Genomic DNA, 143,180 nt, shown 5'->3' on the forward strand with positions numbered 1-143,180 from the left:
CTCAATTAATTCCCTCAATTCTGAGTAGATGCTGTTACATGCAATTTACAAATGAGGAAAATGAGACGCAGAGCCTAAAGTCACACACACAAATCTAATCACTGGTAGGGCAGGAATCCAAACCTAGGCAGTCTGCTGCTGCAGAGCCTGGGCTCTAACCACTCCACTGCACTGCACCTGTAAGGGTGCAGAGAGGGTTTACTGCAGAGTCAGGTATTGAATCTCGGACCTTGTAATCCTAGTATTAAGACACTCTCTTCAAGCTGTTTAAACAGGAAGTAAGACTTTACAGAGTAAGAAACTCGTTAATGGATAATAACAGGCTGAAAATAGTAATAGTTCCAAGAAAAGTAGGTAGATTAATAAGCCAAGCATGAGTTATAGAGAGAAGCTAGATACGATTAAGTCTGAAACTTCTCGAGTTTGAAATCGTGTAAAGTGACTGTCCCAGTTATGTATTCCTTAGATTTTATGAACACAATGACCATACTATTTTTCCTGATATAATTTCTAAAAATATGAAAATGATTTTTTGAGTCTTGCTCTGTCACCCTTGAGTGCAGTGTGTGGGTTTATTTCTGGACTCTCATTCTATTCCACTTCTCTGTTTCTATCCTGTGGCAGGACCACACTGTTTTGATTACTTTAGCTTTGTGCCAAGTGTTTTTTTTTTTTTTTTTTTTGATGGAGTCTCACTCTGTCACCTAGGCTGGAGTGCAGTGGTGCGACCTTGGCTCACTGCAACCTCCGCCTCCCGGGTTCAAGTGATTCTCCTGCCTTAGCCTCCCGAGTAGCTGGGATTACAAGCGTGCGCCACCATACCAGGCTAATTTTTGTATTCTTTAGTAGAGACAGGTTTTCGCCATGTTGGCCAGGCTGGTCTCAAACTCCTGGCCTCACGATCCACCTGCCGCGGCCTCCCAAAGTGCTGGAATTACAGGCATGAGCCTGCTGCGCCTGACATGAAAATGATTATTGCTAGCCTCCAGTTACATGTTCCACCTTACAAGTGGTTCATGCACACCCTTAACAGTGTTGTTGTTCCCTTGTGTTCATGAGTTCTCATTTTTAGCTCTGAGAACATGTGGTATTTGGTTTTCTGTTCCTGCGTGGATATTTCATATAAACGGAATCACACAACATATGACCTTTTGTGACTGTTTTCTTTCACTTAACATAATGTTTAAGAGGTCCATACACACTGTAGCAAGTATCAGCACTTCGTTCTTTTTTGTGGCTGAAAAATATTCCATTATATGTACACATCATAATTTTTGAGACAGAGTCTTGCTTTGGCACCCAGGCTGGAGTGCAGTGGTGTGATCTCAGCTCACTGCAACCTCTGCATCCCAGGTTCAAGTGATTCTTGTGCCTCAGCCTCCCCAGTAGCTGGGACTTCAGGCACCCACCACCACACCCAGCTAATTTTTGTATTTTTAGTAGTGACGGCATTTTGCCATGTTGCCCGGGCTGGTCTCAAACTCCTGACCTCAGGTGATCCACCTGCCTCAGCCTCCCAAAGTGCTGGAATTACAGGCATGAGCCACCGCGCCCGGCAACACACCATAATTTATCACTTTATCTGTGGGTGACATTTAGGCAATTTCTATCTTTTGGCTATTGTGAATAGTGCTGCTATGAACATGCATATGCAAGTATCTGAGTCTCTGCTTTGGATTCTTTGGAGTGAAATTGCTGGGTCATATGGTAATTCTACACTTAACCTTTTTGAGGAACTGCCAAACTTTTTCATAGTGGCTGGACCATTTTACACTGCCACCAGCAATACATGAGGGTTCCAATTTCTGCTTCAGGGCTTTTGCACTTGTTTCCCCTCTCTAGAAAGCTCTTCTGAGAGATACCCAGGTGGCTCACTTCCTCACCTCCTTCAGGTCTTTACTCAAATGCCATCTTCTCAAGGAGGCCCAACTTGACCATCAAATTTAAAACGGCAACCTCCCAACCACCAACCTGTATGTTGCTATCTCCCTTATTTTTCTCCATAGCCTTCATCACCATTAACATACGTTTTTATTTTCTATTGTCTGTCTCCCATCACAGAAATGTAAGTCCCATGAAGGCAGAGATTTCAGTTTGTATTTCCAACAACTGCAACAGTGCCAGGCACATAGTAGGTAATATTTACCGAATAAATGAGACTGAGTGGCTGGGCGCGGTGACTCAAGCCTGTAATCCCAGCACTTTGGGAGACCGACGCAAGTGGATCTCAAGGTCAGGAGATCGAGATCATCCTGGCTAACATGGTGAAACCCCGTCTCTACTAAAAATACAAAAAATCAGCTGGGCGTGGTGGCGGGCGCCTGTAGTCCCAGCTACTCGGGAGGCTGAGGCTGAATGGTGTGAACCCAGGAGGCAGAGCTTGCAGTGAGCTGAGATCGCCCCACTGCACTCCAGCCTAGGTGACAGAGCGAGACTCCATCTCAAAAAAAAAAAAAAACAGAAAAAAAAAAAGACTGAAAGAGGTGTTTTGCCAAAATGTGACAAAAAGAAGGGCAAGAATCTAAGTCGTTGTCATTTAGTGTTTTTTTTTTTTTTTAAATAATAATAGTGATGGACTGAAACTGAGCCAATCATACCTTTTATTCAGTTGAAAACAAAAAAGGACACATGCATGACATGGCTATTTCTGAATCAGGTGAAATAACTTAACAGTCTGAAGGTGAAGAGGGATCAGATTGTCAAGCTAAAACTCACTAACACCTATTAAAACTCAACTGCTTATAACAAGTAAGCTTAGTACTGACTGCATAAGTAGTTTTATTTAAACAAAGTTTAAAAAAAGTGATGCTATGGGACACATAACTTCCAGAGCATTAAACTTTAAAATAACTTGATACATAGTATAAGAAACAGAATCCTATGGAAGAACACAAAACTGTACCTCTACCTAAAATACTGTTATAGCAAGAATGTGGTTTTCTGTATTTTTGAACTGTGATAGAGACAGAGAAAATATCTGTAAATAAAAAGAAGACCAATGCTAAAAATGCAAATAAGTTGCTATTTCTGGGAAAAAGCTTAAAACTTAAAGCTGGGTGTCATTAATGCTGCTGAATGAAAATGATTTTAAATGGCAAATTTCATACTACATATATTTTACCACAATAAAAAAAGTAAAAAAAAATGGGTAGAAAAATGGTGTTTGATAAAACATCCTAGAGAAAGGTATGGAAAGAAAAAACAAAGATTACCAAGTCCACGACTATGACATAAGCCCCTTTTGGAGATTTGGGAAAATCATTTAGAGCAGAAATCTGTTTGGAAAATTAAAATTAATGGATTCAACTCCTGATTATGAATTGCAAGGAGTATACTACATAGCAGTGGCCAGTGACACTGGCTTTCAGTGTTTCAAAGTATATCAAAGCAGTTTTGATTTTCTTTTTTTTTTTAAAGACAGGGTCTTGCTTTGTGGCTTAGGCTGGAATGCAGTGGCATGATCATAGTTCACTGCAGCCTCGAACTTCTGGGCTCAAGTGGTCCTCCTGCCTCAGCCTCCTGAGTAGCTAGGACTACAGGCATATGCCACCACACCCGGCTTTTTTTTTTTTTTTGTGGTAGAGACAGAGTGTTGCTATGTTGCCCAGGCTGCTCTTAACCTCCTGGCTCCCACCTCGGCCTCTCAAAGTATTGGGGATTACTGGCATGAGCCACTGTACCTGGTCCAGTTCTAATTTTGGAGTTAAAAAACACCCATATGGAGTCAAACGACTTCAGAGCCTGCCCACCTTCATGATTATTAAGATCACAAAGGGGGCTTTTGCTAGCTGCTCAAGAAATTAGTAAAGTGTAAATAGTTTGCTTTTAACTGTGCTGGAGGAAAAAGTACAAGATGTGCTCAGCAGATAAAGCTTTCAGTCTGCAGGTCAAGCAATCAGGCTCCAAGGAACTAGGAGCAAAGCAATGCTCCTATAGTTATATGATAGCTTTTATATGAAGTTATTTATTAGAAATTTCCAAGGCACTTTAACAATACAAATTTTATTAAAAAAATAACATCAAAACTGTTCAGCAAATCTGTATTCAATGTAACCAAAATAAACAAACAACAAATTAAAAAAAATATACATCTATATATATATGAGCAAGAAACAAGTGCATTTTTTGGTCCCAATATTTTTTGAATATATTATCTTTATCCAGAGGAATTACATTAATGGCTAAGAAGGTATTATGTATTAGATGTATAGAAATGTAACTTTAAAACTTGTTTTAAGTTCTGTAAGAAGAGTTTTGCCAATTCTTTATGTCTTTGAAATCAGAATCCCTAAGCTAATGTTAATGATAGGCCCAAGATAGAGCATGTAATAATGTCTAATGGTCTGGACAAGTATGAAATTAAGAAGCTACCAATAAGTAGCTACACGAAATCTGTAGACAATTCTAAGAAATGTCTTGGAGTTTGTAATAAGAACAAAACAAACACAAAGAGAAGAGTTCAAAACTAGACATAAAATGGACATCAGCAAATTTCATGAATCTGGGACAAAGAAGTGACAGAAAAATAAAACAGAGTAAAATAAATTTAAGAACAATATAAAACCAAGCTACCAAAATAAAATTTAAAAAATGTTTAAAAATGTGAATATTGGCTGGGTGCAGTGGCTCACACCTGTAATCCCAGCACTTTGGGAGGCCGAGGTGGGCTGATCACGATGTCAGGAGATCGAGACCATCCTGGCTAACACGGTGAAACCCTGTCTCTACTAAAAATACAAAAAATTAAAAATTAGCCAGGCGTGGTGGCAGGGGCCTGTCATCCCCGGTACTCGGGAGACCGAGGCAGGAGAATGGTGTGAACCCAGGAGGCGGAGCTTGCAGTGAGCCAAGATCGCGCCACTGCACTCCAGCTTGGGTGACAGAGCAAGACTCTGTCTTAAAAAAAGAAAAAAAATAAAGTGAATATCAGTATTGCTGAAAATTCCTAGAATATTGGATAAAACTTTAAATGAAAACATGAATAACTGACTTTGGGAACTGTAATTGTAGAAATTTTGTTTTTCCAAAAACAAGAAAGTAACCTTGGTTCCCAATACAACCAGAATTTTGATATTCCTTGGACTGCATGCCTGCTAGAGGAAGATTAAAGAACAGCAGCCAAAATGGTTAAACGTCAACCTGGATGTTGAAGCACTGATCTAAAAACAATATAAAACCAAGCTACCAAAATAAAGCAAAATAAAATGTAAAAAATGAGAATATTAGTATTGCTGAAAATTCCTAGAATACTGGATAAAACTTTAAATAACATGACCAACTGTGTCTTTGGGAACTGTAATTGTAGAAATTTTCTTTATCCAAGAACAAGAAAGTAACCTTGGTTCCCATACAATCAGAATTTTGATATTCCTTGGACTGCATGCCTGCTAGAGGAAAATTAATGAGCAGCAGCCAAAATGGTTAAACATCAACCTGGATGTTGAAGCACTGATTTCATGGACTTTTCTTGGTTAGAATCGACCCATAAGCTTAAGATCAAAAGCCAAAGCCCCCAATGGGAAGTTGTGCTCTATTTGGTGGGCCTTGAGGTCATCTCTGGCCAAATCAGCATCAGCCTTATGGGAGGTCAGTCAGGTAGGAAGGGACTCTCCCCAAGATCTGATTTCTGAAGGCCACAAACTAGAGGAGGTCTCACAGTCAAATAATTCACATTTCTTGGAAAGAAAGAACAGGTATCAGTTGTGTCCATCAAAAGAGGACACTGTCCAGGAGTGCCCTGGATATTTTTTGAAACTTATGTGTTGCTTCTTCATTTGAAAAATATGAAAAATAGAACAGTAATGAACAAGGAATGAAGAAAAAATGGTTATCTGACCTAAACATGTAAGACTTATAAGAAATTAAGAAAGCAGACAAAACAGACAGAAAAAGATGAACAGTCATATTATCTGGAATGTAATATTCTGAAGGCAAGTCAAGTATAGCAGAGAAAAACAAAAGGTATTTTTGGAGAGAGCCAACTGGAGAAAAAAATATGTTAAGATATGTTAACCTGACACAAAGATAAGGTGGAATAACAATGTAGTGGCATCTGAAAGCTGAAAAGAGCTGAATAATGAGAGCTAGTGTCATAAACTTGGCTGTTTAACTGCCCTTTGTGTGAGAAAATACTTCAGAACTTTGAACTTAGGAACTTCCAACTTGTCTTGCACCAGGATGCACGAACTCCATGGAGCAGGAAGCTATTTCAATGAGCAGCTTAAAAAAAAAAAAAAACTTTAATATTTTTCATTTATATTAATATTAATGATACATTAAAAAATACAACAGTGCTAAAGTCCATCAAAGCAAAATGCACTGAAGGAAAATTAAACTTACCCAGAAGTGGGTTCAGAAGTTGAGGTACTTTCAGAAACAAATCAAAAGAGTTTTACATTTACAATAGCCTATATGAAGAGTGAGACTATCAATTTAATACATGGGTCCATATGGTGTCCGATCAAAAATACTGAAATAAGTATCAGAAAATCAAAGAAACACAATTATACATACGTACCATTCTCTATTATAACTTGGCAAGTATGAGTTTTACGTTGACTTAAGTGTTTAGCCATACGATCTAAGCCGGAAGAATCAGCTAGGAAATCACATTTAAGGCACACTAGAGTAATGCCCCTATGAAAAAATAGAAGATAGTAAGAAATATTCTTATCATTTATGAAAATCCATATGAGCTCAATAATTATTTTTCCATGTACTAACTTCATTTGCATTTTAGTCTCCACTACCGTCATTTTCCAATTTTGTTGTATAAACTTGATATATTTAAAATGGTTCTCTAGAAAATGGCATCGCTGGCCGGGCGTGGTGGCTCACGCCTGTAATCCCAGCACTTTGGGAGGCAGAGGTGGATGCATCACCTGAGGTCAGGAGTTCGAGACCAGCCTGACCAATATGGTGAAACCTCGTCTCTACTAAAAATACAAAAATTAGCCAGGCATCATGGCTTGAGTCTGTAGCCCCAGCTACTCTCAGCTACTCGGGAGGCTGAGACAGGAGAATTGCTTGAACCCAGGAGGCAGAGGTTGCAGTGAGCCAAGATTGTGCCACTGCACTCCAGCTGCGAGACTGTTAAAAAAAAAAAAAAAGGAAAAGAAAATGGCACCGCCATATTCAAATTATGCTAACATTTAGTGCTTTATAAATTGTCACCTCTCAACTTGTTGCTGAAAGCTAGGCATCAAGAGACTCAAAGCCAAGTCTCCCTTAACAACTTAAGTAATGTGTGCAAGTTATTACTTACAAAGCAAGGATGTAATATTCATTCACTGAAATATATAAATATACATTTGCTGAGAACCTTCTTCACCCACACTGTACTACTGGGTATTGTAGATATAACAGTAAACAAAAAAGGTACAGTCTGTGGATTCTGCAATCTAGTATCTTAGTCAAATGAGGATAAAATTAGAAAAGAAATGTGAAGGTTTTAAAATCCTGTAATTACCATTATCAGTTTATTAACAAAGCATACGTATACTTTTGAAGTTCATCAGATACTTTAAACTTAAATATTTCACCTCTATAGGAAACCAGTGCATACCTTGGATTGACTTCTCTAGTTTTTTTTTTTTTTTTTTTTCTTTTTTTGAGACAGAGTCTTGCTCTGTCGCCCAGGCTGGAGTGCAGTGGCACAATCTTGGCTCACTGCAAGCTCTGCCTCCCGGGTTCATGCCATTCTCCTGCCTCAGCCTCCCAAGTAGCTGGGACTACAGGCGCCTGCCACCACGCCTGGCTAATTTTTTTGTATTTTTTAGTAGAGACGGGGTTTCACCGTGTTAGCCAGGATGGTCTCGATCTCCTGACCTCGTGATCCACCCGCCTCGGCCTCCCAAAGTGCTGGGATTATAGGCGTGAGCCACTGTGCCCGGCTATTTCTCTAGTTTTAACAACCTGTTGTGGATTTACACCTAGCCAGAACTCCTGCACATCAAAAATTATCTTCATAAAACTGGAATCATGTGCTTTCCCCATGAAATTTAGGGGGAAAGTCTCTTTTATGATGCCATTTCCCTAATACTGAGGCTCAAATCTGTAGTTATCTCTGACTTTCTTCTTACGTAAAACATTCAATATTTCAAACGTTTTATGATGTTAACGATTTATTGAGTACTTACTCTATGCCAGTCTGAGGGTTTTAGACATTATTGTCTGATCTAAATCTTACGGCAACCCAAAGAGATAGGTGCTATAATTATTACCTTTTTACAGAGGACAGAATTAGTTTCAGTAATCTACTGAGGCCAGGATCAGGTTGGAAATGGAGCCCTTTGATTCTGAAGCCCATGCTCTTAAACATGATGTGATACCACCCCACCACCTTAGCCCAGGGCATTATTAAGTAAGTCTTAACCACTACAATAGCCTTAACCAGCCTATGTGTCTCATGCAGCTACAACTCATCCTGCATACTCCTCCAAAGTGATCTTCCTTCAGCACCCTTGATTCTACTCAAAACATCAATGGCTTCCCCAATGTCTTTCTTCCAAATGAAAATTAAGCCCAAACTCCCTAGCCTTGTTTTCAAGGATTCAACAATCTGCATCTAAGTTCAAAACTATCTCCCCAGACTGATCTTTTTTTTATTTTTGGAATGGAGTCCCACTCTGTCACCCAGGCTGGAGTGCAGTGGCGCGATCTCGGCTCACTGTAACCTCCACCTCCCGGGTTCAAGTGATTCTCTTGCCTCAGCCTCTGAGTAGCTGCGATTACAGGCGCACACCATCATGCCCAGCTAATGTTTTTTGCATTTTTAGTAGAGATGGGGTTTTGCCATGTTGGCCAGGTTGGTCTTAAACTCCTGACCTCAGGTGATCCACCCACCTCAGCCGCCCAAAGTGCTGGGATTACAAGCGTGAGTCACCGCACCCGGCCAACTTTGATCTTAATATAATACTATGCTATATGAACTTTGTGCTTCATCCAAATTTTACTCCTAGTTATTCATTGTGATTCCGGAGAATGTGTATAGTTTCTGCATTTTCCTTTCTGAACTTTTATTCATGTTATTTCTTCCAACTAGAATGCCCTTGTGCCTCTTCTTGTAAGTAGAAACCTCTCTCCCCTTTGAAATCTGTATCTCTCACTGCACTTACTAGAAACCTCTTTGAATTACTGTAGTTATTTATGTTCACACCTTATATCCATATCCCTTTAATAAACTGTACATTCCTTGAAGATTGGTACAAGCCTTCTTCATCACGGTCATCTGTATAGGACTTCCTACGTTGTGTTATACACAATAGGTGCACAATAAATAGCTAAAGAATATTTCATTTTAACAAAATAGTAATTATGAAAAAATTGTTTATAGAAATACAAAATGCTATGTCCATACACAGATTTTTTTTTTTTTTAATTGTTTGAGACTGAGTCTCACTGTGGCCCACGCTGGGGTATAGTGGCGCAATCTTGGCTCACTGCAACCTCCGCCTTCCAGGTTCAAGCAATTCTCGTGCCTCAGCCTCCCGAGTAGCTGGGATGACAGGCATGCACCACCACGCCCGGCGACTTTTGTATTTTTAGTAGAGACAGGGTTTCACCATGTTGGCCAGGCTGGTCCTGAACTCCTGGCCTCAAGTGATCCACCCACCTTGGCCTCCCAAAGTGCTGGGATTACAGGTGTGAGCCACTGCACCCGACCCATACACAGAATTTCACCAGTTTTCTATTTAGATGTGAGATCCACTCAAGTTGAAAAAAAAAGCACCTCAGATCTTTCAAATCATACAGTTAATTTAAAAATCAAGCATACAATTGAGCTTGATCATAATGTGGTAAAAATCAAATCGAAGTCTCATCTTTAGAATTAAATCTCTTTTCATTCTTATAAGCATTTTTCAGTAAAGGTAATACTTAATATATTTTACTCTTTTCTAATTCCTCGAATTCAATGCTTTAAAAATAGCATAATTTTTTTTTTTTTAGATGGAGTTTTGCTCTTTTGCACAGGCTGGAGTTAAGTGGTGCAATCTCGGCTCACTGCAACCTCTGCCCTCCGGGTTCAAGCGATTCTCCTGCCTCAGCCTCCCAAGTAGCTGGGATTACAGGTGCCTGCCACCATGCCTGGCTAATTTTGGTATTTTTAGTAGAGACAGGGTTTCGCCATGTTGGCCAGGCTGATCTTGAACTCCTAACCTCAGGTGATCTACCCGCCTCAGCCTCTCAAAATGCTAGGATTACGGGTGTGAGCCACTGCACCTGGCCTAACATGAGTATGTTTTAAAAATACAATAAAAATTTCCTCTATGAGCTGTTGGTCCAACATTATCCACATAATTCATTTTCAACATATACATTAACTTATTCAACAAATATTTACCAAGTGCCTACTATGTGCCAGGTACTATGTGCCTGGCAAACATCTGTCAACATTAGCAAAATAATTAACAAAGGAAGATGGAGTCAAAAGATATCAAAATAATGTAAAAAAACAGATGTTTAGTTGATTCTGAGCTAAATGTGTGTGGTGTAACCAATGGTAATTATCAATGCCTTTGGAAATATTTATCAATTTTTTTTCTGTACAGTAAACAAGTTATATACTTTAATTCTAAAAACATTAACAATTATGAAGGCTATATATTGATTTCAAGTATTATGGTATTTTCATAAACTTACTTCTATTCAGATATGGTTGGAGAACCTTATTTTTGTTATTTTACAAACGCAAATGCATGAAGGTTTCATCTTAATGCTTGGCACTACACAGTTTAGTCAGAAATGATAGGCTATCCCTCCAACTTTGGTCCAAAGACATAATAAACAGAACTCTATCATTTCCAAAGTAGGCACTCCAACATCAAGTTTAAAAAAGTTACTGCAATATTTCAATTGAAAGAAAAAAAGAAGATCAATGATTACCTACCTGAGAGTTCCTGAATGCTTCTTGAAAATACAAAACCGTTTACCTGGATGGTTGCTATGAGAGCTGGAGAAACACGAGACAAACAAGATTTTATTAATTTTATTATACAACACCATATTAATTTTAGGACCACATTTCAAGCCAACGCTTAATTTCTTAGTTTTGAATAAAAGATCATGATCTAAATAATAAAATTCTGTTGGTTATAGCTATAATCTGAATTTCTGTGTCACCCCAAAATTCATATGTTAAAATCTTAACCCCAAAGTGATGGTATTAAGAGGTGGGGCCTTTGGGAGGTGATTAGGTCATGAGGGCACAGCCCTTATGAGATTAGTGCACTTATAAAAGAGATCCTAGAGAGCCAGTGTGCCCCTTCCACCATGTGAGGACGCAGTGAGAAGGTGCTGTCTATGAGGAATGGGCCCTCACCCAGACACCGAATCTGCCGGCACCTTGATCGTGGACTTTCCAGCCTCCAGAACTGTGAGAAATAAATTTCTGTTGTTTATAAGCTACCCAGTCTATGGTATTTTGTTATAGCAGCCTGAATGGACGAAGACAGTCATCTCTGTTTAATTCAAGAATTTTAACTTACATTCCACTTTACCTGTATATTTTCTAATGACATATTTCCCTGAGAAGTTTCTTAGATGATCAGTACCTCACCATTACTAAAAACAATGCTTGAGTTAAAAATGCAGTGTCAAATTAAAGTTTTTTAACTATTAAGAGTAAGAACAATTTAAAAGATATTTGATAATGTATTTTGCTACGATAGAAACTGTTATAATAATAATTATTTTTTGTTTCAGAGTCTTGCTCTGTCACCCAGGTTGGAGAATAGTAATTATTTATTACATTTTAATGTTAATATGTTTGGGGAGGGGGATAATCTGAATGATCCTGGAAGTAAACACTACTTGAGATAAAAGCCATTGCTTAATTCAATAAACATGAAACATTTAAAGAGTCTTTGCAATTACCAGGAGAACTTTCAAAGAGAGCAAATTAAGGAAAGCAGAGCTCATGAATTAAAACAATGCTCCTCCTACACACAGATCAGAAAACCACTAATCAAGCTTCACAGCCAATGGTAATAGCTTTTATGCCTCCCTTTAAAATGATGAGGAAAGCTTTCCTGTGTTAGACAACCAGGCAAGATCAGTCAAGATTAGCCTAGCACAGTATTACTCAAAGTGTGGTCCATGGACCAGCATCATCGGCATCACCTAGAAACTTGTTAGAAATACAAAGTTTCAGGCCTTACTGCAAACATAGTGAACTAATCTCTGGCAGTGGGGCCCAGAAATCTGTTTTCCCAAGTTTTCCAGCTGATTCTTATGCAAGCTAGTTTGAGAAGCACTAGCCCTATCTTGCACTGACAGACCCAACACAGCAGGTCAACAGTTACCCTCAGACACAAGGTAACCATCACCAGCTTACTATATATGCATGGGAAAATAAAGATTCTGGCTAGCTGTAATTCCAAGAAAATATCCTCAGAATAGGCACCATGGTGAATACAAAGAGCTTCTCTCTCAAAGAGATAATAGAGACACATGTGAGGCAGAAGAGCACAATGTTACGGAACTCAAAGAAAGGAATGATTCCCAAGACTGGCTGTGCTGATCAGATACTTCACAGAGGGTGAAATGAGAGGAAGGAGAGGGGCATTCCAGAGAATAATCAAGAATAAGAAAAAACTACTTTAGATACTGAATATGAAGAGCCTATACATTGGAGAAGATAGATCAATTTTGAGGGTCTGTCTTCTCACAATAGAGTTGGCATAGCCTGGGAATAAAGGTGGTACTCAACCTCTGAGAAAATGAAGCCTCTGAACATACAGAACTCAAACCTATGACAAAAGTCCACACCGAGTAGGAGTGAGGGTGCACCATTCAAAGGGAGGTACCTGAAGCAATGAGGGAAACAGTGTACCCTTGAAGTAGGGGAAAAGCAAAGGGACCTATGAGGCCCTTAGAAGAGTAGAAGCGGAAGCTTTCAGTTCCAGATGAGGTTAATGATGAGTAAGAGCTCAATGTGTGTGACGACAGTGCAGGGGCTCACCAGAAATTAGGAAAATATTATGAAGGTAACTTTAGGTCAATTGGGAATGTTTGGGGATAGAATGGGGCTGAAGGTTCTACAAGACAGTTGGTGAGCCTATGGAAAATGGGAGAGGGGAGGACGGAATGACACATGGGTTTAAGTAATGCCAAAAATATTTTCCAATTTAATCCTCTATAAATTAGTGGCAGAATTAAAGCCTCACTAGGGCAGCCAAGTGTTTAGCACAGAATAAGAGAACAACATTACTCACAGCAGTGTACTGGGGGAAGGGGTGGCTAGGGTCTGCTTTAGAGAAACTGGGGTACAGGTGCAGAACCACTATAGTAGTGGAAGAGGCAGACTGGTAAATTGCAAAAGGTGGACTCTCCGGAAGCTAGGATGTATAGTGGCAGATCAAGAGAACTCCATGGGCTTCAGAAACTTGGGATAGTAAATTATTTCTAGCTGGTGCTTCATGTTTATGCAAATGATGCCCTGAAACAGACTGAGCTTAAAGGGTATTGAAGTAAAAGTGGTTTGAATCCTAGTTAGAAACAAACAGTTGGGTCTCAGGGAAACTCAGCTTTGAAATCAGAGGATTTACAGTTGAAAGGTAAAAGATAAAACTTTAAGAATGGTTAAAGGTACCAAGAAAGGGATTATAAGGGGACAAGAATAGTTGAAAGGAGAAAAGAGGAGTAGCCAAAAGGAAAGAAGAAAAATGGTGGTAACAGTTTAACAGAAGTTGAGAAGAGTTCCAAAAGTAAGTGATCAAAAATGTCAAATACTCTGAAGAAGTCATAGAGGAGTAAGAATGAAAAATAATGAGTACATCCAGTGGTTAGGATATGACTGATAACCTTTAAAGGAGAAGCTTTAGCTGTATGTAGGTGGGGGGTGGGGGGGGGGTGACACTCAAATCACAAAGAGTCAAAAAATGACAAACAGGCTAGTAAAGAATACTCTTTATAAATGTTGATGGCAAATGGAGGAACAAGAAAACATGCAAAGTAAAGGCAGATCTTCCTCATCCTAAAAATATGCCTGAAAATATCTACAGACACAATGAATGTGGTAGAGAGAAAGAGATGAACTGAAGGTCCAAAATAATGAAATAAGGGTGTGGAGGAAATGCAAGAGATGACGAAGACGGTTAACTTAAAAAAAGCGGGACATGTCTGTTTTTTGAGATTAATGTCTGAAGGAAAAAAAACCTTGAGACAGGAAAAAGTTAATCTTGAGAAAAACGAAAAGTATGACCTCTGAGTAATTATTAGGCAAGGTTAACAACTGAGGGACTAGAATAAAATCTGACAGATGTTGTAGATAAAAACAAAGCGGTATTTTTGGCCGGGCGTGGTGGCTCATGCCTGTAATCCCAGAACTTTGGGAGGCCGAGGCGGGCGGATCATGAGGTCAGGAGATCGAGACCATCCTGGCTAACACGGTGAAACCCCATCTCTACTACAGATACAAAAAAAAAAAAAAAAAAAAAAATTAGCCAGGCGTGGCAGCGTGTGCCTGTAGTCCCAGCTGCTGGGGAGGTTGAGGCAGCAGAATGGCATGAACCCGGGAGGTGGAGCTTGCACCGAGCCAAGATCATGCCACTGCACTCCAGCCTGGGTGACAGAGCAAGACTCCATCTCAAAACAAAACAAAACGAAACAAAACAAAACAAAACAAAAACAAAGCAGTATTTTTAAAAGGACAGGACCAAATTAAAGATCATGAATTCAGAGCTGATTGAATCAAGCATGGTGTGGTAGTCTAGAACTGAGCATAGGGATACATCAAAAAGGATAAAAGATGCAAAGACAGCAAGACTAAGCATGCCTGAAGATATAAAGGATTTTAGGACAGAAACAAAGCAGCATTCAAAACAGAAGACCTTGAGGGCATGGTTGGCTACAAAATTGAATTGATACTACTGGACTAGAAAAAGAGGTCAAGACTCTGAAAGTCATGGGGTAATGAGAATTCAAAATAAGTATTGTCTACAATGAGGTAAAATGGGATGGTGTTAAGAAAGGGGATACAACAAAGCAGAAAGGGATGTAAAGTGCTAGCACTAAAGAAGTAAAGGTATCATAAGGTCAGGCTGACCACCAAAGGGAAAAAAAACCCTGCAAGCCAGGTGCTGAAGCCATCAAAAAATGTGGGTGAATCCTTCAAAGTGGTAGCTGATTATGAGCAGAAAATAATATAGAGGTCTTGTTATAATCTGCAAGAAAACAACTTTTATTGGTTATACCTATTTCTTTTTTTAAAAATAGAAATGAGGTCTTGCTATGTTGCCCAGGCTGGTCTTGAACTCCTAGGCTCAAGCAATCCTCCCTCCTTGGTCTCTTAAAGTGTTGGGATTACAGGCATGAGCCATTGTGCCTGGTTAGTTATATCTTATTTCTAACTGAAAATAAATGGAACGATCTTAATTAGAATAATGAACTTATATTTCTATCTGGACACTTTTTGGTTATTTAAAATAAAATCCATTCTGAAGGAATAAAGCAAGCCCCTATGAATGAGGTTCAAATGAAAGTAAGGGGGGGCTCTGAAGTCTTTCCCTTGTGTAGAGTAGATCATAGGTGCTCAAATTAGGTTGAATCAATGCATGAAAAGGAATTCTAACGGTAGCATCATGACTGGAATATTCCTACAGTCTCTTATGTTTCATTGAATGAATGCAAAGATGGATGATCATAAAGACAAATGGACAGACAGATGCGGGAGAGAAAGACAGGATAATGTTCTTAGCATCATTAAAAAGCCTGGAGCCTCTCAAAGTGATCGCTTTGAAGAGGATAACACTTATGAAATTACATATACAGGGGTCCCTGTATCCATGGGGGATTGGTTCTAGGACCTCCTGCAGGTATCCAAATCTGCAGACTCAAGTCTCTGATATAAAATGGCATAGTACTTGCACATAAACTATACATATCCTGCTGTATACTTTAAATCATCTCTAGATTTTTGAACCTATGATACCTAATACAATGTAACTGCTATTACATAGTTTTATACTGTATTGTTTAGAGAATAATGATGGGAAGAAGGTTTGTACATGTTCAGTACAGACGTCATTTTTTAAAAACACTTTTATCTACAGTTGGTTGAATCCACAGATGTGGAATGCAAGAGCTAATCATATTTATTTGATAAATATATTGAAAACACTTAACATTTTATGTTAAAAAATAACCACTTTTTGAAAGACATAAAAGAAAAAGTCCCACAGAAAAATTTCCCTAACAAACTCATTTTAATTTCATTAGTCTAATTGTTCTCAGAGTTTTTGTCCCAGTAATTTTATGAGTTACTATGCTGGAAAATAGTACAAGGAACACCTTAGAAGTTCCCTATTGCTAGATCCTTTTAGTTCCTTGATGAGACAAACTTGCTTTCAATAGGATAACTCTGTTTTCAAAAAACAAATGACCCAAATGGAAATTCTGATTGGCAGTTTACATGTTTAACTTACCTCATCATATGATTTACAAAGGCTTTGTTACAGTTAGTATTGTACTTGCAAAAACTGCAGTGGATGTATATAGAAAAGTGGTTTGCAAAATCTTTTATTTTGGAATGACATTCAATGCACTTGTGAATTCCGCGACGACACCTTATGGAGATGGAAAAAAAGATAAAAACAGATTATAAAACAAAAATAATAGGGGAAAATCTTATTAACATTTTATTAACTGAAGCCAAAATGTTTAAATTGGTATATTTAAGTAGACTCATAATTTGAAAATTTGCTTTGAAACAAGCTAGAGTAAGTGTAAAAAATTTAACACCAGTTAACATTTCCCTGGAATAAAAGGGATCAAATAAAGCAATTAATCTATCATAAGATAAAAGCACAAAATATAAGATTAGTGTAAAAGATGAAAATTAGAGAATAAACACAATGACTCAAGTTCTGCTCAGCAGTTGTAAAAAGTACCTTTTTCTCATTTGCTTGGTCTTTATGCCAGATAAGTGATTATCATGTAAATGTATAAGAGAATTCTGTGATATGGTAAACTATATACGTTAAGATTAAATTTGTATTGTATATCAGGAATAAAAGATATTATTACCTTATGTTCTTCAAAGCAAGGCTCATTTTATTTTTTCTGTTGCGCTGTCGCTTTTGCTTGTAAGAGGGTTTTGCTTTGGACTTAGCTATACGTCCCCTTGGCTTACTTGTATTAGCTTTACTTGCAGTGGATGTAGTTGCATGAGGCTTACTTGTCTTAGATCTACTGGCATTAGATTTTCTAGGATTTTTAGCAGTCGTATTTTGAGATGTCGGAGGTGTGACCTGAAGAAAAGAAGTGCCTGGAGCACAACTGGAAGGTGCAGTTGGTAATTTTGACTGGAGAGGTCCAAGTGAAGCTCGAATAGTAACCTATAAAAACAAAGCCAATACATATTTTTAGAAAAGTATCCATCGCATTAGTACTAAAAATATCATTGTAAGCCGTAAATATCACATTTACGGTAAACTGGTTTTTGACAAGGGTCCCAAAACATTTCCAATGGGGCAAAAAATAGTCTTGATGAATGCTGCTAGAAAAACTGATATCCATGTGCAAAAGAATGAATTTGAACCCCTACCTCATATTATATACAAAAATTATCTCAAAATGTATTAAAGACCAAATTCTAAAAGGTTAAAACTATAAAACTCTTAGAAGAAAATACAGTAGTAAATTCTTGTGAGCATGAGTTAGGCAATGGTTTCTTATATATGACACCAAAAGCACAAGCAACCAAAGAGAAAATAGATGAATAGGCATTTCTTCAAAGAAGATATACAAACGGCCAATAAGCACACAAAGAGATGGTCCACATCATTAGTCACCAGGGAAATGCAAATGAAATCCCAAATAAGATGTCCCTTCACACCAACCAGAATGGCTATAATAAACAGACAATAACAAGTATTGGCTAGGACGTAGAGAAATGAGAACCCTCATACATTGCTGGTGGGAATGCACAACAGTGTAGTTACAATGAAAAACAGTTTGGCAGGCTGGGTGTGGTGGCTTAGGCCTGTACTCCCTGAACTTTGGGAGGCCGAGGTGGGCAGATCACTTGAGGTAAGGAGTTTGAGACCAGCCTGGCCAACATGGTGAAACCCCATTTCTTTTAAAAATACAAAAAATTAGCCAGGCATGGTGGCAGGTACCTGTAATCCCAGCTACTCGGGAGGCTGAGGCAGGAAAATTGCTTGAACCCAGGAGGTAGAGGTTGCAGTGTGCCAAGATTGCACCACTGCACTCCAGCCTGGGCAACACAGCAAGACTCCGTCTCAAAAACAAAACAAAACAAAACAAAACAACAAAAAAAGAAAAACAGTTCGGCAGTTTCTCAAAATATTAAAGGTAAGAGTTACCATTTGACTCAGCCATTCTACTCAGAGGTATATACCCACGAGAAATGAAAACATACGTTCACACAAAAACCTGTACGTGAATTTTTACAGCAGCATTATAGCCAAAAAGAGGAAACAACCCATATGCCCACCAATAGATGAAAGGATAAAATGTAGAATATCTATGCAGTGGAGTATTACTCAGCCACAAAAAAGAATGAAGTACTGAAACATGGTACAATATCAATGAACCTACAAAACATTATGCTAAGCGAAAGAAACCAGTCCCTAAAGATGACATATTGTATGATTCAATTTATACGAAATGTCCAGAACAGGAAAATCCATAGACACTAAAAGCAGACTAAAGTTTGCACAGGTCTAGTGGAGGGGAAATAGTGAATGCTAAAAGGTTATGAGGTTTCTTTTGAGGGTGATAAAAATGTTTTAAAATTTATTGTAGTGATGTTTGCCCAAATCTGAATATACTAAAAACCATTGAACTGTGTACACTGTAAATGGGTGAACTGTGTGATATATGAATTATATCTCAGTAACACTGTTACCAAAAAACCACTGCAATACAAAAAGTTAAAATCATTATTTTGAAAATGGCAAGTATAAACTACAATCAGATAAGCCTTCTACTTATTCTAAATGGTCATACCGATTAAATGAAATTTATCTTGATATTTACTTACTGTTGTAATATTAGTTTTATATTGATAACAGTTGTATGTTAACAGATATTAATGAATAATTAAGAGATAGTACAAATTAGATGAATATCAAAAGAGCACATTCCATAGCTATTTTATGCTTCGACAGAATTAAAAAGGGCTGGGTGTGGTGGCTCATGCCTGTAATCCCAGCACTTTGGGAGGCCAAGGTGGGTGCACTGCCTGAGCTCAGGGGCTTGAGACCAGCCTGGGCAACCCATCTCTACCAAAAATGCAACAAAATTAGCTGGGCATGGTGACATCCGCCTGTGGTCCCAGCTACTTGGGAGGCTGAGGTGGGAGGATTGCTTGCGCCTGGGAGGCAGAGGTTGCAGTGAGCTAAGATGGCACCACTACACTCCAACCTGGGTGACAGAGTGAGACCCCCGTCTCAAAAACAAACAAACAAAAAAACCCAACTAACTAAAAGGCTTTCACAAATAGAGAGCTCAAAATGTAATATAGAAGCCCGAAATAATAACTCTGGAAAGGCCTGCATTACCCTCTGGTAACTATAAAACAGATTTTCAGTAAATGTGACCTCTTCCTGGGGGATCAGGGGGCATGATTTCTGCCTCCAAGGTTATGGTGGAGCTTATATCAATTCATCACACAGCATGGTGGTTATAATAATGCTCAGAATTTCCTTAATGGTAACATATAAAATTTATCATTTACTATTTGGAAAAAGAAAATGTTTGTATCTATTGGTTAATAATAGAAAAGTCACCCACTAACATTCTCTTTAATCATTTGATTACACTCCCCCCATGTACTTGAAGAACAGCTTCTATGAAGTCCTATGAAATATATGTGGTATAGAAAAGCACTGAAGCAGAACTTGTTAGCTTGCAAAAAGAAAATACATGTTTTGAAAGCACTAGAGTAGAAGTCAAAAGACCTGAGTTTAACAATCTTAGTACTACCTCTTCCTAGCTACATGACCTTGAGTAAGGAATTTAGCCTCTCTGAGCCTCTTCATCTCTAATATGGGGATAATACCTGTCTTGTCTATCTCACTGGATCACCACATAGGTTAAATAATAAAATGTATGGAAAGGCACACTGAACACTTAATTCTAAAGTGCTATAAGACATACAGTATCATTATTATCAATATTATCATTACTATTGGCATCTTATTAATAAAGGAAGATGTGAGAGAGGATTGTACTGCCTACATTAATATTCTGCATGTCTAATACCAACATGGAACAAATGGATTGCACGGAAGGATGCCAGATGGTTTATCTTACGCTAGATACTCAGATAATTGTTTTATATTATTTTTGTTAATTTAAATAGCAGACATACTCACATTCAAAAGTATGTACTCAAAGTGAAATACAAATGTTTAGGGATTATCTCACCTTGGATTATCTATCTCTTCACTGGAGAAAATACTCAAGAGCTAACTTTATGTAAAGAAGTCAGAGGGCCAGGCGTGGTGGCTCATGCCTGTAACCCCACACTCTGGGAGGCCGAGGCATACAGATCACTTGAGGCCAGGAGTTTGAGACCAGCCTGGCCATGTTGGCGAAACCCGGTCTCTATTAAAAATACAAACAATTAGCTGGACATCATGCTGCATGCTTGTAATCCCAACTACTTGGGAGACTGAGGCACGAGAATCACTTGAACCCGGGAGGCGGAGGCTGCAGTGAGCTGAGATCACGCCACTGCACTCCAGCCTGAGGGATAGAGTGAGACTCTGTCTCAAAAAAAAAAAAAAAGTCAGAGAAAACGTATGTATATAAGGCAAACAAGGAGAAAGAAATTTGTAGTCTGATGTGTGCTTGCTCATGAAAAATAGCAATGCTATGCTATCCGGGAGCAAAACTTGCTTCTCTGAGAGCAGATTAGTAATACTAACTTCAACAAACCTATGGCATTCAAGGCACTATGACAGATGCTGGGGACACAAAGATAAATTAAATATAATTCCTGATCTTAAATATCTTATAGTCTAGCAACTGAAAAAGACATACACATTGACAAATGGAATAGCTCAAAAACAGCCTACAGAACACTGAAACGACCTGCCAACTTAGTCTACAATCTAGTTGCACTAGAAATACCCCTCCAACAAACCACGTCAATCAACTAAAAAAAACAATGGTTAGAAGTTTTTCTTTACAAGCATAAGAATGATAAAACCTAAAGTCTTAATAACAATCAGAGGTCAATTTTAATATTATACTCAACAGATAAAACCAGGCAGTAGTTTCTATTATCATACAAAATGTTAAAAATACAGCATATTTAAAACTCACTTTTGGGGTGCATGTGGTATTTTAATACAAGCATACAATACATAATGATCAAATCAGGGTAACTGGGGTATCCATCACCTCAAATATTTATCATTTATTTGTGTTAGGGACATTCCAATTCCACTCTTTTAGTTATTTTGAAATATACAATAAATTATTGTTAACTACAGTTGCCCTAGTGAGCTTTCTAACACTAGATCTTATTCCTTCTATCCATAATAAAAAAAAAAACATAAAAAAATTAATAGAATGTGCAAAAAAACCACCAAAAACCTCCTCACAAACTCACTTTTGTTCCAGGAGGCAATCCTTCTAGTTCTTTAGGCTTTATAAATGTACGATGCTGTGCCTTATGTTCAGCTTTCTCCTTGCTGGTCAAAAATTGTAGTCTGCATTTTGGGCAACGATGAACTCCTTTTTTCTGTTTACAGAAAATATTAGATATAACTTCCACCACCACAAATCCTAGGAGCTGAAATTGCTCTTAATTCTAAAATCTAAATAAATTTACAACCAGAATTTTACCATCTCCCACCACAGACAATTCAAAATGATCTATTATTTAAAAGTACTCGTGTTAGTATTTGAGTTTCAAAAGCATTAGTTACCATATAAGGATCAAACATAAAAAGTATATAATTAGATTTTAATTGGAAAAGTTCTATACTGATTGTAGAGGCATAAATAAGAATGGATCCCAATCTACTGTTTGAGAAACCCTTGACTAAATCCCTCCTCAAACCTAGTCCCATTACTATTTTACCAATGGGAAATGGGACCCAAGAGAAATTTGCACTTGCCCATAGCTGGTTAGTGTTCTTTCTACTATACAACTGCAATCTTTATGCGTATGTTCTCATTAATTAAAATGTATTTAATATTTATTATAAATTTAGAACAACATACAAATACAAAAGAAAGCTTTCTTTAAAGATGTATCTCCACCAGCTCATAATTTGCATATAAAACACAAACAATCTTTTAGGAAAACCAAACGAGGTAGCATGTATGAAAGTATCTAGTATTGGTGCATAAAAGGCATTTGCTAAATAAAAGCACTTTACAAAGTTCAAAGCAATATATAAACATAAGGTGTTTGCATTACTATTTTAGTTTGATCTTCAGACTATTTTAGAAGTGTGGTGTACTGGATCATACCATAGGTACAGTAAACACAAACAGATATACCTGTAGGTGCTCAAGAGAGAAGGGGAAAGAAGAAAATCTCAGCCAAGTAATAGACAGCAAATTAAGATGATGGATAGAATGTTTCTGCAGAGTACAGTTCCCACAAATTTTTTCTCTACCTATACCTATACCTCATCCAGTTTCATAGCTTTAAATAGCATTCACCCACCACCTACTTGACATCTCTTGATGTCTAATAGGTATTTCAAATCAACATGGACAAAAAGTTGAACTCTAGATTCCCTCTCATTCATCCTGAGTGGGGAAGGGCACAAAATCTGTTCCTTCCCTACTCTTCCCAATATCTCAGTATATGGGATCTAAATTCTTGCAGCTGCTCAGGACAAAAAATACTTGGTCACTCTCAACTCTTCTCTTTCTCTTACATCCCACATTCAACAAATTAATAAAATCTGTCAGTGATACCTTAAAAAAAACATTTATAATCTTTCAATTTCTCATCACCTCCAATCATTGCTACTATACTTGTCTGAGCCACTTACGAGGACTCTTGAAAAAGCCTCCTATCTTCTCCCTATTTCCATCCTTTCTCCTTCTACAGTCTGTTCTTCCCATAGCTGTCAGAGTGATCTTAAAATGTTACAGATCTTTCACATGGTTAAACCCTCCAAATGGCTTTCCATAACACTCCAGAATCCTGACTCTGGCTTACAAGTCCTCAAATGATCTGGCTTACATTCTATTGCTACAACTTCATCTCCTACTACTTTTCCTCTCACTTATTTACTGTGCCCCAGCCACACTGGCCTCCTTGCTCTTCCTTGAATATCCTAGGTATATGTTCACCTCACTGCCTACCTATTGTTCCCTCTACTTGGAACATTCTCTCCCAGATGAGTAAGCCACATGACTTACTCTCTTATTTCCTTTGGAGAAGCCCTCTTTGACCACACCATTTAAAAAACAGAAACCACTCCTTCACCTGAGCCTTGGCACTCCCTATCTACCTTTATTTTCTTCCCATGGTACTTACCATCAGCTGGCATACATATGCATTCAGACACCACACACACACACACCCTTCTCTACCATGATGCATTATTTCAGTGAGTACAAACCTTGCTTTGCTTACTTCTGTATCCTCAGTACCTAAAACAGTCCTTGGCATATATTAGGCACTCAAATATTTGTTAAATAAAGAAATAAAGTGAGGCAAGAGACTGACAAGAGTACAAATGAGCAGCAGGCACAATTTAACTAGTTCAAAGTGTCTGCCATTTCATTCAATGAGTATTTATTTGTCCAGAGCCCCAAGATGGGAGACATTAATCTACTATTCCCTTAGTTGGACTCAAGTCCTGCATATCCCTCTTATGTATGTATGCTTGCATTGTGCTAATGATCACGGATGATACTTTTTTTTGTTTGTTTTTTGAGATACAGTTTTGCTTTTGTTGCCCAGGCTGGAGTGCAATGGCGCGACCTCGGCTCACTGCAACCTCCGTCTCCTGGGTTCAAGCAGTTCTCCTGCCTCAGCCTCCCAACTAGCTGGGATTACAGGCACCTGCCACCACACCTGGCTAATTTTGTATTTTTAGAGATGGGGCCGGGCTGTTCTCGAACTCCTGACCTCAAGTGATCCACCCTCCTCGGCCTCCCAAAGAGCTGGGATTACAGGCGTGAGCCACTGTGTCCAACTAATACATTTTTAAAATAATGTTTAACCAAAGAAACAGTAACTTGTTCCAAGGGTAGAGAAAAAGTTAAGTGTTGAACTTCTTGACATGCATACTATATGGTTTTTGGGTGATATGAGGAATTTTTTTTTGAGATGGAGTCTCACTCTGTCTCCCAGGCTGGAGTGCAGTGGCATGATCTTGGCTCACTGCAACCTCTGCCTCCCGGGTTCATGCGATTCTCCCCCCTCAGCCTCCCGAGTAGCTGGGATTACAGGCATGCACCACCACACCCAGCTAATTTTTTATTTTTAGTAGACACAGGGTTTCACCGTGTTGGCCAGGCTAGTCTCAAACTCCTGGCCTCAGATGATCCGCCTGCCTTGGCCTCCCAAAGTGCTGGGATTACAGGTATGAGCCACTGCATCTGGCCAATTTGAGGGATTTTCAAGGGTAACTATCTGTAATTTCTGCCTTTAGACCTAATGTAAATGTGGAATATGAGTCTGCGGTGGAAGCTTGGGCTATAAATCAATTTTGGGCTCCACCATTTATTAGGGAATGTGACACTGGGCAAATTACTTTCTATAAAGCTTTGTTTCCTCATCTATAAAATGAAAACAATCATATACCTGCCTCATAGGGTGGCTGTGAAGATTAAACAAGATAATGCATGTAAAAGCACCAGTGGCTGTCAAATGGTAAGTGATTATTGTATGTTAACTGCTTATTGTTATTATTAAAGAGCTAATGAAGACATTTAACACATGTGCAGTCTTTCGTCCTTTGTTAAAAAATGTATAAACTGCATTGCTAACTCCAAAATCACTCAAGACATAGTAACATATTATTTTTAGGAAAAAGTTGCAATCAAAGTTTTCAAAAAGAATAAAATAAACCAGAGTCAATAATTCTTATTATATAAAATTGCACTAATGCCATCTCAGTTATAAGCTTATAATATTGGTCAGCTCAGGTTTTTGAGTCTTTTGTGAATAATTATGCAAACTGCAAATACCTTCAGAGAAGTCTGATGATCCTTCTCATCAATAGAATCTTACCTCTTCGCTGCTGACTGTTTACTCTTCAGGTACTCCAAACTTAACAAAAAAATTCAGCACCTGAAATGGACTGAATGCTTGTGTCCCCTCCGCCCCCCAATTCATATGGCGAAATCCTAATTTTCAATGTAATAATATTGGGAGGTGGAGCCTTCAGAAACTAATTAGATTATGATGGTGGCGCTGTCATAAATGGGATTAGTGTCCTTATAAAAGGGACCCTAGAGAGCCCTCTCCACCCCTTCCCCCATGTGAAGACACAGTGAGAATATGGCCACCTATGAACAAGGAAGCAGGTCCTCACCAGACACTGAACCGCTAGTGCCCTGATCTTGGACTTTACAGCCTCTATAACAGAGAGAAATAAGTGCTTGTTGTTTAAGTTTCCCAGTCAATGGTATAATAGCATGTTATAGTAGCTCAAACAGACTAAGACAGCACCTGTGGCACCTCGGTGGTCCCTCAGACTACTCCCAGATGTGATGATTCAGCAGAAGGATCGATAGGACTTAGTGTTATACTCACAGCTATGTTTTATTACAGTGTAAGGGTACAGAGCAGGCTTAATAAAGGAAAACGGTATACTGGATAGCTTCTAGAGGATTACCAGGCGCCAATTTCTAAGAGCTCTATTCCAATGGAGTCACATAGGACACACTTAATCCCTCAGCAATGAACTGCAGCAACACGTATAAAATGTTGCTTGATGGGAAAGCTCTCTTGAGTCTAAGAGCTTAGGTTTTTTATGGAGGTAAGCCACCAAATTTTCAGACGACTCCTCCCACTGCAAGAAAAGCAGGTGGTCACCATAACCGTATTTTTTTGTGCGAATTTTCTTGACTAACTGGTACAACATGGCTCAAGGTTCCAGGCATGTAAAACACTCTTATCAGTTAATAACATAGAGAACATTTTAGGAGCTCAATTTCCAAGATTTAGCCAAGGGCCAGTTATACAAGCAGGCACTTCTGAAATTGTGCAATATTTGAGCAACTCAGACCTGTTGGGTAACTCTTTCCAAAACATACAGCAAGTTAAGGCATACAACTTAGGGTATGAAGAATGACTACAGATCAGATAAACCACTTATAAGACACAGCTCACAAAGTAGGTTCACTATGTCTTTCTTACCTGTCTAAGTATGTTATCACTCCCTTCAAACCTACATCTATGTCACTCTGGAGCTTAGTAAAGCACAAGGGAAAGAATTATGTTAAAAAACCCATAATTAGTCAGAGATACTGCTTATGTTCCATTCTTCTTTTCAAAATTGAAGGCCAAAAAATGAAATACAGACCACCAAGAATAGTGTTTCCCAAACTCTATACCTCAAGAAATGTTAATAGGTATTGTGCAAATAAAGGGCTCAAAGGTTAAAATGTTTGAGGACTATTACATACTATGTCCCTTGCTTAGAGATTTACAGTATTAGCATATTAAAAGCTCTGAAAAGTCTTGTTGTTAAAAATAAACAAAAAACACCCCTATGAATTTCGTAAATCCAGCCATTCACTAAATTTCTTTCACCAGGAACAAGTTAAGAGGGGAACACTTATTAACATCTGAGTGAACACTGTTGGTGGAAACCCTAGAAAGATTTTGCCAAAGATTTTTAAGAGTGAGATGGCCTACCAGGATTAAAACAAACAAACAAACAAACAAACAAACAAAAAACAGACACTGATACCATCCAAGTCATAACACAGGTAATCTGAATGTGTTTGGAAATTCTATTTTTATGACTTTTTTTTCCAATTAACAACTACAAGTTGATTTCATGATCATCCAGTGACTACAATCAAGGGCCACGTTAGTGCCAGTACTGAATGAACTTGCCGAGACAATGTAATCAATACTACGAAAATGTAATGAGCTGATCAGTGAGGAGGCAAAACTTGATTACATGACCAGACTTAGTAAATCCGTTGACTTCTGATTTTGCCAAAGGCACTATTGATGTTTCAAACACTCAAGAATAGGTCCACTGTTTCATCAAAGTTTTCAGCCCACAGGATGCTCTAATTGAGGAAAAGAATCAGTAAGCATAAAATCAGAATTCAAGGGAAAGATGCAAGGCATCAATACTGGTATCCCAGAAATTATACAGCAGAACTGGCAAAAGTCACAAAGTAAGTTATAACCTAAATATAGTTCTCTAGTATAGTTCACATATCTGGTCATAAGTGTTCTTGCTGTTTCCTTTGTTACTGGCTGCTACAAAAGTCAATTCTGGGTCACTGATGACAACCACATGTCTCATAATAAAAAGTGGGCTAGAAAGTAGAAATAAGATTTCAAGAGAAAGAGGAAAATACAAGGTTATGAGTCCTTAATCTTATGTTCCTCCATTCAAACTTATTCTTTTTCCTGCTCTTGATAAGCACCTTCAAAATCATTCCCAGTCCCACCACCCTTAGGTCCTGAAATATCTAACCTAAATATTTCATGAATCTTCTGTTTTTTCCTCCACTTTGGGGTTCCTATTTCTAGCTATCTTTCAGAACTTTGACTATTTATGATTCTCAGTGTCACCAGAAAGCAAGCAAGGAAAGTAAGTGAAAGTTTCACAAGTTATTCAGCATAAATTATAAATTAATTGTGTCATTCAGAACTTTGCTTTCTGTCCAGAACAAATCTAACCAATGTTCTAAGTTATAGATAGATATAGATGTAGCTATAGATCTATACATATAGATCTATATCTTTTCACTAAGACAACATGAACAAATAAGAACTGCTTAATCTCACCTGATGCTTCATGTAATGATTCATGTAGGGGGTTGCCATTTTACTAACTTTGAGGCAAAATGGACATAGCAAGTTCTTAGTGTTTTCATGGGCTGCTCTAAAATGAGCTTCTACATCAGAAAATGTTGATGATCTAAACTGGCAAACCTAGAAATATAAAGAAGGCTTAGTTTAACTTGAAATTTTATAACTTCTTGCAATTACAATCAAAGTAGCAATAACGGGTCATCTGTTTGGAAGAACACGTACTACTAGTCCAGCTCTGCTGCCTATACAACCAAGAATCATATTACTGCAAGTAATAAAGATAACCTTTGAAAGATATCTTTCAAAGTTTAGGCATATATTCCAAAACACAGTAAGACTCTCTTCTTCTTTTCAAATCTACCACCCCCTATCTTGATGTGAATTTTCAAGCTCTGCCAAATCTTGTTCTAAAAAGTTTTTCCTGCTATATAAAACAGAGTATTCTCTTCTTTAGATTTTAAATAGCATCCATGCTATGCCAGTGTCAATTTATCTTCATCTCACTTCCTCGTTACTGGAAGTCACTTCAAATTCTGGAACACTGATCCCAAAGCATTTAATTTGGTTTTCTATAACTAAGAGATTTTCCTATTTCTCTAGCATATCTATAATTTTCCCTATATGATAACCCACATATTTGTCTTTCTCTAGTAGGGCATTTCCTCATCTAGCACAGAGGTCAGCAAACCACAACCCACAGGCAAAATCTACTCCACCCCTTTACTTATAATGCATGAGTTAAACCCAAGGGGGTTTCCACTAATGAAGAGGGTCTTCAATTTTAGCATAGTAACTAATTTTATTTATATGGCTTTAAAAAATCAAAAGAACAATACTATTTCATGGCACATGAAAATTAAACAAACACTTAACTACACAATAAAATGTGTGTGTACCTGGCAAACATATGGCATTTCACCAGGTTTATGGGTGTCCTTCATATGTTGTAAAAGAATATGCTCTGTTTCAAATGATAATTCACAGATTTTGCAAATAGCTGAAAGTGGAAAAAAACACATTATACCATTTAAGGATGTATATAAAAAAAGATTCATTTTGTACATCCACAACAAGTAATAATAATAGTAGAAGTAATAGTGATGTGGTTCTAACAATTCTATAGCTGTTGACTCTGTAATGCTGTTCCAAGGATATATTAGCTTTTTAATTCTCGTAACATCACTGAGGAAGGTTCTGTTATTTTTATTCCTATTTTTCAGATGAGGAACCAGAAGCACAGAAAAATTAAGTAACTTGCTTGAGATCTCACAGCTGTAGTAAGAGGCAAAGTTGGAATCTGAACCAAATTTGTCCACTTCTCAGACTCTAAATCTTAACATTGTAGTTAACTTTTGTCTAAAGTGTAAATCAAGACAATTGATTTCAAATTTGAAAACCATGGAATCTGGGTGTTCTAATTTAGTCCCCTACACACAATGCATGTGCCAAGGAAGCTTCCACTAATGAACTGTTTATAAGAAAGATTTCAATTATTTTATTTTATTTTATTTTTTTGAGATGGAGTCTCACTCTTGTTGCCCAGGCTGGAGTGCAATGGTGCCATCTCGGCTCACCGCAACCTCTGCCTCCTGGGTTCAAGTGATTCTCCTGCCTCAGTCTCCTGAGTAGCTGGGATTACAGGCATGCGCCACCTTGCCCGGCTAATTTTGTATTTTTAGTACAGATGGGGTTTCTCCATGTTAGTCAGGCTGGTCTCTAACTCCTGACCTCAGGTGATCAACCCACCTCGGCCTCCCAGAGTGCTGGGATTACAGGAATGAGCCACTGCCCCCAACCAAGGGACTTCAATTTTAACAATTTTTTTTCTTCTACTTTTTTTTTTTTTTTGTAGAGGCAGGGTCTTACTATGTTGCCCAGGCAGTGGGCTATTCACAAGTGCAATTGATCGTAGCATTCTATAGTACTGAACTCATGGGCTCAAGTGATCCTCCTGCCTCAGCCTCCTCAGTAGCTGGGCGTATAGGCATGCACCATCACACCTGGCTTTAGAACACATTTCATCTAAGTTTATAAAAGTTATGATTTTTTTTTCAATTTTGCCCTCATATTACAAAGTCTACTTCTTATTTTTTTCTGTCAGAATTTTTAAGGTTTCCTCACAGTTCGGATGATCAAAGTCAATAATATTCAGGATTCCAAAGAAACTTTCACTTACTAGAAAACTCATGGGGAGTGTGTGTACTCTCAATGTGGCACTGCAGTTGGAAGGGTGTGGGATATTGCCGGTAACAGTGCTGGCAGGTGGTGTGGTTTTCCCAGCTTTCATTGTTCTGCTTCTCAAGTTCCAAGTGATGTTTCATGTGGTTCATAAACCTACAAACAATTTGCCAATAAGAGCAAAAATTCAGACTTATAACCAAAGAAAAACCTCACAAATAAGTCTCTGAACCTAAATTTTTAAAATGTAATTCTATGACTCAAAATAACATCTCCAAGGCCTGAAAGCCCTCTAGAAAGTGTCTACTTTAAATAATTTACTTTCATTAAGTGGTTCAGTAAGGTTTTTTTATCTTTGTTCTTAAAATAATCCATTAATGTAGTAGTATGAAACATCACTAATTTGCTGTAACACTTTATCATTATTTTAGATTTAAAATTTTTTTTAGCAAAGAGAAATAGCAGGCTTCTTTTCCATACATGAAATACTATTCACATTTTAAAATAAAATACTGAAAGGACGGAAACCCTACCACCAAAAGCAGCTACAGTGAAGAGACAAATCTTTGAAAGCTTTGAAGATTTCAGCTGCTCAAAAGACAAACTGCTGGTATATTTTTATTTGTGTCTTGGTTTCTAAATGCATGCAACAGCAATTTTAATGACTATAATTACAAGAACCTTTTGTTTTATCTAATTATACTGGCTTACTGTTAGCACAAACTATTCATTTTTCTTAGCAGGCTGTGCCCTTTGTAGCACCATCTATTTTTCAGTTTTACCTTCTGCTATTTCAGCTTCTCTAAAAGGCTTCTGAAGAGAAGGAACTATGATGTTCAATGGAAGAGAGTACAATATAAATGGACATACCATTTTCAAAGGGCTTACTAAAACTTTTTGCTGAATTTCAAAGTAAAGTTATTCAATGTAAACAACAGTTTTAAGACTGGGTCAACTACTTACAATTATTATGAATCACTAAAGAAAATAATCTTGAAACAAAGTGATAATGTCATCAACCTACATAGCAATCATTGTGAAGGTTTGGGTTTTTGTCTTTTTTCACACCTCCAAAACACTTCTCTTTGGTTTTGGTAAACGCCTGAAATTTATTTTAAAATTGAAAAATTTGAGCTTTAAATAAGGTTAGTATGGAGGAGGTCATGCTGCATAGGGTTCTTCTTGTGACATGAAGAAAAGTAAGATTCAAAGTCAGCTAGAAAATACAAGTTTCTCATGAAACTGCCTAGTTCAGTAATAAATGTAGGGAAAAGAAGTAATTTTCCCCTAAATTAAAATACATTTTGTCTTTTCTTAAGCTATCTGAAAACAATACAACTAGGTGGATCCTGGAGTCAAACTCTTAAAATACAAGAAGGAACAAAAGCTTTTCAACATGATAATCTGCCTCTGTTCTTAGTAGAAAATATTAGAATTACTTACCGAGGATGGCAGAGCAAAGTAAAGATACTATATTCTTATCTGTCATATCCCAACTTTCAAACAGAAATAAAAATAAATATTTACATACCTAATATTATTTTTAAGAACTTTCGAGCAACTGAAGCATTTAAAAGTTGTGTAAGTCTTTGGCTCTTTCTCAGTGACTCCTTCATGCCTTCCATAATAAAACTCATTGACTAACATGATCAACTTTCCTGTCTCTGAATTAGTCTTGTCTTCATCACATGGACGTTCTGATTTAACAATTACTCCCAAAAATTTAGTTATCATGTCTGGACAACAATGCTGAAAGAGGAAAAAAATATGAGCCTCGTCTATAGCTCTTTTAAAGATTAGATACCAAAAAATGATTGTGTTTACATCTAAGGTCAGATGATATAAAACTACGCTTGGCAATGTATCTAGAAAGATACCAAAATTGTGGCTTCCATTTTCACATATTCTAAAAAAATTCAAACAATAAACACCCACTATCTTAATAAAGGAATAACTTCAATAACAAATTGAAAACCTTAAGATCAGGGATGTTTATATATCTAATATTTTTTCCTTGCAATTTTTCTTTTTAGATGTAAATATTTAATAACAATTTTTTTCTTGGCCCAAAATCACCCATTTCATATCTGTGTCAAGATACAGCTTACATGCTTATACACCACTGGTAGGAATGTAAATTAGTTGAGCCCCTGTAGAAACAGTTTGGAGATTCTCAAAGAACTAAAAATGGAACTACCATTTGACCCAGCAATCTCATCACTGGGTATATACTCACTGGAAAATTAATCGTTCTACCAAAAAGACACCTACAGTTGTATGTTCACTGCAGCACTATTCATAATAGTGAAGACATGGAATCAACCTAGGTGCCCATCAACAGTGGACTGGATAAAGAAAATGTGGTACACATACACTATGGAATGCTACACAGCCATAAAAAAGAATGAAATAACGTCCTTTGCAGCAACATGGATGCAGCTGGAGGCTATTATCCTAAATGAATTAACACAAAACCAAAAAACTAAATATCTTATGTTCTCACTTATAAGTGGAAGCTTGTAAGTGGAAGCTAAACATTGGGTATACACAGACATGAAGATGGAAACTACACTGAGGTCTCCAAAAGTCGGGAGGGAGGAAGGCAGGGGCTGAAAAACTTCCTATTGGGTACTATTGTTCACTATTTGGGTGACAGGATCAGTAGAAGTCCAAACCTCAGCATCATGCAATATACCCTTGTTAACAAACTTGCGCATATACCCCTGAATCTACAATAATTAAAAAAAAAATAGCTTAGGCTGGGTGTGGTGGCTCATGCCTATAATCCCAGCACTTTGGGAGGCTGAGGCAGGCGGATCACGAGGTCAGGAGTTCGAGACCAGCCTGGCCAATATGGTGAAACCCCGTCTCTATTAAAAATACAAAAAAATTAGCCGGGCGTGGTGGCACGTGTCTGTAGTCCCAGCTACTCAGGAGGCTGAGGCAGAAGAATTGCTTGAACCCGGAAGGCGGAGGTTGAAGTGAGCTGAGGTCGCGCCACTGCACTCCAGCCCATGTGACAGAGCAAGACTCCGTCTCAAAAAAAAAAAAAGCTTAAAAGGTAGTTTTACATGCCATTATGTATAAGCTTGATTATCAAATAACACAGTAATATTTAAGTGAAGCCTGGTTGGAACTAGACTTTGAGCACAGCTAACCTGCCATTCTCCAGACTTACCATGCTAGAAAATGTGTGGGACACAAAGAAAGAAGCATCAGTTACATTTTGAATATCTCAACATATTCTATCTAGAATGCCTAAATATCTGAAGGGGAAATCTACCTCATGAATAAAATCAAGACATCATATAAACTGATCCTAATGTGGAATACTTTCATACGTAAGCCTTTTTTATCCAATGAGATAAAACTAATTTATTTATTGTGTATATTTTACAGTTGTAGAATTTCTCTAGAAGAATTCTCTAAGAATAACTGGAGAAAAAAATAGGAGAAACTATCTGAGAAAGGGTTAAAATCCAAAATATATGAGAAATTCCTACAACTCAATAGCAAAAAACCAAATACACTAATTTAAAAATGGGCACAGGAATTGAATAGACAAAAGACTCATGAGTAGCCAACACGTATGTGCAAAGGTGCTCAACATCGCTAATCATCAGGAAAATGCAAACCAAAACTACAATGAGCTATCACCTCACACCTATTAGAACAGCTGTATCAAAAAGACAAAAGATAAGTGCTGATAAGAATGTGGAAAAACGGGAACCATTTTACACTGTTGATGGGAATGTTATTGGTGCAGTCACTATGGAAGACATGGGAGGGTTCTCAAAAAGTTAAAAATAGAACTACCATATGATCCAGTAATCCTACTTCTGTATATATGCCCAAAGGAATTGAAATTGGAATCCCAATGAGACATCTGTACTCCCATGTAGGTAGACTTCATTGCAGGGTTATTCATAATAGCCAAGACATGAAAGCAATCTAAATGTCTATTAATATACAAATGGATGAGGAGGATGGGGTATATATATATATATATACATATATATATATATATATATATATATATACACTCACACACACACACACAAATGGAATATTATTCAGCCATAAAAACAGAAAGAAATCTTTTCATTTGCACCAACATGTATGGATTTGGAAAACATGCTAAAGAAAATAAGACAGTCACAGACAGACAAATATTACACGATTTCTGTTATATGAGGAATCTAAAATAGTCAAACTCATAGATGCAGAGAGTAGAATTGTGATTGCCAGGGGCTAGAGGGAGGGGAAAATGGGAAGGTATTAGTCAAAAGGTACGTGGGTTCAGTTATTCAAGATGAGTAAGTCCTAGAGATCTACTATATAGAATAGTGCATATAGTTAACAATACTGTATTACATACTTAAAAAATTTGGCCAGGTGCAGTGGCTCATGCCTGTAATCCCAGCACTTTGGAAGGCCAAGGTGGGCGGATCACCTGAGGTTGGGAGTTCGAGACCAGCCTGACCAACATGGAGAAACCCCATCTCTACTAAAAATACGAAATTAGCTGGGTGTGGTGGTGCATGCCTGTAATCCCAGTTACTCAGGAAGCTGAGGCAGGAGAATTGCTTGAACCCTGGAGGTGGAGGTTGTGGTTGTAGTCAGCTGAGATTGCACCATTGCACTCTAGCCTGGGCAACAAGAGTGAAACTCCGTCTCAAAAAAAAAAAAAAAAAAAAAAAAGATTTGCTAAAAGCATAAATTTTCTATTGTGTTCATATCACAAAAAGGTAATAATAATAAAGAGGGTAGGAGGAAACTTTTGAAGGTGATGGTTATGTTTATGACACAAATTGTAATGTTTTCATGGATGTATACTTAGCTCCAAACTCACCGAGCTGTATACATTAAATACAGATTTTTATAGGTCAGTCATACCTCAATAAAGTGTTAAATAAAGACAAGACTACATACTAAATAAATACTAAATAAAGTGTTAAATAAAGACAAGACTACACACTAAAACAAGGGTGGAAAACAAAAGAAAAACTTTCCTAAAATCACAAAGTGAAAGACTTAAAAAAAAAAAAAAAAAGGACAAAGAAAGCATAACAAAGCATTGTGAAAAACTAAGACCAATTAAACCTATCAAGACCAGTTAAATTTCTCCTACCAATGAATATACATGGGTTTAACTCAACTTCTAAAAGAAAAGAAGTTTTCATATAGGATCACAAAAGAAAAAACTCTGGTGAAAGCAAGAAAGAACAAAAACAAAGTGATTTGGGAGGGTTGAAAGTAAAAGGATAAGCAAAGAATATAACAGGCAGGTGGAAACAATAAGCAAGCAAGGGTTGTGAGCCTGATATCAAACAAAAAGCACTAAACAGACAAAAAGGACACTACAAAAATGCTAAAGGGTGCACCCACAATGAATCATAAGAGATGGATACATCTATGTCCTAAAGAGCAACACCATGAAACAGAATTGGAAGATATCAAGGGAAATAGTGGTAATGTGAGACTTGGATTCCCCTTTCCCAAACACACTCGGAGGTGAAAACAGCAAAAGACTCAATACAGTTTTGCATCAGAGTAAAGACATTTGTATTTGCAATTTTAGAATTCCTTTTTTGTAAAATGCCGAATTTTAATAAAAATTTGCCAATCTTTGAAATAGTGAACAATTCCTTTTTCTAAGTTGCTTCTTTGCTTTGTACTCTTCTCATCACTTCTTTCCCACATATAATCAACACTGACTTTTTTCTTGCCTCCTTTGCCCCTTCCTGTCATTTACATTGGGCATGCAAAGAGAATATAGACTATCTTTATACACACATAACAGAATACTGTAATATCTACTAAAATATTTTAAGTGGTGTGTTACCTTAATCCCATACTCCATTAGTACTGTGAAAATTACCTAAAACCTAATTTCAAGAGCTTCCTATATTAATAGAAAGCTAGAATTCATTTATAACTATATAAACTATATTATGGATTGAGTTAAAACTATCATTTCATATGAAATGCTCCATCATTAGAAGTTTATTTCTGAGTGCTGAAAATTAAAATGTATGACTAAGGTTTTCATAGGGTAATGTGACATGCATAAGTCACCATGGGCAAAAATAAGGTTTTCACAGGGTAATGCGACATGGATATGTCACCACAGGCAAAAAATAAGGTAAACTAAAGGAGCTTTCACTTTACACAAAAGATTAAGCACCTAATAAAACACCTGCTTTACAGGAAGTTTGGAGAATGGCATAATTTAGTCAATAAAATATTCCAATTTGTACATTATTTTCATTTAAAATTAAAATGCAGGCCAGGCACAGTGGCTCACACCTGTAATCCCAGCCTTTGTGAGGCTGGGGCCAGTGGATCCACTTGATGCCAGGAGTTCGAGACCAGTCTGGCCAACATGGCAAAACCCCGTCTCTACTAAAAATACAAAAATTAGCCAGGCATGGTGGTGCTATGTGTAATCCCAGCTACTCGGGAGGCTGAGGCAGGAGAATCGCTTGAACTGGAGAGGCAAAGGTTGCACGGAGCCAAGATTGTGCCACTGCACTCCAGCCTGGGTGACAGAGCAAGACTCTGTCTCAAATAAATAAATAAATAAAAATAAAATACAATATGCATACACTGTACTGCATATGAACTTAATTAAAAAATTTAAATTGATACATGTTTATAAATTATTTTGGGGTACATGTGATATTAAGTGCACAGAATATGTAATGATCAAATCAGGATGTCTGAGGTATCCATTACCTCGAGTATCTACCATGTCTCTGCGTTGGCAATATTCTAAGTGCTCTCTCCTATTTTTCACTCTACTTTGCACCAAACATTACAACTTATTCCTTCTATCTAACTGTGTATTTGTGCATAATAACCAATCTCTCTTCCTCTTCTCCTACCCCTCCACACATACCCTTCCTAGCCTCTGGCAACTATTGTTCTACTCTCTACCTCTATGAGATCAACTTTTTTAGCTCTCACGTATGAGTGACAACGTCCATTTGTCTTTCTATGCTTGGCTTATTTCACTTAACATAATGGCCTCCAGTTCTATCCATAACTTTATTTTAAAAATTTCATCATTGGAAAGGATTTTAAAATCTTATATAATCACTGTGAATATCAATTTTAACTTAAGTTACATGGAAATGCCAATATGAGGTTTCTTATCTAAATATCTAGATAAACCAGCAATTACTGTATATCAATTTTTAATATTTTCAAGGATCTATAAACATTTTTAACAACTGAACTTTGAAAAAAATTTTACCTTCATGTGGTATTTCAAAGGATCCAAAAGATTGAACTGAACATTGCACTTTGGACAAGCTCTTAGGTAATCTGCTCCAGCATCATATGGAGATGAGGTATTTGTACCTACAATAAATTAAGGACTTTTAAGACTCAAATTCATCTTTTTAAAACCTTAAATGACCACTAATAATGGTTTTAAAATTCATCACAATTTCTAAAATGTATATATAATACTATTTTTTTTTTACATGTCAGATTTCATGTTTACCTTTTGACAGCATAACTTGGGAGGATGTCATTGGAGGAGAGCCAATCAAAGGCAATGAAGTGGAGGGATTTATCTGAGGAACATCTTCACTGGTCTTTGGTTTTTTTGGAGTAACACTGTTTACTTTAGAAGTAGAAGGATGTTTTAATACATATGAAGTATTTTTCATACCTACAAAGATTTAAATAGTGAGAAAGATATTTGTAAATATTTCAGTATGGAATATTGCTTATGTAGAACTGCTACCAAAATGGCTGTACATTTAAAATTGAGCAAAAACAGTTTGGAACTAAGTTAAAGGTAATATAATTTAATAAGCATATCATACAAATGACAATAAAGAATGATTAAAATTTATATGAGCAAGCAGAAATTGCACAGTTACTACTATGAACTACATATCTTTACTTCACAAAATAAACTTTATATACCCAAATTCTAAAAATGCTTTCAAATAAAGAAAACAAACAGGGATCATGAAAAAAGTTAGACCAAAAAATTCCAAGCTAAATAAAATAAATAAAAGTTATAGCACAGGGAATACTCTTTGTACACATCAACTTATATTTAGATGCTTAAATGCATTTGAGTTTGTAAAATATTTAAAAAATTTATTCCAAACGTTTAGAGAAACACTTTTAAATGTTTTTTAAAAAACTTAAGATGTGTAATGTAAAATTCAAGTTGGTTCTTTTTCCACCTAACAACCTAACAGGTGGTTTAAATTACCTTGTTTACTCCCTATATACAAAGTAGAAACAACTAATCTTGAATGATAATACCTCATTCATATGAAAAGGTTTAGAGTTAGTATAATGACTTTCAAAGTATGTTCCCCTTAATCCAATGGGTCTATCTTAGAAAATATAATGGGTATGTCAGATAAAGAAACTCTGCTTTTACGTTTTATTAATTTCTGCATAAATTTTATCTGAGTAAGAATTTCATTGCTAAAGATAGTTCTGAGTTTGAGAGCCACCACCTTAAAGACCAAAGGATTATATAATTCAGGGCATTCCCAAGACAAGTGGGGCTATTTAGGCTATAACCAGACCCAGCAAAAGTGATTTTTGAAAATAATATACGATTGTACTTTGTGATAAGGGTTCTAAAACTGCATGTCATGTTTTAAAAGCTCACAACTGTACATTAATAGGAGAAGCAGTAGAGTAGATATATGCCAGGAAAATAAGTATTACATTAGTGGGTTCCTCTGTTAAATCTGTGTTTCATTCTTTGAGATAAAAATGATTTTTTCCTTAAACAGAAATGATTTTTTCCATCCTCAAAGCACATAATTACTGCCAGCTATATTGAAGGCACCTAAGACGAATTTTTGTGTAATTACTAACATTTTTCTGAGATGCTTAGGTTACTTGAACAACCAATGAGTGCTAGTACTTTGGACTAGGCAACTGATTATATAACCAGCTGGATAATAGACTGTTTTAATATATGCTTATTTTAAGCATGATAAATCTAAGTTAAATAAAATCAACCTGAGCTCAATAGTTTTAAATCCTGACCCTTTAGCTTACTTATTTGTGTTGTGTTTGGCTTGCGGTGTTCCCTACCTCAACTCTTCTTATCTGTGCTAATAAAAATCCTATCCTCATTCTTCAAAATCAAGCTCAAATCCAACTTTCTCTAAGAACTCTCCATGATCTTCTTAGACAGGAGTCCATTAATCATGCTTCTGAACATACAGCACATATTATCATGCATGATTATCATTCTAACAACTGTTTATTGTCAAATCCTTTAAAACTGATCATGCATTTTTCACTTTCCACATATTTTATTTGGGACTCAAGCCCTGGGATAAACAGAGCAAGAATTAAAATTTAATATTCAAATGGCTCATTTCAGGTCTGGAGAATAAATGCTTTATTTGAGAAAAATAATGTGAGAAAACTGTGGTATAAAGAGGTTAGATGACTTGATAAACAGAAATCTTTAGAATAAAGGCTTAAACCTGTACCTTCCCAATCAACTATAATCCTATTTACTATTCAGGACAAAGTTCCACTCTCTGCTGTATTAATCTTAGAGAGAGAGTAGGAGTCACTGTCTTTACCCTTTGGAAGCTTCAAGAATTCAGTTTTTCTATGAATAAAGATCATGTGCTTTGCAAAACCCGAGTTAAAACAACTATTTTATCTCTCTGTTTGTTTCGGTTCTTGGCTATTTTACTATCTAGATAAGTGACACCTAGATAGGTGAATGTCAAACCAAGTAATATCAAAATGGGAAAATATTTTTGGCACTCATATGACTATAATTTTTTTGTTTTGGTTTGGTAAAGGTTATATACTAATTTATGAGTAAGTAATTACATATGCAAAAAAATTGTGTTCCTCTTTCCATTTAGTGAAACATATCAAACTAGGTAATATAGAGAACAGTAATTGCTTTGATTATAGGGAATTTTTCAATGAGACAAAATTCTTCTATTGGCATACTAATTTATTTTAGGTTAATGAAGAACTTTGTTATGGTGGACATCAAAGAACTGTAACACTTCAATTGGAAAATTTCCATTATTACATCAAAGTATATTTACTGAGTACTTACCATGTGGAAATCACTGTTTCTTTAGTTCTTTCATTTTACAATACTACTCTATAATCATATTTAACTATCATATCCACATCATTTATTTGAATAGAAAGACATTAGCATATTGAGAAATCAACTATAACCATGCACCTTTTCTCATATTAAGTGTCTTCCAAATAATTACTACTTGTTTTCGCAGAGTATTTAAGGCATCAGGGGACTTCCTTGACTCACAGAAATTATATTAAGATTGTTCAGTCCATGGCCGGTTCCAAGTGAAAAAGTGCAAAGAATATGTGCTAGCCAACTTAATAGAAATAAATAAAACATTCTATCACTAAATACAATTTTATATATCACCCAAGAAAGGCGTTCAGTGATGATTAGCTCTATTCCATGTTATAATATATGAAAAACTTAACATGAAGGTATGGGCTTCAAAACAGAAATTCAATTCCATATGTATATTCAACAAGTCTCTTTTTATAATTTTTGTGAAAGAGCGCTAAACCAAACCTTCTCTAAAAATTGCTGGTATGTCTTGGGATGGTGGTAGTGATTCCTGGGTCGAGTCAAACAGTAAAATTGAAGAATTATCCGATCCAACTTGTGAATTCTTTGTAAAATCCTGTAAAAATTTACAATTATTTTGTTTCATAAACTTTTATAGAGATAAATTTAGCTGTATGTCAATACTATAAAGAATCTTAATAACTCAATTACTAATATGGTATAAAACACAAAAGTAATTAGTCTCTGCCAAAATTAGCATCTACTGGGTGAGGAGTATATGGGAACTCTGCATTATTTTTGTAATTTTTCTGTAAATCTAAAATTAGTTTGAAATAAAATGTTAAAATTTAAAAATAATAATACTGGCAAAGTAGAGGTTATATTTTGGAACAACTTTTCTGCAAGGAAATTTTAGCAGTATCTATATCAAGGGCTTTTTAAAAAAAGTTCATATTCTTTGGTCTAATTATTCCAATTACTCCATTTCTAAGAATCTATGCTAAAGAAATGAAAATGTTTAATGAAGAATGATTTATAATAGCAAAAATTGAAAACCTGTATGTCTAACAATAAACAAATGACTAAATAAATTAAATGATACTATCACATAACATCATGTTTTTGGGAAATACCCAATGACAAAGAACAATGTTCCCAGTACAATGTTCAGTGAAAAATGAGGAATAGATATCAAATATGTATTAATATGGTCCCCTGACTGACATACTCTAATGTCACCCTAACCATCTACAGAAAACGAAAATCAAAATACAGTATGTATTCCTTCCTGTCTCTTTTCTAACCTATCCCTCCTTACACGTTACTTTTATAATGAGGATATAAAGATTTTGCTTGCTTGTTTTGTGCTTACACTTTGAGAGATGATTAGGTTTTAGACGATGACTTAATTGTAACCAAGTGCAATCTTACCACAAAGTAAATATTTTCTCTAAATATTTTTTATTTAAAAGTTTAAAAGTGGAAAATATCCATTTGCAATTTCCAAAAATAGTTAACAGAAGTTCCTCTGAATAAAGGTAACACTTTCAACCTTTTCTGAGGTGACATCTCTGATAAATTAAGTACCACAATTTCAGAAAGCAGACACATTATTCAACAAATAGCCTGTTAAATAATTCTCCAATTGGGAATTTCTTATGTCTCATAAAATATTTCAGAAAGATAACAAATATTAACAGTAAGGCAGACTAGGCAATAGGCTGAGATTCAGAAGACCTGTCCATTTATTTAACTATGTTACCTTGGGCAAGCCACTTCTGAGCTTCAAGTTATTTACCTTTCCAACTGAAATAAGAGCCACTAATAATTATGTATTTAAAATGTACTTGCCTCTTTCACAGTACATGTATTATATTAATAGTTGTCATAACAGTACTAATAAAGACCTAACATTATCTCACATTTTATAAATAGGTAAACTAAAATTTCTTGTAGTTAAGGTTCCCAGTACAACCCAGCCTGTTACAGATGAAGGAGCTGGAATCAGAACTAAGGTCCGCCTGATTACAAAGCCTGTGTCCTTAAGCTGTATCTTTAAAAGAGATAATAATAATACTCACTTTAAAAGAGATAATAATAATATTCTCCTTCCCTGCCTGAAAGAACTGAGATACAGATAATGAAATAGATTTAAATTTTTAAATAAAATTTCCTTATGTAGGATTCTCAATTCATTTGAGAATATCTGTCATTCTCAACTCTGGCTGCACATTACAATCACTTGGAGAGTTTTACAATGTCAACACAGTGAAGAGCACAAATGTCTACAATAGTTTTAACCTCACAGACCCCTTGAAAGAGACTTAGGGAACCATAAGGGTACACCACTGCTCTAAGGCAGTGCTTCCATTTAAAAAGTACATACTTAATGGGGCTGAGTGCAGTGGCTCATGCCTGTAATCCCAACACTTTGGGAGGCTGAGATGGAGGATAGCTTGAGGCCAGGAGTTCAAGACCAGCCTGGGCAACACAGTGAGACCCCCCACCCATCTCTAAAAAAAATTAAAAGCCAAATTAGCTGGGCATGGTGGTGCATGCCTGTAGTCCCAACTACTCAGGAGGCTAAGTGGAAAGATTGCTTGAGCCCAGGAGTTGGAGGCTGCAGTGAGCTATGATCATGCTACTGCATTCCAGAGTGGGTGACAGAGCAAGACCCTGTCTCTAAATAAAGTATACGCTTAAATGTATAAATGGATGTGTGTATACACATATTTTTAAAATTCTGGGTTAACCTGGATTGAAATACCAGATCCATCATTTACCAGCTGTGTGTCCTTGAGTGAATCATTTATCCTCTTGAGCCTGAGTTTCCTCAACTATAAAATGGGAATAATAATAGTGCCCATCTCAGCTGGGCGTGGTGGCTCACGTCTGTAATTCCACACTTTGGGAAGCCAAGCGGGGGCAGATCACCTGAGGTCAGGAGTTTGAGACTAGCCTGGCCACCATGGCGAAACCCTGTCTCTACTAAAAATACAAAAATTAACTGGGTGTGGTGGTGCGTGCCTGTAATCCCAGCTACTCGGGAGGCTGAGGTAGGAGAATCTCTTGAACTTGGGAGGCAGAGGTTGCAGAGAGCTGAGATCGCGTGACTGCACTCCCATCTGGGAGACAGAGCAAGACATCGTCTCAAAAAAAAAAAAATAAATAAATAAAAATTGTGCCTACCTCATAAAGATGCCATAAGAATTAAATGAGATTAAAACAAAGACTTGTACATATTAACAGGCCAGTAAATGTTAAGTATTATCATTATCTATTACTTTTACTAAAAGTTTTTAAAGCTAAACTATGAAAGTATGATTTCAGAATAAGCAGCAATAATGACTTCAGAACACTTTCCAATTTAAGAACACTTGTTTCAGTTTATTTACTTAAAAATGTTGCCATTATGCATTATTCATGTTGTGATACATTTTAATTTTTTATTTTGTTGTTTTTTGTCTTTTTGAGATGGAGTCTCACTCTGTTGCCTGGGTTGGAGTGCAGTGGTGCGATCTCGGCTCACTGCAACCTCCGCCTCCCAGGTTTAAGCGATTCTCCTGCCTCAGACTCCCAAATAGCTGGGACTACAGGCATGCGCCAACATGCCTGGCTAATTTTTTTGTATTTTTAGTAGAGACAGGGTTTCACCATGTTTGCCAGACTGGTCTCGAACTCCTGACCTCAGGTGATCCACCCACCTCGGCCTCCCAAAGTGCTGGGATTACAGGCATGAGCCATTGTGCCCAGCCTTTACTTTTTTTATTAAAGAGAGACAGGGTTTCACCATGTTGCTCAGGCTGGTCTCGAACTACTGAGCTCAAGCAGTCCACCTCCCTCAGCCTCCCAAAGTGCTAGGATTACAGGTGTAAGCCACTATGCCCAACCTGATCACACTTTTTCACTCATATTTAGACAGTATAGTTTTCAATACTGTATTTAAGCATATTAGCTGATTTATTAATATGTTGGATAATTCCTGCAGTTATTATTTTGGGTTCTGGTTGAGTTATATCATAAAGATGGGGATTATTTTTCTACTGAAATGGTAACTAGCTATGATAGTTCACAATTTTTTGGGTTTGTTTGTGTTGGCTTTTGTTTTTTTCTTGAATCAGGATCTCACCCTCTCACCCAGGCTGGAATGCAGTGGTATGATCTTGGCTCACTGCAGCCTTGACCTCCAGGGCTCAAGCGATACTCCCATCTCAGCCTCCCGAGTAGCTGGGACTACAGGTGGTGCACCACTATGCCCAGCTAATTTTTTGTATTTTTGTAGAGATGTGGTCTTGCCATGTTGGCCAGGCTGGTCTCGAACTCCTGGGCTCAAGCGATCTGCCTGCCTTGGCCTCCCAAAGTACCAAAGATTACAGGCGTGAGCCACTGTGCCCGGCTGACAGATCACAATTTTAACTCAGTATTATAATAGCCAATGTGTCCCTGAATTAATTGTGTAATTTTATAAACACTTACAGGTTTAGACACATTCTCAACAGTAACAGAGCTTTGTGAAGATTTAGATACAGGATGAAATCTAGGCGAGGCAGCCACTGGATTTGATGGTGGGTCTCTGCAGCGTTGACTTGCAGTCCTGAATATTTCAGGAATACCTGTATTTTAAAATTACACAACATATTGAATATATTTCTATACAACCAATTATATCAAAATATTTAACTTTAAAATTGAAATACTACAGTAATACTGTACCTGGACTGTGTGGCTCACTCTTTATTCCTTTTGAAGATGAGCTGGAGTGGCCTCTGTTCAAAATATCTATAAAATTATATTTATTTTAAAATTTGTTATGTGAATGAAATATATACTAATAGAAAAATTCCTCCAAAAATATATCTTTGCATAACCAATAATTCAAGTATATTTCTTTCCTTTAATGGTGACAGGGTTGTGTACAGATTCAGATTCCCGTGACTTGAAATCAAACCCTTCCCCAATCCTGTGCCACATTCACACCTCTAAAAATCTGGAAGTTTCATGATGGGAGGGCTGATTGGATTAACTTTCTGTACCATTACTCTTGAGTTCTGCATAGGAAATTATCAGAGACTACAGACTAAATTAAACCTGGAGTTCCAGAGTATCTGATTAGACTAAATTAAACCTGGAGTTCCAGAGTATCTGATTAATGTAAGGGGTTTCAAATCTCTTACTACGCTAGAAGTCAGTTTGAGCCTCACAAAACCCTCTGGATCGGTTTAAGATTGCACACCCTTGTACCCATATGAACTCCGTAACTTCTAGGTTAGTGAGGGGTCAAATTGAAATTTGGAAGAATAGTGATTTGCTTGAAATTGCTTATCAGGAAAAGGTACAAAGCGTTAACAAATCCCATAAAACCTCAAAAATTTTCCTTTTTTCTCTCCTAGTAGAAAAGAACCAGATCCCGGCCAGGCGCGGTGGCTCCCACCTGTAATCCCAGCACTTTGGGAGGCCGAGGCAGGCGGATCATGAGGTCAGGAGATCGAGACCATCCTGGCTAACATGGTGAAACCCTGTCTCTACTAAAAATACAAAAAAATTAGCTGGGCGTGGTGGCAGGCACCTGTAGTCCCAGCTACTTGGGAGGCTGAGGCAGGAGAATGGCGTGAACCCGGGAGGTGGAGCTTGCAGTGAGCCGAGACCGTGCCACTGCACTCCAGCCTGGGCGACAGAGCGAGACTCCATCTTAAAAAAAAAAAAAAAAAAAAAAAAAAAAAAAAGAAAAGAAAGAAAAGAGAAAAGAATCAGATCTCATGAAACAATTCTATTAAGTGAAGGGTCACACCAAAGTAGGGTTGCTTTCTGATCATAGAAATGCAGTACTCTATGAGTAAACATTACAGAAGTCTTCTAAAAGAAAAATCTCCTCAAACAACTTGATAATGTTTTCATTCAGAAATTCAAGATAAGTATTATTCAATCCACTAAGAGCTATTTTTACTTTTTGGTGGTTATAGTCTACCAATCACAAGTTTTTTCCTCTCCTTCCCCTACCTTCATTGTTGTTCTATATAAACATTTAGATGAGATCCCATATGCTAAAATATTTTATAGCTCACAAATAAAACATCAATAAAATCACTTAAATTCTGAGTTATCAATATAGAAAAGAAATTCTAGTGGGCCCAATACCCTTTTTGATAGAATCCCTTAAAACGAATACACATTGTTTTGGTTGAGTACTGCTAAGTCATCTACAATCAATATAAATCCAACTTGAATCTTAATTGTCATGCTTCAATATGATGATTTGAGTAATAATTTTGAAATATGGTAATATTTCAGCATAAAAATTGTCACAGTGACTAGAAATAAGAGAATATTCTATTCTACTATCAACAATAAATATGCCAAATATATCTAGCTCATTTAATAATTTAAGTGGCTCTCCACTTAGAACCTCCCAATTTGCCACAGGAAATGATACTGAGAATTCAATTGGCTAAATTATTCTGCCTCTGATAAAACTGAGTAGAAATGCTATTCCAAGTTTAGAGCCAAGAGAAGTAAGAACTAGGCTTTCAGAAAATTTAAAACTCATCTCTTAACCACACTATTACTCATTGCCATGGTAAGAAAGAAGACTGGTATGCTGGCTACATTCCTTGACTTATCCAGGCCTAAAAAAAGTAAATAAAATGAAAAAGGATCTGTTTTCCTCTTTCTCTCCTGAAATTCAGTTATGTTGTCCCTTGCACTTTAGACACATTTGAGGACTTTTTTTTTCTTTTTTTGAGATATAGTCTTGCTCTGTTACCTAGGCTGGAGTGCAGTGATGTGATCTTGGCTCACTGCAACCTCTGCCTCCAGGTTCAGGCGATTCTCATGCCTCAGCCTCCTGAGTAGCTGGGACTACAGGCACGCGCCACCATGACTGGCTAATTTTTTTATCTTTATAGTAGAGAGGGGGTTTCACCATGTTGGCCAGGCTGGTCTCAAACTCCTGGCCTCAAGTGATGTACCCACTTCGGCCTCCCAAACTGCTAGGATTACAGGGAGGAGATATTTTATTTTAATAAGCATCACCAGTATCTTCACTTTAACATTGTAATAATGCCAAGTCTAATTACTCTAACAGAAATCTAACAATCCACAAAGGTACTGGACATGTTTTGCTAGAAAGCCATAAAGATTTATGTGTGCTGACGGCCTGCATTGTCCAAGTATAGTGTTGGAAAACCAGACCCTCCCTCCTTCGTGAATATAAACAGTAGTTGCGGAAGATGGGTGTAGCCAGAGGCTACAGCACATGCTGGTAGACAGACCAGAGATTCTATAATCATGCAGCACCTATGCATTTTATAGTCATATATCAAGATGATACTTTGATGAGGCAGTTGCTTAGACATTAGAACCCCCATCAGACACTAACACAAACTTATTTAGCATATCAGGATATTTTAAGAAAAGTATTCCAAACACTTCCTTTACTGTACATCTGAGTTTAAGGGAGAAAAAAAATTAACAAATAAATAGATACGCTACTTGGTTCCATTAAAAATTATGATTTCCTATCTCAGAAGGCTTACAATGCTGTTCAGGTCATCTTAACCCTCAATTAACTTAGTTATTTCCTTTTGCTCACATCTGATATTTTAACCTCTCACCTCCTTACTCCAGTCCCCAACTACATTCCCGCTTTGATTCTCACAAGTTCTTATGGACCTTTACTCTCCCTCCCTCTTACCTCTAACTCCTTACAGAAGAACAACAGTATCAAAGACAGGTAAGATATCTCATATATTTTCCATTAGAAACAACCATCTTATGAAACGTTACTTCACTGAAAGTAAATGCTTACTTGAAATGGCTGGTTTTGAACTTGATATCTCTCCAACAAAGATCAGTTCATCGTCATCCTCATCCTGAGTTTCTTCTACTTTCTTCTGCCATGGTTCTAGCTCTTCTTCTTCACATTCCATAAAGAGTTCTGCCATTTTTGAAATGTCTAATTTTCAAAAGGAGAGAAGCTAACTTTATTTTCAAAGAGAAAAATATTTTTTGTGCAATACATAGTATGATATTTAAGACGCACTTTAATAATCCTAATAGCAATTACTGACTTGATACTTGTTTGTTTTTGAGACAGAGTTTTGCTCTTGTTGCCCAGGCGTGATCCCGGCTCACTGCAACCTCCACCTCCCGAGTTCAAACGATTCTCCTGCCTCAGCCTCCCAAGTAGCTGGGATTACAGGCGCCCACTGCTACGCCCAGTTAATTTTTGTATTTTTCGTAGAGGTGGGTTTCACCATGTTGACCAGGCTGGTCTCCAACTCCTGACCTCAAGTGATCCGCCTGCTTCGGCCTCCCAAAGTGCTGGGATTACAGGCGTGAGCCACCATGCCCAGCCTACTGACTTGATTCTCGTGCCTCAGCCTCCTGAGTAGCTGGGACTACAGGCATGGTCTACGGTGGACCCTCCCCCACCCTGAGCGGCCATCTCTGCCTTGTAATCAGTACATGGTAGCAAAAGAAATGAGCTCAGAACTAAATCTCTAAGATCTAAACCAGTTAAACTTGGCTAGACAGATAGATAATGAAGGATAGTAGTCATTTACAGTGGCCAATATATTTTAGGATCAAATCCAAAGTGAGTTTTAGTTATAGGACTAGGATGATTATATCTACAAAAAAAGATTGTAGCTATTATCTGAAAAAAAAATCCACTTGTATAAACAAGGGAGATAAACTAAGAATAAGAGAAAATACATAGGAGATATACTAGAAAAACGGAACCAGATTCAGGTATATCAGGCACAGAGCAAAGCAGGGATGAGGTACTAGACTGAAAATACGGAAATTAAGTGAAACTTAATTCCATTCCAGGACAGATTAGACATTTCTCATTTGAAGAAACTAAGTAAAAAATATACTGTGAATATCACCAGCCTACAAGTTCTGACCAAAATCAGATCTCCTGGGAAGCATTTTAGTGCCTCACTCTTAAATATGGGTGGACAACCAATGCGTACCAGAAAATTGAGGAAAACCTTCAATGTGAAACACCAAAGCAATAAAACAGATTAAAGGATTTTAAAGAAAATCGACAGCTAGGCAGGATGGCAGACTAGATACAGCCAGGTGGAACACCTGCCACCGAGGGACTGGGACAACTGCTGCACTCCTAACAGATCTTCAAAGGGGAGGCGCTGAGTGGCCTGAGGGAAGACACAGAAGCTGGAATGAAGCCGGAGGAAACCGGGAAGCCTGTATGGGGCTACTGTGCACCGGGACTGGTTCCTGGCCTCCAATGACTCCGGGGGAATGGGTGAGTTGAACTGGCAAGGAGCAACTCACTCTTGCCATGGATCTCTGGGAATCCCGGCAGGAGAAGACCCTTTGATCACCACGGACACTTTAGTTGGCAGGGAGAGCTGCTTAGAGAAGTGGTAGAGGCAGCACGCGAGCCGGTGTGGAGCCCAGAGGGTTTGTTGCAGGAGCATCTGTATTCGAGCACAGCCTGGGATGCCCATCCCCCTAGGCTCTGCTTGTTTCCATAGGAGACTGTAGCACTAGGGGAACTGTCAGACCTGAACTCTGCAGGGTGGTCTTGCCCATCTGACCTGAGCACTTTTTGGTCTGCTGTCCTCTCCTGGAGCCCCAGCCTGCCCATTCCCTCTTGCAGTACAGCCTAGGGTGCCCTGATGGCCCGCATCATAGCTCCTGAGCTGGCCGACCAGGCTTGACCAGCGGAGAGCTCCAGCAGGGTTGCCCCTGTGGCCATGCACTGGCCCACCTGCTCATTCTCCCCACTCCAGCTTACCCTGGGTCCATGGCCACCCTCCACATCACTTTGCCAGTCAGTGCGTATGTGCGCAGGTGGATCTTGCCTTCCCTGCCCCGTAAGCACACATGTGTATGTGCACCCTGCCCTGCCTGCTGCCAGTGGGAGTGCACTCTGCCCACCCTCCTCTGCCATACTACCATTGTAGTCGGAGCCTTGGTGAGCACAGAGCCCGCAAGACCTGTGCCCACCAGCACCCTGCCCCTGAGCCACCACTGCCACTAGAATGTAACTACGCACAGAGAACAGTGGACCCTCCCCCACCCTGAGCAGCCATCTCTGCCTGTATCAACATGTACAAAGAGTGCATACAGTCCTGCAACGGCCAGTGCCCCATCCCCATGCTAATGCCACCACCAGCATGACCATACACACAGTTGCCAGCTGGGGCCCCTGCACTCCTGAGCCACGCTGCCTCTGCTGCTTCTGCGAAAGCCCACGCAGAAGCCGCTAGCACCCTGCAGCAGCTGATGAGTGTGCACTCTGCTGTGCTGCTGCTGCCATTGGCATGTGTGAACAAGAATGGGCCCTGCTGTCACTGCCCTACAAAACAGTTTGGCTGGCACCACCCATTGGCGTGCTGGGACAAGAGGTCCACAAGCACCTCAGTCCCCCTAGCACAGTGAGTTCCTAACCTTGAGAAGCCAGAGAAAAAAGCAGAGGCCCAATATCAGTCCCACAAAATTAGAGCATGCACTCCAGGAGTTGTAAGCTGAGCCTTGGCCCCCTAAAATCTTCTAGAAATGAAGCCAGTTGACTGAATCTACCTTATACCACAATCAAACCCTTAAGGTCATCAGGTAGGATAGAAGAAAAAAAAATCCAAAGGACAGCAACTTCAAAGACTGAAGGAACATCAGCCCACAAAGAAGAGAAAGAACCAGCAAAAGAACTCTGACAACTCAAAAAGCCACAGTGCCTTCTTTCCTCCAAACAACTGCATTAGCTCTCCAGCAAGGGTTCTGAAGGGCGCTGAGATGGCTGAAAGAACAGAAAAAAGAATTCAGAATATGAACAGGAATAAAGGTCACCGAGATGCAGGAGTACACTGAAACCTAATCCAAGGAAGCTAAGAATCACAGTAAAACAATACAGGAGCTTACAGACAAAATAGCCAGTATAGAAAAGAACGTAACTGACCCGATAGAGCTAAAAAACATACAAGAATTTCAAAATGCAATCACAAGTATTAATAGCAGAATAGAACAAGCGGAGAAAAGAATCTCAGAGCTTGAAGACTAGTTTTCTAAGATAGCCAAAAAAATATAGAGAAAAAAGAATGAAAAGGAACAAACAAGACTTCTGAGAAATATGGGATTATGTAAAGAGACCACTAAACACCCACATCGAAAAGACATCTCAATTTAACATCCTACCATGACAACAAAAAGAACTAGAGAACCAAGAGCAAACCAATCCCAAAGCTAAGAGAGAAGACAAGAAATGTCCAAAATCAGAGCTGAACTGAAGGAGACTGAGACAAGAAAAACCATTCAAAAGATTAGTGAATCAGGGAGTTGTTTTTTTGAAAAAATTTAAAAAAATAGGCCACTAGCTAGACTAATACAGAAGAGAGAAGATCCAAATAAACACAATAAGAAACAACAAAGGAGATACAACAACTGAACCCAGAAAAATACAAATAAACATCAGACAATATTATGAACACCTCTATGCATACCAACTAGAAAATCCAGAAAAAATGAATAAATTTTGGGACACATTCACTCTCCCCAGACTGAACCAGAAATAAACTGAAGCCCCGAACAGAATAATAATGAGCTCTGAAATTGAACCAGTAAAAAGAGCCTACCAATCAAAAAAAGGTGAGGACCAGATGGATTCACACTTGAATTCTACAAGATGTACAAAGAAGAGCTGGTACTATTCCTACCGAAAGTCCTTCCTAACTCATTCTATGAGGCCAGCATTGTCCTGATAACAAAACCTGGAAGAGATACAACAAAAAAATAAAATTTGGCTGGATGCAGTGGCTCACACCAGTAATTCCAACATTTTGGAAGGCGGAGGTGGGCGGTTAACTTGAGGCCAGGAGTTCGAGACCAGCCTGGATAACATGGTGAAACCCCCATCTCTACTAAAATACAAAATTAGCCAGGGTGATGGTGAAAGCCTGTAATCTCAGCTACTTGGGAGTCAGAGGCAGAAGATTCACTTGAACCCAAGAGGCAGAGGTTGCAATAAGGTGAGATCGCACCACTGTACTCCAGCCTGTGCGACAGAGTAACACTGAGTCTCAAAAAAAAAAAAAAAAAAAAAAAAAAAAAAATAATAATAATAATAATAATAAAGAACAGCTTAGCCAGGCATGATGGCAAGTACTTCTTTCCCAGCTACTCAAAACACCGAGGTGGGAGAATCACCTGAGCCCCAGGAGACTGGGGATGCAGTGAGCCATGATGGCACCACTGTACTCCAGTCTAGGCAAACAGAGTAACGACCTGTCTCAAAAAAAAAAAAAAAAAAGACCAGCAATATTATACAACATTTCCCTCTCATTCACCCTTTCTTTCTCAGGAAGAATCCACCAAAACGAGACTTAAGAAGGAGGACAATGCAGGATGCAGAAAATCTGACATTCGGCACAATACAAAAACAAAAGAAAATCCCAGGACAACAGCTGTGCAGCAGGCCTACAGAGCAAACAGCCAGAGTAGCGCAGGAGAATACCACTTCCAGGAGACTGGCCAATCTTCCAAAATATTAAGCATTAAATTGTTAGATAACCTGACAAGTTTCACAGTGTAAGAAAAGTGAATTAAGAGGCCATGGGGCCGGGCGCGGTAGTGGTGCATGCCTGTAGTTCCAGCTACCCAGGAGGCTAAAGAATGAGAATCTCTGGAACCCAGGAAGAGAACGAGAATCTCTGGAACCCGGAAGGGGAAGCGCAGTGAACCGAGATCGAAACACTGCACTCCAGCCTGGGAGGCAGCGCTAGACTTCGTCTGAAAAAACAAAAACAAAAACAGAGGTGACAGAAGGAGCCTGGCGCAGGGGCTCACGACCTTAATTCCAGCACTCTGGGAGGCTGGGGTGGGCAGATCACTTGATGTCAGGAGTTCAAGACCAGCCTGGCCAACACGGCGAAACCCTGTCTCTACTAAAAACACAAAAATTAGCCAGGCACGATGGCGCACACCTGTAAGCCCAACTATTTGGGAGGCTGGGGCAGGGGAATCGCTTGAACCCAGGAGGTGGAGGGTGCAGTGAGCTGAGATTGTGCCACTGCACTACAGCCTGGGTGGCAGAATGAGACGCTATCTCAGAAAAAAATGAAAAACAAAAAATGAAAAAACCAATAATCAAAAAACCAAAAAGCTTTCATGCCAACATCTTTGATGAACATGGATGCAAAAATCCTCAAAAAAATATTGGCAAACCGAATACAGCAGCACATCAAAAAGCTTATCTACTACTATCTTGTAGGCTTTATCCCTGGGATGCAGGGTTCATTCAACACATGCAAATCAATAAATGTGATTCATCACATAAACAGAACTAAGGACAAAAACTATCTGATTATCTCAATAGACGCAGTAAAGGCTATCAATAAAATTCAACAACCCTTCATGTTAAAAATACTCAATAAACGGTCAGGTATGGCGGCTCAGGCCTGTAATCCCAGCATTTTGGGAGGCCGAGGTGGGCGGATCATGAGGTCAAGAGATCAAGACCATCCTGGCCAATATGGTGAAACCCCGTCTCTACTAAAAATACAAAAATTAACTGGGTGTGGTGGCGTGCACCTGCAGTCCCAGCTACTTGGGAGGCTGAGGCAGGAGAATGGCTTGAACCCAGGAGGCGGAGGTTGCAGTGAGCCAAGATCGTGCCACTGCACTCCAGCCTGGTGACAGAGTGAGACTCCGTCTCAAAAAAAAAAAAAAAAAAAAAAAAATTCTCAATAAACTAGGTATTGAAGGGACATACCTCAAAACAATAAGGGCCATCTATGACAAACCCACAGGCAACATCATACGGAATGGGCACAAGCTGGAAGCATTCCCCTGGAAAACCAGCACAAGACAAGGATGCTCTCTCTCACCATTCCTATTCAACACAATATTGGAAGTCCTGACTAGAGCAATCAGGCAAGGGAAAGAAACAGACAGCATCCAAATAGGAAGACAGGAAGTCAAACTATCTCTGTTTGCAGACAGCATGAGCCAATATCTAGAAAACCCCATAGTCTCAGCCCAAAAGTGCCTTAAGCTGATAAACAACTTCAGCAAAGTCTCAGGATACAAATCAACGTACAAAAATCACCGGCACTCCTATACACCAACAACAGTCAAGCCAAGTGCCAAATCAAGAACAAAAATCCCAGTCACAACAGCTACAAAAAGAATAAAATACCTAGGAATAGAGCTAACCAGGGAGGTTAAAGATCTCTTCAATGTGAATTACAAAACACTGCTGAAAGAAATCAGAGATGACACAAACACATGGAAAAACATTCTATGCTCATGAATTGGAAGAATCAATATCGTTAAAATGGCATACTGCCCAAAGCAATTTATAAATTCAATGATATGCCTATCAAACTACCAATGACATTCTTCACAGAACAAGAAAAAGCTATTTTCAAATTCATATGGAACCAAAAAAGGCCTGGATAGCCAAGGCAAACCTAAGCACAAAGAACAAAGATGAAGGCATCATGCTACCTGCCTTCAAATGGTACAGGGCTACAATAACCAAAACAACATGGTCCTGGTACAAAAACACATATATAAACCAATAGAACAGAATAGAGAGCCCAGAAATAAGGCCACACACCTACAACCATCTGACGTTCAACAAAGCTGACAAAAACACACAATGGGGAAAGGAATCCCTATTCAATAAATGCTGCCAGGATAACTGGCTAGCCATATGCAAGAGACTGAAACTGGACCCCTTCCTCACACCATACACAAAATTCAACTCAAGATGGATCAAAGACTTCAATGTAAAACCCAAAACTATAAAAACCCTGGAAGACAACCTAGGCAATACCATTCTGGACATAGGAATGGCCAAAGACTTCATGACAAAGACGCCAAAGGCAATTACAACAAAAGCCAAAATTGACAAATGGGCTCTAATTAAATGAAACTATAGACAGAGCAAAAGAAACTAGAGACAGAGTAAACAGACAACCTACAGACAGGAGAAAAATTTTGCAAATCATGCATCTGACAAAGGGCTGATATCCAGCATATATAAGGAACTTAAACAAATTTACAAGAAAAAAGCAAACAACCCCATTGAAAAGTTGGCAGTGGATGTGAACAGATGCTTATCAGAAGACATACATGCAGCCAACAAGCATATGAAAAAAAGCACATCACTGATCATTAGAGAAATGCAAATCAAAACCACACTAAAATATAATCGCTCACCTGTCAGAATGGCTATTCAAAAGTCAAAAAAATAACAGATGCTGGGGAGGTTGCAGAGAAAAAGAACATTTATACACTGTTGGTGGGAGTGTAAATTAGTTCAACCACTGTGGAAGACAGTGTGGTGATTCCTCAAAGAGCTAAAAACAGAACTACCATTAGACCCAGCAATTCTATTACTAGGTATATACCCAAAGGAATGTAAACTCTTCTATCATAAAGACACATGTATACATATGTTCACTGCAGCACTATTCACAGGAGCAAAGACATGGAATCGACCCAAATGCCCATCAATGGTAGACTGGATGAAGAAAATGTGGTACATATACACCATGGAGAACTTTGCAGCCATAAAAAAGAGCAAGGTCATGTCCTTTGCAGGAACATGGATGGAGATGGAGACCATTATCCTTAGCAAACTAATGCAGGAACAGAAAACCTAATACCACATGTTCTCACTTATAAGTGGGAGCTAAATGATGAGAACACATGGACATATAGAGGTGAACAACAGACGCTGAGGGCCTACTTGAGGGTGGAGGGTGGGAGGAGGGAGAGGATCAGGAAAAATAACTCATGCGTACTAGGCTTAATACCTGGAGTGATGAAATAACCTATACAACAAACCCCCAAGACATGACTGTACCCATAACAAACCTGCACATGTATCCCTGAACTTAAAATAAAAGTTAAAAAAAGAAGACACAGATAATACAGAGAGCAAGAGACAATAATAGGATATAATAAACATCTTTAGACAGATAAGACAACGATATTATATAAAGACAGCCAAAATTCAGTTAAAAAAAAAAAAGTCAAATGTCAAAGTTGAGTAAATGTGAAACCAAAAGACAAAAAACACATATATTAAACACAGAAAAAAAGATTGGTAGAAAAATCAATTTCAAAGGTATAAAATGCACCTAACAAAAGCTCCAGAAAAAAAAAAAAAAAGAGAAAAAGGAGAGGAGAAGTAATCAAAGGAAAATACAAGAAAAAATCCTAGTTCTCATGGATATAAATCTACAGAATGAAAGGGCCCACTAGCAGCCAGCACAATGATCAAGAATAAAAACTACACTAGCGGGACATATGAAATTTCAGAATATCGGAAATTGCCAGGTGGCTGAGTGTGGTGGCCCAGGCCTGTAATCCCAGCACTTTTGGAGGCCAAGGCTGGTGGATCACTTGAGGCCAGGAGTTCGAAACCAGCCTGGACAACATGGTGAGACCCTGTCCCTACTAAAAATACAAAGATTAGCTGGGCATGGTGGTGTGCACCTGTAATTCTAGCTGCTTGGGAGGCAGAGGCACAAGAATCGCCTCAACCCGGGAGCCGGTGGTTGCAGTGAGCCGAGATCGGGCCCTGCCACTGCAATCTAGCCTGGGTGATGGAGAGTCTCACTCAAACAAACAAACAAGAATAAAGAACAGCTTAGTCAGGCATGGTGGTGCACACTCCAGTCCTAGTTACTCAGAAAGCTGAGGTGGGAGAATCACCTGAGCCCCAGGAGTTGGGGGCTGCAGTGAGCCATGAAGGTGCCACTGCACTCCAATCTAGGCAACAGAGTAAGGGCTTATCTCCAAAAAAAAAAAAAAGAATAAGAATAAAGACCAGCAATATTATACAACATTTCCCTCTCATTCCCCCTTTCTTAGTAGGAATCCACCAAAACAAGACTTAAGGAGAATGACACAGGATGCAGAAAATCTGACATTCAGCACAATACAAAAACAAAAGAAAGTCCCAGGACAAGAGCTGTGCAGTAGGCCTACAGAAAAACAAGCCAGAGTAGTGCAGGAGAATACCACTCCCAGGAAGCTGCCAATCCCCCTAAATATTATTAAAATATTAAACATTAAATTCTTAGATTACCTGACAAGTTTCAGTGTAGGAAAAGTGAATTAAGAGGCCATGAGGCCGGGCGCGGTGGTGGTGCACGTCTGTATTCCCAGCTACACGGGAGGCGGAGGCATGAGAATTGCTGGAACCCGGGAGTGGGAGGTGCAGTGAGCCAAGACTGCGCCACTGCACTCCAGTCTGGGTGACTGGGAGACTTCATCTCAAGAAAAAAAGGCGACAAGGAAGTGGGGGGGCGCAGTAGCTCACGACCTTAATCCCAGCACTTTGGGAGGCTGAGGTGGGCAGATCACTTGAGGTCAGGAGTGTGAGACCAGTGTGGTCCATATGGCAAAATCCTGTCTCTACTGAAAACAAAAATACAAAAATTTGCAGTGCATGGTGGCGCACGCCTTTAATCCCAGCTAGGCGGGAGGCTGAGGCAGGAGAATTGCTGGAACCCGGGAGGTAGAGGTGCAGTGAGTTGAGATCACGCCACTGCACTCCAGCCTGGTTAACAGCGTGAGACTGTCTCAGAAAATAAAATAAAAGAAAGAGGGCCGGGTGCGGTGGCTCACACCTGTAATCCCAGCACTTTGGGAGGCTGAGGTGGGCAGATCACGAGGTCAGGAGATCGAGACCATCCTGGCTAACACGGTGAAACCCCGTCTCTACTAAAAACACAAAAAAATTAGCCAGGCATGGTAGCAGGTGCCTGTAGTCCCAGCTACTCGGGAGGCTGAGGCAGGAGAATGGTGTGAACCCGGGAAGTGGAGCTTGCAGTGAGCCGAGATCGCGCCACTGCACTCCAGCCTGGGCAAGAGCGAGACTCCGTCTCTCAAAAAAAAAAAAAAAAAAAAAAAAAGGCTCTGGAAGGGTGTGAGTGGCTATAGGTTTTAATAAACTTTGCTAACTTATAAAATGAAAATTTTAATTGAACAATACATAGAAAAAGAAAAGGAAATGTATCCATCATAATACATTAATACAGTATCATGCTCACCTGTGAACAGTATTATGGTCATCATAAAATCATCGAATATGATTTACTGAAAAATTCAGATATAACTATATTGAGAGATGCTTAAAGGAAGAAAAAACTTTAAGAAAACTAAAATCCTCATCTTCCTTGATAGAAAATCACTAGGTAATAGCAAACCTTGATGATTCAAGAGACAACTATATGTACATATGAGTTTTAAAAATTGAGAAACGTGGAAGTAATTATTAGAAAAACAGCTATACAACTGAAAGTACATGCTTTCAGTTTTTTAGCTTGAAAAAACAGGGAGTATATAGGTACCTGCATGCGCTCACACATACACACCTATTTCTACCTCTCTCTCTCCTTCACTCCCTCCCTTCAAGAGACTGAGCTTAAGTAACTTAAAGCCTTTTCAAGTTGTTTGACTTTAAAAAAAGATATGTGTATTGTTTAGGTTAAAAAATAGTGAAGGAGATGTAAACTAACGTAACAGCAATGGGGTCTGGGCACGGTGGCTCACGCCTTTAATCCCAGCACTTTGGTAGACTGAGATGAGGCCAGGAGTTTAAGACCAGCCTGGCCAACATGGTGAAACCTCGTCTCTACTAAAATTACAAAAATTAGCCAGGAGTGGTGGGGCACACCTGCAATCCCAGCTACTTGGGAGGCTGAGGCAGGAGAATCACTTGATCCTGAGTGGCAGAGGTTGCAGTGAGCAGAGATGGCACCACTGCTCTCCAGTCTGGGCCACAGTGCTAGACTCTGTCTCAAAAAAATAAAAAATAAATAATACAAATGGGAATGTATATAAGTGGTGGAGTGACATGTGGATTGTGGGGGACAACTTTAAGAATAAATAAAAACAAAATAAAACTTCTTCAGGGTTCTGGCTTAGACAATGATATCTTTGTTTTTCAGATGCAGTCATTCCTAACAGTAATTTTACTATATTAAAATAATGCCATTTCTACTTTTGACTCAAAATTAAGACGATCCTTTAGCATGGCCTTAACATGTAAAACTTGAAAACAATGATTTGAGGATAGGACACAAACAAAACCTCTTAACAAACTGGTTCCATTCTTTTAAAACATTTTGATTTCCTCTTCTATACAGATATGCCAGATATCATGGCTTGGCATAACATTGTTTGATGTTCAGTAGTCTGCCTACCAAACAAAGAAACCCCCAAAACAAAAAATCTTCACATTCTCCCAAATGTAACCGATATTATGAACTGACCTTTCTTTCCAAATACCTCAAAAAACATTACATAGAATGTTGTAAGTCAGACAATTAAAAGTATTAATTCATATTTCAGTATTTGTATATTCTGAATACTTGAAAATACCGCACTCATTGTGTCCCTTGAAGTCCTCATTCGTACTGCTTCTTCCACCTGGAATACCCTTTCTCCTTACCTTATACTGTCCACATCATTCGAGTATAGTGGAAAGAGCATGCACTTGACATCAAATTGAATAGTTCAAATCCTCATTGCACCATTTTTAATTATGTGACTCTGGAGAAATTACTTGAACCTATTTTCTCACCTCTAACATGAGCACAATATCTACCTAATAGAAGTGGTAACAGAGATTCAGGAAAAAGGCATATTAATAAGTATCTAACTTCAAGCAGATATCCCCCCAAATTGATTCCTTGCCCCTTTCCAACTCTTAGTTCAATTATAACTTCCTCAGCAAACCATTAGATTTTTCTTTAACCTCTTACTGCACTGACAGTCTATGCTATGCAATTCAAGATTTAATATATATGATCTCAAACTGCCTACTATTTCTTAGTGTGTCTTAATTATACATGTTCAACTCCAAAGTAAGCTCCTTGAGAGTGAAGAACATATTTTCTTTCTTTGTATTTCCTCCTACACACAGTAGTGTATTGGATATGTAGTAGGTACCTAACACATGATTATCTATGGGGTAAGAAACTAGGTAAAGCCAGGCAATGCCAGATTTAAAGAAACAAGGGAGATTCATATATACTGATGATTGAAAAAATAATTTACATTCATGTTGATACCATCGTGATATTATGGGAACAAATAAATAGGTCTTCCCCATTCTTTTAAACTGAGTACTGTCATTGTTAACTTCAAGATATACTACTGAGCAAAAATTTTTAAAAGGCACATAATAGCATATACAGTATGATCTTATTTAGAAATTATTTTTTGTCTATGCATAGAAAAAAGTTTGTGATTATGTATACTAAACCTACAACAGTAGTTATCTCTGGGGATGAGAAGGAAACATTTCATATCTATTACTGACATGTTCACTGTATTTTTTTTTAAACTAGGAATATGTATTACTTTAATAAATATTTGTTTTGGCCAGGCACAGTGGCTCACGCCTGTAATCCCAGCACTTTGGGAGACCGACGTGGGTGGATCACTTGAGGTCAGTTCGAGACCACTCTGGCCAACATGGTGAAACTTCATCTCTACTAAAAATACAAAAATTAGCCAGGCGTGGTGGCGGGTGCCTGTAATCCAAGCTACTTGGGAGGCTGGGGCATGAGAATTGCTTGAACCTGGGCAGCGGAGCTTGCTGTGAACTGAGATCATGCCACTGCACTTCAGCCTGGGTGACAGAATAAGAATCTGTCTTAAAAATAAATAAACAGGCCAGATGCAGTGGCTCACGCCTGTAATCCCAGCACTTTGGGAGGCTGAGGCGGGTGGATCACAAGGTCAGGAGATCGAGACCATCCTGGCTAACACAGTAAAACCCCGTCTCTACTAAAAATACAAAAAATTAGCTGGGCATGGTGGTGGGCGCCTGTAGTCCCAGCTACTCAGGAGGCTGAGGCAGGAGAATGGCGTGAACCCAGGAGGTGGAGCTTGCAGTGAGCCGAGATCATGCCACTGCACTCCAGCCTGGGCGACACAGTGAGACTCTGTCTCAAAAAAATAAAAATAAATAAATAATATTTGTTTTTAAGAAAATGTGCTCACTTCTGTCTCTAATCTTTTCTTTTGAAAGGTTTACAGTACAAAAACCATGCCTATTAGTATCAACTACAGTGGAAATACTTACTTTTTGGTTGAAAAGGTTTGTCGTCATCCATGAAGTTGCAAGGTCACCTAAGTACGAACACATGACATCAATCAATGTTATGAGTCACTTTAAGTAACACCAAGTATTGAAACATGAAACCTGAGATCCAAAATCTTTGGGTCTAATTTTGATCTCCAGCACACTCACCATATGACTCCAGACAAGACAGTAAGCTAGGTCTCAGTTTTCCACCCTCTAAAATAAAGATGTCTACTACTAGTGTGGATTTTGTTAAATTAAATGCACACAAATTTAGTCTTTTTCTCCTACAAAAGCCCACCTTTTGAGTTTGATATGTTTAATACACACAGGTAATTCATTTTCCATAATTGGTTCATTCCCAAATGAATACATTTAACATATAGTTAAATGTATTAAACATTTACTACTTGAAGAAATCGGAGTTATCAGATTATAAATAAACTTCGAAAGGGATCTTTATGCAAAAATGAGTAATTATCCTGTAATATGTTTTAGTAAATCTGAATTCTGAAATGCTAAGTGACATTAATCTTTAACTGATTCCTATTCTTCACATTTCAGAAATATTATTACTATAAGAAAACACATACATTTAGATATTTTTAGTTTTTTGAATCAACTCTGAACTGGAAAGTAACAAAAAAGTAACTGGATAAATTGCATAATAGAACAATTCATTATAAAGTAACTGTTCATTGCCTTTTGTGCTCAGGGTACTGTGCCAGGTTCTAGGGAAAATACAAAGATGAATAAGCCATAGTCCTTGCCTTCAGAAGTTTACAATCTGTCTACGGTTCTTGGGGCTTTTCAAAAAGCTGTTACATTAAACGTTATCAAAAAAAATTTGAACTGCTTTCTAAAACAGGAATTTGTATCCTGAGTTCTCGTGCACTGCACATACCATATATTCTACATACAGAATAAACACTTTTAAAATACTATTTGTTATAAAACAAAAAAGGCAAAAATCAGACATCAGAAATCGAAAGCAGGATATACAGAGCTAATTCAGTCTCCACATTTGTCTTTATCTTCCAACTGGCAAAAGCAAATTCCCTAATTCCAAATTATTTGGACGGAATTAGAGCAAAGGGGAAAATATTACTTTAACTCCAGAAGAACTTACTTGTATAAATGTTTGGATTTCTACTACAAGAGTCTCTAGTGAATTCTGTAATTCAGTAAATGTCCCTAGTTTTGAGGTTTGACTATTCAAATCTCTTTAAACTCAACTACTTGGATAGTTAGTGCTTGTTCCTAAATTAGAATTAAGGTAATACATATGTCACGCAGATAAATACATGACAATTCTTGCTCAACATTAAGGATCTATTGCTACCAAGAGCACAGAATTTTTTGAAGTCACAATTGCACAGCCTATGAGACTCATATAACACTTTTTTTAAAATTTTTATTTTCTAGAGACAAGGTCTCGCTATGTTGCCCAGGCTGGAGTGCCGTGGCTATTCACAAGCACGACTGATCATCGCATACCACAGCCTTGAACTCTTGGGCTCAAGTGATCCTCCCAAGTAACTGGGACTACAGGCGAACATCACTGTGCCTGGCTTAACACTTTAATTAAATGATCATATAAAATATTTATTGGCATAACCATCCTAAAATGATTGCTAAATGTACAAGTAGTCTATATAAACAAGTCATATTTACTGCCTATGGCTATACAGATAGCTTTTGAGGCCCAATGCAGCCACCAAAGTGTCTCAACTGGTACGCTCATAAACGCTCTAAAAAGTCAGAAATCTTTAGATGCCATTAGAGCCATAACTTCAGTCCAAAGCTGTGCTATCCAATGAGGTAACCACTAGCCACATGTGGCTACTTCAACTTAATTAAAAAATAAAAATCCAGCTCCTCACTCTAGCCATATTTCAAGTGCTCAAAAGCCACAAGTGGTTAGCGGCTACTGTAGTGGATGACGCAGCTATGGAATTCCTATGGGACAACACGTCAAAAGAATACTACCATACTTAGTTCCAGTTTTTAAAATAAACAAATACATACAACTTCATGGATTCCTTTGGGGAAGGATTGCAGCCTTCTAAAACTATCACAAAAACCCCTAAAGCCACCACATCAGAATTTTGGTGGCAAGGGAAGGAATTGTATGGGGGATTAAGTCAGCTGTCAGAGAAATGGAATATCCAGCAAAGATATGCAGTGGGCATCTTAGAGCTCCTATAATAGCAACTCCAGAGGATCTCTAGGTTCTGCAACTCAGAGTTGGCATCAAAATAGGCACAACAGAAAAGAACACTCCATATTTCAGCTACTGATTCAGACGGAGATACTATACCCACGTTTAATACACTGTTCTTCTGGAGGAAAAAAATGAATTCTGAGTAACTGACTCAGGAAACACCTACTGAACACAACCCATTCATTTTTTTGAAGACTGCCTGTATAAATAATTATAATTCCTATTTAGTTATTTTTTGGTTTCAGCTTTTACGTATCTAAAATTCAACTATGTTTTACGAGAATTTATTCTACAAAAAGTTAAAAATAGATTAACATAGTTAAAATGGTAAATAGTATATGTATTTTGCCAAAATAAAAAAACATTTTAATAGTTAATGGATGTCACTTTACACCCACTAGGATGGCTAGAATTAAAAGACAGATAATCACAAGTGTTGACAAGGATGTAGAGAAACTGGAACCCTCATACACTGCTGGTGGGAATGTGAAATGGTACAGCCACTGTGGAAAACACTTTGGCAGTTCCTCACAAAGTTAAACAGAGTTATCACATGACCTAGCAATTACACTCCTAGAGACAGACAACTGAAAACATATGTCCACACAAAAATTTGCACACAAATGTTCACAGTGGCATTATTCACAATAGCTAAAAAGTGGAAACAACTCAAATACCCATTAACTCAGGAATGGACAAACAAAATGTGATATATCCATACAATTGAACACTATTTGGTAATAAAAAGGAATGAAGCACTGATACATGTTACAATACGAATGGGCCTTGAGAACATTATACTAAGTGGAGGAAGACAGTCAAAAAGACCACATATTGTATGATTTCATTCATACCAAATGTCTAGAAATGGCAAATCCATAGACAGAAAGAGTAGTGGCTGCATATGGTTGGGAGGGTTGGTGGGAAATGGGGAGTGACTGTTAATGGGTACAGGGTTTCTTACCGGCGTGATGAAAATGTTCTAAAATTAACTGTGGTGCTAGCTGCACAACTGTGAATATACTAAAACCACTGAATTGCACACTTCAAATGAGTAAATTGTATGCTATATGAATTGTATCTCAATAACGCTATTAAGAAAATAATAAGGCCAGGTGCAGTGGCTTACGCCTGTAATCCCAGCACTCTGGGAGGCAGAGACAGGTGGACTGCAAAGTCAGGAGTTCGAGACCAGCCTGACCAACATGGTGAAACCCCGTCTCTACTAAAAATATAAAAATTAGCTGGGCGTGGTGGCGTGTGCTTGTAATCTCAGCTTCAGGAGGCTGAGGCAGGAGAATAGCTTGAACCCGGGAGGTGGAGGCTGCAGTGAGCCGAGATCGCACCACTGCACTCCAGCCTGGGAAACAGAGTGAGACACCATCCCAAAAAAAAAAAAAAAAAAAAAGAAAGAAAATAATCAGCTGGTAGGATTTAAGCTTGGGAGTGATGTGGAGAAAAAGTACCAAAGAAAGAACCTAACAAAGATAGTAAAGCTGTAAGATTCTGGAGTAGAGAAAGGGAGAGTAGGTAAACATTCAAGTCCTGATGATACCATTTAAATACCTGAAGCTAACCATGCCTGAAGCAAATTATCCACAACAGCTTTTCAGTTAAGAGAGAAAATAATTATTCATTTTTTGTTTAATCTACTTTGAGCTAGGTTTCTGGCAACTGTGTTTAAAACTACTAATAAACTCATCAATTGGATTACCCCATTTTTCAAACCAGGATCAACAGACCTCTCAGGAAAACAGATGCATTCCAGGTTGTGCAAGAGAGCTCTATAACAATATAATTCTCTGTTTTGCTATCTAACTTTTGCTATCTAAAAAAATTAACATAAGCCTGCTCTGGGGATTCCCTGGGTGACCACCTTATATACCTAAATGACGCATTTGCACTAAATGAAGGGCAATGACAATATGGTCAGCTATAGAAATGGAGGTACTGAAAGGGTTCAAATAAAAAACCTTGCTATTATTTATATATAAGTAGGGAATATATTACACATATAGTATATATAAGTAGGTATGAAAAACTCAATAGAAGTAGGCAGTGACTCAGCAAAATACTCATTCAATATATGAAAGCTGATTCAAATGGCAATGGTTTTGTAGTTTCACTTGACTGCTTTATGGTTCTGTAAGAACTCTGAGAATGTTTCAAACATTTTAAGTTCAGGGGTGTCTGTGAAATGTTTTTCTTATAACAAGAATTGGTATAGTACTCAAATCCAAGAAAACTGGATTATATCTTGGTTCCTTAGACAATTTCACCGGCATCTCAATGATTCAAACTTTCAAAGTAGGTTTTGGGAACAAATTACATACAATTCAGAAAGAAAATAGAGGCTCTTCATATTTTCTTTGTCCAAGCTTTTATACTATGCAAATTATCTTTTTTTCTGAAAGCCTGAACACATGAAGTCCAGGTACATTTTGAGAAGACATTTAGTAACTTTATTATTTTATCCTAATTTATTCGTTTTCAACTTTTGTCTCTGTTAATTTTCATACTTCATCTATTTGTAGAAAATAGCTGGTTTACACTAAGATTTAAAACTCACTAGCATAATACTTTGCAAAGTTTGCCTATATTTTAAAACATTTTATGTCAGCTTTGGGATAGGGCACTATAATAAAATATACTTCTACAAAGAAGTTTTACATTATACTCAGGGTGTAGACTTTATAGGCATACACTTTTATTATAATTCATATGTAAAAGGTATAATATGGGGAAAAGACTAATGTACAATTACTGGCCTTTCGAAGCCAATCTGTATAGTGAATATTTTATGTAAGTTTCATAAGATATTCTATAATCACTAATTCCTAAAGTAACCTCAAGAAGTATGTATTATTAATCAATTTGCTTTTTATAGGAGTAAAACTTATCCACCAGGGAAAATGTAAGTAAGTGCATTGATGGGAACACTGGACATAGGGGCTGAAAACCTGAGTGGGAATTTCTGGTCTACCACTTCCTGGCTGCCAAATCTGTAAGTATAATCAACCTCTGTAAGCCTTAGTTTTTCTATCTGTAAAACGAAAACAGTAATATCTTCCTTGCAGCACTACTGTGAACACTAAATAAAGCACGTGAAATATTCCTGAACAGTACTTTGCACTATTTTTCTCAACTTCTCCTTCCTTACCTGAAGTCATACCATAAGCTGATGAATACAAGCACTTAAACAAATCTAGTTCACATGAAGAGCTCAATTAAAATGATATCATAAATAAACTGCATCACATCAGTAGTTCTCAAACTCTTTTATCCCAGGATTTCTTTTCACTTAAAACTTAATGAGAACCCCAATGAGCTTTATGTTTATATGGACAATATGTGTTGATATTTCCCATATTAGAAATTGAAACTGAGAGAGATTTCAAATGTTTTTATTTAAAATATTTATAAGCCCATTACAAGTTAATAAAAATACTTTTAATGAGAATAACTTTTAAAAAACAAATCTAATGAGAAAAGTAATATTGATTTACATTTTTGCAAATGTCTTTAATATTTATCTTAATAAAAAGCAGCTGGATTCTCTTAGTCTCTGGGGAAAAATAATGTATGATCTCACATGTGGAATCTAAACAACTTTATCTCATAGAAACAGAGAGTAGAAAGATGGTTACCAGAGACTTGGGAGTTCAGGGGTGGGACAGATGGGGAAAAGATGTTGATCCAAGAGTAGAAAGTTTAATTAGACTGGAGGAATAAGTTTTAGTTATCTGTTGCACTACAAGGTGACCACAGCTAATACTAATAATGTATTGTATATTTCAAAATTGCTAAAATAATTTCTAACATTCTCATAACAAAATGATAAATTGGTAAGGTGATGGCTATGTTAGCCTCTTTCAATAATGTATACATATCAAAACATCACATTGTACCCCATAAATACGCACAATTATCAATTGCCAATAAAAAGTTAAAAAGGAAACAAAAAAGTGAAAAAAAAATACTCCTTAAAAGAAAACTACTTTGCAGCAAATGAATAAAGTCTAGATGAATACTTTCAGGGGTCATTTCTACAGTTCATTACTAGTGATGTTTCTCTGAATGTGCAGAGCACCGGGAAAAAAAGTCTAGACATACATATTTGATTCAAATTACTGAGGAAGGCTGGGCATGGAGGCTTACTCCTGTAATCCCAGCACTTTGGGAGGCCGAGGTGGGTGGATCACGAGGTCAGGCGTTGCAGACCAGCCTGGCCAACATAGTGAAACCCCATCTCTACTAAAAATACAAAAAATTAGCTGGGCGTGGTGGCGGGTGCCTGTAGTCCCAGCTACTCAGGAGGTTGAGGTAGGAGAATTGGTTGAATCCGGGAGGCAGAGGTTGCAGTGAGCTGAGATCGCGCCACTGCACTCCAGCCCGGGAGACAGTGCGGGACTCCGTCTCAAAAAAAAAAAAAAAAAAAAATTACTGAGGAAATAAAATCTTTTTGAATCACTACTTAAGACAAACTCACTGAAAACCAAGTAGCTGAGATTTGGAGTCATTCAACCTAAGAACTTTTTCAATAGGATATTCTTCAACTCTTCAACATGCTTAGAAATAATATTAAAGTATGAAAAAGTCGGAAAAAAATGAAGCCTTAAAAATAAAAATACAAAGGAAAAAGGAATTGAATAATACTTCTTAAAATTTTTAAGTGAGCCTCCTTGCTTATTCTCCGTGACCACCTCACTCTCACAAAAAGTGAGACATAATATATAGCAAACTGAACATTGGATGAGGGTCAGAAAACCTAGGTTTAAGAATTGGTTCCATCACTTCCTAGGCACATGACCTCGGTAAAGTTCTGTCCTTGAGGCTGTTTCCTCATCTTCAAACAGTTCTATCAACACCTTACAGCCCATTTCAAAAGGGGTGCTACCAATGAAATATACAAATGCAAGATACGATTATAATGGAATTTGTACTGCTGTAGAAACATCAAAGGTACAAAGCCCTAATTTTACAAGCAAATCAGTGCCTTTGTAGGCTCAGTGAAGTTTCTGCGTAAGGAGATTAAGTTTGCACAGTAACCCCCAAACCAGGATACCTCACAAATACTAAGAGGAGACTTTTGCAGTTTAAAATTCTACTTCTAGGTTTCAATTTTATGTTTAGGGGCACTAAAAGACATTACAACTCATAGTGCAAACCTGGAAACAACAGTAAAAAAACACTTAAGGTCGCAGATTTAAAAAACTCCACAAAACTAACAAATCTTTCCAAACAAAGAGAATCCCCTGGATGAAGGTCTCCCGTGCTTGCAGAAGCTGGTTCACTTGACAATTTTCTCTCGAATTTCTCTTTAAAAAAGCATTAAAATCTGAGAGAAGTTGAGAGGAACTCCCTCCATCTCTAGAGCATGAGTATACCTCAGCATAATTTTTTCCATCTCTAAGTAAAACCTGCAAACCTCCTAGTTAGAATATAGTGTATTTAACTCCACGTTTCTTCTCAGGGCTCTTATCCTCTGGACAATAACGGCATAGAGCACGATTTCTGTGACAGAGAAGGGAAGTCCCTTTGGCCAGAACAAGGTTGTGGGCATGGAATGACCGGTCCTGTGTGGGGGGAACCTGGGCAGAAAGAAGGGGTCACAGGATCCTCTGATGCCTGGACGTTCGGAATCCCCTCAAGTCTCTTTTCGTTTGACTGAAGAGACTTGAGGGTGGGCGGGTCTCCGTCAAACATCAGTATCAACCGTACAAAAGACGAAAGGGAGTTGCCTCCAGAATGAAAAGCCCAAACCGGGTTGGAAACAGAACGACAGGACTCAGGAGGTGAGAAGGCTGCCGCAGCTGCCGCGGCCCGCGAAACCACTGTCCGCCGCGGGCCGCCAGGCTCTACCTCCAGAAAACCCTCCCCCTTCAGGGCCCGGCGCAAGATGGTGGCCCACCAGCTACCACGCCGCCAAGCCTGTCCCCTCCCCCGCACCCCTGTCGATCCGCACCGGCATAGAGACCCTCAGCCAGCCGCCCTCAGAACCGCCCTCTGGGGAAGGCTGCCTCGGCCGCGCGGGAGAGCTGCTGCCTGCTTCCGCGCGGCACAGGCGGGGGCGGGGGCCGCTTACCGAGAGCAGAGCAGATCGGTCTGACTGGGGTTCGGATAAGGAGGAGGAGAAAGAGGAGGAGGAAAGGGAGGAGCGCGAAAACCTCGGGCAACAGCCTCAGCAACAGCGACTCCCCCGGAGACTTCCAGCGCGGAACCGGCGCCTCAGCCTCGGGCAGGAGTATATAACTGCGCGCGCTGCCTCATGGGTAGACGCCGACTCCACCCCCTGAACATCCGGGGCCTTTTAACCGCCCACTGACGGACGGCTGGTACTTACATGTGCACATGTGCAGCTACTTTACTTACCGTCGAAGGCAGCGGAGGAAGTGTAATTGACTAGCGTGCAAGCAGCTTTTCTAAGCAAACGCTCGATTTAACCTGGAGTTGTCATCCCAAAAAATACATTGTACCTGACTACAGAGAAACATGAATTCCGGGTCTTCCTTGTGTGTGAGGGCTAAAGACACGAGTTAAAAAAAAAAAAAAAATATATATATATATATATATAGTTTTCTGGAAATACTGTACTTGAAATACGTCTCAAAATACTAGTTATTTTTACCTTTTGTTTTAAACATGGTTTTGCTTGTCTCTCTGTTACTTCTAATTGCCATATGGATGCCAATAGTAGTTAACAAAAGATGCTAAGGAAAAGTACATTTACGGCTGGCCACGGTGGCTCACACCTGTAATTCCAGCACTTTGGGAGGTTGAGGTGGGTGGATCACCTGGGGTGAGGAGTTTGAGACCACTTCTCTTTCCTCCTCGCCTTTCTCCTCCTCCTTCTCTGAACTCCAGTCAGGCCCAGTCAGCCTGACCAACATAGTGAAACCCCATCTTTACTAAAAATACAAAATTAGCTGGGTGTGGTGGCGCATGCCTGTAATCCCAGCTACTTGGGAGGCTGAGGCAGGAGAATCACTGGAACTTGTAAATACATTTACAAGAAAAACACTTGCCAAAATACTGCTTACAGAAACATTTTCTAGACATTGTGCTTTGAACTGTAAAAGTTTCTTCTCCCAACTTTCTCCGCAAGGTTTATAGCAGTACTGGTTCATCTCTCTTTTTCTTTTCTGAGACGGAGTTTCGCTCTTGTTGCCCAGGCGGGAGTCCAATGGCACGATCTCAGCTCACCGCAACCTCCGCTTCCCGGGTTCAAGTGATTCTCCTGCCTCAGCCTCCCGAGTAGCTGGGATTACAGGCATGCGCCACCACACCCAGCTAATTTTGTATTTTTAGTAGAGACGGGGTTTCTCCATGTTGGTCAGGCTGGTCTCAAACTCCCCACCTCAGGTGATCTGCCTGCCTTGGCCTCCCAAAGTGCTGGGATTACAAGCGTGAGCCACCACGCCTGGCCCAATTCATCTCTCAAGAGTTGCCCAGACTGAAAATACCGTGTGGCTCACATAACACACACATAAATCCAGTCACTGAATCCTACCATTTTTTTTTATTTGAGCTAGTTTTTTCTTTCTTATCTATACAGCTATTTGCTTCTGACCCTGAAAATAAGCTTTACAGGAAAAGACAGAGAATAATCAAAATAAACAAAAAAGTGAAAAGTCCCAAAATCTTGGAGCATGCATAGTTGGTCCCTGCTTCCGGTCAGGGTGATAAGAAAGTCCGGGCACCTTTTCCTTTGATGCCAGCAGGAAATTTAAAACTAGCAAATCTACAGCCCGCATGACTCTGTTTTTGGCTGTAGTGGGAAATTTAAAACTTGTAATTCTCCAGCCTGCCTGCTTCTTTGAGGCATTGGTGGGAAATTTAAAACTGGCAACAAAAATTGGTGCAGTTGAGAAATTTAAAACTTGCAAATCTACAGCCTGTGTGGCATTTTCACCAGCCCGACTTCCTAGATGCTATAAAGGCCCATCCAACTTCCTCTGCCTGTTTCAAACCAGCCCAGACCTGTTTGCAGCACCCACCCCTCCCTCAGTTGCCCCCACTAGTCCCCAGGGTAATAAAATTTCTCTCAAATTCTCTTGGCATATCTAGTGTCACGAGTGTCCACATCCAACCTAAAATTAGGAGGAGGAATGGTCAAACTGCCTCAACAGGATGCCCACAAAGCACTTATACACCCAAATTTCAATCTAACTTATTCTTTTTTTCATGAAAAATACAGCCAAGAAGACCAGCGGGCTCTGGTCAGTTGACTGTTTGCAGACTCCGGTCAGCAAATTTTCTATCAAGATGAAAATTTGAGAAACTAAATAATAACAATAATTAAAAGGATGTCTGGTGAGAATGGAATTAACACATGGGAAATTGTTTGGGTGATTTTTAACTGTTCTTAAAACTCTTCCCCAGGCTTCTAGAAAACCACTCTATATTGGTTCTCTTGACTAGCTGGCCATATGCTCTTTTTTATTATTCAGCACTTCCAGTAAATGAGGGCTTACTCCTGTATAGGTTTTTCTGACAATTTTAAAAATTGAGACAAATTTACATGAAAAAAATCTACCATTTTGAAATGTACAATAGAGTGATTTCTTATATATATTTACAGTATTGTGCAACCATCACTGCTATCTAATTCCAGAACATTTTCATTACCTCCCACCAAAAAACCTGCAAACCTATTAGTAGCCACTCCTAATTTCCTCCTATTTGTATCCTCTCACCAATCATTAATTAACTTTTTGTATCTATGGATTTGCCTGTTCTGGATATCACATATAAATGCAATCATACAGTATGTAGTTTTTCATGTCTAGCTTCTTTCATTCACTATAATGTTTCTGAAGTAGGTGCATCCATGTTGTAGCACATATCAATTCATTCTTTTCTCTCTTTCTCCCTCCCTCCCTCCTTTCCTTCCTTCCTTCCTTCCTTCCTTCCTTCCTTCCTTCCTTCCTTCCTTCCTTCCTTTTCAGATGGCCTCTGGCTCTGGCTCTCAGGCTGGAGTGCAGTGGGGCGATTTCCACTCACGGCAACCTCTGCCTCCCAGGTTCAAGCAATTCTCCTGCCTCAGCCTCCTGAGTTGCTGAGATTACAGGGTCCTGCAACCACGCCAAGCTAATTTTTGTATTTTGAGTAGAGATGGGGCTTCACCATGTTGGCCAGGCTGGTCTTGAACTCCTGATCTCAAGTGATCCACCCGCCTCAACCTTCCAAAATTTTGGGATTACAGGCGTGAGCCACTGCACCCGGGCCACTTTATTTCTTTCTATTATTGCATGATATTTCATTGTACAAACATATCACTTTCTGTTTATCCATTCTTCAGTTGATGGACATTTGGGTTGTTTCCGCTTTTGGGCTGTTATAAATAATGTAGCCATGAATATTGGTGTATTAGTCTGTTCTCACACTGCTCTTAAGATATTAGCTGAGATTGGGTGATTTATACACAAAGGAGGTTTAATTGACTCACAGTTCCGCATGGCTGGGAAAGCCTCATGAAACTTATACCATGAAGGAAGAGGAAGTAGGCACCCTCTTTACAAGGTGGCAGGAGAGAGAAAGAGTGTGTGTAGGAGGAAATGTCAAACACTTATAAAACCATCAGATCTTGTGAGAACTCACTCATTATCATGAGAACAGCATGGGAGAAACTGCCCCTATGAGCTAATCACCTCCCACCAGGTCTCTCCCTCAAAACCTGGGGATTACAATTCAAGATGAGATTTGGGTGGGGACATGAAGTCTAACCGTATCAATTGGTGTACAAGAATTTTTTTTTTTTTTTGAGACGGAGTTTCACTCTTGTTGCCTAGGCTGAAGTGCAGTGGCATGATCTTGGCTCACTGCAACCTCTGCCTCCTGGGTTCAAGCGATTCTCCTGCCTCAGCCTCCTGAGTAGCTGGGATTGTAGGCACCCACCACCACGCTTGGCTAATTTTTTGTATTTTTAGTAGAGACGGGTTTTCAACATGTTGGCCAGGCTGGTCTCGAACTCCTGACCTCAGGTGATCCACCTGCCTCGGCCTCCCAAAGTGCAGGGATTACAGGCATGAGCCACCATGCCCAGCTGGTGTACAAGATTTTTTAAAAAGCTTTATGAAGATAAAGTTCACATAAGGTACAATTTATGCACTTAAGTGTGCAATTCAGTGGTTTTTAGTATATTCACAGGTATATGCAACCATCACCACAGTCAATTTTAGAACACTTTCATCACCCTAAAAAGAAATTCTGGCCAGGCGCGGTGGCTCACATCTGTAATCCCAGCACTTTGGGAGGCCGATGTGGGCAGATCACAAGGTCAGGAGATCGAGACCATCCTGGCTAACACGGTGAAACCCTGTCTCTACTAAAAATACAAAAAATTAGCCAGGTTTGGTGGTGGGCGCCTGTAGTCCCAACTACTCAGGAGGCTGAGGCAGGAGAATGGTGTGAACCTGGGACGTGGAGCTTGCCGTGAGCCGAGATCACGCCACGGCACTCCAGCCTGGGCGACAGAGCAAGACTCCATCTCAAAACAAAACAAAACAAAAAAGAAATTCTATGCACATTCGTCACGACATCCTTACTCACCCTACCCCTCTTTTCAGCTACCCTCCTGCCCTACACAACTACTAGTCTACCTTTTGTCTGTGCAGATTTCCATGTTCTTTATATTTCATATAAATGGAAGTATATAATATGCTGTCTTTTGTGACTGGCTTCTTTCCTTTAGCATAATGTTTTCAAGGTTCACTCATGTTGTAGCATGTGCTTATTTCCTTTTTATGGCTGAATAATATTCCATTGCATGGCTATAGTATATTTTGTTTATTCATTTGTCAGTTGATGAACATTTGTGTTGTTTCCACTTTTGGGCTATTATGAATATTCCTGTGCAAATATTTGGGTGAAAATATATTTTCAATTCTCTTTGTTATATAACTAGGAGTGTAAATGCTGAGCAATATGATAACTATAATTAACTTTTTGATGGACTGTTAAACTTTTTCACCATGGCTGCACCATTTTTCATTCCCACTAGGATTTATTATGATTCCAATTTCTCCACAAACTCACCAACACTTGCTATTTTCCATTTTTGTTTTTCTTGTTTTGGTTATAGCCATCCTAATGAGTGTAAAGTAGCACCATGGTTTCTGCTGGCTTGTGATCTCAGAATTTCTGCCACTTCCTACAGTCAGTCCACTGGTCCCGGGTTTTACCCTTTGATCTGCTGTGGTAGGCCCACTTGTTCTCCATTCAACATCCGTGTTACACAGGAACTGGGAACAGGTCAGGGAAACTAAACCTCAGATCTGCCATCTGCCTGAGCCTGAGGCATTCTCATTTTTATTTTGATATCACTGTGCTTTAGGATGGTACACAGAAGCCCAATAAACAGCCTCTTTCTAGAGCAAGATGGCATGGGTGAGGAGTTGGAGGAGGTAAAGGAAGAGAGGGGGTGGAGAGGACGGAGGAGAGGATGGGGGATGAGGATGAGAAGGGATAGAAGGAAGGAGAAGAGATAAGAAAGGATGGAGAGGAAGGGAGAATTATCCATGACCTGAAAAAGTTGAACCCCTTCCTCTAGTTACATTTCCAGTTTCTTTCCTGGCCTGAATTTGGGCCGAGCCTGATGCCCAAGGCAGGTGTTTTGTGTACATCTAGCAGCTGTAATGTTACCAAGCACAGAGAAGTTTGAAGCAGGTCACATAGGAATATTTATTGGGCTTCCCAGGCAACATCATGAAGTGGGCTGACAGATTATTTGTATTTTCAATTTACTCTACATATTATTATTAAAAAGTCCATAAGATTGTTGTTTTGTTTTCTTTTTTCTCAGTATGAGTATGGATCCTCAGTGGCTTTTGGTCAGCTCATTCTCCTTCTGAATATGGAGACAGTTTGGAAGCAAATACACGAAGTGCTGAACCCCTAGTCATATGCCCTCAAACGTGACATTGGCAAAATGTTAAAACTAACTCTTGTTATCTTTCTTTTAAATGTCTTGGTCAGGCGTGGTGGCTCATGCCTGTAATCCCAGCACTTTGGGAGGGCAAGGTGGGAGGACCCTGAAGTCAGGAGTTTTGAGACCAGCCTGGCCAACATGGTGAAACCCTGTCCCTATTAAAAATACAAAAATTAGCTGGGCATGGTGGTAGGTGCCTGTAATCCCAGCTACTTGGGAGGCTGAGGCAGGAGAATTGCTTGAACTGGGAGGTGGAGGTTGCAGTGAGCCGAGATGGCACCACTGCATTCCAGCCTGGGCGACAGAGCGAGACTCCATCTCAAATAAATAAATAAATAAATATCCCTTCCCATCTGGCATCCAAGAGCACATATCGCTTCCCCACATTCTGCCTATCCACATAAACTCCAAGTCCCCTAAACTCGCATTGGTCGGAATCCAAAAGTCTAAAAGTGCTGGAGTTGCCCCCTACTCACGTTAGAAGAGCTGACTATAGATATCTCTTCTTGACTTGTTCAGTTATGTCACGTTGGTGGGTTGCAACTTGCCATGGTGAAAGTATTAACACCACAGGAAATCAACAAACACTACTAATTAGAGCTGGATTACCAGCATAAACCCCTGGTTGAATTCTATGGCTTCAGTCTCTATGGCCTAATGCTTAAGTAAAGGTGCTCAGAAAGCTCCTCATATTCTTTTAAACCAAAGCAGCAATTCCATGTTTACATTTTGAGCTTCTACCTAATATTTTTTTGAAGAAAAGTTTCCACTGATATGAAATAAATGATAAACATTTGAAAGCTATTGTTCTAGGCCAAGCCACCAATTTTGAAGATGTGTTCATGGAAACCTAGAAAGGTTAAAATAGTTATCCAACATCACACAAGGGACAAGAGAAAAAAGGCAGGGCAAGTACTAGGACCTAGGTTTCCTTAATCCCAGTCCAATGCTCTTCCCATTTGTACTTAATAATACTGCTTTAAAATGTTTCCTGTTCTGTTTCTCATCCCATCAAAAATGGGTTTGTCAAGTAGTCTGTCTAATAAAATAATAAATGTTCCCAGGAACGTATGTTTATTATGAGTGGGGCCTTCTAGAGAAAATACCCCCTCAGAACACTTTAGTGAATGTAAGGTGTTCACTTTAGTGAATGGAAGGAAAGAAAATAGGCAGGAGTAGAGATACTGGATATACACAAATGACAAAAATTGTGGATAAAAATTATACAGCACTTATTGTGTGCAAAGCACTGTTCTCAGTACTTTATAAATATGAATTATTTCATATAATAACTCTATCAGTAAAGTACTCTTATTACCATCCCACTTTACAGATGGCACAGAGATATCAAATAAATTGTTGTCACAAAACTGGAAAGTGGTAAAACTAGGATTTTAACCCAGGCATTCTGGTTCTAGAATCTGGCATCTTAGCCATTATACTATCCTGTCTCTTTAGGTGATCAATAAATATATGTCTGTTTAGGTGATCAAATAAATATAAATATATAGCTGATGAAAAAATATATATATAATTATACAATCCTGTCTCTTTAGGTGATCAATAAATAAAGATAGTGAATGAATGAATAAGCATATAAATAGCATGAAACACCAAGATTGGAGGTTTTGGGGTATGTTTTAAATAACAGAGGGAATATCACACCATGCTGTCTTCATGTAGAACCAAATATAAGTGAAATAGAGTAAGTAGCCAGTAGAATGTATCTCCCAGGAAGAAAAAGTCACTCCTATCAAAGGTTTGGTGGAAGAGATATGCTTAATCACCTGGGTCTCTAAGATTTCAATTAATGCCTTTCTATGCCTCTCACATTTCTGATTAAGCCACTTAGTGGTAGGGGACTCTTGAGCTAGTCCCAAGGATGATCAGGCCACTTATATAATTTCTAGGAAAAGAGAGTTTTCACACTCCTCTGGTAACTGTATACATAGATTGGCTTAGCCTTTCAAAGTGAAAGGTTTAAATATATGTAATCAGGACTTTGCATTATGCTATATGTCAGAGGAAAGGCACAAGTAAGTATGCAACATAGACGCTTCTCTTATGGCATTAACATCTGTTGGCAGGTTAGGCCCAAAACCCCAGAAATGATGAGTGAGCAATGCAAAAACATGTATAATCAACTATTAACTTTGTGTGGTTCAGACTGTCAAGTACAGAAAAAATTCAGAGAAATGGAAAATTACAGCAGATGGAAGTAGACATGGAAGGCTTGCTCTTAAGCTTGAGTTTAGACTAAGCAGGATCTTGAAGGTTGAATACAATTTAGTAAGGCAAAGAAGAGGCATTTCAGGTAAGAATAGTGACAGGAGAAAAGGTAAGGAGACAGAATTGAAAAGAATGCTTCTGTGAGACAATAATGGTCTCATTAGTCTGATTAGAGGAAATGTTGTGTATGAGCAAGGCAGCAGAATAGGGTCTGGAGGCAGGGAACCTAAGGCCATTTCCTGCTGACTTCCTAGAACTAAATTGAAAGGAAAACCCTAACTTTCCACACCTAAGTAACAAGAGGACCAGAGGATACTCCCTTTGCAAACCTTTTCTGTGCAGCAGATGGAACATTGAAAGCACCTCTGATTGGTTGCTTTTTCTCAGGCCTCTGAGCTCAAGCCTGCATGTGTACATCCAGATGGCCTGAAGTAACTGAAGAATCACAAAAGAAGTGAAAATGGCCAGTTCCTGCCTTAACTGATGATATTACCTTGTGAAATTCCTTCTCCTGGCTCAGAAGCTCCCCCACTGAGCACCTTGTGACCCCCGCCCCTGCCTGCTAGAGAACAACCTCCTTTGACTGTAATTTTCCGCTACCTATCCAAATCCTATAAAACTGCCCCACCCCTAACTCCCTTTTACTGACTCTCTTTTCAGACTCAGCCTGCCTGCACCCAGGTGATTAAAAAGCTTTATTGCTCACACAAAGCCTGTTGGTGGTCTCTTCCCATGGATGCGCATGACATTTGGTGCCATGACTTGGATTGGGGGACCTCCCTTGGAAGATCAATCCCCTGTCCTCCTGCTCTTTGCTCCATGACAAAGATCTGCCTACGACCTTGGGTCCTCAGACCAACCAGCCCAAAGAACATCTCACCAATTTTAAATTGGGTAAGCGGCCTCTTTTTACTCTCTTCTCCAACCTCTCTTACTATCCCTCTACCTCTTTCTCCTTTCAATCTTGGCACCACCCTTCAATCTCTCCCTTCTCTTAATTTCAGTTCCTTTCCTTTTCTGGTAGAGACAGAAGAGATGCATTTTATCTGTGAACCCAAAACTCCGGCACCAGCCACAGACTCGGGAAGACAGTCTTCCCTTGGTGTTTAATCACTGCGGGGATGCCTGCCTGATTATTCACCCATGTTTCAGAGGTGTCTGATTACCGTGGGGACACCTGCCTTGATCCTTCACCTTAGTGGCAAGTACCACTTTCCTAGGGGGCAAGTACCCCCCCACCCCTTCTCTCCATGTCTCTACCTTCTCTTTTCTCTGGGCTCGTCTCCTTCACTATAGGCAACCTTCCACCCTCCATTCCTCCTTCTTCTCCCTTAGCCTGTGTTCTCAAGAACTTAAAACTTCTTCAACTCACACCTGACCTAAAACCTAAATGCCTTATTGTCTTCTGCAATGCCACTTGACCCCAATACAAACTCGACAATGGTTCCAAATACACAGAAAACAGCACTTTTGATTTCTCCATCCTACAAGATCTAGGTAATTCTTGTCGTAAAATGGGCAAATGGTCTAAGGTGCCTGACGTCCAGGCATTCTTTTACACATCAGCTCCTCCCTAGTCTTTGTTTCCAATGCAATTCATCCCAAATCTTTCTTCTTTCCCTCCCGCCTGTTCCCTCAGTCCCAACCCCAAGCATCGCTGAGTCTTTTCAATCTTCCTTTTCTACTGACCCATCTGACCTCTCCCCTCCTCCCCAGGCTGCTCCTCACCAGGCCGAGCCAGGTCCCAATTCTTCCTCAGCCTCCGCTCCTCCATCCTATAATCCTCTATCACCTCCCCTCCTCACACCTGGTCTGGCTTACAGTTTCATTCTGCAACTAGCCCTCCCCGACCTGCCCAACAATTTCCTCTTAAAGAGGTGGCTGGAGCTAAAGGCATAGTCAAGGTTAATGCTCCTTTTTCTTTAACTGACTTCTCCCAAATCAGTTAGCATTTAGGCTTTTTCATCAAATATAAAAACCCAGCCCAGTTCATGGCTAGTTTGGCAGCAACCCTGAGACGCTTTACAGCCCTAGACCCTGAAAGGTCAGAAGGCCGTCTTATTCTCAATATGCGTTTTATTACCCAATCCACTCTCGACATTAGAAAAAGCTCCAAAAATTAGATTCTGGCCCTCAAACCCCACAAACAGGACTTAATTAACCTTGCCTTCAAGGTGTACAATAATAGAAAAGAGTTACAATTACTTGCCTCTGCTGTGAGACAAAACCCAGCCACATCTCCAGCACACAAGAACTTCAGAACGCCTAAGCAACAGTGACCAGGCGTTCCTCCAGGACCTCCTCCATCAGGATCTTGCTTCAAGTGCCAGAAATCTGGCCACTGGGCCAAGGAATGCCCACAGCCCAGGATTCCTCCTAAGCCATGTCCCATCTGTGTGGGACCCCACTGGAAATCGGACTGTCCAACTCACCAACCAAGCAAGTAATTACGCTGAACCCCCTTTGGCACTCTCTAATTGGATGTCCTGGGTCCTCCCAATTCTTAGTCCTTTAATACCTGTCCTTCTCCTTCTCTTATTCGGACCTTGTGTCTTCTGTTTAGTTTCTCAATTCATACAAAACTGTATCCAGGCCATCACCAATCATTCTATATGACAAATGTTTCTTCTAACAACCTCACAATATCACCCCTTACCACAAAATCTTCCTTCAGCTTAATCTCTTCCACTCTAGGTTCCCACGCTGCCCCTAATCTTGCTTGAAGAAGCCCTGAGAAACATTGCCCATTATCTCTCCATACCACCCCCAAAAATTTTCGCTGCCCCAACACTTTACCACTATTTCTTTTTATTTTTCTTATTAATATAAGAAGACAGGAATGTCAGGCCTCTGAGCCCAAGCCTGCACATATACATCCAGATGGCCTGAAGTAACTGAAGAATCACAAAATAAGCGAAAATGGCCAGTTCCTGCCTTAACTGATGACATTACCTTGTGAAATTCCTTCTCCTGGCGCAGAAGCACCCCCACTGAGCACCTTATGACCCCCACCCCTGCCTGCCAGAGAACAACCCCCTTTGACTGTAATTTTCCACTACCTACCCAAATCCTATAAAACGGCCCCACCCCTAACTCCCTTTGCTGACTGTCTTTTTGGACTCAGCCTGCCTGCACCCAGGTGATTAAAAAGCTTTATTGCCCGCACAAAGCCTGTTGGTGGTCTTTTCACACAGACACACATGACACTTTCTGTAACCAATCAGACGTTTGCACAGGAGTGTGATCTTTGTAATTTCACTTCAGCCTGATTGTGGGCCACCACTCATTTATGAGGTATGAAGTGGCCAATGGGAAACCTCTAGCGGGTATTTGGACCTGAGAAGATTCTGTATCTGGGGCCCTGGAGCCACTGCTCAGGCCCGCTCCCACACTGTGGAGTGTACTTTCATTTTCAATAAATCTCTGCTTTTGTTCTGTGGTTGCTTCATTCTTTCCTTCCTTTGCTGTGCATTTTGTCTAATTCTTTGTTCAAAACGCCAAGAACCCTGGACAACCTGCAGTCAAGACCCTCTACTGGTAACATATTTTGGCAAGCTGGCCGGGAGAAAGCAGGTCCAAAGTTTGGGATTTATTTTTCTCCTTTCCCCTTTTACATACAGGGAAATCTTTCTGTCTCTCTCTTTTCCTTTCTAACTCAGGACCCTCAGTAGGCAGCACCTAAGCATGCAGACAACTGCAACTTTCTGGCCAGGTCCACTCTCTGGTGAAACTGAAAGGCTTCCATGTGGAAGTGCCTGACCACCACTGCCCAGTTTGGGTAAGGGACCTGAGTCCTTTTCCTTGTTTTCACTTTTCTGAGTCCTATTCCTTTTTTCCTTTTTCTGAGTTTTCTTTTTTCATTTTTCAGTCTTTCAGTGGCCGTTTCCTAGTAGCTCCTTGGTAATTGAGGGGAACTGGTTGGGTCCACTCTCCGCTGTTGTCTGAAGGCCAAGGAGAAAGCAGGGATGGCTGCCCTTCCCAGAAGGGGGAAAGACTCTTTTCTATCCTTTTCAGTGGTAGTCCCTGATCCCTATGTGTGAAGCAGTTGGCAATGGCAGTTCATCCAGGGTGAACTCACACATGTTTCAGGTGACTTAAACCTCCTTTTCTTATGCTAAATTCTTCCCTTCCGCCACTCGACTGGCTAAGGACAGAAAACCCACCTAGCTATGCCAAAAAAAAAAAAAAAAAGTGTTATACTAGTCAGAGGGTCTGGGATTGTCCTAGGTGGTCTGTGGGGGGTGGGGAGGGGAATTCATGAAAGGGAATTTATTATTGCCTCAATTGAGAGTTAAAGGGTTGCTTTCAGTGGGATAGAAAAACCTTAAGGAAAGTTCACAGTAGGTCCTCAGTGGTAGAGGGAAACATTCCAAAGTGGTGCTGCCACACATCTAAGGTCAGATATCTGACAGACTAAGTCAGGGCCTTTAAGGAGGGACGCCCTCAGGGAACCCAGCCTGGGCCCAGAATTTTTCCAAGGGGACACCTGGGCAAAATTTGGGTCACCTAGTGAGCCCTCCACTTTTCAAAGTCCTCTTTTCCAGACCACTAAGGGCAACTGTCAGTCTATTCCACCTGATTCCACTGTGGGCAACTCTCCACCTATTCCACCTGATTCCCTGCTTGGTTACATCATCCACCATCAGAATCAATTTGACTCTGACAATCTAAAGAGAAAATGTATAATTTTTTCTGCAATACTGTCTAGCCCCATTATGAGCAGCCCAGCCCGGAACAATGGGCAGTCAATGGTAGCATAATTATGACATCATCCTGCAATTAGACCTGTTTTGCAAGGGGTAGGGCAAATGGTCAGAAATCCCATATGTAAAGGCTTTCATGACCCTATTCCAAACCTAACCATCTGTGAAACTCCCAGAACCCACTCCCATAAAGAAAGTTCTAAGGCAGAACTAGATATTATAGATGACCCCCTTTTACAAGGGCTACCTGTCTGTCAGGGTGAACAGCGACCACCCCCATATGGCCCCTTGCCAAGTGCTCCTGAGGCTAAAACCCAGGAGCAAACACCGGAGACCCTACTAAGTCCCCCTCACACTCAGAGGGGAACACCGTATTTAACTCTCAACCCTGCTACCTTTTAGGGAATTAGCAGGAGCCAAGGGGTCAGTCCTAGTGCAGGCCCCCTTCTCTATAATTGATATACAATAATATAAGGAAAAGCTGGGAAGCTATTCCAAGAATCCTAGGAAATTTGCAGATGAGTTCCAAACTTTGACCTTAGCCTTTGATCTCTCATGGAGAGATGTTCAATTCATTCTAGCAACCTGTTGCACTCCTTCAGAAAAGGATCGAGTCATTGAGGCCACCCACCAGGAAGCAGACGAATTATTTGCCCAAAACCCTCAGGGCAATTGCTCAGGCCCAGACACAGTTTCCACTACTGATCCTAACTGGGAATATAACACCCCTGTGGGAATGAACAACCGGGTTAAATTTCTTGAGGCTTTCCTTTGAGGAATGAGAAAGGGAATAACTAAGACAGTAAATTATGATAAAGTAAGAGAGATTATGTAAGGCAGGGAGGAAAACCCAGCCATGTTTTATGGCAGGCTGGAGGAAACCTTTAAAAAGTACACTAATCTGGACCCTTCCTTTTCCAAAGGCAAAATATTAATGGCACAGCATTTCATTAGCCAATCTGCCCCAGACATTAGACATAAGCTCCAAAAGCTACAAATGGGGCCACAAACTAATCAAAATCAGCTTCCTGATACCACCTTTATGGTGTATAACAATTGTGACCTGGAGGAAGGAAAAAAGGGAACAGAATGAAGAAAAACGGCAAGCCAGAATTGTGGCAGCCATCATTGGCGATGCCTTGAATGCTCAAAGAGCGTCTAAGGGAAATCCAAAGGGCAATAAGGATAATGCCAGCAAAGGCTCTTGCTTCAAATGCAAGAAGAATGGGCATTGGGCAAAGGAATGTAGTAAGCCCCTGCTGGGCCCCTACTGTCAATGCGAAGTCACCAGTCGTAGCCCCTGGCACTGGAGAATTGACTGTCCCTTCTCCCACCAAGGGGCTGAGTTAGGCAAAACTCTAGTTTTGCGAAAGGAGGAATTAGGTGAAGACTGAAGGGGCCTGGATTCTTCCTCACTGCCCCTGCCCAGGAACATTTTAATTACTATTGAGGAGCCTCAGGTAACTCTGGATATAACAGACAACCAAATTCAGTTTCTTTTTGATACAGGGGCAAATTACTCTGTTCTTACTGCTTATGCAGGAAAACTTTTCTCCCAGTCCATGCGTGTTATGGGAATGAAAGAGAAGCCACAGACAAGATTTTTTATTCCTCCTTTGATTTTTCAATTTGAGAGACAAATCTTCCAGCAGGAATTCCTAGTAGTACCAAGCTGCCCAATCCCCCTGTTGGGAAGAGATATTGTGGTTAAAACAAGGGCACTATAATAATTTAAGCATCACCCAGTGAAATTGCTAATAGTCAAAATTACAGACAATGTCCCAGACCACCTTAATAAGCAGGTTAACCCACTGGTATGGTATACTGGAAAACCAGAGAAGGCTAAAATGGCAGTGGCAGTCAAAATACAGCCTAAAAATCCCAGCTATTTTTTTCCAATTGAAAACAATACCCAATTAAGCAGGAAACAAGAAAAAGCCTAACACCAATAGTTAAAGTATTACTTACCCATGGGCTCTTAAGACCCTGTAATTCATTGGGCATGGTGGCTCACACCTGTAATCCCAGCACTTTGGGAGGCCGAGGTGGGCAGATCACCTGAGGTCAGGAGTTTGAGACCAGCCTGACCAACATGGAGAAACCCTGTCTCTACTAAAAATACAAAATTAGCTGGGCATGGTGGCACATGCCTGTAATCCCAGCTACTCAGGAGGCTGAGGCAGGAGAATTGCTTGAACCTGGGAGGCAGAGGTTGTGGTGAGCCGAGATCACGCCATTGCACTCCAGCCTGGGCAACAAGAGCAAAACTCTGTCCAAAAAAAAATGAAAAACCCTGTAATTCTCCCTGCAATACCCCCACCTTACCCATTCTAAAACCTTCAAGGGAATACTGATTGGTACAGGACCTCAGAATAATTAATGAAGCTGTTATTTCCATATACTCTCCTGGCTTAGGTGCCAGGGGATGCAAAATGGTTCTCAGTCCTAGACCTAAAAGGTGCTTTCTTCTCCATTCCCCTGGCCCCAAATTCCCAATATCTTTTTGCCTTCTAATGGGAAAATCCTAATACCAGGGAAAAACAACAATACACTTGGACAGTGCTCCCTCAGAGCTTTTGGAATAGCCCCCATTTCTTTGCCTGGGCTTTAGAGAGGGGTCTGAGGTATCTGCAATTAGAGAATGGGAGTATACTTCAGTGTGTGAATGAACTTCTTGTATGTAGCCCAACTCAGGAGTTTCTGACCAAAATACTATAAAAACTTTGATTTTCCTGGCAGACAGGAGATATAAAGTGTCCAAAAAGAAGGCACAGATTACCCTTTAATAGGTCCAATATTTAGGGTATGTCTTAACACTTGGAGCCTGACAAATAGTCCCAGAATGAGTGCAAGCCATATGTGGTTTGGGGGTCCCCCACACCAGGCAACAGCTTTGTTCTTTTTGGGGAATGGCCAGGTTTTGCAGAACATGGGTACCAAATTTAGGACTCAGAGCAAAGCCCCTGTATGAAGCAACAAGGGGGCCTGAAAATCAGCTAATGCAATGGACCCCGGAAATGAGAGGGGCCTTTGCCAAGTTAAAACAGGCTCTCGCCCAGGCTCCTGCTCTTGGCATCCCAGAGCTAACTAAGCCCTTCTTTTTGTGTGTAGCAGAGAAGAGGGACATAGCTGTGGGAGTGCTAGTGCAGAAATTTGGATCAGAACACAGACCAACCACCTAACTTTTCAAAGAAGTTGAACGGAGTGGCCTTGGAGTGGCCAAGTTGCCTGCAGGCAGTAACAGCCACTGCTATGTTAGTGGAGGAAGCCACTAAAATTCCCCTGGGCCAACCACTGGAAGTTCTAGCCCCTCATCAGGTAAAGTTAGTTTTAGAGATAAAGGGACACATCTGGATGACAGGGGAAAGGATAACCAAATAACCAGGCTATGCTCCTAGACAATCAGATGTAATCCTTAAAACCTTTAACACTGAATCTAGCTTCATTGCTGCCCATAGGCCCAACAACTGATCATTCCTATGAGCAGGTCATTGCACGTATGTTAGCTGTCCTGCTTTGAAAGATCAGCCTCTCCCAGATTCTGAGGATGACCGATTCACAGATGGCAGTAGTTTTGTGTCAAATGGGGAGTGCTGAGCTGGATATGCAGTAGTGAATCATAACACAATTACTGAAGCCCAGCCACTGCCCCCAGGCACATCAGCACAAAAGACTGAAATCATTGCTCTTACTCGAGCATTAATGTTGAGACAAGGGAAAAAGCTTAACGTCTATACAGATTTTAAATATGCATTCTTTGTGGTTCATGCTTATGCTACAATCTGGAAAGAAAGGGGATTACTAACTAGCAAACACTCCCCCATAAAGCATGGGCCTGAAATTCTTCAGCTCCTGGAAGCAATACACCTGTCAAAGGCCATAGCTATAATCCATTATAGGGGACATCAAAGGGACTTAACCCCTATAGCACAAGGGAACAGAAAGGCTGATAGAGAAGCCAAAGCTACAGCCCTCAGGGTGCAATCCCAACAGATCCTAGCACTACTTCCTTTCTATGATTCCCCAATATAACCGGAGAACACACTACAGGAAGAACAGTTAATAAAGGAAGAAGGGAGACAAAAACAAGGATCCTGGTGGTATTGGGGTCAAAAATATATCTCCCTCAGACAGCTCAGTGGAAAGTTATAAAAGCCCTGCATGTCTCTTTCCATGTGGGGAGAGATGCAACTCTGGCCATGGTAAATAAGCTCTTTACTGGGTCTAACTTGGCTTCAGTGGCTAAGCAGGTCTGCCAAGCCTGCTCACTGTGTGCACTTAACAACCCAGGAAACAAAATGCCTCCTCCAATAGAACCAGTCCAGAAGACAGGAACTTATCCAGGGGAAGACTGGCAATTAGACTTCACCCATATGCCAGCTTGAAGAAGATACAAGTTTTTGTTAGTGCTAATGGATACCTTTACTGGTTGGGTTGAAGCTTATCCTACCATAACAGAGAAGGCTAATGAGGCCATAAAGTTTCTCTTAAAAGAAATAATCCCCTGGTTTGGGTTACCTCAGAGCCTCCAAAGTGATAATGGCTCATCCTTTATCTCCCAAATAACTCAAGGGGTTGCTCAGGCTCTTGGAATCAAATACTATTTACATTCAGCATGGAGGCCTTAATCCTCCAAGAAAGTAGAAAGGGCTAACCAAACTCTAAAATGAGTGTAAGCTAAGCTATGTCAGGAAACATCAGAAACTTGGGTCTGCTTACTGCCCATAGCCCTCTTAAGGATCCATAATACCCCTAGAGCAAAAATTAATATAAGCCCATACGAAATGTTATACAGAAGGCCATTCTTAACTAATGATTTAATTACTGATCCAGAAACAGCCAGTTTAGTAAAATACCTAGTCAACCTAGGACAATTTCAGCAGGTTTTACAAAAGCTTGGAATTCAAAAGCTTTCCACACTGGGAACTAATCAGTAACCCCAAATCAGGCCAGGAGATAAGGTACTTGTTAAAACATGGAAGGAAGGATCACCTGCTCAACAATTACCACCCAAATGGAAGGGACCATTTTCGGTAACACTGGCCATGCCTTCTGTGGTCAAAGTACTAGGATTAGATAGTTAGATATATCTTTCAAGGACCAAACCAGCAAAACCAGAGGCCCCGGACCAGGAACCTGAAGTTCCCATCAGCCACTACACCTGTGAACCTGTGGAAGATCTGAAGTACCTGTTTAGAAGACAGCCAAAATGCCTACCAACTTCCCTTGGTGTCTTTGTTGCATAGTTGCTGTAGGCTGGATAATAGTAGCCATTAATTTTTAATTATTGCAGTTTAATTGCCTTCTTCCAAATGGATGGAATCACTACCTTTGTAGTAATTATGCAGAATGTTTTTAATACAATTCTGTAACAAACATTCCTGACAGCATAGGTATCCACCCCCAAAGTTCCCATTAAATCTTTTAACCGAATACATTTCCTCTCACATAGAGGCCATCAAGCTTCAGATGCTCGTGCAACAAGGTTTCCAGACAGTTCCAGGTGAAGACACCACCCCCAGCCATCAAGAAGCCACCCGGTCTCCACTAGACAGAGTAGGGCAAATTTCCGTGATCTCCAACAGGTAGAGACTATGCCCCAAGTCAGCAGGAAGCAGTTACAGAAGAAAGACCGTCGGGCCCTCTACCTCCTCTAGAGATTTATGGGGATCATATCTTTCGGGGGAAGATGAGGCAGAATAGGTTCTGGAGGCAGGGAACCTGAGGCCATTTCCCACTGACTTCCTAGTAATAAATTGAAAGGAAAACTCTAACTTTCCATGCCTAAGTAACGAAAGGACCAGAGGCTACTCCCTTTGCAAACCCCTACCTTTTCTGCTCAGCAGATGGAAAATTGAAAGCACTTTCTGGAACCAATCAGATGTTTGCACAGGAGTGCGACCTTTGTAACTTCACTTCAGCCTCTGATTGCGGGCCACCACTTCATTTACGAGGTGAGCACCAAGTAGCCAATGGGAAACCTCTAGAGGGTATTTGGACCTGAGAAGATTCTGTATCTGGGGCCCTTGAGCCGATGCTCGATCCGCTCCCACACTGTGGAGTATACTTTAATTTTCAATAAATCTCTGCTTTCATTCTTTCATTGCTTCATTCTTTCCTTCCTTTGCTGTGCGTTTTGTCCAATTCTTTGTTCAAAATGACAAGAACCTGGACAACTTGCAGTCAAGACCTTCCACTGGTAACACAAGTGTTATGGGAAATGAGTTTAAATACTTATTCATTTATTCATGTACATAATCATCCATGCAGCAAATGTTTATTGAGCACCATGTCACGTGTTGGGAATACTGAGATAAATGGGACACAGTCTCTGCCTTCAAATTGTTTACATTCAAGTGGTGAAAAGAGGTTAACAAACATATAAGTACTACGATAAAAGTAAGCTACAAGTGGCCTCCTGCCTCAGCCTGGACTGAGTCATATTTCATTTAAATGCTCTGATTTCACTTCTGCTACATCTACCTTCTTGGACTCATATTTCAGGACCTGCATTATGAATTGGTTTCTTTCAGGATAAATTAGACACCAAAGGTCCATGATAATATCTGAAGAAGAATCTTAATTGGTAGAACATAGAAAAGCAGTTTTTTGTTTTGTTTCGTTTTTTTTGAGATGGAGTCATGCTCTGTCGCCCAGGCTGGAGTGCAATTGCGTGATCTTGGTTCACTGCAACCTCTGCCTCCCGGGTTCAAATGATTCTCCTGCCTCAGCCTCCCAAATAGCTGGGACTACAGGTGTGTGCCGCCACACCCGGCTAATTTTTGTATTTTAGTAGAGATGGGGTTTGACCATGTTGGCCAGGCTGGTCTCCAACTCCTGACCTCAGGTGATCTGCCTGCCTCAGCCTCCCAAAGAACTGGGATTACAGGCGTGAGCCACCACGCCTGCACAAAAGCAGTTTTGTATTTCCATATAGTGTAGCACTTTTTTTTGAGAGTCTTTCTTTTTTTTTCTAAGAGCAAAAATGGGAATATTAAACGGGTGAATTTTGAAATGTAAAAAAGAAATTATAAATCTATTTTACTATATATCCTCAAGCAAGTATAGCCAAAGGAGGAGGGGTAGGTAACAGTAAATATTTTATCTCCTAACAATGTATCTATAAACCATTCTGCTGAAGAATCTGACAGATTACTAACTGTGAGAAAAGAAAGGTTAACAACTCTGATAATACATAAACTCAGATCAGATATAGGCCCAATTTTTGTTGTAATCATCCATCAATAACCTGTTCAGATGACAAGCCCTATTATTAATAAAGCATACTGTACTACGAGTACATTGCTCTGTGCTCTGCTTATCTTTGTAGAAACTGTAATTGTCTAAAACAATGGCCTCAGTGAAAAAATGTGATATGTTATTAGTTGCATAAAGATTAAAATAATTTAAACTTATAGTAGTAGTTGTTTTTGAAGGATTAAGACATGAGTGATGCTGTATAGAGTTAATAACTCAGCGTTGGGTTTTTTTGTTTGTTTATTTTGACATGGAGTCTCACTCTGTTGCCCAGGCTGGAGTGCAGTGGTGCCATTTTGGCTCACTGCAGTCTCTGCCTCCTGGGTTCAATTGATTCTCCTGCTTCAGCCTCCCAAGTAGCTGGGATTACAGGTGTCCGCCACCATGCCCAGCTATTTTTTGTATTTGTAGTAGAATTGGGGTTTTGCCATGTTGGCCAGGCTCGTCTTGAACTCCTGACCTCAGGTGATCCACCCACCTCGGCCTCCCAAAGTGTTGGGATTACAGGCGTGAGCCACTGTGCCTCGCCAGCATTGTTGTTAAGTTTGTTTCCATTCTGGTCCTTGTGAGAGAGCCATAAATTTCAAGCCACATCTTGTGGGAGAGACAAAGTTACCCCAACAGAATGCAAGTTCCATGAAGGCATGGAACCATGGCTCATTTACCAATATCTACCAAAGACATAGTGGCTGGAATAGAGTTTAATATTTGTTGAATGAATAAATAAATGAATGGGAGTATACAAAAGAAATGGAACAAGTTTCAGATTCCAGCCAAGTCATTTTTAGAGTTCCTCCAGGATGGGGCACAGAAAATTAGAGTGGAATCCAATCTCCAGGGGATTGGGACTGTCAGGGAGTAGGGGAGAGGGGATGGAAGCAGACCCCAGACAAGGGGCTGAGGATACCACATGATACTTTTACATCCTAGAGTGGGACAGAGAATCCTTGTGTACAGAATCCTGGAAGTAAACAATAAAGAAAGCTTCTGGTCCTTGCCTTCCCACCCCTACTCCTGCCTCACCTAATAGGATTCGAAAGTGTTCTTGCATCTTTAAATCTGGATTCTCCTGGAAAAAAGGAAAGAGCATTAGATCTTCTCTGATTATCACTAATGGAGTGACAAGTAGAACAGGATGCAGGTGTGGTTCAGGGACCAGTGTGAGGGGCTAGGACAAGAACAGGGTCAAGGATCTATGAGGCAGAGAGATAGAGCGCTAGGTCTTGAAATGAAAGGGGGATTACCACTCCTCTTGGGATACTAAAGAATCCGGGTGAAGATAGACCAATTTAAAGGTGATAAAGAGGGGTAGGTACAGAAACATTTTGCAGCTGGGGGAGTATGTACAATTATGGTTTAAGAGGAGGAGAGAGAGGGTGAAAAAATTTGTTAGGTTCTAAGCCACAGCCATTTTTCCTTATTTATTTCTGGCAAAATTTGGTGTTGTTTGGAGCCTACCCTACCACATGCTCCGGGAAAGTGATGAGGTGTGGATTTGATTAGTTTCATTCTCCTTACTAGGAATTAGTTTAGGATAGATGTGTGACACAATTTTGCCTAATGGGACTCATGGAAAATTCTGCTAGAGGTCTCTGGAAAGGACTTTCCTTCCTTTGTTGAGAGATAGAGATAGAGATAGAAATAGAGATAGATAAGAGAGGCAGAGAGAGAGAGAGAGAGAATGAATTGTAGGTATAGAAGGTAGTATCCCTTTTCTTTGCTAGGTGCTCCCATTTGTATCTGACACCAAGCAATGCTGAAGCCATGTTACAGCGCTGACAGGAGGTAAGAGGAATATTACCCACACACTATAGGTGGCAGAGCAGAAAGAAAATTCACTTGGGTCCTTGATGACATCCTTGGTTTACTTGATTGACCTACCACGGAACCATCTTTCCCCAAACTTATTTTATAAGATAATAAATAATTATTTTTAAAATGAATACTTATTTAAAAAATAAGTCATCTCTGGTTAGGTCTTCTGTTGCATCTTGCACTTGTGTTGATGCCTCCATCTTTTCTAGTAAGGTAGGAAGCAAGAGCATGTATTATAAATATGAAGTGTGGGATTTGAAAAGTTGGAAACAGATATTTCAGTTTGCATCAGTTTTCAGCTATAGCCCCATCTTCCTCTTTCTTCCCCAACCCCATCCCCACCCCATCTCCCGTAAGACTCAGATGAGGGCCAGGAGACACAGGACTGGACTCAGAGAATCTCTCTCTTCTGATGACCTAATCTTCGTTTTTGGTTCAAGCTCATTGTGTTTAGCTCCTTCTTCCTTGAAGACATTCTCTCCCAGGAGGCTCTGCAACCACTGGAGTAAACAGACTTCTGGGATATTGCCTCTCAGACATGTCTAAACTCTAAGCTGTAGCTTAGGATCAAGTGGGAAACCCCAACTACAGTGCTATTTTGTGCCTGTATCTAGCAATACTCTGCTGCCTTTGAGCATGAATACAGAAATAATAAAAATGGCTCAGACTCAGCATTGGAAACTGCTTCAGGCATTATTGGGACCTGATTTCAATGGGCACCAGATATCAGGGAAACCAGCCCCCAGTATTTCAATGTAGGTTCTTTTCTATTTTCCCTAAGTGTCGGCTGGTCTGAGAAATAAAGATAAAGAGTACAAAGAGAGAAATTTTACAGCTTGGCCTCCAGGGGTGCCATCACATATTGGTAGGACGATGACGGCGACCCTGAGCCACAAAACCAGCAAGTTTTTATCAGGGATTTAAAAAGGGGAGGGGTGTACGAATAGGGAGTGGGTCACAGAGATCACATGCTTCAAAGGGCAATAAAAGATCACAAGGCAAGGGTGAAATTAGAATTACTGATGAGGGTCTCTGTCCCACTGGGCATGCATTGTCTTGATAAACATCTTAACAGGAAACAGGGTTCGAGAGCAGACAACCAGTCTGACTAAAATTCACCAGGCCGGAATTTCCCAATCCTGGTAAGCCTGAGGGCACTGCAGGAGACCAGGGCGTATTTCATCCCTTATGTCAACCGCATAAGACAGACACTCCCAGAGCGGCCATTCATAGACCTACCCATGGGAATGCATTCCTTCCCCAGGGTTATCAATTATTAATATTCCTTGGTAGGAAAAGAATTCAGCGATATTTCTCCTACTCACACATCCGTTTATAGGCTCCCTGCAAGAACAAAAATATGGCTCTATTCTGCCCAACCCTGCAGGCAGTCAGACCTTATGGTTATCTTTCCTTGTTCCCTAAAAATCACTGTTACTCTGTTCTTTTTCAGGGTGCCCTGATTTCATGTTGTTCAAACACCCATGTTTTACAATCAGATTTCATATTGTTCAAACACACATGTTTTACAAACAATTTGTACAGTTAACACAATCATCACAGGGTCCTGAGGCGACATACATCCTCAGTTTACAAAGATGACGGGATTAAGAGATTAAAGTAAAGACAGGCATAGGAAGTTATAAGAGTATTGATCGCGGAAGTGATAAATGTCCATGAAATCTTCACAATTTATGTTCGGAGATTGCACTAAAGACAGGTGTAAGAAATTATAAAAGTATTAATTTTGGGAACTAATAAATGTCCATGAAATCTTCACAATTTATGTTCTTCTGCCATGGCTTCAGCCAGTCCCTCTGTTCGGGGGTCCCTGATTTCCCACAACAAGGCATGGGAGAAGGTCAGATTATGCTGCAGTGTGCATGACTCCAGTAGACTATAACTCCCATAAAAGCCACGTAGCACACAGCACAGAACACAGCATATACAGAGTTAGTTCTCAACAAATGTATACTGAGTTTAGTTGAAATGATTGGTTTCTGGAATGAAGGTCAAATGGCTTCCTTTTACTGAATCTTCCATTCAGAGAGTGCATTTCATCTTCTATCCCTTTAACTCCCAAAACAAAATCTTTAGTATTTTCACCTCAGTTGTTTAAGTTTCTTTTTACAACATACTTGTGACATAGGGAGTGTCGAGAATAGTTTATTTAATTTACTAGGAAGAAAGAAAGACAAAGAGATGATCTGACTTAGCATAAGTACCAGAGGGTGTCTGTGGCAGAGCTGGGATGGCCCACTAAATCTCTCGAGCCATTGTTCTGATGTCCATGTGTAGTGGTTTTGATAGCACTTTCTTCTTTCCCTCTTACTAGGCTGCTAATTATGCATGCCAATTATATTCAGGAACACCATGGGCCTAAGGGTCAACCACGGTCTCAGGAGGATGTAATTCAAGTGAGAAAATAAGGCACAATACAGTATTTCCCTCCTTCTGATGTGCATATTAATTGTGGCCTTATAAGTTTGAAAACTTGTGCAGGAGAGTGGTGCTGGTTTTATTCCCCTTCCAGATATAAAAAGAAAAATATATAAGTGCTCTGAATGGACCACAGCTGAAAATCAAGTGAGAAACCCACCAGCTTGATATCCTCTTAATAGAGAACACTCAAGAATGTGGAAAGAGTTCTCCACCAGTCTCTAAAAAAAATCAAGATGGATATTCATTTTGTTCCTCCTTATCGAGGCACCTCTAGGGCATCACTCTACACGCAGTCTTTTAAGAAAGCCTGAAGATGGTGGAAGATTTAGTATAAACTTTGGCAAAAATGCTAAGATGTAGTATAAACTTTGACAAAAATGCTAATTGCTATTTGCAAAAAATGCTAATTAGCTAAAGAATTAGCTAATTGCTAATTCTAACCAACACTGGCATTTTTCCTAATTTATTTTAACTTTAGAAAGCAATAGCAAGGTGTTCAGAAGACAAGACCCAAACCTGGAGAAGGTCCAAAGGAGAACGCGGGGGAAGAGAGAAAGCAGGATGAAAAGGGAACACGCGTGGGAGTTGAGGCTATTTGGGTGAGGCGATTGTGAACTAGCCCTAGGCTAAAGTCCTGCCACTCATCCTTGCAGACAAAGGTGCTGATGCCCTGGACTTCATGCTGTGCTGGACCACTGTCCCTTCTCTGGGGCTGTGGGTGCCACCTAGAGCCTGGGGGCAGAGAGATGCAAGTGGACTTGACCCTAGCTCTTCTCTTGGGGCCAGACAGGAGTATTTCACTCACCTAGGAAAATAGTATTCTACCATTATGTATGATACTCTTTTATCGTGAAGCACAATGTTAGTTGCAGGTTTTGGTAGATATTCTTTATCAAGTTGGGGAAGTTCCCCTTTATTCCTAGTTTACTGAGTGCTTTTATATAACCATAGGATTTTTCTTTTTAAGTCTGTTGACATGGTTGGAAATGTTGAATGACCTTTAAATGTTGACCCAGCCTTTCATATGTGACATAAATCCCACTTAGTCATACTATGTAATTTTTTTATACATTGTTAGATTCAGTTTGTTAGTATTTTGTTGAGAATTTTGCATCTAAGTTCCTATTAGATCCTAGTCTATAATCTGTAGTTTTCTTTCTTTTTTTTTTTTTGTACTGACTGTCTGGTTTTGGCATCAGGGTAATAATGACCTCATAAAATAAGTTGAGAAGTATTATCTCCTATTCTGTGTTCTGGAGGAGATTGTGAGAATTGGTGTTATTTCTGTTTAGGTGTTTGGTAGAAACAAATAAAACCATCTGAGCCTGCAGATTTCTTTTGAGGTTTTAAATTATGAATTCACGTTCTTTAATAGTTATAGGAGTATTTGTCTTTGGTGCATTTTGTTAGTTTGTGATTTTCTTTTTCTTTTCTTTTCTTTTTTTTCTTTTTCTTTTTTTTTTGAGACGGAGTCTCGCTCTGTCGCCCAGGCTGGAGTGCAGTGGTGCGATCTCAGCTGACTGCAACCTCCGCCTCCCAGGTTCAAACCATTCTCCTGCCTCAGCCTCCCGAGTAGCTGGGACTACAGTCGTGTGCCACCATGTCTGGCTAATTTTTTGTATTTTTAGTAGAGATGGAGTTTCACCGTGTTAGCCAGGATGGTCTTGATCTCCTGACCTTGTGATCCGCCCATCTTGGCCTCCCAAAGTGCTGGGGTTACAGGAGTGAGCCACCGTGCCCAGCCTAGTTTGTGATTTTCAACCAATTGGTCAACTTCATCTAAATTCTAAAATATATTTGTGTAGAATTGTTTGTATTATTATCTTACTAACCTTCTGGTGTCTTCAGCATCTGCAGTGATATTCCCTGTTTCATTTTTCACATTGGTAATTTGTACCTTTTTTTCTTTGTCACACTTGCTAGAGGTTTCTCAATTTTATTGATCCTTTCAAAGATCTAGCTCTTTGTTTTATTGATTTTTCTTTATTGTTTTTCTGTTTTAAATTTCATTTATTTCTGCTCTTAGACACAGGTCTTTTGGGAACTCACCATCTAACAGCAAAAACTCGTGTAACAAATAATTATAATTGTATGATCTTATTTACTTGAAATGGCCAGAAAAAGAAAATCTATAGACACAGAAAGTAGATTGGTGGTTATCCGGAGTTGGAGGTGGATATGGGCATTAACTGTAAATGGAGCCTGAGGGATTTTATTAAAGAGAAGAAAATATTTTAAAACTTGATTATGGTGATGGTTGCACATTTTGGTAAGTTTACTAAGAGTGATTGAATTGTACACTTGAAATGGGTGAATTTTATGATGTGTAGTTTGTACATCGATGAAGCTGGAAAAACAAATAATAAGGATATAATACAAATAAATGCAACAGTAAAACGATATAGTTGTCTTAGCCCCCTCTAACTGCCAAGGAAACAGAGGACTAGTTATTATAGGGTTAGCATATGAATCTAGTCCTATTGTGCCAAGATTAGTCATCAGCTGAGGCAATAATAAGAGACATAGAGGTATATGCCAGGAAATAGATATCCTTCCTACAAGTGAAGGTTATTCCTCTTTCAGAATGGTCCTCACCTAGTGACGCAGAGATTACCCCGAGTGGTGATTCCACACACATACTGCTAGCTATACAAGCCAGTTAGCCTCTGGCAGACGCTTTGGCTTGATCAGCGTTCTTAGTTTCAAGCAACAAATACCAATTCTGAGTGATTGAGGTGGGAAAGAAATTGGACAGCTCACAGAATCTTGTGAAGGTTGAGAACCAAACTCAAAGCTCTGTAGCCAGGAACGATGCCCAAAACCACGCTGTAGATTCATTCCAGTGAGAAGACTGCTTTAACTAATGCTACTGAGTGTCCTGGACTCTGCCCCTTCCTCTACCACCACTACTGCTCTGGGAGATCAATTTGCCCACGACTGTGGCTGTTGCAAGAGAGAGAACTCACTGCTATCCTAGCTTTTATGCGACTAGCTCCTTACTCAAATTCCTATGCAGGTTTTTTGATTGGTGGGGTGTAGGCCACACAACTAAATCCAGGCTGTGTGGGAGGCTGGTAAAGTGAGTATTTGATACCTTCTATCAGCTTCCATAGTGTGAACCAGGCTGAACTTTTCCTCAAGACTCATATATTGGTTAATTCCCTAGATGCAGAGAGTGAGTTCCGATATTGGACTGTAAATACACACACACACACACACACACACACACACACACACACGTTTCCATTGCAACCTTGCTCAAACTGTAGTAGTCCACAGATCAGCAGGTTTGGCATCAACGGGAAACTTGTCAGAAATGCAGAAACTCTGGTCCCGCTCTAGATTTTCAGAATCAGAATATGCTTTTTAACATGCACCTCATATAATCTGCATGTACACAAAAGTTTAGAAGTGCTGCTCTACTTTATACAATATGTAGTCCTTTTTAATTTTCAAAGATCAGTCACCACTACTCTCTACTCATCCATAGGGTTGCTAGAGTTACCAAATAAAAATACAAGACTCCCAGTTAAATTTGATTTTCAAAATAACCAGCAAATCATTTTTTTGGTATAAGTATGTTCTGTATTTTATCTGGCAACCCTACTTATCCACATACCCCTCCCCCCATGATTAACAAAACGAACAAAAAGAAACAGAAATGGACAAAACAGCCTACAGGAATGCATGCACACCAGTTTTCTATTTTGGCATAGGAGATTATAAACAGCATGTCAGCAGAACATGTACACTCTACACAGTTTCAAGCACACTGAGTTCTGCATAAGCATTCCATGCCTGAGGTCCCTATAATTTGAAGGGTGAGTCACTTCCTCTATTAACTCTTCCATAGGTTAAGGTAGTTTCTGTTTTTTAAAAATATACCTATTAATTGCAATTACTTTTATTTAATGAATTTTGACCAAAAGTACTTTTATCCCACAGGCTTTAGTTTCGTTCCTTCAAAACAGGAATAAACTGAATCTTAAAATAAATACAGAGAGTATGTGTAAATAAAATATGAAAAAATATGTGCTGGCTTCCCTCTGGAGAGTGCTTCAGTTTTTCCCAAAGAAAAGAGTTGTCATCCATGTCCAGGAGTCTTAGAAAAATAGCTTTCAAATATTCTATCTAGGAAAGAGGCAGATTGCATGATGTATCAATTAGAATTAGAAGTATTACGTGCAAAAATTAAAGAAAACTTTCAGTACTCCAAAATATCTACCAATTGCCTTTATTCATAAGGTGGCTCAATTCACCCTAATATTTTAGCTAATACAAATATCGCTAACCAAAGCAACAAAATAGGTAGTTTTGAGTGGTTGGGAGAGAATGACTTTCTGTTTACAATTCTTAAGAGTAAGGGAGTCATTTTCTAGATAGCAACTTCTTGCACAGGTGAACAAGAAATAAGCCACCTTCAATGAAGCCTACCAACAAAAATCTTTCAGTAATCATATTCCCATAAAGTCTTATCCTCTTGACTGATGATGAAATGTCCAGGAGTTGTCAGAGGGATTATAGTTTCAGGAAGCAGAATATCCTTAGGGGCTAATGAGTATCAGGGATCAAATATATACATATCCTCCCTCACCACAAAGAGGTTTTATTTCATGTCTGTTACCACCTTTTAATTCATTGTTTGTAAGCCCCATTTTAGAGGCAGATGTCTCTAATAGGCAAATGATATACCCTAGTTTATTTTATGTGCCAGGCCATAAATGAGCCAATTGACCAGGCTTTCGTTAAACATTAAATAGAATTGAGGTAAGATATTACAAGATACTCCTGGAACATCCTGTCATACCAGAAATTAAGTACCAAAGACCACTGAATCATGTCAAAAAGGACTCAAGGGCCAACTTGAAGATTCAAAGAGAGAACTACTTGAATATTAATTAGTACAATAACTATAATGAATTAGAACATATCAAATCTATTTCAATGCATTTGTTCAGATTGATATTCTAAAACAATGCTAGGGAATCAACTTATTATTTTGAAGACTACAAAATAAAAGAGAATGAAACAAGTAATTATTCCACCTTTCATATGCATGATGTACCTCAGATTAATCATAGTTATTAAAAGGACATTTCTCTTCACAGAAGTATTCCAAATAATACGGGAAGAAGAAACAATAGAAATTATTATCCCCAATGAAACAGTGTGGATGGAAAGAATCTGCAATGGTGGTTAACTTCACAACAACAGACAAGCAGGTATTATTGCCCTGACGGCACATATACAACACCACATATGAAGTATTCTTGCAAAAATTCAAACTAAACTCTGATCAAGCCTTTAAATGTACATAATAATTTACAGAAAATACAGAGGATAAATAACACATTAGATGATAATTTTTTTAAACCTAGACTATGGAAAATTCTATAGGACAGACATTCTAGTATTGCCTCAACACATAAATTGAAAGAGAAGGAGGGAGGCATTCTAGATTCAAAGATGCTTAACACATATCAAACAAACATAGCATGTGGTACTTATTTGGATCTCAATTTGAACACATCAACTGTAACAAAATTATTCATGATACAGTTGGGGGAAATCTGAACACTGACTGTTGATGTTATTAAAAATTATAAAAATTATAGGTATATTAATGGTATTATTGTTATTTTTTAGAGGTGTCCTTATCTTTCAGATATGTATGTGAAATATTTATGGATAAAATTGTTACCAGATCTTTAGGGTACTAATTTTCTTCCCAGAAACCTCTGTGACTGGTGGCACCTTTGCCCAAATTCTTGACCTGTGTCCAGGAAGAATGAGGTATGCAGACAAGCGAAGGGTGAATGAGATGAAGAGGAGCTTTATTTAGTGTTAGAACAACTCAGAGGAGACCTGCAGTGGGTAGCTCCTCTCTGTAGGCAGGTCTTCCTGTGGAGTGTTCAGCTCTCAACAGAGAAGAGGCCCTGGAGAGGCTGGCTCCTCTCTGCTGGCAGTTCATTCAGAGGTCTCTGCGGGTCTCTGAAGCTCTCAGCAGAGAGGGTAGCTCCTCTCTGCCGCTGGTCATTCTATCATCTCTCTGTCCTCTGCCCTGCTCTGGCTGAGCCTGGGGCTTTTATGGAACTCAGAGGGGAGGAAGTTCATACTGATTGGTCCATGGGTGGCCATGGGCAGCCTGGAAGAGGCACCACAAGACCCCACTCTGGTCAGCAGGTCTGGCAGGCTGCCCTCCAGCCTTCAGGTTCTCCCTGGCCTGAAGGTGGGGCCTTACCCGGGACCCATCACTTTCTGCCCAGGAGCCTGTCTGCTTCCTGCTGCTGCCTATGGCACCCAGACCGCTAGAGCCAAGGGGCACCTGCAGGCCACTGCTGAGCTGCCCCCAGCCCCATCTTGGCCTCCCTCTTGTGCTCATTAGTGCCTAAAGTCTGGAGGGTCCCAGACGGCAGGGGGCCTGCGTGTCAACACTGCACCTAATCTGTGCACACCAGTTCAGGGCGGGAAAGCGCAGGAGCTCAGCCCCAACCCTGCTCCAAGATCAGAGGGAGTACTGGGAGCAGAGAGAAGCCAGGCAGCAGCAGAAAACACGCACGAGCCTGTGGGGACACAGGGGGCTAGGGTCCTTCCAGACCCCCGAGGGTACACGTTGCAGAGCCGCCAGGGTCCTGCACCTGGGAGCATGGCTGCAGCTGCATCCGGGGAGCTCCAGTCCAGCCAATTCAGACGGGGCGGGACTTCCGCTTGTCCCCAGCTACTGTCTGTGGAGTGGAGAGAGACGCCCGGGTCTACAACCACAGGTCAGGCAGCTGCAGCTGTATTTGAGAAGGCAGAGATCCTGCCTGCTCCTGGCACCCACCAAGAGCACAGGGAGGTTCAGATATACAGCTACAGTTTGGGCAGCTGCAGCCATACCCAGGAGGGTGGGGCTCCTGCCTGCTCCATGGAGGGGGCAGCCCCAGCCACGCCTCCCTGCTGCAGCCGATACCATCAATATGAATTGATATCTGGGATTTGCTTCAAATTAATCAAGAAGTAAGGAGAAGGCAAAATTGGCTGTGAGTTGAATATTTGTTGATCTAAATGGTAGGTACACGGAGGTTAATTATACTGCTGTATCCACATGACAAGGGTATAAATTTTTTCATATAATATAATTATGTTATAAACTCGTACTTAAAATAAGATCTCATTTTCAGTTTCGAAATATATGCTATATGTGTACACACACACACACACACACACACACACACACACACACACACACACTAGAAGGAAAAGAAAATATACCAAAAAGTCCTTACTGGCTGTTTGGTGGGATTAGAAGTAAAACATAAGTTTTTATTGGTTTCTATATTTCTCATTATGGAAAACATTTTTAATTGATATATAAAATTCACATACCATAAAAGTAATCATTTTAAAGTATACAGTTCAGTCGTTTGTAGTATATTCAAAATATTGTGCAACTGTCATCAATCTAATGCCAGAACATTTTAACCACCCTGAAGAGGAAACCTATACCCATTAAGTAGTAAATTACTAACCTCCTTTTCTTCCCCAGCTATAAGCAACCTCCATTCTTGATATTTCTATAGATTTGCCTATTCTGTACATTTTATATAAATGGAGTGGTACAATATGTAGTTTCTTGTCATTGGCTTATTTTACACACCATCATGTTTTCAAGGTTTTCTGCAAAAAAGGGGGGGGCATTGGCATTTTGATAAATCTTGTGAGTATTGCCATCTTAACAATATTAAGTCTTCTAATTCATGGAACCAGATATCTTTGTACTTAAATCTTCTTTAATTCTTCTCTGTAATATTTTGTAGTTTTCAGCGTATTAATCTTGTACTTCCTTGGTTATATTTATTCCTAAGTACCTTATCCTTTATGAGACAAGTTTCAGTGCAATTGTTTCCTTAACTTTGGTTTTGGGTTATTCAATGATAATATATAAAACAGCAACCATTTTTAGATATGTATGTATTTTATTAAGATATAATTCACATACCATAGAATTTACCCACACAAAGTCTATAACTCTATGTTTTTTGTATAGTCACAGATACGTGCAAACATCACCACAGCCAATTATAGCACATTTTCATCACCTCAAATAGAAGCTGTGCACTTTATGTGTGATTCAGTGTCTCTCCATTATCCCAAAATGTAATCTACCACTAATCAACTTGCTGTCTCCCTAGATTTGCTTATTCTGTACATTTCATATAAGTGGAATTAAAGAATATGCAAGTTTTGTGTCTGGCTTTTTTCACTAAGCATAATGTTTTCAAGGTTTTTTTTTCATGTTCTAGCATGTAGCCATACTTCACTACTTTTTATGGCTGTATAATATTCCATTTTATGGCTATATCTAATTTTGTTCATCCATTTATCAGATGATCATTTAGGTTGTTTTTACTTTTTGTCTATTAAGAGTAATACTGCTTAGCAAAGACATGGAATCAACTCAAATATCCGCCAATGATAAACTGGTTTAAAAAAATGTGATACATATTCACCATGGAATACTATGCAGCCATAAAAAAGAATGAGATCATGTCTTTTGCAGGGACATGGATAGAGCTGGAGGCAATTATCCTTAGCAAGTTAATGCAGGAACAGAAAACCAAATACTACATGTTCTCACTTATAAGTGGGAGCTAAATGATGAGAACACATGGACACATAGAGGGGAACAAAACACACCAGGGCCTTTTGGAGGATGGAAGATGGGAGGAGGGAGAGGATCGGGAAAAATAATTAATGGATATTAGGCTTAATATCTGGGTGATGAAATAATCTGTACAGCAAACTCCCATGACACATGTTTACCTATGCAACAAACCTGCACATCCTGCACATATACCCATGAACTTAAAATAAAAACTAAAAAAAAGAATAATGCTGTTATGAACATTTGTGGATGCATTATTGTTTGAAAATATTTTTTTAATTCTCTTGGGTGTATACCTAGGAGGTGAACTGATGAGTCACATAGTAACTCTATGCTAAACTTTGTAAAAAACTGTAAAAAATTGTTTTCCACATCAGCTGTACTACAGAATGTTCTCACTACCCTCGTATTAGGGCTCCAATACTCTACATCCTTGCAAATACTAGTGTTGTTAAAAAATTTTAATAATAACTACCATAGTGGATGTGAAGTGGTATCTCATTATGGTTTTGATGTGTATATCCCTAATGACTAATGATGTTGAGCACCCCTTCATGTGCTTATTGGCCATTGGTTTATCTTTTTTGAACAATGAGAACACATGGACACAGGGAGGGGAACATCACACACTGGGGCCTGTCGGCGCGTGGGGGTCAAGGGGAGGGAGAGCATTAGGACAAATACCTAATGCATGTGGGGCTTAAAACCTAGATGACAGGTTGATAGGTGTGGCAAACCACCATGGCACATATACACCTATGTAACAAACCTGCATGTTCTGCACATGTATCCCAGAACTTAAAATAAAAAATAATAAATAAATAAATAAATAAATAAATAAAGGAATCTGAACTTGAAAAAAAAAATGTCTATTCAAGTCCTTTGCCCATTTTTTTCTGAAGTTGCCCATCTTTTTATTAAGCTACAAGTGTTTTTATGCATTCTGGATACTACAACTTTATGAGATATGTGTCTTGCATATATTTTGTCCATCCACTAAGTTGTCTTGTTACCTTCTTGATAGTTTCCTAGAGGCACAAAACTTTTACAATTTGATGAAATCCAATTTATCTATTTTTTCTTTTGTCGTTTGTGATTTCAATATTATATTAAAGAAATCATTGCCTAATACAAGTTCACAGGGATTCACACCTGTGTTACTTTCTAAGAATTTTAGAGTGTTTAGGTCTTACATTTGAGATCTTTGATCCATTTTGAGTTAATTTTTGAACACAGTATGAGGTAGAGGCCAAATACATTCTTTTGCACATGGATATCCAGTTTTCCCAGAATCATTTTTTTGAAAAGGTTATATTTTCTTTATTGAATTGTCATGGTAACAAAATTTAAAATCAATGTACCATAAATGCATGGGCTTTTTCCTGGACTCTCACTATATGTCACTGCTTTGTTTTTCTTTTTAATCCTATGGCATGACCACAGTGTTTTGATTACTGCAGGTTGATAATATTTTGGAATTGAGAACAATAAGTTCTACTGTGTTATTCTTTCTCAAGATTGTTTTTATTCTTCAGGATGCTTTTCAATTACATACACATTTTAAGATCAGGTCATCTATTTCTGCATAAAAGCCAGATCATATTTTGATAAACCTTGAATTCAAACTGTAAATAAATTTGGGAAATATTGGCATTTTAACAATAGTAAGCCTTCTAGTCCATAAAAATAGATGTCTTTTCAGTTAATTATGCCTTCTTGAATTTCTTTCAACAATATTTTGTAGTTTTCAGTGTACAAGTCTTGTACTCCCTTGGTTAAAATGATTCCTAAGCAGTGTACCTTTTTAGAAACTAATTTATTTTTAATGCTTTTTAAATATATTTTTTAAAAATTTATTTTTAATTTTGTGGGTACACAGTAGATGTATATATTTATGGGGTACATGAGATATTTTGGTACGGGCATGCAATACATAGTGATAATATCATGGAAAATTGGGTGTCATCACCTCAAGCATTTATCCTTTGTGTTACAAATAATCCAATTACACTCTTCTACTTACTCTAAAATGTGCAATTAAATTATTATTGACTATAGTTCCTTTGTTGTGCTATCAAATACTAGGTCTTACTCATTCTTTCTAACTATGTTTTTGTACCCATTAACTATTCTTACCTCCCACCCACTCCCACTACCCTTCCCAGCCTCTGGTAACCATCCTTCTCTATCTCCAGGAGTTCAATGGTTTTGATTTTTAGAGCCCACAAATAAGTGAGAACATGTGATGTTTGTCTTTCTGTGCCTGGCTTATTTCACTTAAAATAATGACCTCCAGTTCCATCCATGTTGTTGCAAATGACTGGATCTCAACCCTTTTTATGGCTGAATTGTACTCCATTGTGTGTATGTACTACATTTTCTTTATCTATTCATCTGTTGATGGGCACTTAGGTTGCTTCCAAATCTTAGCTATTGTGAACAGTGCTGCAATAAACATGGGAGTGCAGATATCTCTTTAATATACTGATTTACTTTCTTTTGGTATATACCCAGCAGTGGGATTGTGGGATTGTATCATACCTCTATTTTTAGTTTTTCTGAGGACCCTCGAAACTATTCTCACTTCTTCCTATTTTCAAGTTTACTTTCATAGGGGAGGACTTTTTCCTGAAGATGTATGTATGATGTTGTTTCCGTAGGGTACTTCAGCTTCGATTCTGGGTACATGCAGTAGTGTAGTCTTTGTATGATTTCTTTGGCTGTAAACAGTGTTAGTAGTACCTGTGATTTTCTTGGTGGGTAAGAGTGTGATTATTAGTGGAGGCTGTGGTGAAGTTGTGCTGGGGACTGAGATGGCAGGCGGGCCAGTCTTCAGGGCCCAGTGGTGGCGGTAGCGGGCTGAGTGAACTTATCTTTGTGCTGCAGGGCAGAGTGCACTGGAACCTTTGTTGGCAGTTACTGGCAGGTCTATTCTTTTGCCTTAGGATGGCTCGATCAGATGCCAGTACTGGAAGCAGTGGACTGGGCAGCTTGGCGAGTTCTCAGGTTTCTGGGCAGCTGGTGTGGCTTAGGCAATAAGAATAGCAACAGTGAAATGATTCTCTGGGTCACAAAGTGTGTAGACTGATATTGGTGGTGGCTGCAATTGGCTTGGTAGGACAGTCTCCAGGCCCGCAGGTGGTAGTGCCTACAGGTAGGTGCCAGCTGAGGTGGTAGCAGCTGGGAGTTTAAACCCAATGTCAGGCACCCAGGAGGAGTGCTCAGGTGTCCAAGGTATTGGATTGAGTTTGGCAATTTCTGGGACCCCAGGCTATGTCCTCTGTCTTGTGGGGATTGAGGGAGAACCTGGGCTAAGAAGGTTGTGCTCAGGTCCCCCAGTGGTGAGAGTAGGCATCAGCCATGGAGGGCAGGGGCAGGAAGTTCCTCAGGCCCCATCTGTAGTGCTTGAGTGAGGGGTGGTAGCAGCTATGCAGAGGCTCTGCTACTGGAGAGGATGGGGCCTCCCTTAGTGGTCATAGCCTGGGCTGAGGAATAGGGAATGTGTATTTCCTTCACACCCGAGTCCCTGTGGGGCTTAACCCCCCCTATTCCCCTATCCCTGGCTGTAGGAGCCCACTGTCAGCTTGTGATCAAGTCCCAGCAGCAACTCATGTCCTGCTTATGTCCCTGTCTTAGATTCCAGCACCAGCTGCTGCTGCCCAGGTATTGGTCACTTCCTAACCCTGGCTGCAGTAGCGTTTCCAGCTCACTCCCACATCTCAGCAGTGATAGCCCAAGTTTCCATAACACCTCAGTCCCGGTGTTTCCAGGACTTATTATTTTCTTAATTTTTGTTTCAGGTTGTTCAATGCCAGTATATAGAAATACTACTGTCTTAAAAAAAAACAGCTTTGGGCTGGGTGCGGTGGCTCATGCCTATAATCCCAGCAACTTTGTGGGGCTGACGCGGGCGGATCACCCGAGGTCAGGAGTTCAAGACCAGTCCGGCCAACATGGTCTGTACTAAAAATACAAGAAAATGGCCAGGCATGGTGGCGGGCGCCTGTAATCCCAGCTCCTCAGGAGGCTGAGGCAGGAGAATCGCTTGAACCCGGGAGGTGGAGGTTGCAGTGAGCTGAGGTTGCGCCATTGCATTCCAGGCTGGGCAACAAGAGCGAAACTCTGTCAAAAAAAAAAAAAAAGGTATTGCCTAGGTTTTCTCCTAGGGTTTTTATGGTTTTAGGTCTAAATTTAAGTCTTTAATCCATCTTGAATTAATTTTTATATAAGGTGTAAGGAAGGGATCCAGTTTCAGCTTTCTACATATGGCTAGCCAGTTTTCCCAGCACCATTTATTAAATAGGGAATCCTTTCCCCATTTCTTGTTTTTGTCAGTTTTGTCAAAGGCAGGGGGAGGGATAGCATTAGGAGAAATACCTAATGTAAATAACGAGTTAATGGGTGCAGCAAACCAACATGGCACATGTATACCTATGTAACAAACCCGCACGTTGTGCACATGTACCCTAGAACTTAAAGTATAATTAAAAAAAAAAGAAAAAAAACACAGTTGTATTGGCATCTAAATCAAATATACACACATTTGACGGATTTAAACTATAAAATTTAATTGTTTTTGCCTAGTTGCAGATATACTACCATAACCACATGCAGTTGCCAGAGACTAGTTTTCAAAACGGTGCCTGACTGTAGCTGCTTAGGTCTCAGCAAGGGTATGGGACCCAGTGTGATCTCCCTCCCTGGAACAATTCTGACCCACAGTCTCCCAGCAGCTTCCTATGTTAGTTTCAGAGTTTGGGAGGAACAAGGATTTCTGTGGCCAGGATTGCATGGTTCCATGTTGGGGATGTGGGTCACTGGTAGACTCTTACTCACCCCTTCCCTGCATTGTGTAGTCACTCCTGGCTCCCAGCCAATCCTGGCCAGGGAGGCTGCCTCTCCACCTTCTCCTTTCCTACTTTTGGTATTTCCCTTCCTTGATATTGTCTTTGAGGCCTAGAGTTTTTTCTTTTGAAGAATGCTAATCATCTAGTTTTTCTTTTGTTCCTTGTGATTTTGTTATATTGAAGAAACTGTTGCCTAATCCAAGATCATGAAGATTTACACCATGTTTCCTTCGAAGATTTCCATATTTTCAGGCCTTACATTTAACTCTTTGATCTATTTTGAGTTAATTCCTGTACGTAGTCTGAGGTAGGGACCATGTCATTCTTTTGCATGTATTTATCCAGTTGTCTTAGCACCATTTGTTGAGGAGACTGTATTTTCCAGATTAAATTTTCTTTTCTCTTTTCTAAGATGGAGTTTCACTCTTTGCCCAGGCTGGAATACAATGGTGCAAACTTGGCTCACTGCAACCTCTGCCTCCCGGGTTCAAATGATTCTCCTGCCTCAGCCTCCTGAGTAACTGGGATTACAGGCATGCGCCATCACACCCGGCTAATTTTTTGTATGTAGTAGAGACGGGGTTTCACCATGTTGGTCAGGCTGGTCTCGAACCCCTGACCCCAGGTGATCCACCCACCTCAGACCCACAAAGTGCTGGGATTACAGGCGTGAGCTCCTGTGCCCGGCCCAGATTAAATTTTCATGGAAACCTCATCCATCAAAAAGTATTTGACTATGTATGTATGGGTTTATTCTTGGACAATCATTGTATCCCACCAGTCTGTTTATTTTTTATCCTTATGTCAGGACCACAGTGTTTTGATTATTGCAGCTTTCAGGTATACTTTAAAATTAGAAAGTGTATCCTTGTACATTGTTTCTCTTTTTCGAGATTTTTGGCTGTTCAGCGATCTTCACAATTCCACGCAAATTTTAGGATCAGCTCACCCATTTCTGCAAAAAGGCTGGTGATATTTTTATAGACCTTGCATTCAATATGTAGACATATTTTGGAATATTGCCATCTTAATATTAATTCTTCTAGTCCCAAGAAGAAACCACAATGTGTTTCTCCTTATGTGGGTCTTCTTTTTTTTTTATTATTATTATTATACTTTAAGTTTTAGGGTACATGTGCACAATGTGCAGGTTAGTTACATATGTATACATGTGCCATGCTGGTGTGCTGCACCCATTAACTCACCATTTAGCATTAGGTATATCTCCTAATGCTATCCCTCCTCCCTCCTCCCACCCCACAACAGTCCCCAGAGTGTGATGTTCCCCTTCCTGTGTCCATGTGTTCTCATTGTTCAATTCCCATCTATGAGTGAGAACATGCATTGTTTGGTTTTTTGTCCTTGCGATAGTTTACTGAGAATGATGATTTCCAATTTCATCCATGTCCCTACAAAGGACATGAACTCATCATTTTTTATGGCTGCATAGTATTCCATGGTGTATATGTGCCACATTTTCTTAATCCAGTCTATCATTGTTGGACATTTGGGTTGGTTCCAAGTCTTTGCTATTGTGAATAGTGCCGCAATAAACATACGTGTGCATATGTCTTTATAGCAGCATGATTTATAGTCCTCTGGGTATATACCCAGTAATGGGATGGCTGGGTCAAATGGTATTTCTAGTTCTAGATCCCTGAGGAATCGCCACGCTGACTTCCACAATGGTTGAACTAGTTTACAGTCCCGCCAACAGTGTAAAAGTGTTCCTATTTCTCCACATCCTCTCCAGCACCTGTTGTTTTCTGACTTTGGTCTTCTTTACTTTAAAAAAAATTTGCACCTCTCTATGTACAAGCCTTGTACTTCCTTGGTTAATGGTATCCATTTAGGTACTTTTTTTTTAGATGGAGTGTTGCTCTGTCACCTAGGCTGCAGTGCAGTGACGCAATCTCAGCTCACTGCAACCTCCGCTTCCCAAGTTCAAGGAGTTCTCCCTGCCTCAGCCTCCTGAGTAGCTGGAATTACAGACACCCGCCACCACACCCGGCTAATTTTTGTATATTTGGTAGAGATGGGGTTTCACCATGTTGACCAGGCTGATCTCGAGCTGTTGACCTCAGGTGATCTGCCCACCTCAGCCTCCTGAAGTGCTGGGATTACAGGTATGAGCCACCATGCCCAGGACCTATTCCATTTTTAGTTAAATGAAATTATTTTCTTAATTTTTGTTTCAGGTTGTTCAATGCCAGTATATAGAAATGCTACTGGCTTAAAGACAGCTTTATTGGCATATAAATCAAATACACACATTTGACACATTTAAGCTGTAAAATTTAATTGCTTTTGTTTAGTTCCAAATATACTACCATAACCACAGTTTTTTTATGGCACCATTCCATTGCTTCAAAAGAAACCCCATATATTTTAGGTATCATTGCCCTCTTCTTCCATTCCACAGCTCTAATGAATCACAAATCTATTTCTTGTCTCTATAGACTTGTTTATTCCAGACATTCCTTATAAATGACATCATAAAATGCATAGGTTTTTGTACTTGGCTTCCTTCACTTAACATATTGTTTTCAGGGTTTACCCTTGTTGGTAGCATTAGCAGTCCTTCATTCCTTTTTATAGCTGTATAATATTCTATTATATGAGTATATCTCATTTTGTTCATTCATTCATCAATTGATGAACATTTGGGTTGTTGCCACTTTTTCTGTATTGAGAATAATGCTGGTGGCTCACACCTCTAATCTCAGCAGTTTGAGAGGCCGAGGTGGGAGGATCATTTGAGTCTAGGAGTTTGAGACCAGCCTGGGCAACATAGTGAGACCTTGTCTCTACAACAGAAAAAAAAAGAAAGAAAGACAGAAAGAAAAAAAGCTAGCCAGCTGTAATGGCATGTGTCTGTAGTCCCAGCTACTCCGGAGGCTGAGGTGGGAGTATCACTTGAGCCTAGGAGTTTGAGGCTGCAGAGAGCTGTGACTGTACAATACCACTGCACTTCAGCCTAGGCAACAGAGCAAAACTCTGTCTCAAAAAAAAAATAATGCTTCTATGAACATCAGTATATAAGTTATTGTGTAAACGTGTTTTTAATTCTCTTGGGTATATACCTAAGAGTGGAATTTCTGGGTCACATGGTAAATCTATGTTTAACTTTGTGAGGAATTGCCACGTTTTCCACATCACTTGTACCATTTTATATTCCTCACAGGATTGTAGGATGGCTCAAAACTTTCCACATCTTAGCTAACACTTGTTTTATTCCCTTTTAAATTATAGCTATCCTAGTGGGTGTGAAGTGGCATCTCACTGCAGTTTCTATTCACATTTCCCTATTGACTAATGATGTTGATTATATTTTCATGTATCTATTTGCCATTTGTATGTCTTCTTTGGAATAGTGTCTAATTGGGTCCTCCACCCTTTTTTTTTTTTTTTTTTTTTTTTTTGAGATGGAGTTTCACTCTTGTTGCCCAGGCCAGAGTGCAATGGCACGATCTTGGCTCACTGCAACCTCTGCCTCCTGGGTTCAAGCGATTCTTCTGCCTCAGCCTCTCAAGTAGCTGGGATTACATGTGTGCGCCACCACACCCGACTAACTTTGTATTTTTAGTAGAGACAGGGTTTCTCCATGTTGGTCAGGCTGGTCTTGAACTCCTGAACTCAGGTGATCCACCCGCTTTGGCCTCCCAAAGTGCTGGGATTACAGGCATAAGACACTGTGCCCGGCCCCTCCACCCATTTTATAAAGGGCTGTTTTTCTTTTTGTGTTTGAGTTGAGAGATTTCTTTATATATTCTCATAGTAGATTCTTATGAGACTTAGAATTTGCAAACATTTTCTCCCTCTATATGGGTTGTATTTTCACTTTGTTGATAATATTTTTTGAGGCACAAATATTTTTACTTTTAATTAAGTCCAATTCATGTGTTTTTTCTTTTGTTGCTTCAGCATTGGGTATCACACTTGAGAAATTGTTGCCTAATCCACAATCATAATTATTTACATTTTTGCTCCTTTTTAAGAATTTTCTGTTTAAAACTTTTATTATTTAAAAAATAATAATAGTAGTAAAAACAGAGCAAGCTCTTTTTCCCTGTCCCTGCTCCAAAAATCCGCAAAATATGGAATGCTTCACAAATTATCGTGTCATCCTTGCTCAAGGACCATGCTAATCTTCTCTGTATCGTTCCAATTTTAATATATGTGCTCCCGAAGTGAGCACTCTTTTAAATAATTTTCTGGTTGTAGATCCCACATTTAGTTCTTTGATCCATTTTGAGTTAATTTTTCTATGTAGTATGAGATAAGGGCCAAATGCTTTCTTCACATGTGGATATTCAGTTGTTCCAGAACCATTGGTTGAAAAGACTTTTTCCCTATTGTATGATTGTGGCATCCTCATAAAAATCAGATTTCCATTGATGTATGGGCTGATTTCTGGACCCTTGTTCTGTCCTACCACTGTATATTTCTATGCTTATGGCAGGACTATAAGGTTGCGATTACTGTAGTTTTGTAGAGGTGTTGTGTTGTAAGTTTTGAAATCAGAAACTGTGAGTTCTTCTACTTTATTCTTTTCCCAGACTTTTTTTTTTTTTCCGGACATTCAGGGTCCATTGCAATTCCACATGAATTTTAGGATCAGTTAGTTCATTTCTGCCAAAAACAGCATCTTGTATTTTTATACGCCTTGCATTTCAACTGTAGATCAATGAGGACTATTGCTATCCTAACAATGTAAAGTATTGTTGTTCATGAAACTGGTATGGTTTTCCACTTATATAGGTCTCCTTTAATTGCTTTAGATAGTATTTGTTAGTTTTCAAAGTACTAGTCTTGCACTTTCATGGTTAAATTTATTCCGAAGTATTTTTATCCATTTTTAAATTATTATTATTATTTGAGACAGGGTCTGGCTCTGCTGTCCAGGCTGCAATGCAGTGGAGTAATCTTGGCTCAATGCAACCTCCACCTCCTGGGCTCAAGCCATCCTTCCACCTCAGCCTCCTAAGTAGCTGAGACTACAGGCACTTGCCATCACACTTGGTTAAATTTTGGTAGCTCATGCCTGTAATCCCAGCACTTTGGGAGGCCAAGGTGGCGGGTGGATCACTTGAGGCCAGGAGTTCAAAACCAGCCTGGTCAACATGGTGAAACCCCATCTCTACTAAAAATACAAAAATTAGCCGGGCATGATGGCAGATGCCTGTAATCCCAGCTACTTGGGAGGCTGAGGCAGGAAGCAGAGGTTCCAGTGAGCCAAGATCACGCCAAACCATTGCCTTATCCAAGGTCACGATGATTTACGTCTATATTTCCTTTTAAGATTTCTAGAGTTTTAAGTCTTATAGTTAGATATTGAATCCTCTTTATGTTAATTTTTGATTATGGTATGAGGTAGGGGACAAAATTCTTTTGCTTTTGAATACCAGAGCCATTTGTTGAAAAGACTTTTTTTTCCTCACTGAGTGGTTATGACACCCTCATCAAAAATCAATTGACCATAGGCTGGGTGTGGTGGCTCACACCTGTAATCCCAGCACTTTGGGAGGCTGAAGCAGGCAAATCACTTGAGGTAAGGAATTCAAGACCAGCCTGGGCAACTCAGTGAAACCCGTCTCTACTGAAAATACAGAAATTAGCTGGACGTGGTGGTACATGCCTGTAATCCCAGCTACCCAGGGGGCTGAGGCAGGAGAATCGCATGAACCAGGGAGGTGGAGGTTGCAGTGAGCTGAAATTGCACCAGTGCACTCCAGCCTGGGCAAGAGAGCAAGACTCCATCTCAAAAAAAAAAAATCAATTGACCATAGATGTGTGGGTTTATATCTGGACTCTCATTGTATTCCACTTCTCTATGTTTCTATCCTATGCTTTGTAATAAGTTTTTTTTCCTTTTTTCGAGACGGAGTCTCACTCTGTCGCCCAGGCTGGAGTGCAGTGGTGCAATCTCAGCTCACTGCAGCCTCCGCCGTCCAAGTTCAAGCGATTCTTCTGCCTTAGCCTCCTGAGTAGCTGGGATTACAGGCACCTGCCACCGCGCCTAGCTAATTTTTTGTAGTTTTAGAAGAGACGGGGTTTCGCCATCTTGGCCAGGCTGGTCTTGAATGCCTGTCCTCGTGATCCACCCGTCTCGGCCTCCCAAAGTGCTGGGATTACAGGTGTGAGCCACTGCGCCCAGTGTTTTTTTTTTTTTTTTTTTTTTTTTTTTTTTTTTTTAGATGGAGTCTTGCTCTGTCACCCAGGCTGGAGTATAGTGATGCAATCTCAGCTCACTGCAACCTCCGCCTTCTGGGTTCAAGCAATTCTCATGCCTCAGCTTCCTGAGTAGCTGCAATCACAGGCGTGCGCCACCACGTCTGGCTAATTTTTGTTTGTTTGTTTTTTTGTCTTTTTTTTTTTTTTTTTTTGAGTAGAGGCGTGGTTTTGCCATATTGGCCAGGCTGGTCTTGAACTCCTGGCCTCAAGTGATCCGCCCACCTTGGCCTCCCAAAGTGCTGGGATTACAGGCGTGAGCTACCATGCCCAGCCTGTAATAAATTTTGAAATTTATTTTGAAAGAAGGCTGTGTTCTTTTACATTGTTCTTTCTCAACACTGTTTTTGCTCTTTAGGGTACTCTTCAGTTTCATATGAAATTTAGGATCAGTTCATCTATGTTGGGGAGAAAAGGCAAATTTGAAAGGTCTTGTATTCTATCTGTAAATCAATTTGGGGAGTTTGCCATCTTAATAACATTACATTCTCTAGCCCATGAAATTGGGATGGCGCACCATTTATTTATATCTTCTTTAATTTATTTCAACATATTGTAGTTTTTAGTGTACAAGTTTCACAATTCCTTGGTGAAATTTATTCCTAAGTGTTTTATTAGCTTTGATTCTGTTTGAAATGAAATTCTTTTCTTAGTTTTGCTTTTGGTTATTTTATGCTAGTATATAGGAATACAACTGTTTTTCAAATAGCTTTGTTTGAAAAGTCACCCGTTTAAACTGTGCAATTCAATGGTTTTTAGTATATTCACAGATATGTGCACCATCACCACAGTTGATTATGACATATTTTCATTGCCTCAGTCAGAAATCCTGTAGTCTTTAGTCATCATTTTTCTATCCTACATAACCTTTAATCATAATCACCCACTAGTCTACTTGCTCTCTGTTAAATTTGCATTTTCTGCATATAAATGGACTCATAAAATAAGTTGTCTTTGTGTGTGACTTTTGCTTTTTTTTTTTTTTTTTTTTTTTTGAGACAGAGTTTCGCTCTTGTTGCCCAGGCTGGAGTGCAATGGCGCGATCTCGGCTTACCACAACCTCTGCCTCCTGGATTCAAGCAATTCTCCTGCCTTAGCCTCCCGAGTAGCTGGGATTACAGGCATGCGCCACCACGCCCGGCCACCATGCCCCGCTAATTTTGTATTTTTAGTAGAGATGAGATTTCTCCATGTTGGTCAGGCTGGTCTCAAACTCCCAACCTCAAATGATCTGCCCGCCTCAGCCTCCCAAAGTGCTGGGATTACGGGCGTGAGCCACCGTGCCCGGCCGTGTGTGACTTCTTTACCTAGCATAATGTTTCCAGTGTTTGTCTATGTGATAGTATATGTCAATTCTTCATTCCTTTTTTAGGCTATACAGTATTCTATTGTATGGATATATCTCATTTTGTTTAGAATTCATCAATTGATGGATATTTGGGTTTTTCTACTTTTGGCTATTATTAATAATGCTGAACATTCACGAAAATTTGTGGACAAGTATTGTGTAAGCATGTTTTCAATTCTTTTGGGTATACATCTAGAAGTGGATTGTTTGGTCGTATGGTAACTCCATGTTTAGCTTTGTGAGGAACTGCAGAACTGTTTTCCCCAGGGACTGATCCATTTTAGATTCCCATCCACTATGTATGATGGTTTCCATTTGTCTGCATTTTTCCTAATACTTGTTTTTTAACTTTAAAAAAACTGTAGCTTTCCAGTGGATGTGAAGTAATATCTCATTATGATTTTGATGAGCATTTCTATAACGACTAATGAATTGCCTATCTTTTAATTTGCATATTTATTTTGTGTATCTTTGGAAAAATGTTTGTTCAAGTTCTTTGTCTATTTTTAAAGTGGGCTGTTGTGAGAGAATCCTTTATATATTCTGGATACCACCTTCTTATGAGTTATATTATTTGCAAATCTTTTCTCCCTTTCTGTGGATTGTCTGGTCAACTTTCTTGATAGTGTCCTTCGAGGTACAAACATTGTTAATTTTAATGAAGCCCAATTCATCTACTTTTTATTTTCATACTTGTACTTTTGGTATCATAATTAAGAAACCATTGCCTAATTCAAGGTCATAAAGATTTAGTATGTGTTTTCTTCCACAGTTTCATAGCTTTAGGCTGTATTTAGGTCTTTGGTCCATTTTGAGTGTTTTTTTTCTTTTTTTTTTTTTTGTCTGTGGTATGGGATAGAGACCAAATACATTATTTTTCACATGAATATCCAGTTGTCACAGAACTATTTGTTGAAAACACTATTGTTTCCCATTGAATCAGTGTAGCACCTTTGCTGAAAATAAATTGACCTTAAATTTATAGGTTTATCTCTAGACTCCTATTCTATTCCATTGCTGTATATTTCTTTTTTATGACAGATCTACACTGTTTTGATTTCTGCAGCTTTGTAGTAAGTTGTTTAATTCAGTAGTGTGGGTTCTTTCCCATTGTTCTTTTCCAAAATTGTTTTGCCTATTCGAGGATTTTTGGAATTACATGTGAATTTTAGGATAGACTTGTCTATTTCTGCAAAAAAGGCAGACTTGTCTATTTCTGCCAAAAAGGTATTTTGGTAGGTCATGCATTCAAATTGCAGATCAATTTGGGGAGAATTGCCATCTCAAAAATATTAGCTTTCTAGTTCATGAAACTAGATTGGTTTTCCACTTATTTAGGTCTTCTAAAATTTTGTTCAAGAATAGCTTGTATTTTCCAGTGTATGAGTCTTTCATTTTCTTGGTTAAATACGTTCTCTAATATTTTTATCCTTTTTGATGCTACTTTTTTTGGGGTGGTAATGGATTTTTAAACAGCCTTATTGAACTATAATTCACAAACAATACAAATCATTCATTTAAAGAGTACAGTGCAATGGTTTTTGTATATTACATTATTAAAAAAAAACTTGTGGCGAAATATGTGTAATATAAAAATTGCAAATTTTGCATCTTAACAATTTTAAGGTTACAATTGAGTGGCATTAAATGCATTCCCGTTGTAGTATAACCATCACCACTGTCGATTTCATAACTTTTTCATCTCCCCAAACAGAAAGTGTAACTATTGAGCTCCCCATCACCCTTGTCCTCCAGCACCTAGTAACCTCTATTATACTTCCCCTATATATTCATTTGTTTATAAAGGATACCTCATATAAGTGGAATCATACAATATTTGCCTTTTTGTGTCTGGCTTATTTCACTTAGCATAATGTTTTCAAGGTTCATCTATGCTATAGTATGTATCAGTATTTCATTTTTTTTTTTTTTTTTGATGGAGTTTTGCTCTTGTCGCTCAGGCTGGAGTGCAATGGCGCGATCTTGGCTCACTGCAACCTCCTTCTCCTGGGTTCAAGTGATTCTCCTGCCTCAACTCCCCGAGTAGCTGGGATTACAGGTGCCCACTACCCTGCCTGGCTAATTTTTTTTATTTTTAGTAGAGACGGGGTTTCACTATGTTGGCCAGGCTGGTCTCGACATCCTGACCTCAGGTGATCTGCCCACCTCAGCCTCCCAAACTGCTGGGATTACAGGCGTGAGCCACCACACCCGGCCTGTTCCATTCCTTTTTAAAGCCAAGTAGTATTTCATTGTGCCACATTTTGTTGATCCATTAATCTATCAATGGGTACTTAGGTTGCTTCCACCTTTTGGTTATTGTGAATAACCACTGTTATAACTATGGGTATAAAAATACCTGTTTGAGTCCCTGCTACCAATACTTTTGGGTAAATATCCAGAAATGAAATTGGTAGATCACGTGGTAATTATACATTTGACTTGAGAAACTGCCAAGCTGTTTTCCACAGCAGCTACACTATTTTACTTCCCCACCAGTAATGCACAAGGGTTCCAATTTCTTTACATTCTCCCCAACACTTGTTATTTTCTCCTTTTTTTCTGAATAGCCATAATAGTAGCTGTGAAGTGGCATTTCATGTGGTTTTGATTTGCATTAGAATGATGTTGAGCATCTTTTCATATGTTTACAGGAAATTTGATATGCTTTTTGCAGTAGTATCTGTCAAATCTTTTGTCCATTTTTAAACTAGGCTTTTTATCTTTTTGTTGTTGAGTTGGGGACATTATTTCTATATTCTGAATACTAGAACCACATGAGATATATCATTTTCAAATATTTTCTCCCATTCTGTGAGTTGTCTCCTCATTTTCTTATTGCTTACTGGGTACATAGTGTTATTCTTTGATGATGAAAGGATTTGAGGTGGTGGTTGCACAGCATTGTGAAAGTAGTAGATGCCGCTGAATTGAACCCTTGTAAATGGTGAATTGTATGTTAGGTGAATTTCACCTTAATAAAAATAAACAAGAATACCAGCAAGGTTTAGGGAAATCCTTGTATCTACCAATGTTAAAAGAGTAAATGTAAACAAATTTTCTGCCAGGAAACACCAGAAGTGGGAAATTCTTTCAAGCTGTTAGAGGAGAATAATGAGAGTTCAACTGTGATTGGTGTGTGATTACCTGAAGGGTTTGATTGTTATTAAACTAATTTTTCCATCATATTGTTCCTTCTAGTCCCAAGTGGACAGAGATATTGTAGGAAATACACTGGTAGGAATAATATTTTCTCACTGAAAAGGGCATATGTGGCCAGGTGCGGTGGCTCATGCCTGTTATCTCAGAACTTTGGGAGGCCAAGGCGGGTGGATCACCTGAGGTCAGGAGTTTGAGACCAGGCTGGCGAACATGGTGAAACTCTCTCTCTACTAAAAATACAAAAATTTGCTGGGCGTGGTGGCGGGCGCATGTAATCCCAGCTACTTGGGAGGCTGAGGCAGGAGGATTGCTTGAACCTGGGAGGTGGAGGTTGCAGTGAGCCGAGATCACGCCATTGCACTCCAGCCTGGGTGACAAGAGTGAAACTCTGTTAAAAAAAAAAAAAAAAAAAAGGAAGAAGAGCTCATGCAAAGATCCCATTAGAGCATGAAAAAAAATACCCTGTTATAATGTCAAATGATTGATAAATTTCATTCCAGCTCCCATTTTTTGAGTGTCTAACTTATTAGCTGAATACTGTAGAAAGATGCCTGGCAGCCCCAATCTTCAAGGAATTCACAGTATAATGAGAAAGAAGGAAGTATAAAATATTCTGGGCAATAATAGACATGAAAAATTTCACAGCTAGGTGCAGTAGCTCACGCATGTAATCCCAGCACTTTGGGAGGCTGAGGGAAGAGAATCGCTTGAGGCCAGGAGTTCAAGACCAGCCTTGGCAACGTAGGGAGACCCTGTCTCTACAAAAGGTATAAAAATTTAGCTGAGCATGGTGGCATGCACCTTCAGTCCCAGCTACTCAGGAAGCTGAGTAGGGAGGACCTCTTTAGCCCACAAGGTCGAGGCTGCAGTGAGCTGTGACTGTGCCACTGCACTGCAGCTTGGGGAACAGAGTGAGTCCCTGTCTCAAAAAAAAAATAATTTTTTTTCACCAGTCAGTCCCACTACAGGAGCTGTCATGACTGAGGATTTGGGCAGATGGCTATTTCTTCCTCTAAATCAGTATGTTTGGGAAGGGTAAGAAGCTGGCTCTCCATTATTCTTAAAATTAGATTACATGTCTCCTCCTTTTCTCAGGATTTCCCTATAGCTCTGCCACTGAGCTGTGGAATCTTATCACTGGGATGAGGCCTTAAAAGTTATCTAATCCTGGCCAGGCGCAGTGGCTCATGCCTGTAATCATAGCACTTTGGGAGGCCGAGATGGGTGGACCGCCTGAGGTCTGGGGTTTGAGACCAGCCTGGCCAACATGGCGAAACCCCGTTTCTACTAAAAATACAAAAATAAAATAGAATAAAATAAATTTAGCTGAGCATGGTGGCATGTACCTGCAGTCTCAGCTACTCAGGAGGCTAAGGCAGGAGAATTGCTTGAACCTGGCGGGGGCAGAGGTTGCAGTTAGCTGAGATAGCACCACTTCACTCCAGCCTGGGTGAACTCCAGTTTTCTGAAACTCTGTCTCAAGTTATTTAATCCTTCTGTTCATTTCATACTTGGGTCTTTGTTACCAAAAATGACCAATGGGCTTGTATCAGTTAGAAATACTAAATTACAAGTAAGAGAAAAGTCAAATCCCTCTGGCCTAACCAATAAAAGTAGACCTGGGTTTAGAACCTATTTGTTTCAGAGGCTCAAAAATGGCACCAAAGTTAGATATCTTTCTGCCTATGTTTTCTTGATGTCTGCTTTATTTTAACTTGGCTGTCCTTGTGGCTGAGATATGGCTGCCCACAGCTCCAAGTCTCCTTGTTTCTTTGAGCGCATGAAGAGAGGGTTGCCTTTGAAATTCCTCCCAAATATGAAAGAAAAACTATTCCCAAAGCCCTGACAAAATCAACCAATGGCAGGGAATGGGACTATGCTGATTGATTTAAATAGGAATTATGCTAATTTGCTTATTTTAGAATTATAGTTCCTGGGGCGAGCCAGTGCAGGGATGTGACACTAAAGGACATGGGGCAGCCACCAAGAAAAGAGAGGGGAATATTGGGGTGGCTACCACAGGGTCTTGGCTTAGCCATTGACAACATCATGGAAACTCCCACCCTCAAGATACAATTGCCTTCCCCTGCTGGACAACTCTGTTGGTAAAAAAATATTTCCATATTTTCCATGGAATCCAACTCTGAGTTCCAATAGCTCTTCTTGACATGCTATTGCCCTCAAATGGTGGCTACTTCCTTCAATTTATTACTTTGGATGTGCCTTGCCTTCTTTCTTAGCAGTGTCTCTTCTGCCTGAGCCTTATAGATGTTTACGGCATCCAGTGACCCCAAAACTGACTGGCTGTCACTGGAGAAACCCTTACTTCCATCCCCGAATTGAACAGAACCGAAATTTAATTGTCTTGTCTTCTCTATTGCACTTGAGAGGCTTCAGAGGGTGCAAGCCCCAAGCTTTGGCAGCTTCCATGTGGTGTGGAGCCTGCAAGTGCACAGAAGTCAAGAACTGGAGTTTGGGAACCTCTGCCTAGATTTCAGAGGATGTATGGAAACATCTGGATGCCCAGGCAGAAGTTTGCTGCAGGGGTAGGGCCCTCATGGAGAACCTCTGCTAGGGCAGTGCAGAAGGGAAATGTGGGGTTGGAGGCCCCACACAGAGTTGCTACTGTGGCACTGCCTAGTGGAGCTGTGAGAAGAGGGCCACTGTCCTTCAGACCCCAGAATGGTAGATCCACTGACAGCTTGCACTGTATGCCTGGAAAAGCCGCAGACACTCAATGCCAGCCCATGAAAGCAGCTGGGAGGGAGTCTGTACCCTGCAAAGCTACAGGGGCAGAACTGCCCAAGACCATGGGAACTTACCTCTTGCATCAGCGTGACCTGGATGTGAGACATGGAGTCAAAGGAGATCATTTTGGAGCTTTAAGATTTGACTGCCCTGCTGAATTTTGGACCTGCGTGGGCCCTGTAGCCCCTTTGTTTTGGCTAATTTCTCCCATTTGGAATAGCTGTATTTACCCAATGCCTATACCCCCATTATATCTATGAAGTAACTAACTTGCTTTTTATTTTGCAGGCTCGTAGGTAGAAGGGATTTGCCTTGTCTCAGGTGAGACTTTGGACTGTGGACTTTTGAGTTAATACTGAAATGAGTTAAGACTTTGGGAGACTGTTAGGAAGGCATGATTGGTTTTGAAATGTGAGGACATTTGAGATTTGGAGGGGCCAGGGGTGGAATGATATGGTTTGGCTGTGTCCCCACCCAAATCTCATCTTGAACTCCCACGTGTTGTAGGAGGGACCTGGTGAGAGGTAATTGAATCATGGGGCAGGTCTTTCCCATGCTCTTCTTGTGAAAGTGAATAAGTCTCATGAGATCTCATGTTTATATAAGGGGGAGTTTCCCTGCACAAGTTCTCTTTTTGCCTACTGCCATCCATGTAAGATGTGACTTTGCTCCTCCTTTCCACCATGATTGTGAAGACTCCTCAGCCACGTGGAACTGTAAGTCCATTAAACCTCTTTTTCTTCCCAGTCTTGGGTTATGTCTTTATCAGCAGCGTGAAAATGGACTAATACACTTTCTGTTTATTTATAACTAATCTACTCCATTGTTAAACATTTATCCTATTTTTGTACTTTCGTTTTTCTAGCTTTTAAAAACTCACAATTTTTTCTTTTATTTCCTAGAGTACTTGCTAGAATTTTTAAACTGATACATAATAATTGCACATATTTATTGTACATATATCCATCACCTCAAATATTTATCATTTCCTTATGTTGAGAACATTTATTCCAAGTCTTTTTTAGACATTTTGAAATATACAATAAATTATTGGTAACTGTCGTCACTCTACTGTGCTATCGAACATTTGGACTTGTTCCTTCTAACTGCATTTTTGTATCCATTAACCAACCTCTCTTCATCCCCCTTCCCTTCTCCCATTCTCAGACTCTGATAATCACCATTCTACCTTCTACCACCATGAGATTAATTTATTTAACTCCCACATATGCATGAGAACATGCAATATTTGTCTTTCTGTTCCTGGCTTATTTCACACTAGTCTGCCATCTTCTCTGTTTGCTGGGTCATCACTGTTCTTGCTCTAACTTCTTGTCTGTTGGCATATTAGCTGTCGTGCAGTGAACAAAATGAGTTTGGACTTGGTTACAGTTCTGTGAAAAGTTACAAATCAATTTTGATTCAAAACCATGCTGGGAACTCTTACAAGTCTTAGAGTGAAGGTCCAGATTCAGTTCCAGATTCATTCATATTGCTTCAAATGACAGGATTTCATTCTTTTTTTTTAAATGGCTGAATAACATTCCATTGTGTATATAATATATACCACATTTTCATTATCTATTCATCTGTTGATGGGCACTTAGGTTGGTTACACATCTTATCTATTGAGAATAATGCTGCAATCAACATGGGAGTGCAGATATCTTTTCAATATACTGATTTTCTTTCTTTTGGAGATATACCCACTAGTGGAATTGCTGGATCATATGGTTGTTCTATTTTTAGTTTTTGAGGAACCTCCATTCTGTTTTCCATAATGGCTGTGCTAATTTTCACTCCCACTGACAGTGTATGAGAGTTCCTCCTCCTCTGTACCCTCAACATCATCTGTTATTTCTTATTTTTTTGATAATAGCCATTTTAACCTGGGTGAGATGACCTCGTTGTGGCTTTGATTTGCATTTTTCTGCTGATTAATGATGTTGAACATGTTTTTATATACCTGTTGGCCATTTGTATGTCTTCTTTTGAAAATATCTACTCAAATCATTTGCCCATTTAAAAATGGGATTATTTGGGTTTTTTTTTTTTTTTTTTTTTGCTGTTGAGTTGAGTTCTTTATGTATTGTGGTTATTAATCCTTTCTCAGATGGATAGTTTGCAAATATTTTCTCCCATTCTGTAGGTTGTCTCTTCACTCTGTTGATTGTTTCCTTTGCTGTGCAGAAATTTTTTAGCTTGATGTAATTCCATTTGTTTATTTTTGTTTTTATTGCTTGTGCTTTTGTAGTCTTACCCCAAATCTTTGCTCAGACCGGTGTCCTGAAGCATTTCTCCAATGTTCTCTTAAAGCAGTTTCAGTTTCAGGTCTACAGTTAAGTCTTTACTTTTGAGTTATTTTTGAGTTATTTTTGTATATGGTGAGAGATAGGGGTCTAGTTTCATTGTTTTGCAGATGAATATCCAGTTTTCCCCAGTATCACTTATTGAAGAGATTGTCCTTTCCCCAATGTATGTTCTTGGCACCTTTGTTGAAAATGTAAAAACTCATAATGTTTAGTAAACATTCCAGAAGCAAGGTCCATTTTATCTCATAAGGAAGATGCGAGAATTAAATGGAGGACACTTTAAAAAGTGTTTAGCATAATATCTGTATAATTTATTACATGCTCTATACATGTTCATTCTCTTTTTACTTCTGGTTATGTAACAGTAAAATAGCAGAAGAACTAACATAACTAACTCCATTTCTGTTTAAGGGGCCTTTACCTATTCCTGCATGTAGCTAGGATAATTCTAGAGCAGTGAGATAAAATGCAAAAATGGCAATCATATAGTTTTTAAAACTAACTCTGGCATTAAAGGGGACGTATATAAACAACAAACTATGTTTTGTTAAAGATTTATAGGAGTATTGTGACCTGACCAAGGAAAAAACAGCTCCCAACCTCCTCGGACCCTCACCGGTGCCCAGATATCTGCAGCCATTGCTCGCTTCTTGATTCCAACCCCTTCCTCTTTCCCCTGCCCTTAACATAAAAAGAGCCTGAAATTTGTACTGAGTTAAGATGGTTCTAAGTTATTAAGAATGGTAGTCCAGGCCGGGTGCGGTGGCTCACACCTGTAAACCTAGCACTTTGGGAGGCTGGGGCTGGTGAATCACTTGAGGTCAGGAGTTCAAGAGCAGCCTGGCCAACGTGGTGAAACCCCATCTCTACTAAAAATACAAAAATTAGTCGGGTGTGATGGTCCACCCCTGTAATCCCAGCTACTTGGGAGGCTGAGGCAGGATAATCGCTTGAGCCCGAGAGGTGGAGGTTGCGGTGAGCCGAGATCACGCCACTGCACTCCAGCCTGGGCAACAGAGTGAGACTCTGTCTCAAAAAAAAAAAAAAAAAAAAAAAAAAAGAAAAGAACAAGAACAAGAACATTGGTCTGCCATCTTCTCCGTTTGCTGGGTCTTCAAAATAAAGTCACTGTTCTTGCTCTAACTTCTTGTCTCTTGGCGTATGAGCTGTTGTGTGGTGAACAAAATGAGTTTGGACTCGGTTACAGTTCTGTGAAAAGTTACAAATCAATTTTGATTCAAAACCATGCTGGGAACTCTTACAAGTCTTAGGTTTTCCCTTGGAGGGGCACCTGTTTTGAATTTCTAGAGTGTGTCTTTCCTGAACAAGATGATGGACCTGTTGTCATTTTTTATAGATGAGGTCTTGCTCTGTTGCCCAGGCTGGAGTGCAGTGTCACAATCATAGCTCATTGTAGCCTTGAACTCCTGGGCTCATGCAATTCCTGTTATTGCCTTAGCCTCCGTGTTATCATTTTTATGTTCAACAAGAGGTTCTGTACATCAGGAAAATTAAACTCTATTTGTAAAATTGGAGTCATTGGAAAAGTTCACTGCATTAAAAAAATCTTGAGATTTGGAAATTATTAGGGGAAAATTGGGGCAACCTAGATTCTTGTGACTGAATGCAGATTGTTAGAGAGAGGATGTTTCATTTCCTGAAATCTGTTTAAAAGGTGGGAGGTTGAGGAGAAATCTACCTGACAGGGTAGTTATGAGACCTAAATAAGTCAAGAGTTTAGCGTGATATATAATGGTTAGCTTCTTCTTGAACTTGAACCTACTATAGAAAAAATAAATAAATTTTAAAAAGTTAGCTTCTTTTGTAATGTACTTTTGTTTTCATATATTCTAACATTTTTATTTTGGGAATAGCAAGCTTGAAATTATTTCTCTCAACATATTGAACTGATACTTAAACCTATATATATCCAGTGCTGTCTAACTGCAATAATGATTTTAAAGTGGTTAGTATGTAATAATGTGCTGATTTTTTTTTGAAGAAACACAGCATATTCTTGGTGTGTAGTATAGGCAATTATTTAGTGATTATGGAATTATATACCAGTTGTCTTGAACCAAAAATCTTTCTGCACTGATGATAATACTACATCTCATTGTGTTTACTTTCCTGTTTCCTTGTCGTGCATATGTTATTTTTAATTTCCCACCAACCATGACTTCCTCCCTTAATAATGTTTCGTCTCTTCCTAACTTGGAGTCTTGTACTCTAACTTTCGGATGTCTATACTTTTGTTCTTGGGCTGTTGTATTAGTCCGCTCTCATGCTGCTAATAACGGTCTCACGCTGCTAATAAAGACATACCTGAGACTGGGTAAATTATAAAGGAAAGAGGTTTAATTTATTCACAATTTAGCATGGCTGGGGAAGCCTCAGGAAACTTACAACCATGACAGAAGGGGAAGGAAACACGTTCTTCTTCACATGGCGGCAGCAAAGAGAAGTGCTGAGCAAAAGCGGGGAAAGCCCCTTGTAAAACCATTAGCTCTTGTGAGAACTCACTCACTATCATGATAACAGCAGCATGGGGGTAACTGCCCCCATGATTCAATTACCTCCCACCAGGTCCCTCCCATGACACATGGGGATTATGGGAACTACAATTCAAGATGAAATTTGGGTGGAGACACAGCCAAACCATGTCAGCTGTTCGCATGGAAATCCTCTCCACCTTTATATTTTATTTGTGAAACATTTACTGAAATTCCACTATATTCTAGTCACTGGCACTAACTGGGCAAAAGAAAAATGATCCATTATCATTCCCTAGGCAGAAGGAGTGCTCAGTCTCATGAAAAAGACAGATTGTTGTACTATAGGATGATTAGTGCTATAATAGGGATGGCCCAAGAGATAGTAGAGGCACAGAAGTAGAAGCAACACTTGCTTATGAAACCTTCAAGGCATATTCCATGCCACTGAAAATCATCATCTATTGTGTAATACAAAAAGCAGAGGATCTATGGTTGGAGACATTTCCCATTTCTCTCAAGTGAATTACTCTCTCTAGGCATTAGATTTCTCATATTTAGAGCAAAAGTCTTGAACGAGATCATGGTTTTCAAATTGTGTTTCATAGACTATTACTAACGTGCAAATAAAGAGCTTCGTGGACAAATATACTTGTGTATTACTGGGTTAAACAAAATTAAATTTATTTGTTGTTGGATTTCTGAGTTTTAATAGGTTATTGCAAATTATCAACATTTACAAAAGGAATATACTTCTTCATATATTTTTTACACCATGGAATTCTTCTATATCAGTTAGGAATTTAGTTTGCTACATAACAGTCTCAAGAAATAGTTTTTAAACTCTTAACCTTTAGGTCTATGATTCATTGAGATTTTATTTTTTATATGGCATAAAATACGGGTCTAAGTTGTGTTTTTTTTTGCATGAGATTATTCAAAATTTTTTGTATTTATTTATTTTTTTAGAGATAAGGGTCCCTCTATGTTACCCAGGCTGGCCTCAAATTCCTGAGCAATCCTCCCACCTCAGCCTCCCATGTAGCTGGGACTACAGGTGTATGTCAACGTGCCTGATAAGGTTACTGAATTTCGACAGCATTATTTGTTGAAAATGTTTTTTCTCTCATTGAATTGCCTTGTCATCTCAGTTGAAAATAAGTTGACCATATTTGTGGGTCAGTTTCTGGACCCTTTATCCTACTCCATTGATCTATGTATTTCTCCTTCTGTCAATGCTACTCTGTCTTGATTACCTTTATAATAAATCTTGAATCAAGTAGTGTAATTCTTTTAACTTTGTCATTCTTTTTCAAAATTTTTTTGTGTATTTCAGATCCTTTGCATATCAATTAAGAATTTTAGAATCCGCTTGTGAGTTTTATAGGGAAGCTTCCTGGGATTTTGGTTGGTATTGTGTTGAATCTATTGATCAGTTTGAGGAGAATTGACATTTTCATACTACTTAGTCTTCCAAACCGTGAGTATAGTATATCTTCCTATTTAAGTTTTCTTTAATTTCTCTTAGTAATCTTTTATAGTTTTCAATGTGCAGATCTTGCACATTTTGTATCACATTTACCCCTAAATATTCTATATGTCTGATGCTGTTTTAAATATTTTTAAAATTTAAAATGTCCAGTTATTCACGGCTAATATATAAAAGTACAATTGATTCTTGTGTATTGACTTTATATTCTGTGACCCTACTAAGCCCACTTATTAGTTGTAGATTATTTATACAACATTCTAGAAGATTTTCTGTTTGGACAACATGTTATCCATGAATAATGAGAGTTTATTGTTTTCCCTTTCCAATCTGAATGCCTTATTTCACTGACTAGAATTTCTTCTATTCAGTATCATACTGAATAGAAGCGGGATGAATGGATAGCCTTGCCTTATTACTGATGTTAGGAGAAAAGCATTCAGTCTCTCATCAGAAAGTGTGATGTTAGCTATAGGTCTTCTGCAGTTACCTTTCTTTAGGGTATTCTATTCTTAGTTTGCTTAGCGATTTAATCAGGAATGAATGATGCATTTTTGTGAAATATTTTCTCTGTGTTTATAAAAATGATTATATGTTTTTTATTTATTCTTTTATTCATATAGTGAATTACAGTGATTTATTTTTGATTGCTAAATCTACTTTATATTCTTCAGATAAACCCCCATGTAGTTATGATAAATCATCCTTTTTATATAGTGTTAGATTCAATTTGCTAAAATTTTAAGAATTTTTGAGGCTTTTTGAACAGTATTAGTCTTTAGTTTTCTTTCTTGTAATGTCTTTATCTGATTTTGGTGTCAGGGTATTCTGACCTTGTAGAATGATTTGGGAAGTATTCTATTCTCTTCTATTTTCTGGAAGATTTCATATAGAATTGTAATTATTTCTTCATTAAATGTTTGGGAAAATTTGCCAGTGAAGTCTGGGACCAAAGTTTTCTTTGTGAGAAGGTTTTTAAACTACAAATTAATATTTGACTATTGTGATTATTGATTTATTCTTGAATGAACTTTGGCACTTTTTGTATTTTAAGAAATATGTACATTTGTCAGTTTCACCAATATCGTCAAATTTTATTGACATACAGTTGTTTCTATGATTTGAATATTTGTCCTCCCCAAAACTGATGTTGAAATTTAATCCCCAATTTGGCAGTATCGAGAGGTGGGTCCTTTAAGAGTTCTTTATGTATTCAAGATACTAAACCATTACCAAATATATAATTTGCAAATATTCCCTCCCATTCTGTGAGTTGTTTTTTCACTTTCTTGGTAGTGTGCTTTGAGGTCCATTTAAAAAAATTGATAAAGTTTATCTATTTTTTCTTTTTTATTTATTGTTTATAATATTCCCTTATTATCCTTTTGATGTCTGGAGGATCTATGGTGATATCTGCTTTCTTATTTCTGATATTGGTAATTTGCATCTTCTTTCTTTCTCCTGATCAGTCTGGATACAGATTTTTACATTTTATTGGTCTTTTCAAAGAACCAACTTTTGATTTAATTGATTTATCTCTGTTTTTTCCTATTTCCTATTTTATTGATTTTTTCCCCTTACCATTATTATTTCCTTTTTCTGCTTACTTTGAGTTAAATTTTTTATTTTTTATTTTTATTTTTTATTTGTTTCTTTTTTTGTATCTATTTCATATATTTTTTAAAGTTATTATTATTATTATACTTTAGGTTTTATGGTACATGTGCGCAATGTGCAGGTAAATTACATATGTATACATGTGCCATGCTGGTGCGCTGCACCCACTAACTCGTCATCTAGCATTAGGTATATCTCCCAATGCTATCCCTCCCTCCTCCCCCCACCCCACAACAGTCCCCGAAGTGTGATGTTCCCCTTCCTGTGTCCATGTGTTCTCATTGTTCAATTCCCACCTATGGGTGAGAATATGCGGTGTTTGGTTTTTTGTTCTTGCGATAGTTTACTGAGAATGATGATTTCCAATTTCATCCATATCCCTACAAAGGACATGAACTCATCATTTTTTATGGCTGCATAGTATTCCATGGTGTATATGTGCCACATTTTCTTAATCCAGTCTATCATTGTTGGACATTTGGGTTGGTTCCAACTCTTTGCTATTGTGAATAATGCCGCAATAAACATACGTGTTTGTTTCTTAAGAGCAAAGCTGAGGTCATTGATTTGAGGGCTTTCAGCTTTTCTAATATAGGGATTTAGTGATTTGAATACTCTTCTGAGTACTGCTTGAGCTGCATCCCACAGCTTTAATTATGTTGCGTTTTCATTTTTCTTTTAGTTTACAATACTTTATAGTTCCCCTTTCAATTTCTTGTAGCAGTGAACTTCAGGGACATGTGTGGAATATCTGTGCCCAGTGAAGGCTGTTTCAAGTCTCAGGGTCTGAGGCTCTGATGGAATGCTTAGTCATATATGCCCAACTGGCCATGGCAATTGAAACTCAGGAGGCTGGGTGCGGTGGCTCATGCCTGTAATCCCAGCACTTTGGGAGGCCAAGGCTGGCAGATCACTTGAAGTCAGGGGTTCGAGACCAGCCCGGCCAACATGGTGAAACCCTGTCTCTGCTAAAAATACAAAAATTAGCCAGGCGTGTTGGCATGTCCCTGTAATCCCAGATGCTCGGGAGGCTGAGGCAGGAGAATCACTTGAGCCCAGGAGGCAGAGGTTGCAGTGAGCTGAGATTGTGCCACTGATTGTGGTCAGGACCCCAACAACAAAACCAGGTTCACATACATCAATCTTGATGTTTGGGCAAAGCAACCCTAACAAGGTGCTATGGCATGGTGCATTACTCCAGGTGTACAGAACAAAATAGTCAATCCATCAGTGACCTAAAGAACATGCTGAAGGCTACATTCCCAGGGGGTGGCTTGGAGACATGCAAGGAGTAAGCCACCAAACATACTGTGTTAACTCCTTCTTCACAACAACCAAACAGAAGAATTCTCTATTGCTAACCACTGCCACTCTGAGGTACAAGTTAGATGTGGGAGTAAGGGATGGTTAGGGATTGGGCACCATTTGGTCTACTATTACACAAAACCAGGAGTCACTTGTTTTAATGGAAGTTACTCTTTTTTTCATTTAAAAATATAAAGACTAGACACCTCTGCTTTGTGTGGGCTTGCTTTTCCCCGATCACGTCAACCTTTCCAGCTCTTGGAACAGAATCCAAAGTCCTTAGCATGATACACAGAGCCCCACCTGATCTCCCCACCCCCCGGGAACTCCCTGCCTTCATCTCCCACTGCCCTCCTGCTTCATGGCTCTGCTCCAACCATGCTGGCGAACACACACCAGGCCCCCGCCTGCTTCAGGTCTTTGCCTGGAGTGTTCTTAGAAATCCTCATTACTGTCCCCTCATCTCCTGCCTGCCTCTGCTCAAAGGTCACCTCATTGGAGGCCTCCTGGCCACTGTAGCTAAAACAGCTGCCCCTGCCATTCTCTGCACCCTTTCCTCATACCTGACAATATATCGTTAACCTGAATATTTAATGACTTTTTACCTGCTCCTCCTCCAACTCCCAATGAGACTGTCTGCACCATGGAGACAGGGACTGTTTCTGGTTCGCTGGGAGGTCCTGAGGTCTAACACCATGCCTGGCACAAAATTGGGGCTCAGTAAGAGCCTAATGAATGAATGAATTAGATATAGATAGACAGTAGGTGGAGGGGAAGAAGGAGGGTATTTGGAACACAGTAAGATATTTTATTTTCAGCTCTAGGCTGTAGAGGAAATGCTCAACTAAATTCTTAACTTTTCTCTCAGGACTTAAGTTTCAAATGTTATATTTAATACCACAAAATTTATTTTATAAAGATTTGGTTTCCTCTTAGAGGTTAACCTTGTCAAATAAGTTTTTTCTTTCTTTCTTTTTCCCTGATGACAAGTCACACATCTATAGAAGAAAATTTAAATGATGCAGAAAGGAATAAAGTAGAAAGTGAAAAGTCTACTGGACTGGAGGTTGGGGATAGTTGTGTCAGCAGGGCTTATCAAAATGTCTCTGTGGATAAAATGGCCACATCAAACGGTCCTGCTCTGCTGTTTATGTTCTTTGCCTATTTTTAAAGGAAAATACCTTTGAGTGTTTGTACACTTAGAATCCAAAGTCCTTAGCATGATACATAGAGCCCCATCTGATCTCCCCACCCCTGGTACCTCCCTGATCTCATCTCTCGCTGCCCTCCCCTCCCCTTTAATGTACTGTGAGCTTTACAAGTTTCTTTTTAAAAAAATTTACAAGTTTCTTTTAACTTGTAAAGCTCACTGTATATTAAAGACAATAGCCTTTTGTCCATCAAATATGTTATCTTTTTTTTTTTTTTTGAGACAGAGTCTTGCTCTGTCGCCCAGGCTGAAGTGCAGTGGTGTGATCTCAGCTCACTGGAACCTCCGCCTCCCGGGTTCAAGTGATTCTCCTTCCCTTCCTTCCGAGTAGCTGGGATTACAGGTGTGTGCCACCACGCCCAGCTAATTTTTGTAGTTTTAGTAGAGATGGGGTTTTGCCACTTTGGCCAGACTGGTCTCGAACTCCTGACCTCAGTTGATCTGCCTGCCTCAGCCTCCCAAAGTGCTAGGATTACAGGCGTGAGCCACTGTGCCCTGCCTTTTTTTTCCCTCCAATTTATTGCTTTTCTTCTAACTTGGTAGTGTTTTCTGCTGTTCAGAAGTGATTTTTCATTGAGTGGTCAGTTTTATTAATCCTTTGCTTTTACTGTCTCTACCTTTTGTAGTGTGCTTAGAAAGGTCTTGCTCACCCCAGGGTTATAATAATACTGTTCACCTACATCTTCTTCTGGTACTTGTCATGGTTTGATTTTATTCTGTCATGTTTAAATTTTAAGGCACGCCCCTTTTTGGTGATAATAGACATATATTGAGTGCTTACGATGTGTCAGGCTCTGTTCCAGGTGCCTTATGTGAATCAGCTCATTTGAATGTTCAGTAAGTCCAGAGATAGGTCTTGTAGATCCTTGTTCTCACAGGTGAGGGAACTTGAAGACAGGGTGGTTGGGTACTTATGCAAGACCACACAGCTAGCGAAACCTGGTCTATCAAATGCTAAAGGCTACATAGGGTTGTTGTAAGGATTAGAGTTGTTGTATGTAAAAAGTCTCTGGAATATAGTAGGCAGTCTATAGATGGTAGGTTTTATTAATTATTATTACATAGCTCCCATAAACATAATTTTTGAAGGCCGCATATTATTTGGAAAATTGTATATTTCAAGGTAAGTACATTTCTAAAATATTCCTTTAAAAGCATGTTTAGAATTCCATGGGAACAAACAAAATTTTATTTGAAGAAACAATTGTCATAAAAAGAAATCCCAGAAAGATTGCATTAACGTGTGTTTCACTGGGCAATGGGATTGTGTGTGTGTGTGTGTGTGTGTGTGTGTGTGTATGTTGTGTGTGTTTAAAACGTTGTTAGCAGAGCGGCTGGCCGCTAGAGGTCTCTGATACCCGAGGAGCTGTCAGTGGCACGATGGAGAGAGCGAGGGATCACTAACACCTGAGACGGACTACAGAACAGCACGTGCCAGAGCTGGAAGTCCAAGTTAAACGCAAAAGGACCACCTCCTGAGAACCAAGAATGTCAGTTATACCCGAGGCCTTCTCAGCAGCAGCAAGCACCTGTGGTGAATTTCCAGGCTGAACTGAGACAAGCATTCTTAACTGAGTCACCAAGAAGTGGTTAAAGCCGTATTGGAACAGCAGGGAATCTGATTCCAAGGAAAAACCAGTCAATGTAATAAAGACATAATCTGTAATTTTTCAATGTGATGTAGATTCATTTAGTCTGTCTTTTTATGTTTGCTGCTTTCATTTTTTAGGAAAAGGCTATTACAAGGTTGATTTTGATTTATTACCTTTTTTTTTTCCCTTTGGGATTTTTCTTTTTTTCGATTTTAAGATTAGAATGCTCTCATTTCTGAGGGTTTATTATTTACTTTTTATAAAATAAGAGCAGAGAGGAAGGGGGTTTATTGATAAATTCTCTTCTAGCTTTTCTTTATGTCTTTTTGCAATATTACCCCTCAATTTGAATTAATTAGGCCTATTTATGCCACCATTTTGAGTTTAAATCCAAGGAGACAAACAGAAAATTTCTGAGAAATTCTCCTTTGTTGAATCATTTATACCCAACATTTTCAGTTTTTTTTTTTTTTTTTTTTTTTTTTGAGACAGGGTCTCACTCAGTCACCCAGGCTGGAGTACAGTGGCTTGATCTCGACTCACCGCAGCCTCCGCCTCCTGGGTTCAAGCGATTCTCCTGCCTCAGCCTCCCGAGTAGCTGGGATTACAGGTGCATGCCACCATGCCCAGCTAATTTTTGTACTTTTAGTAGATATGGGGTTTTGTCATGTTGCGGAGGCTGGTATTGAACTCCTGACCTCAGATGATCTGCCTGCCTTGGCCTCCCAAAGTGCTGGGATTACAGGCGTGATCCACTGCACCTGGCCAGTATCCAACATTTTCTAGTAATTGCATGGGCTTGGTTGCAAGCAGATGGTGGAATCTGATCATTGTCCCAAGCTCTTCCCCAAGAGTAAGACAATTTTTCATTGAATAGGTGGGCACATTTGATTTTTTTTTAACCTAGAAATTTTTTAGCTTATCAGTTCAGTTCACACATTCTTGTAAATTTCTAAGTATAATATTTAAATCATACATTATGGTCTGCAAGTAGGACCATTTAATTTTCTGATATTTAATTATATCCTATTTTATTCTAGTCTCAACTGCTAGTTCTACCTAAACAATACTAGTTTAGGATTTCTTTAGAGCAGGGTTGGTAACATATCTGGCCCGAAATTTTATTGGAACACAACCATGTTCACTTATTACATGTGATCTGTGGTTGCATTGGTGCTACAGTGGCAACTTTGAGTAGTTGTGACTGATCGAATGACAGGTACAGCCTAAAATATTTAATATCTTGCCATTTAAAAGAAAAAAATGGCTGAACTTTGTTTTAGAGTAGCAGATTTAAAGAAGAAAACACCAAAGTGAGGCAAGTGAGGCTACTGATAACGTTATAGAAGGTGATGAATAAAGGATTATAGATGTCTATATGAAGTATATATTACAGGGTAGAGAATCAGATGAATTTCTTGGGTAAGGGATGACTCAAAGAATCATGTTAAAACTTGCTATATAGGTAGATGGGTAGTTTTTAAAGACATTTAAACAATTGGTACCCTTTTTCATTATAAAAATATAAGGCACATGATAGCCAGGAAAAATAGATAAATAAACCATTATGTTATGAATATCAGTTCAATTTTTGTTTGGTACCTAAAAATTTACTAGGATGTGCATCAAATTGGATACTTACCCAATTGAGATGCAAGGTGTAAATATTAGTAATATTAGCATGACTTTTAAATGTTTTGTTACATTGTTTTCTAAAAGCATCACTAGAAATATGGATTGCCACTAAAAATTAATAGACCATTAGTTTGTTAGGACCATTCTTTGTATTCTGTTTTTTTTGGTTAAATAAATATTTCCAATAAAGGAAAAAAATTGTCTATATTTCAGTTTTCATAAAACAGAATGTTTAAACATTTTTTCTGATCAGAAAAGTAGCCACAATAACTGCTGTATTTTTAAAAGCCTGTGATGAAACAATGCTGCCACTCTGGAAAACAGTTTGGCAGTTCTTTAAAAAGTTGAACCTAGAATTACCATATGATCCAGCAATTGCTGTCCTAGGTATATACCCCTAAAAATTGAAAGCAAGGACCCAAACAGATTCTTGTACACCAGTGTTCATAACATGTATAGTAGCCAAAATGTGGAAACAACCCAAATATTATCTATAAAAGAGTAGATAAACAAAACGTGCTCTGTACATACAATGGAATATGATTCAGCCTTAATAAGGAAATTCTGATACAGAGCACAACGTAGATGAACCTTGAAAACATTATGTTAATCGAAATAGGCCAGACACGAATGGACAAATGTTGTATGATTTCACTTATATGAGGTACCAAGAATAGGCAAATTCATAGAGAAAGTAGAATAGTAGTGACCAGGGGCTGGGAGAGGGGAGAGGGGAAGTGATTAATAGGCTTCTGTTTGGGAAAATGAAACATTTCTGGAAATAGATAGTGGTGATGGTTGCACAACATTGGGAATGTACTTAATGCCATAGAATTGTATGCTTAAAAATGGTTAAAATGGTAAATTTTATGTAATGTCCTTTTTTTTTTTGAGACAGGGTCTCACTCTGTTGCCCAGACTGGAGTGCAGTGGCACGATCTCGGATCACTGCAACCTCCGCCTCCCAGGTTCAAGTGATTCTCCTGCCTCAGCCTTCCGAGTAGCTGGAACTACAGACGTGCACCACCACGCCTGGCTAATTTTGTATTTTTAGTAAAGACGGGGTTTCACCATGTTGGTCAGGCTGGTCTTGAACTCCTGACCTTAAGTGATCCACTTGCCTCGGCCTCCCAAAGTGCTGGGATTACAGGTATGAGCCACTGCTCCTGGCTGTAATGTACATTTTTCTACAGTAAAACAACAACGGGCCAGGCGTGGTGGCTCATGCCTGTAATTCTAGCACTTTAGGAGGCCAAGGCAGATGGATCACCTGAGGTCAGGAGTTCGAGACCAGCCTGGCCAACATTGTGAAACCCTGTCTCTACTAAAAATACAAAAATTAGCCTGGCATGGTGGCACATGCTTGTAATCTCAGCTACTCAGGAGGCTGAGGCAGGAGAATCGCTTGAACCTAGGAGGCGGAAGTTACAGTGAGCTGAGATAGCGCCACTGGGCTCCAGCCTGGGCGGTGGAGTGAGACTCTGTCTCAAAAAAATGAAAAATTAAACAAAAAACAAAAAACAACGATAACAAAAGGAGTCAAAATTAGCCTCTATCTCATAGACTGCTGGGCTTAAATGAGATAATTTGCATGAAGTGCTTAGCACAGTGCCAGGATCACAGGGAATACTCAGTAAAGGAAAGATAAATGTTTTTCTAATAATGTAGAACCATTTAACTATAGAATGAGCTTCTTTGGGGGTGGAATAGTGAGCTCCCTGCTACTGGAAGCATTTAACAGGGGGCAGAACAGACTTCTTAAAGTTTCATATGCAAACAAATCATCTGGACATAGTGTTAAAATGGAGATTCTTATTTAAATAGTCTGGCTGAGGCCTGAGAGTCTACATTTTTAGCAAGCTCCAGGTGCTATCGATGTTGCCAGTTGAGCGCACTTGAGTAGCAGGAGGCTAGATGATTCCTTAGGGGGATGCTGGAGAAGCTATGTGATAATTCATCAGATGGAGCAATGAGATAGATCTCTGCGGCCTACTGCGGGAGCCACTCACCACATATGGTTATTGAGCATTTGAAATGTGGCTAGTCCAAATTGAGATGTGCTGTGAATGTAAAATACACAAAAATGCAGTATGGAAATAGACTAAAACATTTACTTAGTAATTTTTATATTGATTACATGCTGAAATGATATTTTTGGATGTATTGGGCTAAACACAATATTCAGAATATATATATATATATTATTTTTGAGGGGGAGTCTTGCTCTGTCGCCTGGGCTGGAGTTCAGTGGCATGATCTTGGCTCACTGCAACCTCTGCCTCCCGGGTTCAAGCGATTCTCCTGCCTCAGCCTCCTGAGTAGCTGGGATTACAGGCACCCACCACCAACACCTGGCTAATTTTTTTTTTTAATTTTTAGTAGAGATGGGTTTTCACAATGTTGGCCAGGCTAGTCTTGAACAACTAACTCAAGTGATCTGCCTGCCTTGGCCTCCCAAAGTTCTGGGATTACAGGCATGAGCCAAAGAATATTAATATTGGAATCGCTTGAGCCCAGAAGTTTGAGACCAGCCTGGGCAACATAGGGAGACACTGTTTCTACAAAATAAAAAATAAAAGCCTAGTCGAGTATGGTGGTGCATGGCTATGGTCTCAGCCACTCAGGAGCTGAGGTAGAGACTTACTTGGACCCAGGAGATTGATGCTGCAGTGAGCCATGATAGTGCCATTGCTCTCCAGCCTGGGTGACAGAGATAGACCCTGTCTCAAAAAAAAAAAAAAAAAAAAAAAAAAAAAACAATGTTCAAATGGCTATTAATGGAAGGAGATCAAGCAGAATCTAGAGGGTGACACAAGGTTAGAGGATTTTCTTTTTGTGGTAACCTGGGAAGAATATGAAGCTTATAGGAAAGATAAATGGAGAGGGAAGGTGGCTCTCCAGGAGCAGCAAGGAGGAGTGGGTGAGGTCTGCAAGGAGGCATAGGTAAGACTAGGTTTATGCAATATTTACATAAATATATAAAAGATGGAAAAATGTTAATGCTGGTATCTGGGTAGTGGGGATGACGCTTACATTTTACTCTTACTTTCGTGTGTGTGTGTGCGCGCGCGCGCGCGTGTGTGTTGTATTGTTTGTTTTTTTGAGACGGAGTCTCACTCTGTTGCCCAGACTGGAGTGCAGTGGTTCGATCTTGGCTCACTGCAACTGCTGTCTCCTGGGTTCAAGAGGTTTTCCTGCCTCAGCCTCCCGAGTAGCTGGGATCACAGGCATGTGCCACCATGCCCGGCTATTTTTTGTATTTTTTTTTTTTTTTTTTTTTTTGAGACGGGGTCTCGCTCTGTCACCCAGGCTAGAGTGCAATGGTGCCATCTCAGCTCACTGCAAGCTCCGCCTACCGGGTTCACACCATTCTCCTGCCTCAGCCTCCCGAGTAGCTGGGACTACAGGCGCCCGCCACCGCGCCTGGCTAATTTTTTGTATTTTTAGTAGAGACGGGGTTTCACCGTGTTAGCCAGGATGGTCTCGATCTCCTGACTCGTGATCCGCCTGCCTCGGCCTCCCAAAGTGCTGGGATTACAGGCGTGAGCCACCGCGCCCGGCCTATTTTTTGTATTTTTAGTAGAGACGGGGTTTCGCCATGTTGGCCAGGCTGGTCTGGAACTCCTGACCTCAGGCCCGCCTCGGCTTCCCAAAGTGCTAGGATTAAAGGTGTGAGCCACTGCGCCCAACCTCTTTTGTGCTTTTATCTTTATTTGTGTGTGTTTAAAATTTTTCTTTTGTGTTTTCCTTTCCCCTCCATGAAGATGCATCACTTTAAAATTGAGGCTGGGCGGGGGAGTATTACTTATTATGAAAACAAAAGCAGAAAATCTGCTTCCTGATGTAGGAGGACCATAAGTTAGGGATAGCCAGCCCACTGACTCCAGCACACAAGGACATAAGTACATGACATGAACACACCTATCTCAAGAATTATAGGATAAGCATGTGTATATGCATGGTGAGGACTAGGAGGAGGCTTTTGACTATCGAGAGTAGCAGTGGATGTTTGGATTTCAGGTAATTGCTACCTTCCTTCCACTTTTGTGTATAGTTTAGTGTTTTATAATAACTATGTATTTTTTATAATCAGAAAAAATAGTAAAGCTATTGTAATTTTGAAAACTATATATAGTCTTCACCAAAGAAATTAATAGCCCCAATGTACACTGCACTGATAAAATCACATCTCAGGTTCTCATTCTCCTACTGGCCCGGAAGAAGCAGGGGTCATATTGTGAACTATCTGTGGAAAGGGGCACGTTGCAGGAAAATGGGGGCAGCCTCAGCAGCTGAGAGTGGCCTCTGGCCAACAGCCAGAAATAAACTGAAGCCCTTAGTGCTACAGGTGCAAGGAAATAAATTCTGCAACAATCTGGGTGAGCGTGGAAGTGGATTTTCACTCAGTCAACTCTTAAGATAAAAATACAAGTCTGGCCGACACCTTGATTGCAGCCTTGTGAGATCCCAGAGCACAGGACCCAGTGAAGTCATGCCTGGACTCTTGATCTACAGAAACTGTGAGACAGTACATGTGTGTTGTTCTAAGCTGCTGAATTTGTGGCAAATTTTTAATGCAGCAATAGAAATTAACACACACTCCTACTAACAGTATGTGAGAATTTGAGATACTTTACATCCTTGCCAATTCTCAGTCCTTTTAACTTTGGCCAAGCTGGTGGGTGTGTATTGTGATTTTAATTTTAATTTTCCTGATGAATAATAATGTTGAACACTTTTTAATATGCTTATTGGTTATTGGATATACTCTCTTATGAACTGCCCTGCAAGCATTTTTCCCATTAAAAATTTGAGTAGCCTATCATTTTATTACTGTTTTAGGAGTTCTTTATATATACTGGATATGAAATTTTGTAGGATACATGGATTAAAAATCTACCATTGTGGGGCTTGCATTTTCACTCTTCTTAATGGTGACTTCTTTTTTCTGGGGGGTGGGGGGGATGGAGTCTCACTCTTGTCACCCAGGCTGGAGTGCAGTGGCGCAATCTTGGCTCAGTGCAACCTCCGCCTCCCAGGTTCAAGCGATTCTCCTGCCTCCGCTTTCCGAGTAGCTGCGATCACAGGCGTGCACCACCACGCCTGGTTAATTTTTGTGTATTTAGTAGAGACGGGGTTTCACCATGTTGGCCAGGCTGATCTCGAACTCATGACCTCAGGTGATCCACCCATCTCGGCCTCCCAAAGTGCTGGGATTACAGGCGTGAACCATTGTGCCCAGCCAAAAAAAAAATTTGAGGCTGGAGCACAGTGGCGCGATCACGGCTCACTGCAGCCTTGACCTCCTGGTCTCAAGTGATTCTCCCACTTCAGCCTCCGGAGTAACTGGGACTACAGTCGTGGCTAATTTTTAAATTTTTGGTAGAGGCAGGTGTTTCCTTATATTGCCCAGGCTGGTCTCAACCTCCTGGGCTCAAGCGATGTTCCTACCTCAGCTTCCCAACTATAGTATAGATGAGAGCAACATAGCATAGTGGTTAAGAGCAATCCTAGCTCTGCCATTTTCTGAATTACTCTCCTAACCTTTTATGGCCTCAGTGTTCTCAACTGTCAAAGGCGGAAAATAATAGTACCTGTCTTTTTTTTTTAATCTTTTTTTTTTAATTATTATTATACTTTAAGTTTTAGGGTACATGTGCACAATGTGCAGGTTAGTTACGTATGTATACATGTGCCATGCTGGTGTGCTGCACCCATTAACTCACCATTTAGCATTAGGTATATCTCCTAATGCTATCCCTCCCCCCTCCCCTCACCCCACAACAGTCCCCAGAGTGTGATGTTCCCCTTCCTGTGTCCATGTGTTCTCATTGTTCAATTCCCATCTATGAGTGAGAACATGCGGTGTTTGGTTTTTTGTCCTTGCGATAGTTTACTGAGAATGATGATTTCCAATTTCATCCATGTCCCTACAAAGGATATGAACTCATCATTTTTTATGGCTGCATAGTATTCCATGGTGTATATGTGCCACATTTTCTTAATCCAGTCTATCATTGTTGGACATTTGGGTTGGTTCCAAGTCTTTGCTATTGTGAATAGTGCCACAATAAACATATGTGTGCATGTGTCTTTATAGCAGCATGATTTATAGTCCTTTGGGTATATACCCAGTAATGGGATGGCTGGGTCAAATGGTATTTCTAGTTCTAGATCCCTGAGGAATCGCCACACTGACTTCCACAATGGTTGAACTAGTTTACAGTCCCACCAACAGTGTAAAAGTGTTCCTATTTCTCCACATCCTCTCCAGCACCTGTTGTTTCCTGACTTTTTAATGATCGCCATTCTAACTGGTGTGAGATGGTATCTCATTGTGGTTTTGATTTGCATTTCTCTGATGGCCAGTGATGATGAGCATTTTTTCATATGTCTTTTGGCTGCATAAATGTCTTCTTTTGAGAAATGTCTGTTCATATCCTTTGCCCACTTTTTGATGGGGTTGTTTTTTTCTTGCAAATTTGTTTGAGTTCATTGTAGATTCTGGATATTAGCCCTTTGTCAGATGACTAGGTTGCGAAAATTTTCTCCCATTTTGTAGGTTGCCTGTTCACTCTGATGATAGTTTCTTTTGCTGTGCAGAAGCTCTTTAGTTTAATTAGATCCCATTTGTCAATTTTGGCTTTTGTTGCCATTGCTTTTGGTGTTTTAGACATGAAGTCCTTGCCCGTGCCTATGTCCTGAATGGTAATGCCTAGGTTTTCTTCTAGGGTTTTTATGGTTTTAGGTCTAACGTTTAAGTCTTTAATCCATCTTGAATTGATTTTTCTATAAGGTGTAAGGAAGGGATCCAGTTTCAGCTTTCTACATATGGCTAGCCAGTTTTCCCAGCACCATTTATTAAATAGGGAATCCTTTCCCCATTTCTTGTTTTTCTCAGGTTTGTCAAAGATCAGATAGTTGTAGATATGCGGCGTTATTTCTGAGGGCTGTGTTCTGTTCCATTGATCTATATCTCTGTTTTGGTACCAGTACCATGCTATTTTGGTTACTGTAGCCTTGTAGTATAGTTTGAAGTCAGGTAGCCTGATGCCTCCAGCTTTGTTCTTTTGGCTTAGGATTGACTTGGCGATGCGGGCTCTTTTTTGGTTCCATATGAACTTCTTATAGGGTAGTTAGGAACACAAAAAGGTCTTGGCACCACCCTTGGTACATGGTAGGTACTGCACAATGTCAGCTAATATTATGATCATGTGTGCTGCCTGGAGAAATTTTTAAATGGAAAACAAAACAAACAAACAAAAACACAGGCCAGACGTGGTGGCTCATGCCTTTAATCCCAACACTTTGGGGGGCCAAGGCGGGTGGATCACCTGAGGCCAGGAGTTTGCGATCAGCATGGCCAACATGGCGAAACCCCGTCTCTACTAAAAATACAAAAATTAGCTGGGTGTGGTAGCAGGCACCTGTAATCCCAGCTACTCAGGAGGCTGAGGCAGGAGAATCACTTGAACCTGGGAGGCAGAGGTTGCAGTGAGCCGAGATCGCACCACTGCACTCCAGCCTGGACCACAGAGTGAGACTCTGTCCAACAACAAACAAACAAAACCCAGCAAAATAAAACAAGGTGAACTAAAATGAGAAATATCCTTTTGGAAGAACATAGTTCCAAATATTTATTCATTCAACAAATAACCATTTAGGGCCAACTACCTTGCACTGACTTTTCCTTATAACACATAAGCAATAAACCCTATTATTGCGTACTCTCGCGTGATTAGGGAACGTTGTTAAGAGGCTCAAAAATCGGACGTCATAGCTCAAAAATCAGACGTCATCGCACATTGGCTAATGGAATCACCCAAGGGCTTTGCGGTTTCCCCTTCCAGCAGCCAGAGGGGCCAGAGTCGGAAGCTGGGGGTCGGACTCTTGGCATCTTCTGGTGGATTATGAGGTTTGGATTAACTGGGATTTCCCGTTGGTGTTTTTCTGCCTCATCTGTTTAGCTTTTTATGGTCCCCTTTTTGGTACCAACTTGCTCTTTCTTAAGTGAAGTTTCTGATTAAAGCAAGAGCTTCGAGTAAGGGGTCTGACCGTAATTTTTCACTCGTTAATGTCTGACGTCCAGTAGGTGCTGTCTGGATCATTCTCCCTCCCTCTCTCCCTTCCTTCCCTCCCCCCCTTCCTTTCTCTCCCTTTCTCTCTCTTTTCTCTCTCTCCCTCCCTCTCTTTCATTCTCTCTCTCTCTCTCCTTTCTTTGATGGAGTCTTGCTCTGTCACCCAGGCTAGAGTGCAGTGGCGTGATCTCAGCTCACTGCAACCTCCACCTCCGGGGTTCAAGTGATTCTCCTGCCTCAGCCTCCCGAGTAGCTGGGACCACAGGTGCGTGCCACCACACCCAGCTAATTTTTTTGCATTTTTAGTAGAGACGCGATTTCACCATGTTGGCCAGGCTGGTCTCAAAACTCCCGGCATCAAGTGATGCGCCCGGACCCTCAAAGTGTTGAGATTACAGGCGTGAGCCACCGCGCCTGGCCTTGAACTTTATTTTCTTATTGAGCCCAGGCACCTCACTAAATTCGGCTCACCCCTATGTCTCATTTTCCTACTTTTGTTTTGAAGCCTTTGCCCCACCCCCTCCACGTTGCCGCCTTTTTCGTACTGAGCGCGCAGGGCGCTATGCCCAACA

General features: G+C 39.6%; 1 protein-coding gene, 1 non-coding gene and 1 pseudogene across 4 annotated transcripts; 1 reads left to right on the plus strand and 2 right to left on the minus strand.

Moving 5' to 3' along the window:
* Positions 1-3,982: 3,982 nt before the first annotated feature.
* Positions 3,983-69,773, minus strand: ZNF280C (zinc finger protein 280C). Of its 3 annotated transcripts, none has more exons than XM_024241138.3 (18): positions 69,606-69,773; positions 61,297-61,343; positions 48,022-48,168; positions 44,931-44,996; positions 44,694-44,830; positions 40,722-40,833; positions 37,647-37,817; positions 37,395-37,501; positions 31,668-31,885; positions 30,135-30,292; positions 28,855-28,955; positions 27,932-28,078; positions 21,587-21,718; positions 17,026-17,336; positions 16,425-16,565; positions 10,889-10,951; positions 6,518-6,636; positions 3,983-6,219 (listed from the first exon to the last, which is right to left on the minus strand). In XM_024241138.3, the coding sequence occupies exons 2-18, from the start codon at positions 61,325-61,327 to the stop codon at positions 6,209-6,211; spliced, it is 2,172 nt and encodes a 723-aa protein (XP_024096906.1). In that variant the 5' UTR covers positions 61,328-61,343; positions 69,606-69,773; the 3' UTR covers positions 3,983-6,208. The 3 variants fall into 3 exon arrangements, 2 of the variants coding, with proteins under 2 accessions (XP_024096906.1, XP_024096905.1); XR_002913201.3 differs by lacking the exon at positions 3,983-6,219 and adding an exon at positions 11,321-11,372 and having other exon boundaries at positions 6,587-6,636; positions 69,606-69,765; XM_024241137.3 differs by lacking the exon at positions 3,983-6,219 and having other exon boundaries at positions 6,273-6,636; positions 69,606-69,765.
* Positions 69,774-111,480: 41,707 nt separating this feature from the next.
* Positions 111,481-111,587, minus strand: LOC112131085 (U6 spliceosomal RNA). Its single transcript, XR_002913233.1, has one exon. It is a non-coding gene; the product is annotated as a U6 spliceosomal RNA (small nuclear RNA).
* A 21,096-nt stretch (positions 111,588-132,683) lies between these two features.
* LOC112131053 (SNRPN upstream reading frame protein-like) lies at positions 132,684-132,897 on the plus strand (annotated as a pseudogene).
* Positions 132,898-143,180: the final 10,283 nt, after the last annotated feature.

Source organism: Pongo abelii, chromosome X (assembly GCF_028885655.2).
Source record: "Pongo abelii isolate AG06213 chromosome X, NHGRI_mPonAbe1-v2.0_pri, whole genome shotgun sequence".
Taxonomy (NCBI): Eukaryota; Metazoa; Chordata; class Mammalia; order Primates; family Hominidae; genus Pongo; species Pongo abelii.

What these genes read in the sequence shown, in the direction of transcription:
- ZNF280C (XM_024241137.3), bottom strand. Translation starts at nt 61,327, where the DNA reads ATGGATGACGACAAACCTTTTCAACCAAAAA. An exon ending in ACCAGCAATTTTTAGAGAAG is followed by an intron (nt 37,818 to 40,721) that starts GTTTGGTTTAGC and finishes AAATCTTTGTAG; the next exon opens with GTATGAAAAATACTTCATAT. An exon ending in GATTGCCTCCTGGAACAAAA is followed by an intron (nt 17,337 to 21,586) that starts GTGAGTTTGTGA and finishes TTGTTTTTATAG; the next exon opens with GTTACTATTCGAGCTTCACT.